This window comes from Sylvia atricapilla, chromosome 5 (genome assembly GCF_009819655.1).
Source record: "Sylvia atricapilla isolate bSylAtr1 chromosome 5, bSylAtr1.pri, whole genome shotgun sequence".
NCBI lineage: Eukaryota > Metazoa > Chordata > Aves > Passeriformes > Sylviidae > Sylvia > Sylvia atricapilla.
In genome coordinates, this window is record NC_089144.1 from 50440195 (window position 1) to 50584373 (window position 144179).

General features: G+C 40.9%; 3 protein-coding genes across 4 annotated transcripts in view; all 3 read right to left on the minus strand.

The window, feature by feature from the left end:
• Nucleotides 1-7819: 7819 nt before the first annotated feature.
• Nucleotides 7820-56866, minus strand: ARHGAP8 (Rho GTPase activating protein 8). The gene is made up of 12 exons (XM_066319479.1): nt 56577-56866; nt 53321-53458; nt 44836-44923; nt 42221-42352; nt 39858-39944; nt 36097-36195; nt 34892-35002; nt 26289-26362; nt 18988-19065; nt 18228-18356; nt 15716-15819; nt 7820-9291 (listed from the first exon to the last, which is right to left on the minus strand). The coding sequence occupies exons 1-12, from the start codon at nt 56611-56613 to the stop codon at nt 9094-9096; spliced, it is 1275 nt and encodes a 424-aa protein (XP_066175576.1). The 5' UTR covers nt 56614-56866; the 3' UTR covers nt 7820-9093.
• Nucleotides 56867-68097: 11231 nt separating this feature from the next.
• LOC136361955 (uncharacterized) lies at nt 68098-68900 on the minus strand. The gene is made up of 2 exons (XM_066320236.1): nt 68775-68900; nt 68098-68685 (listed from the first exon to the last, which is right to left on the minus strand). The coding sequence occupies exons 1-2, from the start codon at nt 68898-68900 to the stop codon at nt 68098-68100; spliced, it is 714 nt and encodes a 237-aa protein (XP_066176333.1).
• A 27475-nt stretch (nt 68901-96375) lies between these two features.
• The window catches only part of PRR5 (proline rich 5), a 58096-nt gene continuing 10292 nt past the window's right edge, over nt 96376-144179 (minus strand). The window contains exons 2-9 of one of the 2 annotated variants that reach the window (XM_066319481.1): nt 139747-139860; nt 131488-131568; nt 125942-125990; nt 125227-125284; nt 122618-122709; nt 120826-120966; nt 100249-100387; nt 96376-97509 (exon numbers count right to left, since the gene is read on the minus strand). In XM_066319481.1, coding sequence (XP_066175578.1) covers nt 96959-97509; nt 100249-100387; nt 120826-120966; nt 122618-122709; nt 125227-125284; nt 125942-125990; nt 131488-131568; nt 139747-139850 — 1215 coding nt within the window. In that variant the 5' untranslated portion in view covers nt 139851-139860 and the 3' untranslated portion in view covers nt 96376-96958. Of the gene's footprint in view, nt 97510-100248; nt 100388-120825; nt 120967-122617; nt 122710-125226; nt 125285-125941; nt 125991-131487; nt 131569-139746; nt 140749-144179 lie in introns of those variants that run through there. The other variant, XM_066319480.1, reaches the window with a different exon arrangement.

Below are 144179 nucleotides of genomic sequence, written 5' to 3' on the forward strand. Positions count from 1 at the left end.
GAGACACCCTGTCCTGTCCCGTGCTTAGCTTCCCACCTCTTGGAATTATTGCCAATCCACCAGACCCCTGGGCTTTGCTTTCATACCTGCACTCTCAGGTGCTCTTCAAATGTGTGGTGACCCTACTTTGTAAAGTAATTTATGCATCACTTTATAACTGCAGTAAAGAAACAGGGAGAGGGGGTCCTAGTGAGGGTGGGCTGGTTTCTGGCTGGTGGAAGGGATGGAACTTCTTCCCAATAAAATGAATCAAATTAAAGCAAAACACTGTCACAGCTGAATAAAGCCTGCTATACTGGCTAGTGCTTACACAGAGCACAAACAGGATTGGGGTTTTCTTGTCAGGGGTAGAGGAAAGGGTATTTTTTTGTCTGGGAGTGTGTCGCCTTGTCTTCACCTCCTGGCAGTATTTACTGTTTAATTTCAGGCTGCAATAGGCATGGGAACCCAGCACTGCACTCCTGCTTCCCCTACAGCTCAGCTGCCCCCTCCTCCCTCCCAGCCGCTGCTATGTGGAAGGCAGGCTGATTTTCCTAACATTGCTTCTAGTATTAGAAGACACCTCTCCCCCATGCCAGAAAACTCCCTAAATCATGTCATTGTCATCATCATTGTCATCACCATCACCACGTCTGCCACCACCCTAACCTTTAAACTCAGTGCTGTGCTAACAGAAAGGAGCCATTTACAGAGCTCTGCATGCTGCCTTAATAATTAATGCAGTTGCAAGAGAGTGCAGCCTTTAATCTTTGATAGTATTTTAAATTGAGGTTTTGGTGGAGATTTGCAGGAGTCACGGTAGCCTCTGTTCCTTGCTGTGGTTATGGGCATTGTCTTTGAAAAGAATCAGGAGTTGCAGGGTTCCCAGCCTCCCCTCCCAAGTGAAAGTTATTTTTTACAGCTATGCCAGACTTCACAGCTTCAGGGCTCTTTATTTTACCATGACAGAACATTTTCTGTGCACAGGACTTTTTCACATGCCGTAAGTTATCTCGCAGAGGATCTGCAAATAGTCATTTGAATGAAGTGTGCTGTCTCCAAGCCTGTCAGTTTTGTATTTGCACCTCTCCAAATGTAATTTCACTCATTCTTCCTGCCCACTGTCTCTTGTCCCTCAGAAATGAGAGGAAAAGGAACACTTTTCTTTGTTGGGAAGTAAGACAGAGCAATACCAGAATGAGCAATTTTTGTGTCAGGATCTCAGATGTTTCAAGGTTTCATACTCTTTAAAGGGAGAAGCCACTAGGACCTAAACACTCAGAAGTCAGGAAGCAAAGTCAAGACCGCTCAATTCTTTTTTTGTAGTATTTAGTTTACAATCACAGCGGCAATTTTTGTAAGATATTGCAAACTGATTTTACGTCAGCCCAGCAAACGCCTTCTCTCACGACAGACTCCTGTGTAAGGATGTCAATGCAAAAAACAGCAGCTGGATAAGGAGTTCATTCCACAAGCCAAGTGGTTTTCTAATAGTTTGATGGCCTATCAGGATCACTTAAACTTTAAGAATGCATTATAAACTGATATGTACTTTTTGTTCTGTGTTCTGCGTGTCATCTGTAGCTGGAAAGAAAGTAATTACGCTGAAATGAGTGGCAATAGCCACATCAGATAGAACTCTACTCACTTTAATCAGGTTTTTCCAACTGCAGCCTATTTTGCTTAGAAAATGAAGCCTGGCTTCTGAGATCAATCACTAGCAACTGACTGATGCAAACAGAAAATGCCAGACTCCCCTGCTGTAAGCCACTTTTAAGTTCATCATGGTGGAGATCATTAAAGCAAGAGTTGGGATTTTGTTCCCTCCCTCAAAAAAGCAAACAAAAACTAAATTGTCATGACAGGAAAAAATACTACAAAGTGTACACAAGCTTGCTGTAATACATTCTAGCCAAGGAGAAGGAAAAACAACAAAAAAAGATGCCACTGCCCTTTGAAGTTCTTGTTTGCATATGTGCTGGCAAATTGCAGATGATTCTTTGCTGTTTAAATGCAGCAGAAATACTGCACTCCAACCTTTGATTGAGCAGTAACCACAGAAAATTTAATTCATTTTTGCATTTCATCTTTGGGCTTAAAATGCTGCAAAAAATCACCTTTCCCCTCAATATTCATGCTAGAAACACAGCTGACTGGCAGTCCAGTTGCAGTTGATGCTCTTCCAGTTGCCGAGATGGAAACTTGGATCATCCCAGCGTTGGTGCTACGCTGGTTCCACATGGGAACAACATCATTTCACTGCTGGCGTGTGGCCCTGTCCCCACAGTGTTTGTGGTCACTCTGCTGAGCAGGAGTGCTGTGATGGCAGCTCAGTGAGAGGCTGCTCTGGCTCACTCCTTGAACCCTGGAACTCCACACGCTTCACCTCCCTCTCAGGGAGACAGAAGGGAAATCTAAGAAAAGCACAGGGTCCCAAGCTATAACCATGGCCAAGGCCCTGAAAATCAGAGTGACACCAGGTTCATTATTTCCATTGGAGGAGGATTGAAATAATTTAATGAGCGAGTCCAATATCTCTTTAAATACTACATTCCCTTCCCCCTCTCATTTTTGAAATTGGGGTGCTTTGCTGCAGCTGTAGCACAGAAAACAAGAGATACAGGCTCAGGAAGTGACTTGTCCCTCCATACAGGTGAGCAAAAGCTCCAAGACTGACGAGACAAGTGCCTGAGACAAGTCTTCCTCCCTCTGCAGCCAATCATGGCGACCTCTAAGATACCGAAGGAGCTGGGAGATTTTTTACAATCTCTCTCCAACATGGGTCCTGCTGCCAATGTGCTCCATGTTGTTGAAAACCCAGGGTTGCGGTTTAAGCTGTAGATGCTGAAAAAGAAATGATGCATCCTTCACCCTGATGGGCTTTTGCATCCCTTCACACGAGACTTTCCCAACTCTCATCTGCATCTTGGGGCCACTCCTGCTTTGCTTGGTCATGGAAATATTGTCTTAGCTAAAACTCCAAGGAGAATTAAAGAGCGACATTAGAAATAAATTCACAAAGCAGTGAATTGAGAAAAATGAAATTTTGGTGTAGATATTATGTTATGGTTTAAAGTGCACTTGCATAGCTAAGGAATTTTCTAGTGGTTTGAAACTGCATCATAAAAAAATACGTGCTGAGACACTTTGTATTTTATCCTTCTAACTTTCCTCCATTACATTGCAACTGAAAAAAATAAACTAAATCCCACCCACATAGATGGGTGTCACTTCATCTGGGGGCTCATGCATCTGATCTTGCTGAGCTCCGAGAGGTTTCCAGCTGATGGAAATGGCTGATTTCAAGGACTTCTCACACAACATATTTCTACTTTTTTTTTTTTTTTTTTTTTTTTTTTTTTTTTTTTTTTTAATACTCCCATATTGTCCCAGGGTGTCCTGGCAGCTGAGAACTGTGCTGGTTGCTTCTGCCCCAGCTGCCCTTCCCCTCTCTCTCTGCTGTAGGGCTCCAGGAGCCTCATCCAGCCAGTGTTGCATGGAGGAGAGAGCCACAACCAGTCAAGTGAAGGCTGTGCAAATTCATCTGGGTTGAGATTTGATTTGACATCAGCCATCTGGTGAAATAGCCTTGGCACAGAAATGGCTGTAAAGCTGTTGGTTGCCAACAACAGAACATGAGCCCAGGTGTGCCCAGGTGGGCAAGAAGCTAAAGTCGCCTGGTCTGGATCAGGAATAACGTGTCCAGTAGGACCAGAGCAGTGAACAGTGCTGGGCACTGTTGAGGCCACACCTTGAGTGCAGTGCCCAGTTCTGAGCCCCCATGACAAGACAAACACTGAAGGGCTGGAGCATGTCCAGAGAAGGAATCAGAGCCAGGGAGGGGTATGGAATACCCCTGTGATGTGTTGCTGTGATGAGCAGCTGAGGGATCTGGGAGGGCTTAGCCTGGAAAAAAAGAGGCTCAGGGGAATCTTCTTGCTCTGTACAATTCCCAGGCAGTAGAGTGCAGCCAGGTGAGGGTCAGGCTTTGCTCCCAGGAAACAAGTCATACCATCTCTGAAAATACCCAAAAGACTTGTAAATGTGGCACCTGAGGACATGGTACTTGTGGACTTGTCATTTCTAAGTTTGTCATTGGACTCAGACTTAAAGGTCTTTTCCAACCTAAGTAATTCTGGGATTCTATCATCACCTCTGCTGTGCGCCCTGGGTGTTTGGGGCTGCCCCAGTGTGCTGGGGCCAGAGGGTCACTTTCTTTGAAGTAATTACTCTGAGTGTGTCTATCACCTGTTTGATTTTAGTGGGCTCAGGCTGGAGCCAGGGTGTGACTCCTGGCAGTGGCAGTGACCTGCTGGGTGGCTGCCAGATGTCTGCCCTGTGCTGGAGTAGTAACTAAAAACCACAGCCTAATGAAGAACAGAAAGACACGTGTAAAGGACTCAAACATGAAATAATGATGAAACAAAAAAAAAAAACAGATCAAAGCTTTTAATTTCACTCTAAGTACTTTACTCTCTCTCTCAGAAGTTCTTATCAAAGACAGGCAGATGTCACTGCCTCCAGGGGTCTCAACTCAGAGCTTCCTGATTTGAATTTACTCCACAAAATTTGCCTTCAACACCAGAGACCAACAACGTAATAGCAGCAGCAGGTTTTGCTGTGGCAAAGCCACATGCTGAAATTGAATAGCACTGCAGAGCTGAGTAAGGCTTTCCAGTACCCATTAGGTGCTTTACAATTGTAAATACAAATAAATCCCTGCACAAATGCCACCAAGCTTTTGCATACTGGAAAGATGAATTACTATCAGGTAACACAAACATTTATTTCCATGGCAAAATACTAGCACAAACCTTCCATTTGGGGCTCCGTATTAGGCAAGAGAGGGTTTACAAAGTTTATAAATAAACTGTGCTCCAAGTCATACCAAGCCATAAGGTGGGCACAACTCTTGTGGAGCTCGACCTGAGTCTCCCTTCTGTCCAGATGAAGTGGGGACTGCTGGGCTTTCATGTGAGGTGCTTTGCCTGGTTTTCTTTATCATCTCTTTGGTCATTAAATTGATTTCTTCAGTCAAAAGCTCACCTAATGAGCAACACAAGTGATTAGTTAATTGGAAATAGCACTGCAAGGGCCAGTTGGGAGCAGAGCAGGGTCCACAAGGTCATGGGACTTCCTCCCATCAAAACTTCAAGGAGCCAGGGATGCAGCATAGGCTACTGTGCTCTTACGTTTGGGAAGGTGAGGTGCTGCCAGCAACTCTCCCTCACCTTCTTCCCCCATGATCCATCAAACACCCCCATGGCCTCTCCAAAAGTGAGAGTGTTGGCAAGTCTGCATTTGCCACAGTTGGGAATACAAGCTAGTCAGGAAACGAAAGGGGGGATGTGTGATTGTATCATCAATCCCATTAAAAGTTCAACTTGCTACCTAAGTACACACTGATCATGCGAGTAAAATATTGGGAGCTTTTTTATTATTAGTCTCCTCATGGGTGGATGAATATCTTAAAGTTCATAAGGCTCTGAGAGATTCTGTGATGAATTCTGCTCAAGGACTGCAGCACACCCAGACAGATCGTCTGCACACACATAAGTGATATTCATTTATGGAAGTTTTTTTGTAAAAACTGCAAAGAACCCCTTCAGTTAATGACATTGTTCAATCTTCTTTCGTTTCTTCATAGATTCAGGGTAGAAAAGTATTCCTGTTCCCTTTTGGTTGCCAGAGGTGTCCTGACAATCAGATTAATCTTGGGACCAATTTTCAATTCCTAGCAGCTCAGTAAACTAAAATGCCTAGGCAATTTATTCTCTATATATTGTCAGCTAGGTAACACTTGATTTCTCATTTCATGACTGCATTTTATTGTTTTCAACTGAAATCCAGCATGTGTGTTTTCAACAGATTATCTCCATAATCACTTTCTTTTCGCTATGGAAATGATCTGAAAATTGTTCTTTGATACCAGAGAAGAGTTCATAAGGCCACACTGTACAAAAGCTTGAATCGTGCAATTATCATTTGTAAAGAGAAACTGTTATCAAAGTAACTGCAGGGGACACCTCCAGGACTCCTCTTAAGAGTCAGGAAATTTGAAACATATATTTCTCTAACATGAATTTCACTCCAAACCCTTCTGAATAATTCATGTGAGCTGATTTAATGCCATAGTTAAGTCTGGCACGCAGGACAGAGACCGGGGAGGGGGGTGGTTCTGCCAGAGATGGAGGATTTCACCAGTTCCTTTAGGGCTGGGGGACAGAGCTGGGGTCTCATCATCAGGGATTTGTACCCAGGTGCCTTTAGTTTGGGTGAATCCATTCCCCATGATCAGCAGCCTTGTAGAGAAAGGCTGGGGTGGAGGTGAGTCCCATCCTTTGTCTGCCCTTTTTCTGCCTGCTAGAGAGGCAGGAAGGCAAAGAGGAGCAAGAGCCCCTGTCCCCCATGACTCTGTTCCCCAGCACAGCTAATGGCAATCAGAACCAGAGCTTCTGGTTTTCTTAAGACCTGCACTGGGATAGCAGGTGCTATCTGTTCTTTCAAGGAAAAAGGTACCTAGACATGAGAGAGCACCATTTTGCTCTTCACTCACTAAGTGAGAGGAGCTATAAATCACCAGGAAATGGTAGTTTACAAAGTACTAAGAGGAAGACCTGGTGTCCAGCATGTGACCAATACTGAAAGAGGGAGTCTGGTTTTAACTATCATCTCAAGTGTCCACAGATAGGCAAATCAGCTGAAGGGATGCTTTCAGCTTGTACTTTTTGCTTTGTAAAAGTAAAGGGGTCACAGACACCTGTGTTCTGACAACTGCAGCTGGCAGATTCCTGTCATCTCCCAACCTAGGATGAGTGGAAAGACTTTATGTGGGAGCCTCTACCTACCTCTGGGGACATTTTGAGCAAAGCTGATTTCCATGCACTCAAGATTTCAACCCACAGGGCTCTGGTCTGTTGCTGTGCTAAAGCTGTCCAGGATTCCCATTCCCATTACGCAACACCAAATGCCATTTGGTGTTGCTGCGCTTTAAAAAAAAAGGACATGAGGAAATAGAAAATAACCCTTTGATAGGCTTTACCAGTATTTAATCCCAAGGTACTCTTCTAATGCCAGGTGCTCCTTTATTTTTTTTGCAGACAGTGAAACTAACACTGCGTGTTTTGACCAAAGTCAGAGGGTGGCAAAATACTGTGGCTTTGTTAATTCTCAGAGGCCAAAATCCTTCCCTATCAAAACAGGGTGCTGATGTACAGAACCAAATTGCTGAGCAATGCAGATCATAACTATGTTTGAGTTTAAATACAACAAGGCCAGGAGGCTCTCATGCAGATGCAAAGCTGATGAATTGCAGTATGGAACTATGATAGTTTTGTCCTTGACAATCTGATTTTGCTGAACTGTAAAACAGTCCTGAATTCTTGTTAATTTTTCTCTGTGTAATATGCCAGATTTTTTATTTAAATGGGAGTCATAGGTGGTTATTGCTTACAGATACTCAAGAGCCACATGTTGTCTGTATGACGCTTGAGGAATAGGAGAAAACATGCAGCTGTGCCATCAGAAGTTGGTCCTAGCCCATCTTGTTCTAAAGCCTCTATTTTTCAAATTTTAATCACTGTGTAATGCTATAGATGACACCTACTGGGCAAATGAAGGCCTGGCACACCCAGCATTCCACAGCCTCCTGAATATTTGGTTATTTGCTGAGACAAGAATAAATCCTCTTCACCCTCTGTGAAAAGATTTTGTTTCACTCTTCACACAGGCTGGAAATTTCCAACTACCAAGAGGAAGGACAGAAGCACAAGTCCTCAACTCACTAAAACTCGTGAGATCAAAAAATGGCTGTGTTTGCAGAGGAGAAGATCCTCCTGAGACTGTTATTTTACTGCAATCTAAATACTCCCTCTGTTTCATTTGCTCTGTATGGAAGCAGGAAGGCCAGAGCATTAGGGAAAACATCACTTACCTTTTTTAACACTGGCTAATTATCTTTTGCTCTACAGGCAACTATGATGATAACTTGTTTAACACATGCCATTGCCAAACAGTGTTAAACAATGAAATAGCAGATTGTTAGAGTTCAACAAACACAAGCAATATTCACAGCATAGTTAGAAAGAAAACACTGAAAATTCTCCTTCTCTGCTGGCTAATTACTCACATTGGGACTAATAACAGATTTTCAATGTCTAAAAATGATATGAGGCATATTTTCCAAGTTGCTGTTCTTACTGCTTCCTAAAGAAATTTGAAATTTCTATCAACTCAATCTGCAAAAGCAATGCAGTCCAAACACTGGAGGTACTCCAAGTTAGTCTGTATTCTGTGTTATGCACTCACCAATATAATTCCACTGATTAAAATTCCAAGAATTTAGATGAAAACTCCAACAATTTAGAAGATTGCTGCTCCTCATTTGAACTTTTAAGAAAAAACTTTGACACACTTTGCACGTGCAGCTACAGTGATTAACTGCATATATTAGATATTTGGAAACATAATTAGTTAGGTGTCTGCATAATTCAAATTACACACAAAACATTTTATTCTTTGTGGTACTTGTCAACCTTTTGTGGCACAACTGCCCACACCTCTTTGTGTAAAAGAAGATACTTAAGTATATGGAAAAATGGTTAAAAAACATTCATATCCTAAAAACTGATTCCAACTTTATAACTTAATAGGGTATTTCCTAATAAACTTGTATTCAAATAAAAAGTAGAAAAGAACAAACATAAAAAATAAAAGGAAGATGTACATTCAGAAGTGGTACAGAAATCACCTCTGTCCATGTAGGAAATAATGTCACATAATGAAGTCTCCAGATCCCAAAAGAAATGACAGACTGGCATGTAGTGTCATGGGTTTTTTTAAAAATATCAGTTTTTGTCAGCTGCTCAAGTTTAGTAAGGGGATTCACTTTGATCTGTTGGTCACTGAATGTTCACATCCACATTGTCCCCATGAGATGGGAACATAGCGGGCACCAGTCTTCTCCCAGCATCTTTGGTATTTGGAAGGATATAGAAACTTTATTCTATCTTGAATTTTTTTTTTTTTTTTTCATAGGAGAGCCCTAAACAGAGAGGTTCCATCCATGAGACCTTTCCCTCAGGCAGCCTTATTCCACTTTCCCTCCTGAGAGCATTAAGGTAAGATCTCACCAGGCACTGTCCGGGCGTTGAATATATTCGTGTAGAAATCTATCAGCAGTTCAGTGAAGAGATTCACAGGCACCAGAGCACTCAGGGAGGTGGTTCCTTTCGATGGCCAGATCAAATTCAAACCAAAGACACAGGCCAGGCTGGATGCTGTCATTCTGTTATAGATACTCTCCTGTGAAACCTGGCAAAACATAAGCATGAATAGGTTTATGCAGACAGGAGAAAAGAGACAAGACATGATCCTGTATTGCTGAGGCTCCAGTGAGGGGAGCAGACCCTGGGTACATCACTGGTTTCTTAACTTCAGGACTGATGAGGCAGCCTAGAGCTACAGGGGCACTGGAAGGCTGTGTCCTTTGAGTATAACACAAGAGCAAGTAAAAAGGCTGAACTTTTTCCTTATCCTAGAAAATTAATTGTCTTCAATCCTTCCATCATAGAATCTCTTGTTAGCTCTGCTGGGGTGGAGAAAGACAAGCATAAAGAAATTTAATCTGCTTCAGATGAGATCAGCTCAAACAAGAGCTCTTTATACCACAGCAATGTAGCAAAGGCTAAGCTAGTACCAAGGTAACTGATGAGGGAAAATGGTAAGAACAGTGAGCATTCTGTTAACAAGGAGACACAGAACTGGTAGCTAGACAATGAACTGGTGTTTGTACGCTAAGAAATATGACAAGGTTGAGGGCTGCATTCTGGCCTTTGGTGGCTTACACAGGCTGCATTTACTCTGTACTATTGTACACTGGGGATCAAGGACTTTTTTTTGTGTGTGTGTGTTTCTTTCAGTGGAAAGTCTCTGAAATATCATGAGAACTACAGACCATTACACTGTGTTTTCTATAGCACAAGAAAGTGCTGTATCCTAAGAAAGTGTACCTTAAGTGTAGATAGGGCAAGTACTCCAGAATGGCACAAGAGCAAGTACTGGAAGCTGGAAGGAGCCAAACCTGTTGCAGTTGTATTCACCCAGTTTTTGGGAGTGCTCCTGACACCTTCCACTCCACAGGAGCTTCTTCAAGCTCTACTTGAAACACACATCTTAATCCAGCTGCTGCTTTGGAAGGCCAGTGTTTCAGCCCAAAGCAATAACACTGTCACTTGCTGTGGAGCTAGATTTAATTTTTTCTCTTCAGGTTAACTATTTCAAAGAATGTTCCCAACTCCAAGATTAAACCATGTCTTCCCACCTGTCATCACTTGGTAGACATTTCAAGAAGACAGCATTGAAATGATCAACAAAAATATTCACAACACAACTTGTCCCCTTAGAGAAAATTCTGAAGATAAAATGAAACAGTGATTTTCTCAACTGAGGCAGAGATTCACTAATCTCATTAATGAGAGCGAGTCATTAATGAGGAAGACTTAGGAGCTCTAGGGAGACATGGCAATGTTGCTTCATTCCAAAACTACATAGCAATCCTTTCCTTAGCAGATGCAAGAAAAAGTGTGCAACTGAATCCAGCTCTACACAACAATCTTTGCTGGCTCACCAAAAGCTGCAAGCAAGGATGTTGCATATAGGTAAAGCCTTATTTCATAAGAGCCTTGTTACCCTGGCAAAATCATGGCTCAGGCCTGCAACTTCAGCTAAGTGCAGCTAACAGCTGGCCTGAAATTTCCCGTAAGAAAGGAATTTGCACGTGCGAGAAGAAGGATTTCTACCTGTGAGAAATTGTTCTCTACCCATGAGACAAGAATCTTTAGAAAAGGAGGTCTTTGAAGAACATGTACACTAGCAACTACTAACCAATGGACTGATCTGCAGTAAGTTACTAATTATACAATTATAATTAAACATGATGCCTTTAGAAAACCATATAAATATGAGCTGTGAAGAATAAAGATTGGCTATTGTGAATGAAGAAATAAGTGTCTTGTCCCTCTCTACTGCCACACTAGTGGTGCTGGCTTTATCCCCTTCCAAAGGGATCAGGCTTCCTACCATCTCAACGCCCTTGCTACTCTCAGTGCCAGATTTCTGTCTCAAAGGATATAAACATATCTACTCCATCTACACCACTACAAGCAGCTGATGTGTTCTTCCAGCACTACGTCCTGTAAGGAAAGCATGCAGTTTGTCAATATCTCCATGGGCTACCCCCCTCAATAACTACACCCAAAGCTACATTCCAGCTAACAAATAAAAAAAGCGCATTCAGCATTTGGAACTAACTCCCTGACTCCTCCTTTGATTCCCTCATAAAGTTAGTAACTGTCACCTGCCTCAATTGAAAATACATGCTCCGTCAATTTGATGAGCCAATAGAATTTTCCAAAGACCTAACTCATGTCCTTGAAGCAATCATCTGAACGTCACAGGAGAGGATCACTACAAAGAACTACACAGCTCCACTTTGTTTGGTTTTTCCCCCCCTTTCACTGAAACATGTATAGAAAAATCGTTAAGTAGTGACAGCCTATACTGTAAGGAAGTAAATTATAAAGATAAAACTTGTGCATTGCAAAAATCATCATTGGGAACAAACACTCAAGTTTTGGTGCCACATCACCAAACGCAAAACATACACATTCACTATCCCAGAATAAATATCCAGCTCCTCTTGTAAAAATTGTGATGATTTTTGATACCACATACTTTCATCCCAGCACACTCATGGATTCATTTGGTGGCTGGTCACAAGTGGTATTCTCCAGGGCTCAGGAATGAGGAAGGTCCTGTTTAATATCTTTATTGATTATCTGGATGAGGAGATTAAGTGCACACCCAGTCAGTTCAGAGAAGACACTAAATTGGGCAGGAATTTTGGTCTGTTGCAGGGCAGGAAGGCTCTGCACAGAGATGGGCTGAGGCCAGTGGTCTGAGGTTCAACAAGACAAAGTGCTGGGTCCTGCCCTTGGGCCACACCAACCCCCTGCAGCTCTAGGCTGGGGCAGAAGGGCTGGAAAACTGGGAAAAGGGAGTGCTGGTGACAGTAGCTGGATGTGAGCCCAGGTGTGCCCAGGTGGGCAAGAGGCCAGTGGCTGTCCCAGCCATGGTGTGGCCACAGGACCGGGGTAGGGACTGTCCCCTGTTGGCTTTGCTGAGGCCACACCTTGAGTCCCAAGGGCAGTTCTGGGCCCTCATGGCAAGAAGGACATTGAGTGGCTGGGGCATGCCCAGAGAAGAGAACGGGGCTGGGGAAGGGTCTGGAGTACCAGGAGCAGTGGAGGGAGCTGGGGGGCCTCATTCTGGAGAAAAAGAGGCTTAGAGGGGAACTTCTCACTCTCTACAACTCCCTGACAGGAAGGTGCAGCCAGGTGGGGGTCAGGCTCTTCGGCCATGCGTCAGGCAAAAGGATGAGAAGAAATGGCCTCAAGTTGTGACAGAAAAAAAAAAAAAAAAAAAAAAGAAAAAAGAGTGGTCAGGCACTGCAATAAATTTCCCTGGGAGGTAGTGAAGTCACCATTTCTGAAAGTGTTCCAGAGGTGTCTGGACGTGGCACTCGGGACACGGTTTAGGGATGATTATGGTGATGCTGGGACTTGATCCTGAAGGTCTCTTCTAACCTTGGTAATTCTGTGATTCATGGATATCAGAGGAGTGAAGCAGCCACTACACTACCTAATAAACTTAAACTGCAAAATACGGAGGGTAGAAACAGCCAAGTACTACTATGTTTTAAAAAATATAGCAACATCACCATTTCTTTGGTGTCTCGATTACAATGCTGAAAGGAACTCTGCAAAACACTTTCAAAAGAAAATTACTAGATATTAAAACACCCTCACAAACTGACTGAAATTTAAGTTTCTACCACCCACTGTCAGCAACTTTGCAGATATGCCAACTTCTATCTGCTCCATGAAGTTTAGTCATCTGCTCCTCCCCAATGTACCCCATCATCTCCAGCCACCTCCAAGCTTTACTGAAGGTAATTATATTTTTCAGTTGGACAAGTGGTTGAGAAAAAACAATAATTCAGAGCAATTTATTACAGCTTGCATTTGGCTTTAAATTTGCTCCTTTGGTTACAGATCTGAAGCACAGCCATGGGCCCCAAACCTTGTCCATTTTCTCGTTGGTCCAGGTTTGACAACTTGAATTTGGCAAGTTTTTGTAATGGTTCTTTCAGGAAAGTCACCCATCCTTCCCCCACATCAGGCATGATTGCAGGGATAGAACTCAGCAGCAGGTAGGGAAAATGTAATCCTCTACAGATTCTCCTGCTTCTTTAGCCTTAGACTGTCCTGGAAAAATACAACTATAGTTACCTACTAAATGATTTTTGGCTTCAGAACTGGGCACCCGTAGCCCTTTGTGCTTTGCCAAGTAATTTTCTTTGTAAGGAGACTTCTTTGAGCCCTTTAAGTTTTCACGTGTCTGTGTGATAAATCTACTCCACTGCCTGTGCACCAGGAGCACTTGTGGACACTCATGTCCCCTGATGATCAGCTGAGCAAGCACACACTTGCTTCACAGGCATGATTCAGGGAGTAGCTTGTGAAAACAGGGCTTTTCTTTCCCTCTTGCTCCTGGTTACCCATCTCTGCCACGGGACCTCAGTCCACCCCAGCTTCAAGAAGACCCTGCAAATCCTTCTTTAGCACCCAGGTGGACTGCAAAGCAGAGATGGGCTGGTTGATGTATACCTTTCACCACTTCATTACTGGCAAAATCACTACCAATCTAAAGTGAAAGAAATTTGACCTTTTTGTGAAATTCAAGTCAAGTTGTACTGTCTTGCTGTAGCAGTCTTGGACTAGAAGGAAGCAAGGCAAGACTGCAGAAAAAAATAGAAAAAAATAGCAGATTTTTTTTTTTCTTCTTTCACAAGCCTGTATCAAACTTGGAGTATTCAAAACCTGTATCTAGTGATTACAATTCATCCCACTTCACAAAATTGCTACAAGTACCTCTTGCACTACTCAAAACTCAGCTCATGGAATAATTAAATTGCCTTTTATATATAAGGCAGAAGGTTGATGCTCAGAGGTAGAAACTAGGATTATTGTTAAAGTATGAATTGTGGATGCTTGTGCAGCACACCAATCTGCAATGAATGGAAATCTCTAGCTCTGAGAACGTTTCATGTTCCCTTGACCTTTCCAAACGCAAATATTCCCTGAGACATTAAGGAGGAAAGCCTATGGATCAGCAAAAATTGCAGATGCGAGCACTAGTATCACTTGATGCTGTGCTTGACATAATAAGGCCTACTCAAAAATAATACTTTATTCTGTTGCCCAATTACAGAAAATACTGTGTGGTACTTTTGCACACCTCATTAACACATCAAGTGCTCAGCTCTAAGAAGTGCATTAAGATGATGCATCTATTACTGGAACAAAGTCACTTACATGATTCATAACATTGAGGAGAGATATGAGTTGGTAAAATAATAGTAAATGAGGATTTCCTTAATAGCTTTAGAGTTCAGCTAGGCAACATTAAATGAACACGTGGGTATTACAGCAACAGCTGGTTATATCAATGTGTTTATCCTTTAATCTTGCTTTTTGCTAGTATTTTGACAGAAAAAGGAATTAAATGCACTTGTTTCTGAAACAAGTTATGTATGCACTGTTAGCTAAAATATGGCCAGTGTGACTGCAGCCCAAGTGAGGGCCAATTATCTCACTGGTGAAAATCAGTATCATGCCGCAGACATGATTGCTGTGGTGGTCCCTTAGGTCTTTTGGAGGAGAGATCACTTGCTTTAGGTGTCAGCTACACCATGACCCTCCATTTTAGGCACCTAGGTTTGAAAACTGCAGTCTGAAAAAGGCAATGCATTGGATAAGGTAGAAGGAAGGGAAATGTACAGCCCTGTGACTTTGTCTGCACAGCCAAACTCTGCCACAAGGCTGAATGTAGAACTATTCACAGGTGATGTTCCCCAAACCCTCACCCTCATGGGTTTTCCAGAAATGGGTTAAAAGAAATCAGCAAATCAAAAAGTAGGACAGAAGACATGTGACTTAATTTATCCTGAAACATAAAAATAATCCTTGCAAAATCCTTGCCTTCAAAGTTTTTTCATTTAACATTAGTAATGAATGGCTATTTTAAATAGGAAAATGCTGTTTTAAAGATGGAATATGAACTATTTTTCTGATGTTTGTTCTAAAACTTATTAGTATTATATAGTTTTCTAAAATAACACTAATTTATTTGGTGTTTTAGTTGCCCAAGATGTATACTTCAGGGAAAACCAGTGATTTCGCCTATGTTTTCTCCAGCAACTAATATTATACAACCAGTATTTTCATGGGTTTTTTCACTCCAAAACAGGAAAAAAAAAACTCTCACAAAACTAAATTTCAAAACCCCAGATGTTGCGAATGTGGAGTGGAAGAACAAGACTCGTAAATATACCAGGACTGGCACAGTTAATTTAAATGTGCACCGTAGATTTCATGCCATCTAAAGAATCTCATGGTGAAGGGATGGCCAGACTACAGCTTAGCCCTGACTCATATCCCAACTGGAGGGTTCTGTACTGCAAATTGGCTTAGGGAGGTAGATCTAAGTACCGCACAACCACCTCACCAAACTATTTAAACTATTCCATTTTCCCTTCTGTGGAGATGTTAGATGTTGAGTTTATAAGAGCAAATTTAGAAATTTTGAGAATTTAGAGAATTTTGCCCATACTCACCATATGGAGAAAGCATATCAGATATTTCAGAACAACATAGTTGTGTTCAGGAATTCCTTGAATGATTTGTTTGCATCTGGTGACTCGTAAACAGCTCTCCACACCTGCAATGTCAAAGTCATTCTTAACTCTGAAGCATCACAATATTACCAGGAAATAATACCTTATTTATATCTGCTGTAATTACTTTATAATCATCTGTGAAACTGATCACAAAATTCAGCTCCACTAACCACAACCACTGTGACAGTGAGGGCTACTCCTTTGAATGCCTCTGTCATATTTTGTATTATCATGTATCTGGGTAAGATTAAGCCAGACGCCCGGAGTATTTTCTCAGTGCAGCAAAAGTAACAGCCAAAATAATTTTTTCTGCACAGGAAAGGTCTTGATTTGAATCTCAGTCTCTCTCCATGCACTGTATTTAGGCATCTACTTTTTATTCTCTGATTTTATTCTTGCTAAGACATAGCCCTGCTCAAAATGCTGTTCTGGTAATCTACTAATTGAAAAAAAACCCACTTTTGTCACTTTGCAAGAAATTCTTTTGTCTTGGCAAAAAAATTATGAGATGGACATCTGAGTGGGTGAGAATTTTCTAGAGATGAGCCTAAGCAGGTTCATTTCTACAGATGGGCAAAACCAGAATTGGACCCCAAAATTTCTTCCATCATCTAGACAGTCCAGGTGAGAATTACACTGGCACTCACATTCCAAATACTGTACCAAGTTAGTACTTTTTCCCCCCAAGATACTGTAATTATTTTAGTACTTTAAGTTTAAGACCAATTTGGAGAAAGAGCTGATGATGCCAATCATGCCTAACCTAAAGCAGACCATTTTTACTGACACTTTTTCTGCATCTGTTGCATTTTTCTCCCTGAGAGTTCTGCACATGGATGTATGTGCACGCACAAAACTTCAGCACCTTAAGTGTTCTTAAAGCACGGAATTAAATGCACGAACCTTTACTGTGATAAACTGGGGTGACGTTTTTCCTACTGCAAAACTATCAGTTCCCACTAGTCTGTGTCCCAAGAAGGATTTTTGTCAGCCTTCTGCAGATTGAAAAATGCAGGAAGTGTAGCAATCCAGGGTAAAAGAAATCTTGCTTGCAGTTTGCATGACCAAAGGTCATGAAACTTTTATCAACTTCTTTATGTTTATAAACTTCTAACATAAGTTTATAAACTTTTTCTAAGTTTATTATATTTACGTTTATTATATTTATATGTTTACAAACTTAGATTCTTTTATGCTTTTATACCTATATATACTTACACATACTATGTATATACTTATATATACTTTAATACTTATCTTTTTATAAACTTCAAGGTTTTATTAATTTTTAAGTCTGTCGCTCAGCTAATTTATTTCTCAGTTCCTATAAATAACACTTAAAAAATTCAAATGAGACAGTAAAGGGAAAAGTTCACTATCACTTCAGACTGCTGTAAGGCAGAAATACTGCATTTCTGGGTTTTCAGGTTAAGATATGCAATAGATACATCACAGACACTTCCAGAAGACAGAATGAGAATTTCCAAAGCATCTCAAGACAGCTGTCTCTGATCACACCTCTTCAAAGCTGCCTCCTGCACTGTATTCACTGTGTATTCACTTTGCTGTGGTCCAGCTTGGCTCTCAAGCTTAAGACCCTTTAAAACTGGGATCTCACCACAGCATCAGTAAAATACAGCAGACATCACACTGCATGCACACAGGAAAGCCCAAGGAGTAATTGTTTTCAACTCCACTCTTCAAAATATTTTGTCAAAACTGAAAATTCAACTAAACAACAATTACATGAGATGAATGCACACCACAGGCACCTTGCCAAGCAAAACCTTCCAGTGTTCCTAGACACTGCACTGTCCTCAGATTATTTTCAGACTTGTTCACATTTTTTACTCTCTCACAAAGTAAAAATATCACATCCAGAAAGTCAGGACAAGATTAATTCAGTAAAAATTAACATTTATACATCTGTTTTCCAAATTTTCCCTATTCTTCTCAGTTCTGAGTGACAATCCTTAGTCCCTCAATTCTCACCACCTTCCTGTGAACAGATCTGTTCTTCAGAATGCCCTGAGGTATTGTGTGAACAGATGAATCCTTGATTTGGAAAATGCATGCTTATGACTGGAAGCCCTCTGGGTTCCCTGATAGCTTGGCTATAGCCTGGATGGCAAAATCTCATTTCCTGTAAGTAGGTACTAACTCCAAGACATTCTGGTATCTCAGGTGTTCCAGCCCCATGCATTAAAGGGCATTATAAACTCCTACTCCCCGACAAAGGCTACATAAACAGTTTTATAATTCATACTTTTAGATCCTTTACTCCCCAAGATGTTATCTAATGGGAATAGTTGCACTGAAAAAAACAACAAAAACCAACAAAAGAAAACAAACAAACCCCAAAAAACCAAAAACACCCGTCCCCCAGAAGAAAAACAAAACTCAAACCAAACAGAAACAAACAAACCAATATGTATATATACACACTCACTGGTGATTTCAAGGATTTGATCATAACAGTCGAATGTTAGCAATGGCTGAGGGAGCTCCCTAAGGAAAGTCTTCAGGATAACAGCAGGAACATGGATGTCATGATAATCATCAAAATTCACAGATTTGCCTAAAAGGAGAAGAAGAAGCAAAAGCAAAAATGATGTTCAATAATATGTTTTACTTTTTCTTCAAACTACTCCTTGAAAACTGTTCCACCCAACATTTTGAACAGAAAATCTCTTGGCCTTCTGCTGCTGGTAACTCCTCATATTTTATTTTTGCATTTTTCCTTTGCATAGGAATAAATTTATTAATTTTCCTAAAAGAGGTTCTCCCCTTAAAGGCAATTCATAAAACAACTTCACAGGGAGGTCAGTGACTTTTAAAATTACTTTGCTACATTTCATAAATTATTAGGTAAAATTATATCCCTTTGCCATAACCAGAGGCAAGACGACACAGGGACTCTGTAGTTCGTAATTTTTTTGTGAACAAAATACACCTTTTTTGACTCAAACCTCATTAGGTGTTACATTTTTTTTACAGCTCTGGTGTGACATCAAGAGATGACTTGGGATTCAGTAAGCATTAAGTGCTTATTGCTATCTCTCAGGTTTCTCCACTAGTGCTCTTATCATTTTATGTTAGAAATGGCCTCGATTAATTAATTGCAAGAAATTGCATCTCTGCTTCACCAACAAAACCAGGATGAACAAAGCATTTACACTGCTACTAGCAATGGGAAGATGACAGCTTACCCTGATTGTAGAGTTTCTGCACATCTTTGATAGTCTGGATGCTGGCTGACCTCCTGAAGAGGCCCTCTACTTGTAGTCCTGAAAAATAATTTAAAAATTAAACAACTGTAAAACAAAATTTAAAAAGAAACTGTTCTAAAGTATTTTGGTGCAGATCATTGCTCTTTCCATCCCTCTGGAAGACATTGGGACTCAACACTCTGCCTACCCATGGTATTTTGAAATACCTGATTCTAGTCTTGAGGCAGTTCTGAATTATTTATCCTTAATCTCCTGAAAGATGTCTATCTAATACTGTGGACTAACTGAAATCTGACTTCATCTAGAGAAGAAAAATGTTTAAAAAAGATCTCATTTGGACCTCAGTTTTCAAGGTAAATGATTTATCTCAATTATTATGCAAAATAGAATGGGGCCAAGAATTGCTACTTTTCTTGAGACTTGTGGTACTTCTTGCTTTTTTAGTTTGGTAAAACTCTCATTTCCCTCTCCCTTATTTCCAGTTTATGCTGTTCCACACACCCAGCACATAATGTAATTTCACTCACAGGTCTGAATCGGAAATTCCTACTGGAAGCAGAGTTATCTAAAGTATTAGTCTGTGCTGGTCTGACAAAACATTAAATTGCAGTTTTGAGAAGGTTAGCAGACTACCCATAGCCTTGGAGGCACTACTCTATGTTTCTATATATGACTGAGGAAGACCAGATTGACTTTTTAATTTTTTTCTTGCAGGTAAGTAGCCAGACTGAAATATTTGAGTATTTAAACTATTAAGGACACGTAGGTTTGTTTGCATGATCAAGGATCTTTACTGTGTTCTAGAAAAATTGAGTCACACATTAATGAAGGACACTCAATCATTCTTGCAAATTCACACAGGCTGCAGATGGATTTCATACATGAAAAATCAGTAAATAGTAACAAAATTCCTTAATGAACCCATCACCTCGTATTGTTCACATGAATTTAGGTCAGTATACTCAAAGAACTGATAAAATACCACTGAAATAGATTTTCATAGACAAGGTTCAGGGACTTTTGCCAAGGACCTCAAGCCCTGCTTGAAAGCACTCCACTGATTAGATTTAGAGGTTTGGCTGGAGTTCAGCTGAACACTGCTCCTAGTTACTTCCTAGGAATGTATGCCTTTGCTTGTTGAATTGAATATTAAAATTTTCAGGGACACTGAAGTTTTGAGGGACACTCAGTTCTGGAAGGAGTATGACATCTCAAACTACCATATCTAAGCTTCTTAACACGTGTGGTTACTAAAGGAACCAAGTATGATATATTTGACCCCTGGCTTTACTCTCCATCAGATTGTGTTTCACTAAATAAAGTTACAGCAAAATAACATCACTGTAGTAAAACTGCTCCATTAGATTCATAGTACAACCTGTCTGAAAACACAGTTTGGGAAGCAGCAGCTGGGAACTGCTGGCTTGTTGAGGCACTGTCCTCAGCAATTGTTTCTTGAGAAGCTGCAGAATTTTATGCTGGTTGTCAGTGGACTAGAGGTGTTCTGTACAAACAATTCTTTCAGAAAATGGATATCCATAAACACTTCCAATTTGGTTTGCAGGAATTGGTTTAATAATTAATGTTTTTATCTGATGTGAATCTCACTGTAAGGACTACAATGTAATAAATATCAATTATTAACAGGTTTATGCCTTTATTGGCTAAGCTTTCAAGAGTCTTATTAAAGACATTTATTTGTAGCAGAGACAACAGCTGTACTTGTCTGGCTCTGTATCCCATCAATGTTACTGTAATGGCACATAACACTAAGCTCTTGCTGGTTTTGTTTTTGGAGAGGGAAAAGCAACTTTTATCTTCATCTGCAAAAAGCTGGGATGCAGGCAATATCTGTGCTTCTTCCAGAACTCATTTGCCATGCCAGGTGAAACTGAATCAATACACAGCAATTTGTTTGATCACAGGTGGCAAACAAGCCAAATACCAAAGTAAATACACCCAGTGCATTTTTACATTCATGGGCAACCCAGCCAAATGACAGGACACATAATTAAGTGTAGGTTAGTGCAATTCTTAGGGAAAAAGAAACTCGGTGGAAAGAGAAAAAGCCATATTCTTCTATAGCAAATGAACTGCAACAGCAAAGAGTCACTTTTTTTTTTTTTTTTTTTTTGAGGGGTGTGTGTGTGTGTGTATATATAAGATGCTCAGATCGGAAAATAAGAAATTGGAGCAATTCTTAAACCAATCTAGGGTTCTAAGTTTAGTCTCTGTTAAATAGAAACATGAGTCGGCAGCAATTATGCTCTTGATACGGGAAAACAACGAGCCTGGGTACACTGCTGAACTGGGAGAAACATGAACTGAAAAGGACACTTTGCTCTAGAAGTTTGTAGATCTATTAATTGCTCTTAGTGCCTGCCCTCTGTGCTTAGGTTGGCCATGGGAAAGATCCCTAAATTCATTATTTGAGAGACAGCATTTCCCTTGTCACACAGTGTAAAAACAGCATTAGCATATGCCCCCAAGGAGGGTCTCAACATCAGTGGGAAGTGTCTCAGTTAGAGACAAGTCATGAGGAAATGTCCTGAAAAGTCTCTGAAGGAAATGTCTCTGAAGAAACAGGTTTCAGCATGCCCTTCCCACACCACTGTGACAGGAATTTCTCAGTGGAAAGTGAGAAAAAACCCTGTTTATTTCCCAAGCAGACTGCACACAGGCACGGGGACAAGAATTAATTTTGTTAGATATTAAAACTTCTCGCTGCAGAAAGCTGGTGGGGTTTAGAGCTCTGCTCGGCGTCCCCCGAGGCCCGCGGCTGGGATGTGGCATCCCTGCAGCCTCCCCCCTGGTGATGGTCTGGTATTCCGGTCGGAGCTAAACTGAACGCTTCCAGAAAAGCAGCCACAGTCCCAGGGAAAGCTTCTTGCCTCAGCTAGCAAAAAAAAGAGCTAGCCTAAAAGCAAAGCATGTGTTCTCTGCGTCTCTCCTGAGAAGGGCGGAGAGCGAGCGTGGGGGAATCTCTGCGGTTGAACACAGACCACCTAAAGAATTCTCCCAGCTCCCCACCCTCTCCCAGCCTTATCTTCAATTATGGGACCCATTTCTGGGCATAAAGCAGATGACAGGGGATACAGTATCATAAGGTCACCCCAAGACAGGGAGGAAGAAAGGGACCTGAAGCCTCTCGTTGGATATTCCACTGGGTAAGTACACAGCCTTATAAGCCTGAAAACACCTTCTCCAACCCTGAATCTTCTTTTTCAGACACCGGGGGAAAAACAGTGCAGGCCTTAGAACCACCATAATTAAGCCAACACAACTCATACGGACTAAAATAAAATTAATTATACTGTGTCTTCCTTTTTGCAGACAAAATGTATGCTAAAACCACCTGAGTCATAGGATGAGAAAACAAAATTGCCTGAAGGCAATCCTGATCATTGCATCTCATCAAAACATTCATTTTTGTCCTATGCAGAAATAACTTTGAAGCAGTCTGTTTAATTTTTGTTAGCAGCATTCCTCGATCAAATCCTGTTTACAGCATGACCCTTACAGCTGTCTCTGAAAAAAGACTTTTTTTTTTTTTCTGCATGTACAGGTTGAGCTATTTTGCCATGAATAGCATGAATAACACACTCCATACAGACTATCCACCCTGGAGAAGCGGTGCCAGGGCACTGGGAGGGGATGAGGGACATGAGCCTGGACTCATCAGTTCTGATGAATGCTGCATGTCACTAGATTCTATCACCACTGCAGAGCCTGTGGTGAGGTAATTCACAAAAACTGCTCCCTGCCCTTCACTAGAAAAACAGATACAGAGATCAGTGGACTTTTACTACCCTGCACTGAACTCCTCAGACCAAAAAGAGTGAAATTTTATTCTAAATATTAAGTGCTATACAGAAAAATGTAGTATATGACTAGTGAAGAAGCCATCTATATTCAATAGTGATACTGTGACTGAGAATGCAGTTGTAAGTAATCATTTAAATGTTGGTAATCATAAATGAAAACAGACATGCACATCATTCCACATTGAAATAAGATGGCTTTCACCAGTGTAGACAAAATTTCACAGTGCCATGACACAACTGTGCCACACTGCATTTTTTTGCTGTTGCTAAAAATACTTAGCTCTCCTCCTACTTGCCCCCCTTTTTTGTTGTCCCACAAAAAAAGACACAGAAAATCAAAACTGATAAAGATAAATTAAAGCAACACATGCTGTCACATTGCTGGAAACTTGTCAAAGAAAAGCCGACAAGAAAATTACATTCTTTTTCTTTCTATCATCTTTGATTTGAGGGTTGCTGGCATCAAAAACCTTTGTTAATTTGTCTGCTTTCAGAAAAGAAATGGCAAAGAGTGAGCATCTGAATTCCTTCTGTCACTGCAGGTGTCTATTCTGAATAGCAGCACAGCTCCTGCATCAGAGCTGCTCAAGAAAAAGGAGTCTGAGTGGAGAATGGACTTAACGGAAGCCACAGGGTCACTGATATTTCTAGAAATCCTAACTCTTCTGATGAAGCAGGATTTTGCAGGAGCTTCTGTGATCTAACTAAGAGTCTCCAAAACTGATTTCAAGTACACAGATGTGAAAATGTGGCAATGGAAGAAAGGGTGGAACTACTGCATGGAACTACTGCACCTTGGGTGAAAACCAAATCCCACTTCTTGCTATCTCTGCAAGGCTGGAAACTCTGCCAAAATCAAATGAAACAGGGCAATGACACTGAATTTTTGTCACTTCCAGAAGACAAACTAAAGCTTTCACTGTGCTTACGGCCACGTCTGGAGTGCAAAGAATGCTGCCAGTCACCCTCCCAGGGCTGTCAGCAACCCACAGGGCCAGCACTTGCTAGAGATGGCACAGCTGAGATATTCCAGATTTACAGAAAGAGTTAAAATCACAGCAGACAGCAGGTACAACAGATACCTGAACACCTACCACCAAGTGCAAAAAAATGCATGTCTATCACCCACTACTTAACATCCTTGGCATGGCAGGTCCTTGGCTTTCAAGAATCAGCTGGCTGAGAATGTCAAAAAACTGTACCTGACAAGGAACCTCTCTTTAGACATCTGCTTTGTGGAAATCTCTTTATGATAGGGTATATCACAGCTCTGAGCAAACCTGGGCTTGGCTGGAAAATAGCATTGACAGAGCCCTGGACCCTCCTTCCTGAGGGCACAGAATGACTGAGAGCTGGGGAAAAAATTAGATAGTTCAGCTAAGAAGTGCTTGAACTGGACTATGGATCAGTGGCCCACTACTATGCCACTGATTTCTGAAGATGCACAAAGTAGGAGAAGAAGTCTCATCACACTGGAGTCCATCCTTTCCAAGCTGTGCTGATACTGCACTGAATAGATGAAATTTTAGCTAAAGGTGGACAAAGTTTGGAGAAAACTCAAGGATGATTACTGCTTTCAGAATGGCAAACACTTCATCTAGGAGAAATTCTGCAGTGGTGAAGATGAGGCAACCATTGAGGTTTTTTTAACCATAACCATCATAACTTCCTTTTCCACCCCCCCTCTACTGCTCATTTGATGTTGCTGCTTCAGGAAACTGTGGGTATCTGAGCTGACTTAGCAATTGGTGAAGGAGAAGAGTGTGAAATTAGTTATTTGATACAAAATATCCAGAAAGAACAAAACCAAGACACAGAGGTTTTATGTCAGATCAATGCAAGAATAACTAGTTACTGGCCACTAACACAATATAATGATGGCCATAAACCTTCGGTTTCTTTAAAATCTTTTAAATGGGCCCAAGAAAGTACCAGAATGCAAAGCCTTCCTCATATACACAGGTAACTTAATTAACATTTTAGTGGCTATTTCTCACTCAGTTTCTATGTAATAACAGATGTAAGAGGTAATAATGTTAGTGCCACACTCATCCTCATTATAGCTGTCGACTCCTGTGATTAGTAAGGAAAAGGTATTTGTCTATTAAGACAAACTAAGTATATGGAGAGATGATTGTTTCACAACAATTTAAAACACACACACACAAAAATCTGGCTTTCATCTGCAGATGGGGAATGCACTGATATACTACACAAGCTCTAATATCCTCTTACTTTTAGAATTACACCAACGATACTCACTTGCATTCAACATTCCTGGTAGTGAACTATTTCCATTCCCTGTATTCAGGGAATGTAAATATTCATAATATTTGGTACAAGCTACCTCTGTGAAGTTTTCATAATTAGCACCACTCTGGAAACAGCACATTGAAAAGACCTTTATGGGTTTGAGTGGAAATCCTGAATTTGGACCATAGGTACTACAGAAGGTCTATTAGGAACTCTTTGCCTAGTGCAGAACTCTTCACCCTTAACAGCAGCACTCCGCCTTGGTTGCTGCAAGTATATTGAAGTTAAATCAGGAATTTTTAGGGGCAAGGAGCCAGCTGTTTTGTACACAAGCATCCCTACAGATGTTCCACTATTTGCATACTCTAAGGTGCCGTGGATATCTCTCTTATTCTCCCATACTCATCATTAATAAGGTTCATTTAAGGTATTAAATACACAACAAAGTAAAGTGGCCAGTTTTTTAATGTTCTTATCTATCCCAAGATAAACTAAAACATGAAGGAGCATTTCCCCTTGTCTAGCAACAAGGGGAAATGTCAATTTAGTCTGTCCTCACTTATATACGTATTATCTCACGCTGACCTAATGGAAGCCAGGATTTCTCTTGAAAATCAGCAATAAGGCTGAGCAGCAATGTTTTCCTTCCTGCCTCCTTCTGTCTTTACAACAGTGAAGCTTATTCAGTATACAAGTTTTTAAAATGTTTGTAATTTATCACTTAGGGCTTAAATAAACTCAAACTCAGACCAAACCCTGGTGAAAATAGTTAAAATGAACCCAAATTAAAACACACATAGTTTGAATACTGAAAGCAAAAACTAAAATACATTGATTTTTACTGGAAATTCTACTTAATTCAACACTATTATATGGGTTTATGGTGCATATTTCAAGACACTCCTCAGATTTGCTGTTTCCTAACTAATCCTAAGAAAGAGAAAAAAAAGTTGTTTAGTGCTTGAATTGGGTTTGGTATTTTTTAATATGACAGTATCAGACTTTTTTTTTATCCAGACAATGATCTGATAATAATTATTTTCCATCCTCTCATGGCAGCACCCAATCACCACTCCAGTTCTCAGGATATAAACATACGCCGTGTAGTTGCAGTCTTTGCTGAGTTCAGGCACTGACTGTTAAATAGTTTCATACTACTGTTCTTGTTTACAAAAACCCATTCTCTTTTGACACAGAACTCACCTTTACTTTTTAGATAGGATACAGTTTCCTTCATTACTAGGGGGATTAGTTCGCCTTTATTTTTGTCCTTCATACTGTCAGGGAGGAAAAAAAAAAGAAAAAGTAACATCCTTTAAATGGCATTTATAGACAAAGACTCAAAAGACAGAACAGTCTGAGCAAAAACCTGAGAGAAATCTGAGAGCACATATATGTTAAATTTTAAATTTCACAAGTGAAGGCACCTATAGCAAAGAGATTTCTTCAGAACTCTAACAGGCATTGAATGAAAAAATGAAACGAGTAACTTGGATTCCTATCCAAAGAGCAATTTCTAAACACTTGTTTCTTGCCAGGAAAGCTGTACAACTGCCCCTGTGCCCAGAAATAAGTAAGTGCTATTTGCTGGGCTGAAAGGGAAGCAAGGACAGAGCAGCAGAATCATATTCCAAGATAACTTTCTCCCTGCTTAATGTAACTAAATTAAGCTAAACTTAAGACTGGTTTAGCTTAATTTAGTTCCCCACCTTTGGCATGTCCCCACTGAGCTGTGTTTGAGCACAACAGGCTGATGGTGGCACCTCTGATCGGATTTGGCTGGACACTGCTGGTGGAACAGGGTTTCTGGGCAAGGAAGGAGTTCATAGCAAATGCTTCACATTAAGTCTTGGTCAAGGGATGATACAAGTTCAGGAAACTTTTATCATGCAGATTTTTCTTTGTCATTTGTTTCTTTTTAAGCCACAGTGTTTGTATATTAAAAGGATATTGTACTATTTATTTTGAAGGCAAAGCAGTGCAGTGAGATTATTAATGTTTTTAATTATTTAAAATTAGGTTTCTTTCTCTTTCATGACTGAACAGTTGAGGCAAAAATATCAAGCATTTTTTGGATCTAGGCAACAGTAAATTGTGTAACTATCTTCCTTATTTAAAAAAAAAATGGTTTTGACAGTTTGGCAAACGAGATGGTCAGTATCTGTTGAGCATTCTGCTACACTTTACAGTAATCAACAACAAAATAACAGACCAACCTCAGATTTTAAAGTAGACTTTGTGCTACCAACTGAAGCTGTATCTGCAGAAGAGAATGATTCTTAAGGCCTTTTTCTTTTCCAAGTACTGTGATTTCTTCTCTTTCTGTCTAGGCTTACTAATTATCAGTATAAATTAACTGATAATAACTGGAGTTGTATTTGATACGATTTCTGTAATGTCATTGCATGGAAAGAGCAATCCATTATTACATTTTGTGTTCATACTATATGTAAAAACTACTTCAAAAGGAATGTTACAGCAACTAAGTCAGCATGGAGGGATAGGGAAATAGTCAAATCTCTCTCCCCATTATTTGTTTTCCCTATGCTCATCAAGAGTTAGAAGATAAGTAGATTGGTTAACTTTTGGTCTCAAGAGGTTAGTCACTCCCAGCTTTGCATACAGGGGCAGTGAGGGGATTCTCCAACAGGAAGACTCAGAACAAGCTCATGCCTTGGATACTGAATAACCCTGTGGTTTTGCCTCTCTTACTCATAAATGACATGGGAATTCACCTCATGCTATTTGGTTATTAAACCATCAAATATTTTGATTCCATTCATCACTCCAGGGACACAATGCTGTCACTGACCAGTACAGTCTCTGCAGTTCACAGTTTCACTGCCCACTCAGTTCTACTCTTCCTCTTTCCTACTTTCACCATCCAACCTCTTCCCAGGCACTAAAGTCTGCATCTCTATTATGTTATCCAGATTGTCCCATACTACAGTTCATGCATCACTTCCCCACGTGCTACAGAAAACACTGCAAGTTGCTACGTGATTGTAATAAACACATTGATACACATCCCAGAGCTCTTTCTACAATTTCAAATATTAGACCAATCTGCTGTTTAAAAGGAAGCTGCAGAACTAATGAAGTTGTTCTGCGCTGCTATGGATTTCTATCCTAGGTCCTGCCTCTTTCCACATCTTGGTAATCAAAGATTATTTCTTTATGCCAACCACAACCCCACTTCCCTTACAGAGTATTTTCATATCCTCCTCTCACCACTTTGTCTCATATCTCCTCATAAGATAAGTAGTAGCTCATAACTTATCACCATCTAAACACTAACTGATGCACCAGCATACCAAAGGCAAGAGAAAACTGAATTCCTGCTACAGTTTCTATCCTTTCAAGCAATGATTTTTACAAGCTTGCAGCATTTGGGAAAGCTTTACTCCTCTGTCAAGTTTGGATGACATAAACCCAAAGCTCTTCTGTAAGCCTTACTACAAATCAATCCGCTGACTGCTCTTTTTCAACAAAAACTAAATATCAGAATCTAAACTGTATAAAATTCAATGATACTCTACGTGTGGGTTAATATGACTTCATGGACACTGCTGTATCTACATGTAATGTGTACTGCTTAGGAAAAGGGAATTTTTCTTGCTGGAAAAAAACACAGAAATTTTGCTTTAAAAATACAGCCAGATTTCACAAACCATGTTTACAATGTGATAATCTCACACATTTGACCAAATAAATTCTACAATGTATGCAACACACCTGCAGGAAAGAAAATGCTATCAGCAAGGAACTAATTTAATTCAGATAATCCTGAATTAAAGTATGGTCTTTTATACATTAGAAATTATCATTATTTGCTGCTGCTTGCAAGTATAATCTTTAGATGGAACTATCTAACTTCTTGTTCTTACACATTAGCAAGGCACCATTAATTTCAGTACAAAACAGTACCAGACCTGCTGGAGCAATGATTCTCTGCAGCATCATAATAACGTGATAATGGCCAGAAGAAATATTTATGACCTGACTTGTAAGACCAAGTCCCACCTCAATGTTCCCCATTATCACAGACCTCTGAGAGCTAAACCAGAGGCTATGAGTACTCCATAAAAAAGAAATTACTCATGTGAGAAGCTCCTGCCACCAGGACCAAGTTCATGACCCAGTCCTCAGAGAAGCAATATGGAACAAAACACACAGGGCCTGTGCAGCCCCATTAATAAACTAGTCTTGCTAATAAACCACATCAGGAAGGAAGTTCTAGGGTCTCTTTGCACAGCAAGCAAAGTTGAAATCCCCAGTGAAATGATATCTCCCAGTAAGGGACTAAATAAGAACAGGGGGTGGGAGATGAGGTCAGTACTGAGGCCCGTGTTCTGGATGCCAGTGAGGAAAAGCCTGCAGCAAATCAAGGTAAGGGGGAAAAAATCCACACATTAATTTTAGCTTTTCTAAAAGGGGAGTTCTAACATACTCCCTGTGTGTCAAAGGCTTTTATTTCATGTATTTAAACCCTAAACACTCAGAGCAGATTTCATTAAAATTAGTCAAAAGCCTAACTCACTTAAATGGGAACATCATCAAGACTTTAATGTGCTTGGAAGCTGTTACATCTTTATTATTGACAATTTAAGCGCATGGAACCCATACTCAGCCTCTCTAAAGTTGCACTGATTGCATTTGCTTTCTTACAGCTGCTCACTCCAGAGGAACCAAATAGCAACCCAGCAGCTTTTTAAAAATGTTCACTAATTACTATTGTTACCCATAAATGTGTTTCCTGTTTCAGTGTATAAATAGCAAGCTGATTATTTACAGCGCTTGCTCCTGTTGAGAACTAGTATATCTGTCAGAGAGGTAAAACAAATAACTTGGCTACAATTTTTAGTAATAAACCCTACACATTATATTTCTTTTTTTCTAGGGAAAAAAAATGTAAAGTTGTACAGTTTCTGCACTTTTACCATTTTCTACAGGATTCCAGTTTCCCTTGAAGGAAAGGTTCTGTTCTCAGTAAAATGAACAAGGTTCTCAAGAAAAATGGTATTTAAAAATAGAATAAACAGTCACATGCAAAGGACTGCTCTGTTTCTACAGCACTGGGGTGAGCTGGGATGTGTATTTTCAGAGCATTTCACATTGTGGGACACACCTTTCACTTCACTGGCCCTAAAGTGACATAAAAAGATCAGGACACTACTTCAGTTAATGTTAATCAGATCAGCTCAAAGATCAATGAAATGACACCTTTGTCCCCTACTTTTGGATCCTGCCAAGCAATCCATGTTTGTCCTGCCTTGTCCAGGATGGTGGGATGAGCTGGGCAACACAAACTGTCACTGGGGATTAGGGAGTGCTACAGGCAATTTGAAATGAGGTATTTTCTTACTCCTGCTTCAGTGATGAAGATAACAGAGCATTTCTACAGTGCTCAGCACAGCTTCTGGAAATGATTCACACATCTCAGTCATATCAGAGCAATGTCAGATCCCAGAGAGATCTATTCTGGTGAACAGAGTGCCAGGGAGAACTTCTCACTGTAGAATACATGATCAATTACTGCAACATGTTACACACCCAGTGACTCATTTCTAGGCAGCAGACAGTTTCCCACACAAGTTCTTCATACATAAGTACTGAAATATCATTAGGTTTTCTTGGCTGATTTCTCTCTCTTTGCTTTCCTCTCCCTTTCATTTTCTCCCTGCAGAGGTCCGTGGAGGTTTGGTTTAGAATGCATTCCTCCTCCCTGGTCATGCATACACAGCATGGACAAGCAGAAAGATTATGACCAAAAGGAAAGCACTCAGAAATGTTTATGATAACAATTTAACAAGCAAAAGCTGTACAGTCGTGGCAATTTCGAACATTTTCTCTGTCCCCTTCCCCCCATCCATGGTATGAGACAGAAAAAGAAAACATTTCCTGTCTTCTCACAACAGACATTTAATTTTAGATTTAAAAACTAATCAGATAAAACAGAACAATGTCAATAACTAGTCAAGGTCAATTCTGTGTGCTGTATTTGAGCTCAGCTGTCACCTTCCTTGATGAGAGAGGCAATCAGGTACAGCAACAGGGGTTTATTAGAGCTTGCTGAACATACAGCACAGGACAATGATGCTGCTTGGCCCACAGAGTCAATTATTAAGTTCTTTGTTGGAGTTTAGGACAGTGCATTCACGCATTTTAACTGTACTTATCTGATCTAGAAAAGCAGAGGGTATCCTAAACTTTTCGTTGCCTTTTTAAACATAAAATCTTTACTAATGGCTTTTAGAAAAAAATCCTATTTTTCACCCTGACATGCAGAGCAAACTAAAGACAGATTCTGAATAGCTAATTCCTTCTGCTCTGCATTTTTTTGTGTGGAGAAAAAGCGGGAAACTAGTCTTGCTGTAGCAACACAATGCACGAACATTGTTTGGAATGTCTGGGTTTATGAAAGCAGCAGCTACTAGTGAGCAGAAAGTAATTTCCATAGTACTGTAGTACTCTGCTCTCAGTGTCTCTGATCACTACAGGCTGGGACTTACAGCCAAGAGGGAATTCTTCTGTGCCTGCCCTGTTTCAATACTATTCCCTGCCATTTCTCTCTCCTGAAGACTGGAGGTGAGGCTTGATTAACTTTTCAGCTGCCTCACTGTGGTTGTTGCTCTCCTCATTATCTGCACATAAGAAGTTTGAATTAGCCAGTTTAGAGCAGGACACAACGAACAGCAAATGTGCAAAGTCATCCCACCCACTCAGTGTGACACATTCACCAGCACACATCAAACCTGAGTACAGATTCCCATTCCACTGTCACCAAATAATTAAGTGTGGACATAACTTCCTCAGGAGGATTCTTTTGTCTGGTATTCCCATGAAGATGAACATAAATTTCAATTGTCTTATTTTATATTTTTAAGAAAGCCCCACTGTTTTTAACATGACATCAAACCTCCAAAGGCACAATCCGGCAACCAGGCAAGTCAGTCAGAATTGCTATGGAAAGACTGTCATTCAGCAAACTGAGCAAATCTGGTCTATACCTGTAGGCATAAAGAATTAAAATAGGGTAACAGATTATCTATTTTGGTCCCTCACACCTTATTTTGAAGATGTTCTATAAGGCAACTTGGATGATTTAAATGCCTTTACTAAGCTCACTTACTATTGTTGGAACTACTGTCGTTTCAGTGGAAGCTTCAGGACAATTTGTAACCACATTCAAGCTCAAGCTGCAAAGACCAAATTATTGATTCCTCAAGGAAACTCACAATGAGTAAGGTTTTCCACTTCACATCTGTCCCTAATACAAAGTACGTGTCTGAATCCCAGACAAGCAAATGTAAGTAAAGCTGGATAGATACATAAGATGAAATCAATTTGGTGTGTATTTGTTTTTTCCCCTCCATAAAGAGCTTAGAGTGACTCTGAGGGTTTAAAGGCAACAAATGCAGCCATTTTAAATTTAGATTTTGCATCCTGGGTGGATGGGGGTAACATAAGGAAGATAATTTTGGAATTAACCTGATAATAAGCCCTTCTCTTCATTTATAAATTAAATCAAATTCTGTGGAGATTACACTTCCAAGAATTGTACTCCCAGTTCTCACAGATCCTCCATGATTTTTAGATGCCTAGCTGCTTTACATCATGAAAATCCAACTCTACAAGGTTAAAAATGTCATTGTGAGTTAAAAGATACCTCCAAGGCAAAGAACTGCTCTTGGAAACTCATTGATTTATCACTGTCTAAATGGAAACTTCCTTCAGCTTCACTTCGCTGTTCTAATTAAACAGGATTTTTGCTTCCTATTTGTTGGACAAAACTGAGATATTTTGAACCAATGTTTAGGCACCTTCTGCTCTTCTAGCTTTTAATTATAAGTCATGAAAGCAAATGCATTAACCAATATAAAGTGATCAAAAAGTTACAAGAGGGAGTGCTGGCAGAGAGAGCATTGCCTGCTGCTTCTAGGGAGGCATGTTCTAAAGGGGGTGGCTTTGCCACCTCCCAGAGCCAGACATCACTGGGATCTCTTTATCAAACATCTCAGCAAAATTTGGCCACCAAGGAAGGCTTTGGATGAAGCCCATTCACACATGTTTACTGACTGAATAAAAATCATCATCCCAAAGTACTGAATATGAAGGTATCTCAGGCCTGTGTGCCTTATAATTTCTATTCTTAAACTAAAGAAAGACTCCAGAGAGAAACCGTCCTTTAAGGACACCAGCTGTATCTGGGCAGCTTCCCTGATAGTGCGATTTTTACTGACTGTAATTAAATACACAGTCTACATCTTCGCATAAGCTAATATAAAAATAAAATCAGTCCTTCTGTAGATCTCTTCATAGAAAGAGAAAAGCCTCTCAACCAGAAGAAGCTTTCAAACCTGTCCCTTTGCCAGATGGGTGGGAGATCAATGCTGTTTTGCCATCACAGTCTATAGAGGACATAAAAGGAGAAGGAATAAGCAGAAACAATTTATTCCTCAAGATGAAAGTTGATACCTATTTTTTGGCTTCAGATTCTAAAACCTTCCAACACACATTATTTCCTCTCCTCCACTTTTACCTTTCTTTACAAATGTAGTCTAAATTAATTAGCTTATTTCTGATTGAGAAGTTACAGAGGATTTGTTTATTTGTAATTTTAAGTGGTGATGCCACACCATCTCTTCTGCAAGAATGAATAAAACATGGCATAAAACATTGTCCTTCTTAATCGCCCAGCAGAGCCCACCTGAAAGATATCCTCCCAATAAGGGAAGTGAGTTAGCCACATTCAAGTATTAAGATGAACTCTTTGGAGTTTATAAAAATAAAAGTTAATCTCATAGTAGCTCTTACACAATAGATATTGATTGTACTAATTTCATGCCTCCTAGAAAGGACTAATGCTTAACACTGAACTAGAGAAAAAAAATCTACTTTGTATCTCATTTTCAGCTGAATCAGAATCAGAAAAGTAGACTGGGGGTAGAAGGAGTTTTGAAAAAAATGCATGTACCAGATAGCCTAAATTGCCTTTGCTGAATGTGAAAAATATTCTATAGCTGTTTTTGAGAAGAACAGAACGATTACAGAAATTACTGTGGGTAGGAAACTAGGTTTCGTGGCCTTTTTTTTGTTGTTGTTGATGTTTATTAAATTGAATCTTGCAAGTCCTATTGCCATCCCATTCCTCATGTAAAGTAAGCAATTTTTTATACTACATACAGTGCTACAATCTATGCAAACAGCTATCAGGGCATTTCTGGAAGGGCATGATTTTAGTCATTTCATAAACATCAGAACAATGTGTGAGCAACAAAACAACAATGTATAAAGGCTCAACCATCCATTGTAGCTTTATGCAGTCACTGTGGAGCCTGAAGCTCTGTTTTGGCTTGGCTATCCATAATCCATAAACATCTCCAAAACACTTTCAGACTGTCAGCATCCACCAGCAACATATTGGCTTGGAGCTCTGGCACATTATTTGTCAATCAGGAAAAGTTTTGCAACCATGACAGTGTTGACTACCCTAAAGATATTGTAACATGATAAACAGGCAGGTCAGGGACTGTGAGACCTGTCCAGAATTCATAAAACCTATTGTCTGGCCTCACAGTTTAGTGGCTTTTGAAGATAAGGAGAAACAATATAGATAGATAGATAGATAGATAGATAGATAGATAGAGATATACAAATATACAAATATATAAATATATAAATACATATTTTAATATGTATAATATAACAAAAAATTATTTGCAGGCAGTCTGTATGGTGAATATGCACATTAGAGAAAGCTGTAGGGTACAGAAATCACATATTTTAAGAATCTAATGGCTTACTATTGCAGGCTGACTCCAAATTGCTGGGTAGGCAGAGGTGGCCGTGGTGGAGGAACCTTAACCACAGGTGGAAGTTTTCCCTTCTGTTTCCTCCAAAGGTTTTCATCATGTCTGCAAAAAAAGCAAGATTGCAGTGATATTCTGTGCAATGCAGATGACAGACTGTATATGTGAACAGCCACAAGTATTGCTCATGATGCTGATCTCCTGACAATAGTGTATATGCTGTGGGTCTTACAGAACCTTGTCTTACAGAATTTCAGCATGAGGAATTTTTTAAGTAGTAATTGTGGTGGAATACTTCAGCAAGACATAGAAGAGCCTTTTTACTTCAGCCAGTGGAGCATAGTAATAGATGTGTCCAAAAAATAGAATCACACTATAATTTAACAGCAAAATTCAAACACTTTTTCTCCTCAAATTAGAACTCCCTTTTCTTTGGCAGCCATGCAATCCAATTTATAACCTCAGAGGTATTTTCTGTTATCCCATATTTACACAAAAGGTGTGTAAAAAGCCACCAGGCATCAGTAGCAGTCATAATCAAAGCTTTCAGTTACTTTCATTCAGCAGTGACATAAAATCACTTTCTGTCAGTACATCAAAGCATTTCCATGTAAAGCACCATGTTAGAAAGACTTATTGATACTAATACTGGCACCTGACTATCTCAGCCCTGTGCTTTCATCTCCCATCCACCCTCAAATACTTCTCCTTAACACACCCAAATGCACACACCACATGAACATAATGGATCCACTAACAATAGATACATCCATAAAGTTTAAAATCAAGCGGCACTTTGCTGTCTGGGAATGCTCTTCATAAAAGGAAGTCAATCTGTTGCAATATGTAAGGAAAGAGGTCAGGATTACAGTTTTGCCCAAGAAAATGGTGTGATACTCCCAAGCAGCAATGACATATAGATTGGTTTTGCTAACACTCACACAGAAGTAGCAATCATGTTACAAAAACACTCCATGACAGAGATGAAGTTTTTCCAAATCTACAGAAAACTAAACAGCTGATGCACTTCAGTATGTCTATGATGGCAATGCAGCTTTCAGAATTAATCCAACCCAACACAAACAGATAAATTACACTTTTAATGATGGAAGAAATAGATTCTTCTTTTAATACAGTGATCAGGATGCAACTCCACCTGAGAAAAAAGTGAGGCAATGTATATTAAATTTGCCACATACCGGATGACTTCTTGAGGGATATTTAACTGGTCATATTTGAGATGTTGTCCCAGGTCAGCTAAATAGTTCAAGTAGGTGATCTTTTTCCCAAACTTGTGGCTAAAAAAAAAGAAAAAAAATCACTAAGTAGTATAAAAATTAGCATGGGAGGAACATTTATAAAGGGTTTCATTTCTAATTCTACAAAAATGTAAGTGCTGATGCAACTCAAAATTAGATTGTAATTGAAGCAGCAGGAGACATAAGATATATTTCATTTCATATGATCAAACACATACAGTGCATGCCTGAGAGTCTGATTTGAATAAAAATAACTGACTTTCATCTGAATGTTTTGTGATTTGCACAGATAGGAAAAACATCTCTTTAAAAGGCACTGGAAACTAGGTTTCACACGGCATTAGAAAGCTTACAAAAAGAACTGTTAACCTTCCAGAGGATGTTACCCAGCCAACAGAACAATTTGTTTATTGTAGGTATTCCACTATACAAAAAGACAAAATAATGGCGCTGTAGAATAAACTACACAGTAGTTAAGCAACAGGTAAAATTTTCAAAGCACTGATAGTGTATACTCTTGAATGGTGGGCCATCAGCTTTACCCCTTTTGAAAAGGGCTGGATAGCTTCTAGGAAACACCAGGAATACTATTTTTTTTACAAGCTGAACAGAACAGATTTCTGAATTTGAAGCTCCAAGTGCCATCAGTTAGATCTTGAGTTTCAGCCAGAGCACAGGACTATACAAGCCAAGATGTTCAAACAAGGGTCAGGGACACATTTACTCATACGATCTGAAATAGTGTCTTATTTTTTTCCACAACACAAAATATTTGGACTGTAATGAAGTGTCCAGAAAAACAGTAGGTGCTGATGGTAAAACGTGTACTTTGCTGCGACTTACTTTCATAGTAAAATTGGGGGAAAACTCCGGCATGAGTGAGTTTATCCCTGGATTGTCCAATCCTCATGCACATGCTCCCTCTAGCGGTACACGGAACAAACAGTCACTCTCCGAATTTTCCGAGCAGGAATTTTGGAACACTCGAGGAATATCATTCTGGGCATGCAAAATTTCAGAGCTCCCCAGAGCGTCTTTTATCCCAAAGAGCCCGAACTTCCAACATCCTCTCCAAGCCACAGCTGAGCACACAGCTCTGTAACTAATCACCTCTGGTAACAGAGGACATGTCACAGAACCCACAGTATGTAAAAAAGTCATGGGCAATTGGGAATAAGTGCTGCTCCTTAAAAATGCTACATCGCCACTGCCATCTAAATGTAGATTATTTTCATAACAGGTTCTGTTAGCTCATACAAATATGGTCTTCCTATAGTTATCTTACACTTTGGAGAAGATACTCCTGACTTAACACATTACCTTTTTGCTTGTTTCTTCCACTATTGGAAAGAGCAACCAAATTCAGGAACTTGAAAAATTTCAAGTATTTACATTTTCTTAAATACGACCAAATAAAAGTATGCTAAAATACTTCCTTCAAATAATTTTGTCATTTGTCCAGTTGTTAGCAAATACATTGTCATGTAAAAGTAATGAGGCCGTGTGCTAACAGGAACCAAATGTACTAACAGACCACTGAAAAATAAATACATGTCACTTAATAATGAAATCTATTTTGCATCTGCTATTTTTATCGGTAACACTATCTACAAATGAGTCTAGGCTCTAATTCAGCAAATTAGAAAACAAAAAGTCTAGAGGATTTTTCTCCCTTATTTTTTTTTAAATTGGATTAATATTGACACTTCACAGCATGATTTGTCAAGATCAGATTAGTTTAACTGGAATGAAAAGGTACTATGAAAAAAAATTACATTGTACTAATCTAGTAAATTAACAATAGCAATAAGCTTTAGTCTTCGATGAAAGTATAATTTAGCCAAATTGTACATGAGCCGTTTCACACTTTGTAACCCAAACTTTTTTGACAAACCCAAACTACAGTCAACCTGAAAAGCAAAGGCACGGTTGGCTATCAAACCATTTTAAGTAGTAACAAGGGTTTTCCCCTAGCTTCAGCTGATTCCTGCTTTCTGGCTTGTGGATCTTTTCAGAGTTTACTCATACTTTCAATTATTTTGTCAGTCCCAGTGTACAAACAGCTTTGTTGCTGCTGGTCACAGATTTATAAAACAGAAAGTGTTACCAAGTTGCACTCAAAATAAGTATCCAGGTACACAGTGGTAACAGTCCAGTACAAACAGAAACAACCAATTGCGATGAAAACAGGGTGATCAGGAGGTCAAGATGAAGATGCATCTAAGATGACAGGTGTTGGTTTGAATTATTTATGCTAGATATGAATGCTTAACTGTATCAAGATCACTCACTTTTCAACTGCCAGTGCGTCATACTTTCCAAGAAAAAAAAACCCTTAGACATAGTAAGATCCAGGGAAAGTGAGAATTTGCAATGGGTACCTGTGAACTCACGTTTTTTAAGAATTAGCAGGCAATTATTGCTGTAAGTCAAATAGTAACACTGTTGTCCACCTGTGGCGGCACTGAGAGAATTAACAGGCAGAGGCTGAAAATCTGTTGTCCAAAAAGCATCTGCTTGGAGCTATTCCCAGGGAGCTCTCAGCTTACTCTGAGAAAGAAGATGGTTTCACCAGTATTGTCATGTCCATCAACAATTTTCCTGGGTTAATGGTTGGGTTTGTTAATATTTTTGTTCGGGTGGGTTTTTTTTTCCCCTAGAAATTTTCCATAGCCATCCTAAAGAAAATCAGGAATAAACAAACCAATAGCAAAAATAAATCTATCTCCATTTCCAAGACACCATCAGGTACTGGCCATCCTGCTTCTGTCCCACTTTTACCACCACTGCTCTGTGTCCTGGATCAGCGACTTTTATTTTATTGCCAGTTAAATTAAAAGACATAGAGTTAGTGTTCTTGTTTCAAGAACAGCATATGCACTTTAGCTGATCTGTCTAGAAGCTAAATTTCCCTTTTCTACTTTATTAGCTTTCTAGCACTCAGCAACTGAATCAATTGCAAGTTTCTCTAGTGGAAATATTTGTCTGGCTCATTCTGGCTTCTCAAGATCAGCTGTTTCTACCCTGCAGCCCCAAGAATATTCATAATATGATTTGAAAAATATCAGAATTTCTTTGACAGTGACAAAAGCTGAGACGCAGAAGCTGGACAAGTACCACCATTCTAGCACTTGGCAGTGTCTGCCCATTGCTGGAGGTTCCTTGGAGGTATTACCATGCAAAGGAAAAAAAACACCCGGTAAAATACATCCCCTTTACCATTATATCTCCCTTTTCAAATTCCTATGGGCACTTCAGGCATTATCCATTAATTTTGAGAACATAAATAGCGTCAGTCCTATTCATCCCAACACTTCTGATCAGCCCAAAGGTCAATCATTGATCATCCACTTTCCTGCACCACCCAGTAACTCCAGTCATGCACACAGTTCCATTTCCCTAAATGCTGTCACACACAACAAAGTCATTCATAGTCCACAGAATAGCCGTGCTTTAAAAGCTATATTTACCTTAACATACCAGTAAAACCACTAGGGATTGAGACTCCCTTTTCTTAGAAAGAAAACAACTCTATTCATTTCCAAGGTTAAGCTCACCTTACTTGTTAGTGCAAGAGTTTAAATGGGTATTGGGCAGTTACCTGACATATTTTACTTCAAGCCTTTTTAAAAGCAACTTATTAGAGAACAAACCATCCTTGAACTAAATGGGAATAATGTGTTCAATGAACAGCCAAGTACCTTATAAGAGGTTTAAAGATATTCCACAGAATTTTTATGAAGTTGGTTGGATGGACAACATAGAGTGCTTTGAGGTTTTTCTTATACCTAGGAAAAGAAAACAAAATTGTTAGAAAAACGTTAAATGCTGGAGATGGTAGAACTGAATAGCTACAATTGAATAGAAAGTTATTATTACAGGCATATTACACAGTATTCTTTTCAAGTACATTAAAAAGACCTAATTCAGAAGCAATTGAATGTAAAATGAAAAGAAAAAAATCCAAACAAAAGTCAATTTTAAAAAGTGGTCGGTTTTGACAATAGGCCAAATTAACTATTATGTTCCTAACCAGTGTCTGCTGTCTCACAGATTTAATATAAGGGAGATAGAATAGAAATTAGGCAATTTGAAAGAAATACTGATAGGAGAATGAAGGGTCTATAAAGAAATCTTTGATTAAAACCATTACTTTTTTCATATCCTTTTCTTTTCTGCTTGCAGGACTTCCACATTGGAAAAAAGATTTAAATTTTCAGATACAAAATTCACATTTAATTCCTTAATTTTACCACCAATTTTGTCCTGCTTTACTAGTAAATTACTAAAGGTGAAGCCAACTGCTAGTTATTTGATATTGCACTGTCCCTTTTTTATGAAACAAAACCTTCTTTCATTATTGCTTTGCTTGATCCTACAGTGCCATTTCATTATAGCTAAACAACAGATTCTAGTTGGCTGAAACTGAAAGGGAAACCAGGTGGCACAAAAAGACTCTTCTCTTATTCAATAGTATTGCAAAATGAAATTGAGACATGCATACTGGAATATCCTGCTTTCATATATATTTTTTTTGCTTATTACTTTGCCAAGTTTGCTTCCCACTAGGGACAATGATCAGGGAAAAATATGATCACAAACTCCTAAGAAAAATCTTCTTGTAACAGCTTATGCTAAGAGGGGGGGAAAGTGAATCAGGAAGATCAGGAATTACAAGAATTTTTCCTTTTGGGTTTTAATTGGGCCCGTACACTTGTGAATGAAACAGGCACTGTGTGTGTTCACAACGCCACTGCTATACACAAGCAAACAACTATCCCCGTGCAACTGGCACTACTGTGCCTAAGAGCCCAAAATGCACAATAAAAACTAACAAGCAAAACACCTGAGCTGCTTTACTAACTGCTGAGCCTCTATTTTAACTTTGTTTTGCACCTTGAAGTTTATATTCTTCAGTTTCCTAGACTACAATGTCCAAAAGACTTTACTAAGCCTCTGCTGTGAACCTTCAAAACAAGATCTTTTCTTTTGAAACTACTCTTCAACATTTGCTTTCATGATGCTGGCTAATTACTCTTGTCCTTTGTACTCTCATCTGTCCTCCCTTTCCTTTGACCCCAGAAGTCTGAAAAGGGATTTTTTTTGTACTGGTTTTATTTTTCCCTCTGGCTACATGTTGGGCTGGGAATTTTGCTGGGAATTCCTATACATGTTGGGCTGGGAATTTTGCTTTGAAGCGTCAAGAAGTTCCAGCTGTTAATAAAATGACTGGTTCTGTCTGGTGACCTGAGCCTCTGTGTTCCATTTGTTCTGTGTTTTCTGGGTCAGGGTGAGGGAATAGAGAGAAATTTTTGGAATAAATGAGTCTCATCATGCACTGGTAGGCAACAAAAAAGCCAACAAAAAAAGACACTGATCTTGTACTGCTTCTCCCCATAACACAACCCTAAATTTAGCTTAAGAATCTCCCAAAAGGAGAACAATGCAATACTTTGTTCTGGAATTGTCAGTGCATGTCAAAATCCAGTATTGCCGTCCAAACTTCTTGTCAAAGACAAAATATAACAGACCTTTGCCTTTCCTCTCCTTTACTCAGTCCTAGAAAGAACAGATCCATCATACTACCCATATTCAGTCATGTTGCCTTCCTGAGGTCAACTTACAAACAAGTTACAATGCACAGACAAGTAAAAGACTGACTTCTATTGGACTGGCTGCTCCATTGGAAACTTCTCACTTTCAGGAAACAAACATCACAATTCTGGTCTCCACTATTAAAATGGAATTTATCCAAGAGCTTCGTTCTCGACTGCACCCTAACCAACTGAAGCCCTGAACTGTAGCCATCAGTACTCCAAAGCTCAGGTACATCCAACCACAGATGTTGGTTTGTTCCCATGGCTTTTCAAACCTTTGGATAACCACTGCAGACACTTAACGAAACCAACAGCACTGACATCATTATAAGATTTTGCAATGGCAAAGTGAACTCAGTTAACTGTGGGTGGATCAGGGCAGATCCACCTAACTTTCTCCATGGAAGTTAGTTATAGACATTACACAATCTATTATAGAGAGTAAATCAAGTCTTTTAGAGACTTACTTCCTGTCAAATTCCTTGTAGGCTGTTTGTAACCATTTCAGAGATGGTTTATTCAGACTCTTCAGGCCATAGTGAAAGTAGACAACTGTATAATCATTCTCTACATACTGGTCCAGAGTATACTTTAAGTACCTGAGGAGAAAGATAACATTTTGGTTTTAAGATAGTTTACTGAAAGAGATTTTTGAAGCAGTAACAAGGAAAGAAAATGTGCTACTTTTGCACAGAATGCTAGTGACTGCAAATTCATGTTTGCTTCAAAATATTTATCTAAGAAGTTCATCTTGCTCTAGTGGTAAAAAATTCCACATCATTGCAATGCCGGAAATTTCAAAGAAAATATTTAGTTACAAAAACTATGGTGCTCATGAACCACTTAAAAATGACGACAATATGGGACTCTGTTTACCAAGAAATATTTTAAGAGATGCATTTTAACTAAAAGCAACTTTTATTTTGCTTTTCTCAGCCTTTTTTAAGTCTTTCCTTTTAGAAAAGCAAACAATGTCATTTTGCATTTTCAAAACAATAAAGAATATATTTTGAGCTTTTCTCTCAATTTAAAAGTTTCCAAATCTTTGAAAAATCCATTACCCCTAATTAAACTGCTCTTCTTGAATATATATGTCTTTCTCTTGTTTGCATTGTGAGGACTGGTTCGTACACAATTTCCCTTAAATTTAATCTGAATCCCTTAAAATTAATTTAAAGAACTACACAATGTATCCCAACTTGAAATAATACTGCACATTTTATAAGCAGATTGCTGTGTGCTCATTCTTTATAGTACAGTTTAAGATTATTTTCATTCTCTTTCTTCTACAATTGAGAACACAGGATGGCCTATTACACAGCTCAATGACTCAAATAAAGCAATGATGGAGCAGTGCAATCTAGACTCATTTCTTGCTGTGTCGGATTTCAAATCTTTCATGTTATTCTCAATGCTGTCTTCTTATTCTGCAACAGCCCCAGCTATTGCTCTTAATTGTGTGTGAGTGATTTTCAATCAATAAAGCAGATAGTTCCATGTGCCATTTACTGGGCTGTGACTATCTGCAAGTATGAAGAACACTATGACTATCGCCCTTCGCATAGAAAGGCTCTTCACTTCTCACCCTGTACTTCCACAGATTCATTTATCTTATTCCCTCAGCATACTGTAAATCTTAGACTGCAAGTCTCTTGCGAAAATGATTGCCACTGCAATTAATATAATGCTGTTTTGATATATGATTTAAGTATTAGTGGATTTTAATGGAAAAAGTAGTAGGGACAGTCAACAAAGACTCCTTTTTTAAGAGTTTGAAAGTAAAATATACCTAAAGAGACATTGTTACAAACAGAGTGCCTAGTGTTTTATTTTACAGCATCTAAATTCCTCGTTGCATTGCATCCAGAAAACATGTATTTTTAAAAATAACAGAGTGTTTTGGGGGCATATAATAACCAGTATTTTTCTACAGTCAATTACCTGTTCCAAGACTGTAACAAAATTTCAGGGACATTACAAAAGCTTCACCAAATCAATTCTTTAAGTGACTTCATCACAAAATACCTAGCAATCAGGGCCTACTCTTTTCCTACACCTTTCTCTCAGAATTCAACATCCAAATCTAATTACCTAAAACCAGATCACTTGATAGCTATATTGCTACCTTCATATTCAACACTTGCCTTCAGTTCTTTCTTAGGACAAATTTTCCAAGTGAACTTGATGTGGACTAGAAACAGGAAAATGTGCTATGAAGAGCATAAAAAATGAAGCAACATACTCTCAAAATCATTTCTTAAGTAACCTGTTTTTTAATCTCTCTCCAATTCTGAGAAGTTGAAACAACAGCATTTTTGTTCTTTTCAATGGTGGCGTTTCAAAGGTATTCAAGCATTTTGGCAGTGGAGGCTGTGCAAGAAGTCCAAATAGGTTCAAAATGCTTAATAAGGACAGGACTCTCAGGACAAAACAGATCTCCTAGCAGTGACAAACTACAGGACAGAAACATGTCCTGGTACCTCACTGTGACAAGTTTATGAGGAAGAATGTTGTTCATTTACAGATTCATGACTCCTTTAACACAAAACCCCCGAAATTATGTACATATAAAAATGTTAAGCATAATGTACTGAACGTAATGCAGGTAATTTTACAAAACAGGAAACCCACTAAGATGCAAATAACTAAACAACACTCTTCCTGAGTGATTTAGGCAAAGTATAGCAAATTAAAGCAAATACAGCTATTCATGAGAACATATGTACACAGCACTAAATTACTAGAATTGCTCTTTAATTGGTGCACATAATGAATTATTCTTTTTAAATACAGTAAGAATTTGTCAATAAAACCAAGACAGCAAGCACTCAGTGAATTGCTTCTTCCAGCAGAGACTCCAGGTGAGTTAACTGGCAGGTTAATCCACATCGCATTCACTTAATATTAAAACTAGTAGGTCTTAAATCCTTTTTTCATTTCACTCCTTGCCTATTGCTTGTCCTCATTTCATTCCTTGCCTATTCCTTCTCCTCCCTGAAAGCTCATTCCCCTAGAAGTAAGCTAACAGATATTCTTATATAAAGTGCAAAGTACTCCATGCAGGAGATTAAAAGCAACTTACTCAAGCAACCTTGTGTGATTGAGCTGGTGGGACGGGGGCATGCGGCAGCAACTGAAGGTAATCACCTTCCTTCCAGAATTGTCATCACCTGGTAAACAAAGCCATTAGTAAACACAATACTCAGTTACTTATGGGACCTCAGGTATCTGAAAGAGTGGCAAGGATGTTCTGATATTTGGGGCTACCTCTATCTCCTATTACTACCCAGAACATCCTGTGAAACTTCACTGCCCAGGCACATGTTACCTGCAGAAAGCCAGGCAAATGATAAGGCAAAGCTCGGAAAGTCATGTGCAAATGGCAGTGGTGCTGCTCATCTCCAGGCAGGGAACACTTAGGTCCTCCTGGAGCATTCAGCTATGGAAGAAAACAAGGCTGCTTTCCTTAGTAGTCTTGGAAATAACACGTTTTCAAGCCCCTCATGCTTTATTTTTGGAATATATGAGAACGCAAGCACTCTGGGCATTGGCTTTGTCACACGTGTAAGTTGGATGTTGTTAACCAACTTAAGCTATCTTAGATACTCTCTTTCAGAAGCACTGCTACACTAAGATCACATCAAAACACAACAAACAAGGCATACGAGAATGATCTGCCTAACCTAAAGATCTGTGGGTAAACGTCCCTTAGTCCCTCTGATAAAACATGTTCATGAACTGCACCCAAGTTCATTTGCTCTTTGACTCATGACAGCTTCACCCACACTGTACAGATAAGGCTGGTATTTGTGCCATGCTCACCCCACAGCCAAGTCCCACTATGTGGAAAGCCAAACAGACCGAAATACAAAGACATAAAATGAGTGATTTTTTAAAAAATAAATGTTTGTTTAAATGTTCAGACTTTGTTTCAAAGACAAAGCTCATACCAAAGGCACTGAAGACAGTGAACTCTTAATATTTTAACTTATATCTACATAAACGATACCATTCCTTTTAAAGCAAAACAGAAACATTCCAGAAAACAGTTAGACTGAATTAATCAGTCATTGATACATTTTAGGTCTAATTTCCATGTTCTCACTAAAGGATATTTGATATCTTGCTTCTATTACCACTGAAACATCGAAGTTTGATATCAGTCGGAATACACTAAAGACAAGAACTGGAGTTATTATTTATGATTCTGTTGTAAAGATTCCCCTTTCACCCCCAATTAAGTAGATGAAATGAATAAGCAAATAAAAAAGACTAAAATGGGGGAAGTTAAACTGCAACAGAATCAATTAATGAATACGTAAAATCATATGAGCATTTTTATGACCCCTGGGTAGAACAGCTTCAGACGTGTTAAACCATGCTAATTTGTACAAGAGATCAAACTACTTGATCTGTGCAAACAAAACACTTTCCAGGATTGCAAACATACGTTTTCCATCATTCAGCTCAGCAAGAGGAGGCTGTCCTCACCTGACATTATTTCACACTAAGAAAAGAAGTCCTGTATTTGCCTTGTCCAGTTCAACAGTCATGATAGGACAGCATCTCTTTAAGCCCATTCCATTTTAGGTGCCAAAAGAGGAAAAGAGAGGGAAGAGATGAGATTAGCAATTACTTTTCACATATGGACATGGACTGGGAGATGTCTTCTGCATTACCTTTTCCAATCCTGTGTCACAAGGAAGTGCACCAGATAATCCTTCCACTGATTTGTCGAGCTTTATCTTAAAAACCAGTTAGGTTTTTCCTGTTTCATGCTCCTCCTGCTCACTGACTTGACAACTAGCAACCCATTTTCTCAATTTCAGTCTGAAGGCCATTTTCAATTTGTACAAATTTGCTCTTGTGACAACATTGCTCAGCTGAAGCAGTGCTTCTCCTTCAGCACTATTTATCATCCCAAAGGACTCCAGGCAACAACCACACTGTCCCAGCCCATGTTCTACTGCTTGTACACAGGTCACACCTTCTGTCTTTCCCCTGGCATTGGTGTTCTCTATTCTGCTCCAACCTGACTGAACATGTCTTTCCCAAGGGACAAGAATTACATGGTAAATTTCAGATGAACATCACACAAGGGACTTAAAAAGCTTTCCTAATGATATCCACATTATTGTGTTTACTGAAAAAAGCCAATGAAATAATAATATAGCTTGACAGCTACAGCTGGATTATCTCTGATAACCACCCCACTCTTATTTCACAGAAGATCACTTCTTTCTTTTCTTGAAGTTTAAAAACATAAGAACCTTTTCCTATTTGCTTTAATATCCTCTAAAGATGTAAGCTTGAATTTTGGTACTTATCACTACAGTCCTATAGTTTTAGACAAAACACATATTTCTCTGCTGGCTGACTCTTTTTTCCTGTTCTTTTTTCTGGCTGGCTACTTATTTTTGTTTTCTTCCTCAAAGGGGTTTGTTTCTTACCACAAGGTCTGATGTCCCTTCCCACATTAAAAATAAATTCTGACTCCTGGGTTAAGTAAGAAGCTTGAGCACCACTAAAGAGCATGCAACACCACAATTACATGTACTCAGGTATGGCAGCATATTGCTCTTAAAAAGACCACAGTTTACTTCCTGAAGTTATTCAAATGTCTTGTTTTAATCTCAGAGTACTTATAAAGGCATTATAATGTGATATGCATTACTAGGAATGACGTATTAAAATTAAAACATTAATATGATTGCTTTCTAAATCATGGCTTGTTTGTGAAAAAAAAATGCTATGTTACAATGCACTCCAGATATTTTATCAGTTAGAAATAATATTTATGTGCAGAGTAAAGCTCCCTCAGGAGGGCAGTGACCTAGGAAAATGTCTATTGCATGTGCCAGAAAATTTGCTTTCCAGTCCAATGCAGCCTGCATTCTATGGATAGAAATTTTAGCCAAGGACATGAAAGTTTGAAAAGTAAAATGGGGAGCAGCAAACATAAAGGGTATAACTGGAAGTTTGTTGATTTCAAACCCACACAGAGTGCATTTTGGTACTGGAACCTCTTATTTCCTCAAAAGTTAAAACTGAAAGATACCTCATTTTCTGCCAGGAACAAAGGAAAAATGAACTGCAATTTCAGCTTTGCTCCTTGATGTTTCATTCTCAGGTTAAATGTGTAGATCTGCGTTAACCTACTTTATTACCAAGTTTAATGTCACCAGACATTTCAGATCAAAATTTCTTTTACCTTCCATGGAAAATGTGCACCCCCCTTTATCTCTCTGCATTGGTTTCAGGCTCCAGATATTCAGGACACATTCCCAAAGATTGAGGGCACTCACACTCCTCCAGCCAACTACCTACACCTTTCTGGACATCCCTCAGGCAGAGGAAAGGTCTGATAGACTTTGCTTGCACATGGCTAGAAGGCTCCTGCCTTTGGATCAGGCACTTGCTGTCTCCCAGACACATTTTTGGGCAAGCTCAGGATTATCAGCTGTGTGGCCATGGAGCCACTCCTGGAAACACAGCACAGGAACAGCCTCTTCCCTGTGCTTGGTGAGTAAAGACAGGTGTGGAGAGCTGGCTGTCCACACAGAGATTTACACACATTAAAATCCATCCTATCTACAGCGGTTCTATTTGTCTGGGTTTCACTGAAACAGACATGAATCATACATCACTTTTGACATCAAACATGGCAGTGGGGAAAAAATGTTACAGGAAGACACAGGGCAGGTCAAGAGGTGAAGAAGATGGTACTGGTTTTTTAATCAAGAATTTGGATGGCACAGCACTTCCTAACTGCTTCTTACTAATGGAAAGATTTTTTTTCTAATGAAAGAGCTCACTCCAATTTGCAAATGAGATATTTCAAATGCGGTAATTTTTACATGACTTTTCCAAGAGATTTTGTTGTGATGATCTTCAACATTATTATTCTACAAGTGAAAACTGAAATATTTTAATTTACTGAAGCTTATTATTGACCACTTTACAGCAAAACAAGATCCTCAACTCGATGGAACATTTCTGATGGGTTTCAATGGAAAAAGAGGTAGGGCTAAAATTCAGGGGACTTGCCACACCAGTGAAAATACTTACTCTCATGTTTGTTTCCTTAAGAGAATTTAAGCTAGGGAAAAGGAACTTAAACCCCAATTACACTTTGTTAAATGGTGAGACAAACTGTCCTTTGAAGCTTTCTACTCCCTACAATTCAGAAATACAAGGTCAGAAATACAAGGTCATCAAGAAATGATTGTGAAACATCTCTGTTTTGCCTAGACTGAGTAATGGACAGTAAATACAACCCCAATTAACCCATTGTGAGGCTCTGTCCATCCAAGATGGCCAACTTTTTAGCCAGTTAAGGAAAAACAGTCAAGACAACACAGCTGAGTCTCAATATTAACAGGAGAAGCTTATAACTGTAGCTGTAGAGATGAGTCCTCTTTCCCTGGCACTGGTGAACTCAGCTGATGATATGAAAATGTAGTGCATCACATGTTATCCAGCTTAAGGATGAAGTATTAAACAGCCACTGCAATGTCTGTTCCTTGGGACAGAGACCAGAACCACCATGGAAATATGGAGAATGACACCAACTAAACTTCTAAATTTCAAGAATCAACTCATTTTGATTTCATGAAGTTCCCTCTTTGCATTCATTCCTCTGGATTCTACTCATGTCCACGTGTACTTAGAAACCAACTTTCTTTGAGGGGATTGTACCTGTATTGCACCTGGCCAATTCTGGAAAGTGCTAAAACTGCACTTCAAACCAAGTACATGTTCAGGTGTCTTTCTAATCAAGGACGACTCTAACCAAACTTTCAGGACGACTTCCCACATGAGGAACCTGCTTATGCTGCTCAGAAAGCCAAGATACCTCGTCAAAGGCTTCTCCATGAGCAGTTTTTCTCTTAAACTTTGCATAAGAAAAATACTTTCCCATAAGACAGTTTTTTCAGATTAGATTAAAGCAAAGAGACAGCTTGGTTTCTGATGCAATTAATTATTTACATTTCATCTGTTGTCTTCTTAAGGTACGTATGGTAAGTTGAAACAAGGATGAGTTAAAGCCATTCCTGAAGTCAGCCTCTCTAACGTCCACATAGGACATTATTTAAAATTTAAGGAACGTAAAGAGACAACAGAATGGTCAAATAGAAATGGAATATAATTAAATTGACTTGGCCAAGGCGAAACAGCCTAGGCTTTTGTTACAATAGGTCTACTTGGGCGTAGAATGATCTGTGCTGTAACTTCAGGACACCCAAACCTAAAATGAGTTCACATTCACATCTGAATTTGGCACTTTAAGTCATCATTCATTTTAGCAAGACTTTTTGCTCAAGAAATGATGTTTAAAGGAGATGCATTGCATTTTTTCAAGTTCAGCAAGAAAGCACGTCTATATATTTTGATACCATGGATTCAGTTTTGTCTTCAAAAAATATGGCTGATGTTCAAAGATAGAAATGCAGTAAATAAGAATTTATTTCCTTTCACATTCTGAAAAAAACACGTGCAGAACTTGGAAAATCCAAATTTAACTTCTGCCTGAAGGATTTGAACCAAAGTTTCTATCATAGACAAGTTTCCTCTTTACTAGAGCAGGAAATGTTTTCCACACATAGCAGCCTTTACCTTGGAGCTTCTCTTGTAGCTACTTAGAGGACAATATGATGACACACAAATTATTTGGACATGCTTTGTAAAGTGCAAAGCCCACATTAAAATCTGCTCTTGTGCTACAAATAGGTCAGGAACCAGAGCCCTCAGCTTCCTTTGTGAAATGTGCCCAGGTCTTGGGTATCTCCAGTTGATTTGTTGCTTTCCCCAAAAGGGTATTCATGGAACAAAGTAAGAAATACTGGTTTCAGGAACACACTTTGCAAATCCAAAAACTGAACAAAGTGGATCTGTTAAGAAGAATAAAAAAAGTCTTTAAAAACAGTTCTTCCCTGTGACAATGCAATCTACACACCACAGAGCTGCTCCTAAAGGTATTGCAAGAAGCGGCAAAGCTGTCTCTGATATGACTGAAAATTATTAGAACTTGTGCCTCAGGCTAATTAGATAGTTCACTACAATTTCTCCTTACATGTTAAAAAACCTAAATTACAAATTTACCTTTCACAGTCTGATCCACATTCTAACCAGTTTCTAGTGTACTGGTTCAAAATCAAAAAGGGGCATGAAATCAACTAGACTGAAAAAAAAATATCAACAGTCTCTACAAGGACCTGGATATATGAAATTTTTAAATCTGAATAGGAAAGCAAGAAAAGGCTAAGGAGGAAAATGAAGATTTAAAATAATGATGGACTTGGATTCCATTAAAATTTCTGTTTAATGCATAAAAGAATGTCACTAGCAGTTTATAAAAGCACAAGCAGCAAAAACCAGACTCCTACAAAATAAAATAAGCACATATTCAAAACAAGATACTGCAAAAAAGTTGTCTGCAATCATATTATAGAAGCAAACCACAGAAAATAGGAAAGTTTGATGAATCTGGTATGCTTATACCTCCTTTTTGCCACAAAGAAAAATAATCCTGAGTTTGCTTTCAAGCAAACAGATTGAAACTTCTCCCCCAAAACAGAAATCAAAAGAACCAGCACAGTAGCCCTGTTCCACTTACATATCCTTAGAATTGTCAGCTGCACATTGGGATCCATGACATAACTAAGTCTAACAAAGTTTATATATTTTTAAAATGTTCTCCTTTTTCTTAAATTGTATTTTCACACTGTATGAATACAAATCAAAAGATCTCATTTGCATATAGTCAAAGCTATTGTTAGGGAAATCAGATATAAGTAATTTTAATTTATGAAGAGCAGGAAGGAATTCTAGTGTGGGTTTGGTTTTTATTAAAATAACTGTTGGAAACTAGATGACTGTAATAGATGGATAAATTACTGCAAATATTTCCACCTAAAATCTTTTTTTTTTCTTCAGTCATTTCAAGCAATACATCTCATTGTCTTTCAATCAATAAATAAAAATGAATGAACAGCTTTCTGAATTGCTTTAACTCAAATTTTGTCTTGCTGAAATATATGAAAGCCATTACAAACTTGGTACAAATAATTAAAAAAATATTTATTTCCAAAGGGACTGTCATCTTCCAAGAAGGGAAGGATTTCCGAAGAGCTCATCTTTTCCTTACTTGAATGTAAATCCAGAAAACATTCAGACCTGACTCCATATCGGTTAACAGTGGGATAGGGTGGTCTTGTTTTGTGGAGGTGAAGCATGTCGTTGGGTATGATCTCACCATTCCTGTGTTCTGCACTCATTGCACACCTCTGCCTTCTCCTAATGCACCCCACCTTGGAGCTACTTTGGGGGCTGCAGCCACAGCAGTCTGAAAACACAGCACTGGCTTGTGCTTTGCATTTAAATTGTCCAGCACACTGGAAAACCCCCATCAAGTGTTTCTGGCTCACTCTTTTCTGTGCTTAAACATGGCCAGGGAATGTTTTTTCCCCTACAAAAGTTTGAAGTGCTAAAGACAAAACCATCAGAGGTAATCCAACATTTCAGGCAAAACTTGCACCAGTGCAATTAAACCAGAAGTACAGCAAAGGTTTGGACTTAATTACAGGTAAAATCCTCTTCTCATTCTCAGTTAGAAGTCAAATTACCATAGATTTCACTGCCCTAAAGCACCGTTTTTGCTAAAGTTGATGTTTACCTGAGTCATCCTGTTTACGGCTCAATATCAGGAAGGTGTCTATGTATTATATCTGGGTTCATCATCTTCCCGAAAAATGGTAACCTAGGCTTATGTACTCAAAGTATAAAACACAAAACATGTATACAATATAACACAATCTTAGACAGCATTAGGATGAAAATGAAATATCACTATTTGTTTCTTATTGTATTAATTTCCTTAGTGTAGGATTGTGATTATTCATGTTATTTTATCAAGCACATTTATATCAAAAATAAGCCAAAAGGAAAAAAAATGTAGACAATGCACATTTTAAAGAGGTGCTTTTTAGGTTATAAATATGGCTGCATGTCTTATATGTTGCCAGAATATTTTAAAAATAAGTAACTGCAAACATTAAAGGATTCAATGTTAAAATATGCTATGTATCCATAACTTCTCTCCAAATAACAACAGAAATCCAGGTGATAAATGCAGTTAAAATTCATGTCAACTGTTTCCTTTCTTCCTTTTGTTAGTTTTTTATATATTTAACCCATATCTCTTTGGCTGCACACTGTTTGCAGGGCAAACAACAAAATTATTCAGGATTAAGTATGGCTGCACAACTTTTCAGATGACTTGGCAAACAAAACAGCTTATCACAAATGAAGTACAGAGGTTACAGTCACAGTTAGGCCTTAGATCATAAGATATTACTATGGTTATATTTTAAAGCAAGTTTAATTTCAAATATCTGGCTCATAATTCATCTACAGATGAGTGCGCTAAGTTCCCATATTACTAGTCAGCTGTTTTCAGGATGAAAGCTGAAAGCATCAACATGATTCCCATTAATCACCTTGAGCACAGTAAGAAAAAGTTGATGATGTGAGTGGTAAGATAAAACCATAGGAGTTCCCAAACATACCTGCCAACTGGATGATGCCATGTCTTGCAACATCATAGTATGGGTGATTGATATTTAGCGCAGGATCCTCCATTGTTGGAGGCAGAAATGTTTCTTCCTGTTCTGAGTGTGGATCCTCCATTTCATCTTTCTGCAGTTCTAAAGGAACAAGCAAGAACACACTTCAGCACTCATGAACAGAGAAAAGCTTTTGCCTCTGATTCATTATTGAATGGCTGAATTTTCACTCAGTTTGACAAAACCACAGGCCTATATTACTATTCACTGCAGTTACAAATCAGCTTCTTGTTCTTTATGCTTTCTCTTGTGTGGGAAAAGAAACTCTTCAATATTAATCTTCACGCACTCTGAAGATTAGTATCTCCTGTGATGTTCACAAAAATCTTTGTGACTGGACAGCTGGAATGCTGAGACCCTGCTATTCATGACTGCTGGTGGTGTCTCAACATTTTTTACACTCCCTTAATCTGCGTGGATCCATCTACAATTTCCTGCCTTTTATTTCAAGGTGGCCGAAACAGAGAAGTCAAAGCTTCAGCTGCTGCCACATTAACACCTCATGAGAACACTCTCCACAGCAGATTCACAGCTTGCATAAAGGTACCAAATTGCAAACAAGTCTCCATCTCACCTCCCCCAAAATCCACTGTCCACCTGAAATACTTTAACCTTCCAAACCTGGAACAGGCAAGGCAGCCAAATGTCCATTCAGCATATACTCCAGCTAGAGGCCAAGCAAGGGTGTAAATTTCTGCTAAAAAGCCCAGTAAAATCCCAATAAAATGGGAAGCCTTGTCCCAACTTCAGGAGATTCTGAACTAAATACTACAATTAAAGTCTACTCAATACTGAAAAGAGCAACATAGTGTTTATCAATCTTATTCCAGGACTTTTTGGGTTTGTTTGTTCGGGTTTTTTCACGCCCAAGTTTTTTCCAGACTGTTGTAAGGTTCAAAAAAAGCTCATACTAAGTACATTTCCAAATGAACAGAATCTGGGATAACTAACAATAACTAATACACAAGTGTCTTGGTGGCTTGAGAGAAGACACAGAAAAAGAGAAAAACTAATCTTTTATGGTGTGCCACCTGCTATATATTATCTGCCTCTTTTTATCCTGCAAGTTTTATTAAGGTAGAATTAACATTTTTATCTATCAGTTTGAACATTTGGAAGAGTCAGCTGGATATGGTGCTGGGCCATTTTGTCTTTACTGTGCCTTTGCTAAGAAACGTTGGACCACATTATCTTTAACATCCCCTTCCAATCTAATCTGGTATTCCATTATTCTGTGATCTATAACGTTATTAGTGTCATGTTAAAAAAGTACTAGAACATTTTGTCTTCTCATCATCTGCATATTTCATGTGCCTTGACCAGCAATGCAAGGCACACTAGGGCAGAGAAAACTACGATTTCAGCCAGATCTATGTGCCAGCAGACAGCAACTGCTATAGAGAAAAACTTGTATTAAATATTTTGGAATGCTTTCCACTTAGATTTCTCAGTATCTTTCTGTCCTGTCAACAGCCATATGAAGGCTTTATCGTCTCATTTTTAACATGATTTGTACCAAAAACGCATATCACAAGGATGAAAAATTCCACTATTGGCTGGGCTTCTCCAAAACACAAAGGAATCAGCAACACATGTACTACTTTTAGATTTCCTTATGTCTGAATTCACATAAAAGCCTTCTCAGAAAATAAATCAGCAATCCTACAGGGAAAAAAAATCTGCCTTTAGAGAGACACTATTAGAGTCCTTCATATACACAAAAATGTTTAAACTTTTATTATCTACAAAATGTCTATTTTTCTACCTTTTAAAAGCTTATCATGTATAAAAAACTACACTAACCTTATCTGGGAAAGTATTCTTTCACTTTTCTGATTATTTTTTTCCAAAGAGCTGGGAAGAATAATAATACAAACATAATGCACTAGATAAATTCCACAATTTTTTCATCATAAAAATATTTAAGTCTTGTTAAAGCTCAGAATAACTAAAGCACTATTTTGTTTATTAGGGTTGGGGTTTTTGTTTTGGTTTTTTTTTCCCCTTCATGTCTGGGCATACTAACCACTTCAGGCAAGAAAGTTTCAAAGAGAAAAGAGAAAAATAAGTAGTAGCTGCTTATCTATGGGGATCTGAAATGGGAACTGTGTACTTGAAAATGGAGTGTATGTTCAAAAATACAAAAGAAATAACCAATCTGACTTCGAGACATTCCAAAGACCCAGAGAAGCAAAGGAAATACGCACACCTATTTGTAGTGCATTTATTCACAAAGTCTACAAAAATCCTAATATTAACCATACCTGCTTAAAAGCTAAATACCCCTAACTTATTGAGATAACTCTTTATACATTATTTTTCTTTATTTCTTTTTCCTGTTTGAACAAGGGGAGTGGAGCTCAAAAGATTTTCATAATAAACATCAATAAGAAAGAAGATTCAATGTTTCACACCGAGGGAGACCTCAGCTCTATTTTCCTCCTGCAAATGACAGAGGAGCTCATTGCTCCACAGGCTGCAGCAGAGGATCCTCTGTTACTACTCACACCATCAGTGCTGTTTAACCCAGCCTAGGAGACAATGCGAGGAGTCTGAGCCAGGGCTTGGCAAGTTTGAGGATGAAAATTGCTTTCCGTGGATTTTGTATCAATCCCTAGAAGTAAAAATGTCAGCTAGCTGCTCCTGGAAGTTGTGAAGTGGTGAAATCAAAGTGAAGGGAAGGGATGGGGAAAGGGAGGCTGAGATCAAGGCAGGCTGGATGAGATCTGGGAGACCCTTGCTCTGGGCTTCAGCCTGGCATCTTCAAAAAATCAAAGGAAAACAAAAAAAGTAATGCAAATCTTTCCAAATGATGAGCCCCTAATGCCTCGGTTGACATTGCTCCACACAACAAACATCTCTGGAAGTAACATGCAATGAATGCTCTGTACTCATTCCATACTTGCCTGCTTGGAGTCCCATTTGTGCCACAACACGTGACGATGGTGATGTTCCAAAACCCTAAACTTGCACTAGGAACATCTAGCAGTAATTCACAAAAGCTGCATGTGTTAAACTAACCTTCAACCCTAATGGCTTTAACAGGGTACACATCAGTACAGGAGCTGTAACTGACACTGGATTGCTCCAAGAAATATTACACAATGTGGGCAAAGACTCTCATTTACTGAAGATACTCTGTTAAATCACTTGTAACTCTATACACAAATGCAATGTGAAATATTATAAAAATATTTACCTATTTCAGCTAATTTCTCATAGTCAACCTCAGACATGTTTCCCCTTAGGAACAAGTCTTGGCAAACCTTGCAAACAGATTCTTGAAGGATGAAATGATCCTTGGGTCAGCCCTACAAAAATAAAGAAAGGAAGCTATCATCACAATGTGGCACATTTTATGCGCTACACAAATAGCAAAAGAAGACAAAAAATGCATCCCAGAAATCCTACTTCCCAGTTATTGTAGAGGAAAAACCTCATTGACATTTGATTACCATTTTCTTACTACAAGAGTGTTGTAGAACTGGTTTTTAAACTGCAATCTAAAAAAATAAAAGCTATTAATTAATAATAAAGTGTTTGAATAAACTGGGGGGCCTTTTTCATTTTGGGGGAGTTGTTCCTCAAAGTACTTATGTGTTACATAAGTTTAATGACAAATATCAGAATTTCCAACTAATTCACCCCTAGAAACAACTTAAAACTTATTTTTTTTCCTAATGTAGATGATGATACATACACTGTACCCTCACACCAGGTCACTTCTCTATAGCAATTCTAAGTTTTATTACAGGAAACATTTTATACCTCATATTTCATATGAAATAGCTTCATGAAAATTTCAAGAGAGAATTAACATATAAAAACCTAAAAAAAAATTTAAAAACCCCATTCCTGTGTGTAATCCCTACTTTTTGTCAAGGCTCTGTGCTTTGCAGAGTAATAAGGAACACACTCAAAATTATAATCAGGACCAAAAAACAAGTTTTAGATGATCTCTTGCCCCAAGCAGTTGCTCCAAAAAGCAAAACAAGTACTTCCAAATGTATACTTCCCTTACATTGAAAACCCAGACTCAGGTGTGGAGGTGAGAAAGAAATTGAGCTTTCAGGCCTCTCCTTTGAATTTTATTTACCCACTTGGTTTACATCAGTTTGGTATTATCTGAACATGTAAAATAAAAACAAAATGGGCAAATTCACGGCCTGGCGGTTGAAAAAAGGCATACACAAGCATTGTTGTTCTCTGCCAAGACATCAGATCTTGTATTGCACCTTCAAATCACTAAAACCTGGAAATTATTTTGGACCAAAAAAAAGCCCAGACAGTTTCCCTGCTTGATGCAGGTTCTACCACTTCAAAAATTTTCATAAACTTACCAATTATTTTGTAACAATCTTACTTGTTCCTTGTTGAAAATAATGAGCTCCACAAAACTCAATTTAAAAGTCCATGCACACAAGGGGGAAATCCCATTAATTTAAATGGGACTTCCATTTTTCACTGAGCAATGATATTCTAACAAATAAAGCAATTCCAGGTCAGATTTGTATTACTATTAAAATGCATAGTGATTGATATTCCAATGAGTACTTAATTTTTATTATTGATATTGATAGTTAGGTATTTCTATGACTAATAGTTAGCAACTAGTGTGATAATGTATTTTTTTAGCAACTAATCTGTAGCAGGTATTGTAGATGATTTAGTAAGTGAGATGGTTTGCTCATAAGTATTTGGTGTATTATCTGCTTATCTGCACTTGTGATGGTCAGGAATAAATGGTACATCAATATCTACTTTGAAGGAACAAAGTTTAAAAGTGTTTATGAAGCCAAGCTACAAAATAAGGAAATAAGAATAAAATAAGGAAATCTGACTTTTTCTATCTTATCTGAACATTTTCTCATTTTTTCCTAAACAGAATGCTTACATTTTTCAGGAATTTAAGGAGTTTGAGAAGTTTCCAGGGACCTGTGAATTCATACTTTCAGAACAAACAAAGCCCATGTTCAATATATCTGAGCTTGTTGGGATTTCATCCCAACCAAGTATTTCCAAAAGCTCTTACAAGGAAGTGGGGCTTTACCTTCCTTCTTAAGTACCTATTTACACCAGGCCTTTTCAGTCTATTGAATTTAAGCCATAAATCATAAATGAAATTGTAAGTCATAAAATTTAGGCTATATCTTTGACACTAGAATGCTCGTCAGATGATGTGAGTAACGAAGGTCTCAATGAATTTCATTGCAGCAGCTTGGAAAAAAACAGAGACCACTGCTTCTTCCAGCAGGATCCATCTTTATTACACACACTCCAGTATTTGTATTTTTGTACTGTGGGAAAGGTTAAGGAAAGTTTTGGGAATGCACAGGAGGAAAGACAAAGCAGCCACAGCACCAAGCACTCAGTAGGGCAGAGTTTCTGCCCTTATCGGCCATTCACTCAAACATGCACCTCCCAGCGTTCTGTGGGAAGTAAAGGAAAAAGCATTGACACATGGTGTTTATGGCTCCAGTCATTCCTCTAGAATGCGCTTTTCCCAAGAGAACAGAAAGACTTATCAAAGTCAAGATAAACAGTGACACACCTGAGCCATAATTTTGCACAAGTAACAAGGCCCTTATTTTGTGAGGCTTTACCCATACACAACGAATGCACAGAAGAAGGAAAAGAGCAAACTCCTTCAGCCCCTGTTTGAAGGAGAACAAATAAATGCAGTCCTTCAATACATAGCATGGGACAAAACACAATTTCTCCTTCATACTAATTGCTAATGCTATAGCCAGAAGTAGTGGCTCAGTCTAGAGAGGGCAGATTTAAATCTCCCTGAAACCTGCTGAAAAACATCTGGCTTTTGAAGAGCAAAGTTACCAAAGTTTGCAAAGAGCAAAGGTGAAAGCAACTATGATAGTGTTATAACATTTACAAATGTTTAACACAGAAAGTTAGTGTGAAGCTAGAAATTATTTACATGGAATCAAAGAATAAGGGAAGTGGAGAAGAAGCCTGGCTTTAATCTTACTGCTCCCTTGGGACAACAATTAGAAAGTTTCCAGTTAGGGGGTAAACTTAGTGAAGCATCCTCAGAAACTGATTTCCTGATGACCGTAGCATTCTCTGTTCCTGGGAGACAACATAATCTCCTTAACAGTGTAAACAATGTTCCATGCCACATATCACTGTTTCTAGTAAAGCGATTTAGTGCCTTCCCCAACCTCATCCCACCAGAAAGGCAATTAAAAAAAAAAAAAAAAAAAAAAAAAAAAAAGGTTCTGAAAAGACTCAAACTACAAGCCTTTTATTAATGATAGAAATTTGGAAGTATTTTAGTATTTTACAAAATATCACAGACTGTATTCCTGTATTCCTCCAGAGGCAAGGTTATTACTTACTGACATCCCTAAAGGATTATTACTTCAGCGGAAATGAAGGCAGTCGCACACCGATCTGCCTGGTAATGAACTCCCGTCTACAGTGAGTCCAAACAAAGGCAAGAGATTCCTCCAACATTTGTCAAGGCACAGGCGTCTTTAACGCCTATTCTCTTTGTTCACTCAGCTGTCAGATATGCTCTTCTTCAAATGTAAATAGTGTGGTTTCTCTTCATTTTTCCCCGGATGTTCCTGCCTTTCACTGATATTCTTTGTTACTGGCTTGACACAGCTCACCATGTAACATCAGTCTGAAATTTACATTTTGATAGGATGAGAATTCTGTGTAAAGCCAGTATCTGCTAAGGGGTATCAGATACAAAACCAGGTAAAGGGCTTCCAGGAGATTATTTTATTATTTATAATACTGCAGGAAATTTGCTACAGAATCTACAAACACAGCAATACATGAGCTGAGTGCATAATGTACTCATGAAAAATATTTTGAAAACATTCTCCTTGTCTTCCCCTAGGTTGTCTGCCCTAAACAGTATTTTTCCTCAGTGTATTTCCTACCCAATGTCTATCAAACCCCAAGTCTGTATTTCTCATTATCAGTTGGTTTCAGCTATTTGGCATAGTTTCTTTTCATATCCTTTACTGACCAGCCATTCCTTGCTGGCAATAAACTGGTGAAAATCAGCAAAAGGACACTGAGACTGACAGCAAGAGTACACACAGAGCTCTGGTTCTTTTGGCCTCTCTCTGCTGAAACAATTTGACAACTTGAAATAAAAAAAACCAACCACATAATTTGAATGCTGATGCCACAAGGGTTGATAAATTAATATTTAAAATCAAACGATTATTACTTTGAAAAGTTCAATGCAAGTTCAATTTATTGTTGGGGTTTAGGATTCTTCCTTTTGTTTTTCTTCTCTCAGGGAATTTTCCCCAATAGGTGTTGCTAGGAGACACAATAACTGGGTACTTAGAGAAAAGAGTTGCCACAGCTCAGGGGAGGGATGCAGCTGGCTACTCTGTCTTTTTTACCTGGGGGTTTCTCTGGGAAGAAAAAGGTACCGAGAGCTGGAGAAGAGGAGCTGGGTGCCAGCTCTCTCTTGTGCTCTCAGCACTGGGAGAGGCTGTGATCACTGCGGGGACAACTCGCCACCACCACAGGGTTCTGTCTCCTGCTGCCCTTGTTTTACCCCGAGTGGAGCTCTGCTCCTAAGAGTGGTCCTTCCACTGGGGCCTTATTTACACCTGACCTCACCAAAGAACCCCCCACCACCTCCTCGGGTACCTCAGGGAAAATCCCAGGATCCCCAAGTCCTTCTTACCCTCCATGGGAGCATCTCTCTACCGTGTAGAACTGGGCTACCACTGCCCAGCCCCACCGTTTATTTTGGCACTGCTCTGGGTTTTTCACTGCACTGTAGCACTGGGCTACCACTGCCCAGCCCCACCGTTTATTTTGGCACTGCTCTGGGTTTTTCACTGCACTGTAGCCCCCACACTCTCTCCCTGCTGGGACATCCCGCAGTTCCAGCTAAAGCTGCAGAGTTTCTGATAGATCTCATCTACCAACTGGGGATTTTTCTCATTCCTGCCGTCCCAGCCTGCCGCTTCTGAGAGTCCTGCAGGGGCACTGGGATCGGCTGTCCCCAGGGGGTTCACAAAGCAAAGCCCCTTTCCTGTCCCCTCCAAGCCACTATTAACTGTGTGCTCCCTGAGCCCGCCCACAGCGCCCCCTGCAGCCGCGGGGGAATCATGGCACCCATCCTGCCTGGCCGGGAGCCAGCAGCACCCCTGCTGGGTGTGCTCGGAACTGCACCAACAGAGAAATGCTTAAAGAGTGGGAAGGGATTGTTCTTTGGGTTTTCTGTTCTTCTTTGTTGTTGTTTCTTTGCCTTGTTACACATACACATAGTAAAAAAACTGTTACACCTTTTCCCATGTCTTTGCCTGAAAGCCCCTTAATTTCAAAGTTATAATAATTCAGAGGGAGTGGGGTCATATTCTTATTTCCTGCTTTCCTTGGCAAACACCTGTCTTTCAAACCAAGATAGTTACAAAACTTTATACTACTATGCACAGATATTTCAGTCAAACTTAAAGGCATAGTAGCTATTCTTCACTGGAACTATATAAATTGATGACCTTATCATTGAGCATGGAAAAATGTCATGCTACTATTTAGAGAAAAAGATTTAGAAATATTCCTGTAACTGTTTAGCATTTATTGTGTGCATAAAGTCTAACACTGTTTGGGTTATTACATGTTATATTGACACCTCTGTCCTTTCAGAGTTAATAAAATCAGTAAAAAATTCATAATTGCTAAAACTGCCAGTTTTTCATACAAAATAACACTGTGCTATGTAGTATCACTACTCTGCCCCAGAAATAATACAAGAACTTACCTCGTTTTAAGGCTAATATGAAAAATATTATGTTAAAATGTAAGAGAAAGAGGTAAAAATTAAAATCATATGTCAATTTGCATTCATATGTCAATTTGAATTGAATTAACATTCAATCCAAAAACTTTATTCTTTCTATGTCACATTAGTTTAGGGGGTTTTGAACCTCTTTTCATAGAAGGATCAGAGAAGGAGCCTACAGAAAGTTTAATTCCTCAATGGATTGAGAGACAGCCTTGAAAATCAGAAAGGAAGGAAGACTGCCTCCCTGTCAAGGGCATCTGTACTCTAGCCTACAAAATTCTACACTGATCAAACAGTGCTGATTTCTCTGAACACAATTTTCTACCGGGCTCATCCATTTCATTTCAACTTGGAAAACAGGAGAGCAGTGTTTTCTTAGTGCTGCTGTATATTGTCCTACACATAGAACCCAAGTTCATGCAGCAGGGTCTTTTCAGTGTTTATTCCAGGATCATAGAATCACAGACTGGTGAGGGTTGGAAGGCAACTCAAAGCTCATCTTATCCCACCCCTGTCATGGGCAGGGAACACCCTCCACCAGACCGGGTTGCTCCAAGCCCCTTCCAACCTGGTCTTAGACACTTCCAGGGATGGGGCAGCCACAGCTTCTCTTTGTGAGAGCCTCACCACCCTCACAGACAATATAATGCTTGTGGTCACAGCTGCAGAGCCGGAGCAGGTAAGGAAACCTTAAGCCTTGACTCCCACCAGAAATTTTCCTCTACTGGAAAACCTGTCACACACTGTCATTTCACTGACCACAAAATATGTGAGCATCATTTCTTCCCCCACACCCCCTGTCATACCTTTTCAGCTGGAAGGAGTAAAAAAATCTATTTATGAGAAAAGATTAAGCATGTCACAGTGAAATAAAGAGTGTTTCCCTACTGCATATAAATACCTCTATGTATCAGCCATTCCCAATTCTGAAAAGACTGAAGTAAAGCGACCGTTTCTAGCCATCACTAGCAAAAAGGTTTTGGAAATACATTTTTGTCATCTGAAACAGTGCAGATATTTTCTTATCACATACACTTGTTCATCTGGCACAGTACAAGCACATGAGGTAAAAAAAAGAGCCTAGTGTATAACCAGTTGACAGAAAGCCTTAGGTAAGCTTGCTCTGTCCTTAGGACAAATTTATCTGAACATGCATAAATGGTTGCAATAAATACACTACATCGTTTTTTGGATTCAGCATAACTGGTTATTGACTAAACAAAATTTACTATAATGTAATCATATTAAACACTAATGATCAGTCATCTACGGAACTTGCTCTCCAAATTAATATACTGTAGTACACACTAATGTGGCAGAATTGTGTTTAACTAGCTTCTGTCTCAAGAGATTACATATTTTCAGTTGCAGACAAGTATATTTTTAAGATTGTGGGTTTTAATTGAATTCCTCTGACAAATTACTGGACAAAGGGTTGGTGTATTGTGATAAAAAGGGTTCTTTTAATTGCATAATTATTCACTGGGGATTCCTCTTGGTGGAATAAATTAGAGCTTTTAAAATAAATTCCTGTTCTTCTTAGATTTATGCAACACAGGTCAAGGTTTCTAGTTCTTGTTAAAATACCCAGGCTTACCATCATCCCTTCCACCTCCAAGCTTCACAAAACAAATCAGTACTGTAAAGTACCAGAGTTCCAGAAGCCATTTTATGGGGTGATCATATAGCCCATGTTTAGCTATAAATCTCAATTCAAAATCAACTTAGATGATGATAACAATGCCTGTCATTCCACTGTTTCTTCATTTGCACTAGACTGTTTCTTAACTGAAGACCCAGCTAGTTGTTGGTTTGCCCAAACCAATTACTTCTCCATTCACTCACAAGTTTTAAGATTAAATATTTGCAAGCTGGAGAGTTTGTTTTGTTATGACAATTTACTGTGCAGGAAATGTAATGCAGTAAAGCATGGAAATGTTTTTCTACAAGAGTTCAATGCACAGAGCTCAGGAGAGCCCAAACCAATTCATGTCTTCAATGCCATATAATCCAGCAGCAGCAACAGCCACCTCAACTTTAACTCTGAAACCAAATCCTCCCATAATGCAGTCCACTTCAATTTTCCCCTCTATTCGCATCAGTGCATCCCACCCTCAGAATCTTGGTATTTCAAATCCCAGATTTTTACAGATGCTTTGAAATTACAGCCAAAGAAAAATTCAAAAACCATTTTACATATCACAGGGGTTGGAAAGGATATTAAAGCTCATCTCATGCCATAGGCAGGGACACCTTCCACTAGACCAGGTTGCTCCATCTCTGTCCAACACTTGACCACTCAAACACTACCCAGGGTGGGTAACCTCTCCTAAGGCCTTACCACCCTCACAGGAAAGAACTTCCTCTTAATATCCAATTTAAACCTACTCTCTTTCAGGTTGAACACATTCTCCCCTTCTCCTGTCACTCCTGTCACTTCTTAATAGTCTCTATCTTTCGTGTTGCCTCCTTCAGGTACTGGAAGGCCACAATAAGTTCACCCCAAAACTTCTCTTCTCTAGGCTGAACAAACCTAATTCCCTCTGCCTTTCCTCATGGGAGAGGTGCTCCACCCCTTGGATCAACTTGGTGCCTCCTCTGGACTCGCTCCAGCAGCTCCATGTCCTTCCTGTTCTGGGAGCCCACAGCTGGAGGCCACATGGCTGGTGGGATTTCACAAGCAAGTGGCTTCCACAGTTTGGGACAGCTTCTAAATTGGAAACTCACCTGATATTATGGACTTTCACTAGTAACATTGACCAAAACAGAGAGTGAGATTGATATAAAGAATCCCATGAAACTCCTGACTTTCCCCATTGCTTCAATTCTTCTATATATTTAATAAGTGTAAACACATGAACGATTATGTATATAGCAAACATATCGGTTTTGTGATTTTCTTCTGCCTCACATGACAGATTTAAATAGTGAACAATAACAGGAAAGACGTGTAGACTCTGTGAACAAAAACACTTTAGTCTTGCCTATTTCTTGTATGGCAGGTAATACACTCATAATAATTCAATGCCTTCAAAAAATTAAGAACAGACTCATTACATTTATATTCTGAATCTTCTCTAGTTCTTCTTAGCGATGTGATAAAAGACACCATGGAGTATTTCAAGATGGAGCATCCAATACACTGGATTCTCAGCATGCACATTATCGTGCATTTATAGACCTTACATTCAGTGGTCTAACAAATAATATGAAATCAGTTTTCTTTAACATTCATACAGAGAGGGCTCTACAGCTTTTTAGCTGGTATGCATATCTGGAAAAATTTTAGCAAACGTGTGTGAGAGGGCAGTATCAAGAAAAAAAAAAAACTTATTTCCTTGTACATAACCTTTAAACTTTTTTCTGCATTCCTTTTCACACCTAGTCCAAGCCTCCATACTAATCAGTGTGAGCCTGGGACGGCTCAGTAAAACCTCCACTGAGAATTCTGTAAGGAGCTTAAGGTTTAGTTTAAATTTTGGAGGTGATTTTAATGTGTCTATCTGCAGAGACTTGGAACATGATATAAATTGTTACATGTTATCTTCAGTGGGCTATGCTGTCTCCATGTCACAACGGGTCAGGGGATGTCACCCTATGTCACAGAACAACTAAGTCCTTCTTGAAGCTCTAATATTCACCTTTATCACCTTGATCTTGCAGCATCATGCCAAGTATTCCCTGATGTTTTTGTGACCCATATGAAAGAGGCAGCCCAAAGTCTTCTACACGGTTAATTTCTAAGTCATAAAAAAACTACATAAATACAATCACTGAACAATTTATCTGTAAAAAGAATCTCTTAAATTTAAAATCTATAAAAATAATACTCACTCAGTTTTGAATATAATGGCTTCATGTCTCTGTGCCTGTTCTTTTTTTAAAAAATGTTTCAAGTTCATATGGGAGTATAAAAAATGCTGTTTAGAAATTTCCCCTGGCAATACTACTATCAAACATTTATTCAGTCCAGGAGAACTAAAAATATAGCTTTTATCTCCCCATGCTTATTTACTTTTTGAATTCCTGCTCTAACAATGAAAAAATCACACAAGGAATCTCTTTCATTTCACTTAATAACGTTACACCTACCATTACCATATATTTTTGTCTGAAGATATCGGAATAAATTATCTGTGTCAAAGCAGCTTTAAAAAGTAATATATTTGGTTACAGAAACATCAGTGACTGACTCTGATCTACTCGGTGAACTCTTATCAAACTCCTCGATTAGAGGCTAAAATAGCAAGCCCCTTTAGACAGCATCCTGAAGGTCTATAACACCTCAGTGGCAAATATCACACTTAGATGCCAAAACACCTCCAAAAATCAGGGGTCACACCTCCTTGGGAGAGGATTTGGTTCTGAAATAAAGCTGCTCCCTTCAATGATCCTGACTCCTGCTCCGTGAGGAGCTTTACTTCTGTGTCCAGCCACCCAGGCTGGACTTACTCAAATCCTGATGAGAAGCTGAGCCACCAATGAGCTCAGAGAGTAAGAGGCCAATAGCTCACCGGTGTTAAAAAGAAAAGGAAAGCCAAATCACCAGCAAGGACATAAATACAAAACACTGCAGCAAAGACGGGAATCCTGGCTGTCCCTTCGGCTATCCTTCTGGGAAGGGAAAAGGCATCCAACCGGGAATGGACTGCTTCCCTGCTGTGAATGTGTGGGAAGAGGCTTGATCTCTTTTGTCTGGCCTGAACGGTTTCAGCCACTTGCTGGATTTCTACCAGGGTGTCTTGGGAAGGGGGGCTGGATGGCAGGAATTGCAGGAATGCTAAGGCAGCAAACAAGAGGAACCGGTTTTAGTGTGAACTCGCAGCCTACCACAGCTCCCCCAGGAATTCAATGGGCCTTAAGTAAACTTTGTGTCACCTTCTGCCTGGAAAACTTGTGACAAAACGGCGGAGTCATCACTCAGACATCTGGAAAGGTTCCATATAAATTCAGCTCCTTATGCATACGCACAACAATATGGATTTTAGCTACATGCCACAGATATGATGCAATACATACAGAGTGCTGAAAAGCGAACTAACTACATATAAATATCTGTCATAGTGTGGGTGAAGAGAAATCATTTTCAAGGGACTTGTCAACAAAGAGGAAGAAATAGAACCCTGAAAGCACACCACACCAATACATTGCTGGAGATAGTCTTCAAGAGCTTTTTTACGGCTTAGAATGTTCAGTCTCAAGATGCACAACTTGTACCACATGCAGACAACCAAAGAACGCCTATTGCAATTGTCACTACATTTTCTGTTTCTTGTCAGTGTAATAATACCCGCTCAAATTCTGCAAGAGGAATAATATGTAGAAACTTTTTGTCCCACGGAGCTCTCCTACGAAGTCAGTAGGAATATCCACAAGAATGCGAATTCACCCCCCCACAATCAAACCCACTAAACATGTTCTCAATGTACAGAATCCCGTTCAGCTGTCGTATCCTTGACCAAATAACCACAGCTCTGTTCTCAAGCAGAAATGTAAACATCGGTGTAAAGTAATAGCCTCATATAACATCTACTACAGTATATCAATCTTTCCCGTTACGACCTTTGAGCATATTATTGCGGGAACCAGTAATCATGAAGGTGTCCTGCAGAAGGAACGCACCGAAAGCCTGGCTGTGCCAGCGCCGGGTGAGCTCGGTGCAGCCACCCTGCCCGACGGGGCAAAACGTGGGCCGAATCCCAGACCACCCAAAGGGTCGGTTTCCCTTTGGAGAGGGCAGTTCACACCCACAAAATTCCCGGTGCGTTAGGGCAGCGCGGCAGGTTGCCAAAACGAAAGGCACGAAGTGCTTGGCTTGACGCATCCCTGATCCATGTAACCATGCCCGTCTGCGAAGCGCTCTCTGGAGGAGCCCCCCGCGCCCCTCCCAGCCCTTCTCCCTCTAGGAAGCCCGTCTAATTTTGCCTTTTACCTTTTACCAGAGGCGCGGCTTGCGGAGCACAGAGCGGTACCGGAGCACAGCCCGCTGCCGGAGCACAGCCCGGTCCCGGAGCACAGCCCGGTGCCGGAGCACAGCCCGGTACCGGAGCACAGCCCGCTGCCGGAGCACAGCCCGGTGCCGGAGCACAGCCCGCTGCCGGAGCACGGCGCGGTGCCGGAGCACAGCGCAGTGCCGGAGCACAGCCCGGTGCCGGAGCACGGCTCGGTGCCGGAGCACGGCGCGGTGCCGGAGCACAGCCCGGTACCGGAGCACGGCTCGGTGCCGGAGCACAGCCCGGTACCGGAGCACGGCTCGGTGCCGGAGCACAGCCCGGTGCCGGAGCACAGCCCGCTGCCGGAGCACAGCCCGCTGCCGGGGCACAGCCCGCTGCCGGAGCACAGCGCGGTACCGGAGCACAGCGCGGTACCGGAGCACAGCTCGGTGCCGGAGCACGGCTCGGGGCCGGAGCACAGCCCGCTGCCGGGGCACGGCTTGGTACGGGAGCACAGCCCGGCCTTTCGGTTTCGCTTCCCGGGGCGGCGGCGGAAGGCGCCGGGGTTCGGTCCCCCGCCCTCCGTGCGGCTCCAGCCGGGAAACCCGAGAGGAGGGTGTGGGGATTAACCTCCCCTTACCGCCTCTCGGTTGTTCAGGGGGGAAATAAATCGCGTTACCGATTTTTGCAGCGTCGCCACCTGACTGCAGCGGAGAGATGAGCGCAGGGGTAGAGAGCTCCGGGGGTCCCGCCGTGGGTCACTCATCCCAGGAGGACAGTCGGCGCTGCAGGGCTGGGGTGGCATTGCCCCGTCAGCCCGAGGAGTGAGCAGGCACTGTCTGCCCACTGTTAGTTGGCAGCCTGTCCGAAAAAAAAAACAAAAACAAACCACCAAAAAATTTACCCTTTCCCGTGTTCCCGTGTATCTATCGTTCTGAACAGGTGTGCGACACCAGTAGCTCCTCCAGGTCTACTCATGTCCCCACAGTTAGGACAGGTCCAAAGCATCATCGTCATCATCATCATCATCATCATCATCATCCTGACAAAAGACTCCAAGTTCTTATTCTGTCCCCTGGTTTCACCAGTATGATGCCGTTTTCTTTACACTCCCTGGAACTCACTTTCCCACTTAGAAATTGCCTGTAAAAGAATGGGAAACAAACTGAGATAAATCAATGGTAAGGGAACCCTCCCCCACTATTAGAGGCACAAGGCCACCGCACCACCAAGTCAGAAATTGTCAGATGCTTTCGTTGCTCCAGGAAAATCCTGCCCATACTCACCTTCCCCGGCTTCTGCTGATGACAGCCGTCAGAAAGGGGGGCTGTGGCTGCAGGGTGTGACTGCCCTGACACTTCCATGTGCCCATCTGACAGAACTGGCAATGCGGACTGAGTGATTAGTTTGTGCAATGCTTTTTCTTTCTTGTGTCTGTCCTCTTCAACCCACTTTACTAAAATTTAAAGGAATTTCTGCTAAGGGCACAACTTTGCATTTCTTCTAATAAATTGCATGTGGCTTCTCTTTCTGCAGACTCATCCAATTCTTTCCATGAGGTATTCCTTATGTGTTGTAACAGCAGGTCTTAGGTTTATGTCTTCAGCAAATTTCATTAGCACACACATGTTTTTTGCCAAGGTGACTAATAAAATTTTAACCAAGATCAGTTCTGAGACTGGTCCCTATGGAACCACATTAGTAAGCTCCTTCCACCAAGACTCTTCCTTTCAACACATGCTATTGTCCTCACTTTTCATTTCTTACATTCATCCACATCTCTCCATCTTAATTAATATTTCCTCACGTGGCAACCTCTCAAATGTCTTATTAAAGTCCAGATAGATTTCATCTACTGTATTTACATTGTCTAAGAGAATGATTTATCAGACTTTATCATACTGGCTTAGTCTGGTATGTTCTATCTTCGTGGAAGTACTGCTGCATTTTAACTAAGTTTTCATGTATTTCCACATCTTTAATTAGTTTTCCTTCAGCATTTGTTCTAAAGCTTTCTGTACTAATGAGGTCAGATAAAGAGGCTGTAGGTGCTTGGATCAGTCCACATCTCACCACATGCAAGTCCCACACAAAATCTCTACTTTTCCGTGTTTCTTGGGCTGCTGTGGCCACTAGGTCTGACCTGAAATTAAGGCCCAGTAGGCCTGTGGTTTATTTTAGACTAACCTCTCAGGCCCAAAAACTAAAGTGTGTTTTTTTTATTTCAAAGTCTACCTCAGGTTAGAAGTAGTCACAGGTTTCTTCTGCAAAACTACACAGATTGCCTAGTTCTCAGATTCCCTTACAATCATGCCTTTGAGATTTTTTGTATACAACCTGGATGCTCTGGCCCTGCTTTGCATAGACCTTTTCCATTTTAAATGCACTTCTTTATGCTTTCATATTTATTGTATTAACACTTTGCAACTTAAAAAGAGCAACTGAAGAATGCTGCTTCTTCTTTCCTCTTCAAGAACATGTCCAGTGAATGGACTTAGAATAAATCTTACTGATATAAAACAAAACCATTTTGCTCATCTCCAATTGCAGTCATCTGCTACCTCAAAACAAAATGTAGATGTGAAGCTGATGGCTGAATAAAGTGTTAAAGTTTATCCTATGGAATGCGGAAAGAATTGGTTTTTTTCTCTAGCATTAGTTTGGTCTTTGAAGAGATTTCTTTCCACGAACTATTCCACTTCCTTAATTAGCTCCCAAAGGATACCAGACTCCAGGCTGCTTACTTTCAGATGGAGAAGACCATGGTGAGATCCTTGCTGGGAGTGACATTTAATTCCTCAGAGCAACAGCACAAATGGGAGGGATGGGGAGGCAAATCCAGATTTTTTGCTGGAACAATGTACTTCCATCATTTTCAGGCAGCATGAAACTCCCCCCTTTGCACCTCATCTCCTCTGCATCCATCTCTGTGTCTGAGTAAATAGCTTGTTTAGAGGTGGCTATACATGAGCTGAATACAGTGGCAGTGAACTCAGTTCTTGAAAGGAGATTATCTAGAAATTTTGAAGAGGAAGCTCCTAGTCTCATTCAAATCAGGGCAGCAGTGACTCTAAGGACCATAGGATTGTTTCTGGAAGACCTCAGTGCCAACTCAGCTGTTAATCTCCTTTTGGCACAATGTCTGTGCAAGATGTGTACCACTTGTGTTATTTTACCTGTGATGACAGATGATCAGGATTCTGCAGGTAGGATGTAAAGCTAAGTCTAGACTAGACTTTGGACACTAAAAGCAATTTTTACTGATAAAATAGTGAGATGGCATCAGGTTGCAGGTATTTACTTGGCAAACGATCATGTCTGTTTCCTTCAAGGTACAGTAGGTTTGCACAGTGCATCTCTGAGATAGCAGTGGGGCTTGTGCAAACAGCCAGGTTATGTTTGAGTAAGGCTGAGACATCTCACCAGGTTAGGCTTACTAAGTCATGCAGTTTTTATTTTTGTTCAAAATAAGAGAGTACTATGTGGGAGGGTTTACCCCTTTTGACCCTACACTGTGCATATATTTGAGCTTTTCATTTCAAATTAACCAGGACCAAATGCATGCTTTTTGGCATCTCTAAAGCTATAATTCATAAACAGGCATGCTTAAGGAACATAATTCACTATTTCTAAAAGTCACTTTCTCTAAAGCTGTGAATGAGAGCCCTCTAATACAAAATGACTTAGTATGGATCACTGTGTGTTTTTATTAATAATGTATAATATATCAGCAACATAAACACACAGATCCAGCGGAACCTCCAGTATTCTTTCAATGCATCTCAAATTTCTAACGTGGCAGTGCATTACTCTTGTATGAATAATAAAGCAAACACATTAATTTAAAAGGAGAAAATAAGTTCCTGTTTCACCTGTTAGAGTAAAAAATAATACACATCAATAAAAATGAAGTGGAACTGCTTCATTTCTGGGCTTATTTGTGTAATATTTCCCCCAGTCAGGCAACTCTGATTGCTACAAAATAAAAATGAACACTGAAGAAAAGTTGTAAATCAAAAGCAAGGTTTAAGGGACTGAAAGGTTGCTTGAATTTTGTTTTTCCTCTCCATTGCTTTGACACATTTATGAACTAACCGTTGGATTTCCTCAAAGAGGAAATTCCACAGTAATTATCATGAGTGAGTCATGTTAATAGCAATCCCATGAAACCACAGCCTCTTTTCAAAGTCGTTCTCTATTAAAGGAAATAAATGCTAATATGGGTCAAATCCTCATTTACTTGCTTAGCATCACTGAATTTAGCAGCAAAACAATTTACTCTGGCCAATCACCAATATTGTCATTTCAAATAAGCTAATTATGAGGCACAGAATAACTGCAAGAGTCATGTGGTATGACCCATAGGAAGCGCTGCTCTACAAATGCCTTGGCTGCTTTGGTAGGCCTTGCTGGCAATTCCAGATAAGAAAGGTTCAATGGAGAAAGATTACAGATTTTTTCTGAGAAATACTTTCCAGAAGCACAGGCTTCAGAAAGAAGCATACTGGTCCAAAGCAGAGGTACTCTCTGCCTCTTAAAGCACACCAGATGTGTCCAAAAAGCCACATGTTTCCTAGAAGGAAGACATTTCAAAACCTGTTCCTCAGGAAGGTCTTAATGGAATCCATCAAAGATCTGGTCTTCAACCAAACTGTGAAACCTAAATCGCTTTCTGAATGTTTTAACAAGTGACAATCAATCTCAAAATAAAGTTCTTTTCACCATTTTTGTCAGTCCTTGTCCAGAAACTTTTCATTAGTTTCTTTCTACCTCATCTTTACCAGAATTACCTATAAGGCACTGACTTAAACTTTGTTTTCTGACCTGAGTTCATTAATGAGAATTTGTTCCCATGTTATGGACAGAGAAGAACCAGCTTGTTTCATGTTCAACTTGAATTTCTACCAAAGTTTTGCATCAGTTTGTATCAAGAGCTCCCTCTCAATAAGGACAGTTTAGAAGCATGACTGTTAATGATGTTTCTATACGCAAGTGTCTCAGTTTGGAAATAAATTTAGCAGAAAATTCTCTGAAATAAGCGTTTCTTCTAAAGAAAATGACTCCAGTAATCCCTTTTGCCAATGAGAAATTAATACCAGTGGGTGGATGTGAAAAAAACCCCAAACTGTTTATGAACAAAGAAAAAAACCCAAACAAAAAACAAAAGGGTTCCCACAAGGGACCCTTTCTGTTCCCACAGAAAAGGATTGAATAAATGCAAAATACTGAAATTTCAAAACCTTAATCCCCCTCCAGACCATATTGCCAGGAGGCAACTATGATAGCTGCTCTCTTTGTGTCAGGGAAGGGAGGGACTGTAGGGTTTTAGTGTCATTTCTCATGTTGGTACAGCTTCTCTGGTTTGGGGCAGCACCCCACCGACTCCCCAGACAGACCAAAGAAAACCCAAAGCCAAAAATGTTCAAGGGACTAAAACAACAACGACAACAATAAAAACTTCCAGGAGCATTCCAGGTACAGCCTCCAGGCTAGGGGAAGGGAAAAAATAAAAAACCATCCTCTTTCTTCAAGGTAGCAAAACACTAATCCAATGAAAGGACCATTGTGGAACACCCTGGTCCACACTGCAAATTGAGAGAGAAGAACAAAAATTTGCAGATCAGTTTCCGATGCAAATACAACAGCGAACAGCAGAATCAGCACATATGGCAGTAGATTTTTATTAATTGGTTAACAGCTCGAATAACATAGTTGCCTACACATAAAAGTTATGTAAATAGAGCTCAATCACCATATGGAACTTGAACAAGATGATAATGGGCAACAAAGCGAAACAATCTCATTCATTTTCCATATGGCTTCTGTTGACTTCTATCTATTACGCTGAAACTTCTCTGTACACTATTATGAAATAATGTGTTTTGCTTTTCAAAATAATGGATTTAATTAGGAATCCAAGTTTACACCAATGTCCCAGAAGGTATATAAAGAGAACTCAAACTGGATTTTCTTAATGTAGTTTTTTATTTCTATTTCAGTGTCATGCTTGCTTGCCTTAATTTTTTTCAATTTGATAAAGATGGTAAAGCTAAACCTTATTCCACTAACAGGAAAACCCTCCCAAATCTAATGAAACAGGTCCTTTTGTTTCAGCACAACTATTGCAGTATTGCACATTTTATTGCACAAAGGCTGATGGCAGCGAATACAAGCATATCTGTCTACACATTCCTCTGTCAGCACCATTGCAACTGTATATAAAACATACAATATTTTCCTCTCTAGCAAGACAAATGGTGTTAGATTCTTATTTTACGGTGAAAGGGATAGAAAGACATAGACACTTTGAAGAATTCACTTGGGACAAACAAATCACCACTGATACTTTCCTTGCTTTTGGCTTCAATATATACGTCATTTGGAGCCCGTAATTAACAGTTTGGATTTTTCAGACTGTTGTGCAAAGTACACCTTTAGAAAATCAGACAGAGAAGATGGTCTTTGCAGAGTGAATTGTTGATGCAATTCAAGTATTTTTCCAAGTGACATGAGGGTGAAATCAAAGCCCAGTGGCTTTCAGGTCCCAGACTCAGCGAGGTACGAGAAGAGATGAGGAGCAAAGAGAACGAAGAGCCTTCCACCTAGTGGAAGTTCATTATTTAACAGCTGATTCAGAACTGTCTGCAGTTCTCACAGCAAGCTCTGCCTCTGACAGAGCCTTTCTGTGCACCTCAGTATAGAAATACAGGCTGGGATGCTGCACTGAGGCACACTCCAGCCTCAAACCACTTTCTCACCTTCCCTGTCACGCTCAAAACTCCTGTTAAGTAGTCAATGTTCAAGTCTACATTATTTAAGAAATGAGGTGTGGGGAGCATGGTATTGCCTTTGTATTGCATCCTAAAATAGGAAAGTGATTTGAACTGCAAAGCCTGTTTGAACTGGGAGCTTCCCTTAAGAAAATGAGAAGAGCCTAGGAGCTGGCTATTGAACCACACCTTCATACACTATCAAGGACCTGTCTTGATTGGTTTAATGCTGCTGCCCACTATTATTCCCATTTTGACTGGAGTGCTACTGATTTTATAGCTGGATCAAAGCCATTTTGATGTCTGGTGTGCAAAGTTTGGAAAAGCAACAGAAAATAGGGCAACAGGATATTTTGGAATTCACTGACCCTCTAGCAAATGGGTTTTACATCCTCCTACTCCTGAAAAATGAAGTAAGACAACAAAATCTCTTGTAGGAGTGTCGTGATTTAAGGTAGTTTGTTTTTCAGTTGGGGAGTGAGTCCAGGACCTGTGAAGTGGCTCCTTGTGGGGACCTTGGCAGCTTCCTTCGGGTGTGCCAGAACCAATCAGCTGGATAGTTTTGAATATTGACACCCTGTTAAACCACTTAAGAAAGCTGAACACGCCTCCGGGAAATCACATTTAAACATGAACAAACGCCGGGGAAAACTCTCTCGTTTTCTGCCTTGAGCCAAGGATCACCTCCACCTGGAAAAGGCAGGAAAAACAGGCCTGATCTACACTAAATTACACACCACTGGGCCTTTTCCTTTCTCCCATCAGTGACAGTCTTCAAACAAAACACAGCAGAGGACTTGAATATTTCATCTCCCTAAACAGATTTGTAAACCTCATCAGGTGTTTGAAGTCTCCCATTTGCCTTTTTTTTACCCTTGATAGGGGTAGTTGGTGAACTCCAGGGAAATTGCAGACTTCTAAAGAAAGGGCTTATTCCACCATCTGAAATTCACAGAAGCATTATGTCATTATTCAAATGAGAAGCTGCTCTTAGTTATTAACATATTTTTGTTAACAACAAGAAAGCAAGATACTGATATGAGGGGAGATATGCACATTCTTATTTATATGGTAATTGAATGGTCAGAGAGCTTTCCTAAGATGTGGTCTGTGTCAACTAAACTATGGTGTGACACTAGAATTCTTTTCTTATTCCTAAGATGTTATGGGGAAAGAGGCATTGAAAAGTCAACCAATTTATGCAATCTACTTTGTAATATGATGGCTGGCTTTTGCCTTTCTAAAGACAAAGCAAAATTATTACTTCTTCTCTGTAACAAGTGACAAGAGAATTATTTCTATCAAACCCATCCTAAAGTGGAGTAAGAATATTACTTCCCCACCTATAAATTTGTATATTTAGACTGTTCTTAGTAAAATGTGTGTTATAATTCAGTGGCTCATATTCCATGTCAATCAAGAGCGAAAATATTTTTAGAAGCTGGTGTACAAATCACAGTTGTATTTCATCCAAGCAGCAGGTGTTGATAAATCACAGTGCAAAAAAACTCTGCCTTCACTGAGGTGGGAAGAGTTCATCTGATACTGGTGATGCTGGGGATGGCCTGAGCTGGATCCAGTGAGTCCAGCAAAGCCCTCTGCAAATGCTTCATTAACACAGCTAATTGTCAGTGCTGATGAACCACCCTGAGAAAGCATCTCTTACTGTTGTATAAGTATCATTTTAATACCTTTGGTTCATCACAAACTGGGGCTGCTGCTTAGTGGTTAAGCCAAGGGAGCCATTCATCACTGTTTTATGCCTACCTGTCTCTGGGTTTGTGCAAATTCCTCAGGGTCTCACCAAAGACAGACTAAAAAGACAAATCATCATCCAGCAATATGGGATTATTAGCATTTTTTGCTGAATATGCTCACACATGTGGTATTGGTTTCCCTACCTTCTCAGTCTCTTCCTGAAAGGAACACTTTAAGCACAGAAAGGTAAATACTTCAGGGCTATCATGAATTGCAGAGGTCAAAACCACCATTTAGAAAGGGATTTGAGAGGCTGTTGAAGAGGAAAATGTAAACAGGTTGTCAGAAATTTCTAAAAGGTCAATTGCCCAAATCTCTAAGTAGGATGTCTGGGTAACAGAGACCATACAAAAGGCCAAAGCTCAGACACATGGGCTTTCAAACACATCTCTGTTCTAGAGAGTTTCCAGCATCCCACAAAGAGGACAGTCAGCCCATGACTGTGGAAGACAAATAGCATAAACAAACACTTGGCATGCTAAGCACAAGACCAATCCATAAACAGAGACTTTATAATCCTGAAGAGGATAATAATCTATCTTCCCAAAGAGACTTGTGCTACATGTGTATTATGCCTTTACCCTATCACAAGTTTCAGCCATGGAACATCCTTCTGCAGATACAGTTTGGAGATTTTAGATGTGGGAATAACTGAGGTAGCGTAGCAACTCTGCTTTTCAGGTATGTGTGAAAAATAATGCAGTATTCACAAAACTAGTGTTGCTATCATACAGGTTCTTAAATATGGATCCCTGCTCCAATTGGAGCTCCTGTAGTTATAAGACCCTGTGGATCAATTTCCATTAAAATACTTAGGGTAAAAACAAAATAACAACAACAAAAAAAACCCAACCCAAAGCAAAACAAAAAAGTGAGCAAGTTTAACTTAGCTATTAGGAAGAAACTTTTCCCTGTGAGGGTAGTAAGGCCCTGGCACAGGTTGCCCAGGGAAGATGTGGCTGCCCCATCCCTGGCAGTGTTCAAGGACAGGCAGGATGTGGAACTGGGTGATCTTTAAGGACCCTTCCAATTCAAACCATTTTGTGATTCTATGACTTTATGGTTTGTGTATTGTACATATTCAAGAACCAAGAACCCTACTGGGAGTTACATGTAGCAAAAGGAGAATACGCAGATTCAAGCTAGACAAGTGAAAAAATTTGAAAGAGAAAAAAAAAAAGTAAAACAAAGTTGCTGCACAACTGTTGCTGCACAGATATGCACTGGTGTTGGAATTCCGAAAAGTTACAGGACAGCAAAAGTTTACATCTAAATTTTTCAATCATAATTCATTGACAAGCAAACTAGCATTTTGCGTTATTCTTGAAAACATTAATTCTGAGTTGCACACTGTTACAGGCATATCCTACTTTTCAATATGATTATTTTAACTAAAAAAATTATTTTGAAAAACATTTAATTTCATTTATTTAATCATGATCGGAAGGTACCGCTCTAGAAAAGAAAAAAGGATAAGTAAAACCTAAACACAAGAAAAGAGTTTGGGGGGGGGAGGTTACAGAAATAATAATGTTTTTAATCAGGAAAATAAAAAATGCTGAGGGAAATATATTTGTAATGTACCTCCTCAAATAAGTAGAGGCTATAGGCAAAGGAAATGTTGGGGCTTAAAGCAGAGCTGGGTGTTGGAGCTGATGTTCTGGAAATAAGCCTGCTGCTAGTAAGTGCTCATTGATGTCTGCAGGTGGGGCACAGAGATGGCAGCAATATAGGGATAGAGATTCTATAACTGAAAATCATCTTTTATAACCAAAGAGCTCATGGGGAAGAAGGAGCAAAATAATTGTAGCTTCAGAGCCTGGCAGAAGGGTGGTATGAATACGGGGTTGGTACATTTTATTCATAGGAAGGATTGAAAAATCAGCAGAAAATAACAGGGAATCAGAGAAGATAAAATAATGTCATAAAAGAACTGAATGCTGGAAATGAGGAGTTTATTGTTTTTCATGAACTTCTGCATTTTGCATGAACATTTTCCCTCTAAGCTTTTGCAAGCAGTCCCAGACATCTGCCAAGACAGAAGAAAATGAAAACAACCCCATTTCCCCACCTCAGCCACGTGAGAGAGATTTTTTTTGCCTCCCCTGATTTTACTCCAGGCTTTCCTAATGACTTACTTTTCTCATTCATCATGTATGCCCTGCTGCCTGCCTCTTGTTTCTTCGTGCATCTCATTGCACTGCACACCTTCCACCACACAGAGGTTGCCAAAGTGATGGTGCATATTTCAAGGGTGACAAAAGAAGTCATTCATTTAAATAACACAGGAAAGCTTGTGCTGCATATTCCCAAACACATCAGTGCTTGGCAGACAATAATTCTTCTCCACAGTCTCTTTGTAAGGATGTACCAAGAGAAAATTATTCCAAATAGGCTGTAAATGCAAACAGAGTTGTGTTTGAAAACCAGCAAAGTCAAGACAGATGGATAACGCATAGTTTGGAGCTCCTGTAGTTATAAGACCCTGTGGATCAATTTTTGGAATCCCTGGTTCCATTATAAATTCCACAAACAACATTCTGCTCCTGGATGTTAACATGCTGAGTGTAGCAAGGAATCAGTTTACAGAAGTCCCTGCAGAGAGGGCAATAATATTACAAGCATCTGTTATACTTGCAGAAGCTTTATGCTGACTTTTCTCTTAGGGGTTATAACTATGAGCAACCACTGCATATAAAAAGCCAAAAGCCATCGAAAATAAAGCTGGAAGAATTAAAAGGAATGTGCATATATCTTAGAAATTCTTTGAAAATCTCTGTACTTATGCAGAAACTTTCTTCGGAAAATCCCAAAACTACAAGGGAAATTCTACATATTCTGTAGATGGTATTACTCAATCTCTGGGCTATAGCCTTTTATTTCTTTAGATGCATTGGAGGAACTCAAGCTTTCAGCTTTTCTCTGCTGGGATCTTCACAAATGCAGAAGAGAAGGAAACCAGGAGCCCAAGAAAGCACAATCCAAGAAACACGAAGAAATTAAGCAGCATGGCAGGGGCAGCAATGTGTTATGTCATCTTACTAGAGGGTCTTCCAGAGAGTGCAGGTCAAGTACTATTTCCTAGCTTGTCCGAAAATCTCCAGTTCAATACAGTTATGATCAAGTAATTTATAAAAAGCTTTTTGGCTTAAAGGAAGGCTCACCTATGTGCCATTAATATTCCCTACCCTGTATGTATACCTGCATTTTTCTGTATGGTAGAATTTTTTTCCCTAAGGTTGATTCCAGCAGTAAAGATACCTGGAGTTTCCCATAAAGATAGCTGGAATTGCCAGTGATAGCAGATAACAACAAACAGCTTTGTAGTTAGTATACTACAAAATAGTTGAATAGTACACGTGATAAACATCTTTGCACAGAAGAGAGCAGACTTTGCAAATCTGCTGAGTGCAATTAGGAGTAGTTTTAGAACCCCCTACGTAGCAATGAGGAACAAACACACACAGACCTCCTTGCTTGCTCCAAAGAGGATAATTTATTGCAATGAACTGATTCTTTTTATACTCTAACCTGAAACCTCCAGAGATCTAAGCCCTCATAATCAGACCCCTTTAGGTTTCCTCAAGACTCAGTTCTTGAAGACTTTATAGAGAGAGGCAGCCTTGATCCAATTGTCCAGAAATGGAATTTTAATAATGCCAAAACAACAAAGAAGAAGGTGTACACTATATTTGGAACTGGAACCAGGCAGTAACGAGGGGCAAAATGCGAGGGCCACAGTCAGACAGGGATATTTATACCCTTTGGTGTGGGGAGGAGTTAAGGCGAGGTCTGAGGGAAGGGTCCAATAGGGGAGAACTATTAGGAATATTAAAATTTCTGCACCAAAAAATCAACCAACAGTGACACAAAGAACTAGGAACCTTCTAGCAACCATTTGCATACTTGAACTGAGGGAACATGGGAGAAAGCCTCTTGCTTACTGTACTTACAAAGGGGTTTTCCAAGGCATTAAGCTGAGGTTTTTCTCTTCCCTGGGGAAATCACTCTCTACACTAACCTTAACTGAAACTTAACCAAAACTTAACCAAAACAAGCATGCATTGGCTGCCTGCCACTGTGTGTCACTGTTCACATGTCCCTTTACCCAGTCAGCTCTCTGGTCATGTGGTGTCTGTGTGTCTCCCCAACCACTCACTGCCCCATGCATGAAACAACCATAAACCCACTCTTCAGCCATCCAACCTGCAGCTGAACCCTTCCCAGAGGGCTTTCTGGTGAGCAAAAGTGAACACAAGAGGATTTAACAAAGGTGAAAAAGGTCCTTATTCTCTAAGGCTTTTCTGATTTCCCATACCCTTATACACAGTCCTAAGAAACTGTAAATTAGATAAATTTCTCAGCACCCAGGAATAAAGGCCAAAACAGAAATCAAACCTCCAGACTTGTGCAGATAAACCTTCTACTTGGTGCTAAAATCCGTAAGACTATTCAGCTAATCAGTGGTGAATTCCAATCAGATTTTCATGCAAGATTTGCCTTATAGGCTTTGATATTTTTTCCTTGTGCGGCTTTACATTTGATCGATCCTTGCCAAGACCATCTATTGGTATCTATTGTGTCTGCAGCCACTTGGGTACTGCTGCTAAATAATATATGCACATTGAGTCCTCCACTTGGGAAAATAATTATATCTGAGATATCCGAAAATCCCCACTTCTAGAAATAGTGCTACAGCAGCTCCTGCCCAGGAGCTTTATCAAAAAGAGAGCATTGATTCATTGGCTGCCTTGCCATCTCAAAGTGATGACCCAGTGCTGCATGTGCTTTCATCCAGCAGCTGAAACCTTCAGAGAAGTGACTGGCAATTCCCTACTTGAAAACTTAGGTCAAAATCAATGGTGCTTCCAGCTTTCCAGGAATTGCTGTACCCCTGTAAATTACCATCAGTCACCTTGAAAAAAGCTCTGAAAGCTAAAAAACAGACCTAAAGCCTATTTAAGTAACTCATCATCAATTATATTTAGACAGAGCCCCTTGTACTGAATTCAGCCCTCTTTCAAGTCATGTAAGTAACTATGAACAGAAGAGGGTCTGTAATTATTCAAACCTGAAGTGTATCTATTCTTCATAGGTCCTTGTGACATACTGGGTTTGTCCCATTCATTTATGCTAACACTCCATCTCTCATTAATGGTTTAAAAGGACCAGCCTGCCTGTCTCTGAATCTCTTTTTCCTTGCTTAAGTTGCTGAGGACTCCATCACTTGTGGGAGAGGGCATTCAGAGCTAGCAATGAGAATTTAGCAAGCAAAGAGAGTGCTGTCATATCCATACTATCAATCTCATTTAGCTTTGTTATTTTTTGGCAAGACATGGGCAGACTTGAAATTACTTGTCCCATTATGCAAAACATTAATCTCTGTTCACATATTGTTTTTCTAGGGATATTTGTTGCTGCAAGGTGATTTGAATGCCATGAAAGGTACCATTATTCTAAAACTTATTTAAGAAAACTAAATTTCTTTGCTGGAACTCATAGTGCATCATCAGGGTGATCAAAAGTTAGGGGTGGCTTTTTGATGACATTGCAAATGCCTCAGGCAGATGTCAGAGGTTGTACAAAGATGCTGCACAAAGTGTTATTACAAATAAAGTGATTCTTAAACATTGGACTGTGAACTAAGTGAACTAAGCCCAGTAACACCAATTAGTGCTACTTCCTCAGCTGACATAGATTTTTCAGTTAGGATATTAAGATTTTTCAGTTAGGAACTTTAGGGTAGCAGCATTTAACAAGCACTCAGGGACAGATCCTTGCCGTGCGAAGTACTTGGCAGAGCACTTTTATAACCTAATAAATAATAATATAACCTAATAATATAACCTAAAATAACCTGTGGGCTAAACAGGCAAGGCAAGGTGATGGCAAATATGTGACTGAATTAGGAAGCTAATACATGCATTTCCAGGAATGGGAATAAAAGGTCCTGAACTTCTACTAGGTAAGCCCTGGAATTCAACTGGATCTCCATTTTCTAACTACATTCCTCATAAAACCTTTACCTCATAGTAAAAAATAAAGAAGTAATAACATTTGTTCTGCACCTTACATTTCAAGATTTAAAAATGACCATGGAATCCTAAAATTATAATGTCTCAAAAGTACAGGTTGTTTCATGTCATTACTATCTATTTCAGAATCAAAATCTGTACATTAACTGAAGATTCTTTTTGTCAATTCATATGTATCAAATTATATTTGGTCTGGGGTGGTTTCAATACACAAAATTTTGCTATAGCATTTTGAGATAGATTTTTTTTGTCTTCAGTAAAAATGCTTCTGAGCAAGATCCACTCAATGAATGTAAAGCGAGTTGCTAGCAACCAATACCACCCAGAGACCATCGCTGTGGCTGGAAACATCACACAAAAACCCAAGATACAAATTTAAAAACACCATACAATTCTGTCCATGTTCTGTCAAAGCAGCAATCTGGAAATCCAGAGCCTGACACATATTAAGGGCCTGTACTCCTTTTTTGTGTGTGTGTGTCTGTGGATGAACTGTAATCACAGCTACTTGCTTTAGAAGAGCAAAAAATAATCTGCTGCTCTCAGCACTGAAGCTCATTGAATTTCCTCTCACGCACATGTATTCACATACCCCAACCTGACGAAGCAGAATTTACACTGTGTTAAAAAAAAGGATAAGGACAATTGAACTGATCTCAGTGGTTAAATATGCTGTAACATTTCTATGTTTGTAAACCTTGTAAAACAAAGCTGAAAAAAATTAAGAGCACTGAATTCAGCTATATACACTGGGCTAAAAAAGGCTCAGTTGGTATTTCCTGAATGCAAGGTCACTGGCACTGTGGTTTTAGAGGAGGATAAAAACTTGCAGAAGTGGGAAGGATGCATCATTTAGTTGCAAGACAGGAACATGTAGGAAACTCTCAAGTGGTAAAAAACCATTTAAATTAAACTAGTAATGCCTATCTAGTTCATAAATATGTAACCCTGGATCCTTCTGTCTATTCTTCCCATTTTTTTTGCTGTTGCATTTTTAGCTTTTCTGTCTGTAGTCAGGTCTCAATTCTGTAGTGAAATATACTGCAAAGTGAAATATATTTATCTTTGTGCTTCCCATAAACTGAGCACAGATATTTTACCACATCTCTTTCAATTTAGAGGGTTTACCCATTCCCTTTCATGAGACTGAGACATTACTAAGGGCACAGATCACCCAACAAAATTATGAACACAGCTGGACAAAATGGTAAATCAATTTATTGTTTCCTTTAGCAAGAGTCACTTGCCTCACCTCCAAAAGTCAAGTCAGCTGTAGCATCCAACAGCTTTGGCTAATGGGCTACATAAGAAAACAGTGCAATATCAACTGAATAACTGAAACAGAATTAAAAGAATCGCTTTTGCATCAATCCAGTTCTGGAAGACTGTAATTTGTAGCAGAAGAATGACAACCAACAGCTATTGGAGCCTCATCAGTAGAAAGGCCAAAGGAAATCCAGGTCATTTGTACCATGTTAGACCAATTATAATTTGGATAATTGCTGTTCTGCTCTTCTTCTCTGGATAGGAATTTTATTTGATCCTTCCTCCCAGTTCACACTGAGAAAAAACCCAGCATATGTCCTCCAAGTGATGAGTTGTCAGCAAGTTCTTTGAGTCTGTTACTTGACATACACTGTAATACTGACAGAAAATAATTTCCCCTTCCCTGTCACTGTCAAAAGGCACTAAGACATTTTTACCATGTCTTCTATCAATTCAAAAAACCCTGTAGAGAAGAAATGGCCTTACAGAAGGATGATCCCAACACACAGTACTTTGCAGCCAAAGATTTAAAGGGCTGGAGGAAGAGCTGAGTAGCACATCACAGGAGAGACTCTAAAAGGAAATCAAGCATTGATCTCTCCCGCTCTGTGCGGTCTGCCTACAACACTGTCCCTTCTGGACAGTGCTGTATTATCTCTACACACTTATCTTTATCTTGCACAGACAAATTGACATGGACAAGCACCAGGGTGCTCAGTGTGCTAGGCACAAGGCATCATGATCCAAGTTGGAAACACCATGGCACTGCCCTGCAGCTGGAATCAGGGAATCAGCACAGAGCTGTGGCAGTGAGCGTCAGTGCAGCCAGAGCCCAGGAACAACGGGAAGCTCTCTGCCCAGTAAGGATGACGTGCATGGATGCTTTGCAGTGCTCACCGCACAGAGCATGAGGCACAGCACTGGATAAATAACATAGAGAAGAGAAATTTTCAGCTCTCTTGAAGTTGCTGGATAGAAATTAAAGACTAAATGGCAAATACATAATTGTGAAGGGCCCCTCAGCTGGGCCCCTCTGTGCAATGGAGGATGAGCAGTCACTGCACCTCTGACCAGAGGCCTTTCCAACACACCCAAAGCCTTTTTCCCCCCACCTTTTGATGCAAGGGCCTGTTCCAGCCTGGCAGCTGATAGCCCTGGGGCTGTGGTCTCTACCCTGAAGGTGTTAGGCTTGTGCTTTGTGAATGTGTTTTGTGAATGTTGTTAGTTTATCTTACCCTCATCAGCCAGCAGTGTAAGGCCTCAGTCAGGAGGGCTGTCCAGGGTATGGTGGTCTTCTCTGCAGGTTTTCTAATACTTTAAAAAGTCCTTCATGAAAATGTCTAAGTCACAAACTATAATATTTTGGTCTCTGACAGACCTCAGAGGAGACCCACTGGTGGACCTGAACACTGATTGTAGAGTCCATGCCATGCTCACGACATGAGGCAGGGAAGCTACATGTGGGAGCCCTGGTCCAAATCTTTAGGAGGGTCATCTCTCTCTGTAGAAATGAATCTCTCAGTTGCTGAGCTTTAGCAGCCCTACAGCAGTGCCCATGCCTCAGCTGCTGGCTCCTGGGCTGGGGAAGAGGGAAGGCATCAGCAACTCCAGGCACACCTGGGGTTAGAGAGGTGGAGTGTGGGGTGAGAGCATGACAACTTATTGCAAGAACTATTTGCTCCGGTTCATTAAAAGGGCTTTCCACATCCCACTCTCAACACCTCAGGAGATGGCCCTGCTGTGATAGATATGTTGGGCAGCCAGGACTCGGCCTTTCAGTAGTGCCCCTCTGCTGTTACCTCCTCTCACCAGAGTCTTTCAAAAGAGCAATTAATGCCACAGGAACCAGGGCCAAATGAAATCAAGGGGTGCTTAGGTGATTGTGCTTCTTGTCTCCATCAGCCCACAAATGAAGACACAAGCTTGAGCAAGGACTGATTTTCTTGTAGCAGGATAGGCATGTTGCTGCAGTTCATCAGAGGGACTTTGGAAAGCAAGAATACAAAGGTGTTTTACATAAAGACCTGGCTCCTCTGCTCTCAGGTGCTGCATTGCTTCCAGATGCATTATTTGGAGCAATGGTGCAATCCAGTGGCTGGTTTGGATAGTAACACAGTGATACTGTACAAACTAATCCACTGCAAGACCAGGAAGCATCTAAAAGGAGCTGCAAAACCACAGAGTCTGCAGAGAAGCAGTAACATCCATCAATGAGTGATCTTAAAGAGATTCATAGAAGATCCAGGGGTTTTTTGATTAGAGAGGCTCAGGACTGGGTTATTGGAATCAATCAATTCTGTGAGGGGCAACAGCTCCTCATAGAACTGTACAATCCTTGCCAATATTTTTCTGAGTCTGATTTCTCTGCGGTGCTGAGCACACTGGCACCAAGACCAGCAGCACATTGCTCTGGAGGAGAAAACATGTCCCAGAAGAGAACCACCCAAGACCAGGGAGCACACTACTTCCACAGCAGCCCTCCAGCAGGGAAGAGATCCACCATCTAAAAGGCATTAGCACTGCCACAGTCAGTAATAAATCAACATTTAAAATATGTTGATTTTCTGAGGGCTAGCTTCTGGAGGCTGAAATGTGGATGTATTAGATCTGCTTCCATAGGCATTTTGGCCTGGAGAGCACATGGAGAGATGCAAATTTGCACCTGCAGGATTCTCATCCCAATAGGGTGTAGGCTTGTTACCACTGCTCATACAAGGAATCACAGAGGTGAGGCCACAGAAATGCCACAGAAATAGAATGTTGAAAATCCTATTCTGAAGCCTGACTTCCCCAGTGAAGGATGAAGAAGGATCTCATAACTCTGAGAATTATCTTTGGGCTCCTACTCTGGGAAAGCATCGTCTTGTGGCAGTGACTTGAGCAAACCTGACATGGTGCTCCTGAAAAATCTCTGCTGGGAGGGGAGGCATGCAGGAGTCTACCTTACTCTGTGTAGTTTTTACACGTGGTTCAGTCTGGAGAAAAGGGAGACAAGGTGTTGCTGAAGGAAGCTGATCACCACTTTTGACCATATGAGATGGGAAGTTGTCTTCTGCAAACTAGGCTGCAATATGAATATATCCAAGGAAATGCTCATCTCTGGGATCACCTCCTTCCCATCTTCACCTCCCACAATTCTTGGCCATGCAAAAAGGAGCCCAAGAAACATATCCTCAACCCCAAAAAGATTATGGTGGAGGTCCTTCTTTGTAGCTTGTAGAGTCAACAAGCTTGGTCAAAAAGGCAACAGCAGCTACATTAATAAGGGAAAAAAGAAATTCCAGTGGAAAGACCAAACTGCATAGCCTTTTTGAGTCAGCCCTGTGCTTGCTTCTTCAGCATGCAGCCTGGCCACTGACACACTTCTGAGGAAACATCTCCTTACATGAAGCCAGCTTGTGTCATAAAGTGTCCCAATGAGCTGGCTAGCAGGGTTACTGTACAGAAGAAGAAATAAAAATAGTATTGTCATCTGTATTAGAAAAGACAGAGGAATAACCCTGGTGCATGCCAAGAGAAGAGAAGAAAGACTACAAACTACAGGTTTGATTTAAAGTATCATCTGTGAAAAAAATAAGCGAGCAAAAAAAGCCCCCCCACCCACCACACACAAATTCCTGAACTCCATTTAACTAGTAGCAGGAAAATACATGACAGTTTCAAGGATAAGAAAAAACCCAATCTTATCTTCCTGTATATCAACTGTTTAGCAGTGACTTGGGGCTATATCTGAATACTCCTGCAACCCAAACTAAGACTGACATATCTGCTGCATTTGAAACAATACACTAAAACTGCAGCATTACCACTGCATTGCCACAAGAACCCCTGCCCACACACAAAAGTTCAGAAACAACTTTTGGAAGACGTGAAAGGTGGAATATCAAATTTGTTCTTCGATGCAAGCAAGCTATTAAGTGATTCTTGCTGACAAAAAGTTGGGTTTGCCCAAGTCTGCACAGTAACCATGTGCAAGGCCTTTTGAAACCGCACATGTAAAAAGGAGGCATCAAAGTGCAGTTTCTTCTCCTGATAAGTGTGGCACCAGTTTTATTCTGTTTCAGCATGATTTGCCAATCCCAGACTGAAAGGGCCAGATCCTGAGCTGCACCAGATGCTGCAGTCTCTGATTGCAGAAGGCTCTCTGATGCTCCATGGATGAGCTTAGAGGAAGGGATGTGTCCAGACATTATGGATGCATCTATAATACCTTCCAGGGCTTGACCCATACAAGACCAATTTCAAAATAATAGAGCTTTCTGTCAATAATCAGCAATTACTTGTTTATAGGAAGTCAAAGAGTGCCACCACAGATATATTTGGCTGCATCCAGATCTGACAGTAAAACTTGGCACCCAAATGCCATTTTGTGCAGGAACAGAGTCTTTGGTGTTTGACCCAAGTGAGGAAGAAATGAGTACGAAAAATAATCAACACCCCAAGCTTGTTTTTCTCAGCAATGTTCATCATATCCTGGAGAGTGCAGCTGATAGCCCTCCCCCTTGCTGTGCACAGCAGAGGCTGGGGAGCTGCAGGAATGTTTGTGCAACAAGGGCCTTTCTTCATCCCTTCAGTCAACATGCCCTGGGGATCTGGAGTTTTCTTCAGAAAGCTTTTATCCACTTGACCACTGCCTGGTTTGTTAGCTGTAATGTGTACTTGGCTGCCAACACTCCTCACTTCTGGAGTGGATGACACAAAAAGCTGTTAAAAATAATTTAAAAAGCCAATTTTGCCAAAGATTGAAAGCATTTGTATGACAATCAGGTTTTAAATTGAACGAGTGAAACTGAAAATGTTTTCCTCTCTTACTTTGACATATTCCTCTCCTCACAAATCTTAAAAAATTCTCCACTCAAGAGCTGTATACAATTTTTTCTTCAGAGTAATTTCTGTTCACCCTCCTTCCCCAAGGAGGTTTGAACAAGATTTAGGAATAGGGTCAAATACAAAGCTACTGGTACAGATGCGGGGTGAGACTTTAGAATCACAAAACACCCTGGGTTGGAACAGACATTAAAAACCATCCAGTTCCAACCCTCTGCCATGGGCAGGGACACTTCCAGGGATGGAGCAACCACAGCTTCTCTGGGCACCCTGTGCCAGGGCCTTACCACCCTCACAGGGAAGATATATTTCTAATATCTAATCTAAAGTGCCTTTGAAGTAATTTAAGTTCTGCCCTTAAATGGTTTGCATCTTTTGTCTGCTTTAGCAGCCAATATGCTATCCTGCTTCCTATTTTTAGGTGCAGCATTTCCATTTCTACTTCTTCTGCTGTATTTTACTGTGTAAAGAGATTGCCTGTAGATACCCCAATAGTTACTGACTTCTCCAGCTTCCTGTTGTGTGTTACCTCCCAGATGACTGTGTACCCATAAGGAGTAAGAATGCAGTGGCTTAATTCACAGCCAGAGCAGTATATCTGACAGACAGACATTCCTGTAGAAACCTAGAGAGCACAAATGCCATATCTGTATTTTAATGTATGACTGAGGGTAAGATCCAGAAACTCACAAACTGGCAAACTTTACATTTGTATCTGGAAAAAATGCAGTTTGTGATCATGAAAAACAGAACATTATAACCTCAGATTTCCACAGAACTACTGAAGGTGAGAAGATAAATTTTCCTCTTAGGAAATCAAGCCTAATATCTTCCAGTTTTTTGATTGGAAGAGATGAATGAAGCATGAAGCAGAGATACTTGCTTTTGAGGGTCACTGAGCATATTCAGGCCTGACTGAATATCAGGAATTTCAGAAGGATCTAAACCATCCAGAGTAATGGGCTCAAAAGCTCAAAGCTGGTAAGAAGAGCATGTGGACTGGAGGAAAACAAAATCATGGAAGTGCTCAGAGCTCATAGGGTATTAAAGAGGTAACATGACCTAAAGAAATTGAGCCTAGTGACACTGTAAACCTGTCAATGAGGATTGCTCTTGAGGAGGAAAGACAAACAAGACATGTAGATAGATAGGGAATGGATGATACATAAGAATCAATTAGCATGTATAAACCTAAATCAGTGGTGTAGCTACATTAAAAGAACGTGGTGACCCCACAATTAAATAATCAAGTGTTAGAGATGCATCGTTAATTTACATTCAATCACTGCCTCCTCTCCTCTTGCTGTGCACATCTGTGCACATCAAACTTTCAACCAACAGACAATCCACTCAGTAATTTGAAATGTAAGAAAGACAGGTAAGAACATTATCCCTATGTTCTGAAGGGGTACGGAGCGATTAAGTGACTTAAATCCATGCAAAAAGCCCACACAGGACATGGAATTAATTTACCTCAGTCTCTGAGTTCCAGCTCAGCAATCTGATCCTGAGTAATCTTTACTGTAATGACAACAGTGCCTTAAGAATTCTCTTCAAATCCTCGTCTTTAAACCCAGAGTTCAGAGGGTGAGGATTTTTAAAGGAATGCCTTTTGAAATATAGCTAAAACTCTGCCTAAGACCATTCACTTTTGCAAGTGAAAAAAAAATATATCATCCTAAAATAATTAGGGAATAAATACATTCTGGAAGGGTTCGTAACCTTAAACTGAAAATGCTGACAGAGACCCTCAGTAAGAAAAATACATGCTTAACCTACGATGCCTCATCTTACAAAGGCAAGCAAGACTTCTGGCAGGTTGATTAGTCCAGCAGTTCCACGGCTGTTCAAACATCCAGTTTTCTCTTCCCCCTCTGCTGTGGCTTTGGCAGAGCATCCTAGCAGCTCCCCTCTCAGGCAATCCTGCTATGGGCAGGCAAGCAGCCAACTTGCTACTGCAATGATGTAACACAACACCAGAAGGGGCACCATTTGGGAAAGAATAGGGTGTTCTCATTATTTAATTACTAGTCAAGTTACCTGCTTGGAGAATATTAAAATGCCAGTGCAATTATGTGTCTTGGTTTGAAAGAGAGGTGTCTGTTAAGGAAGGCGGGAGCCTCTCTTGAAATGGAAAATGTAAATACCTTCACTCCAAATTATTATAACTTTGAAATTAAGGGGCTCACAGGCAAAGGTATGAGAATAACAGTTCTTTACTAGTGTGTCTAATAAAGCAAACAAGCACCAATTTTGGCATTAACAACAACCAGAAGCACAAACCCAGTCCCAGCCTCTCTCGGCCGCGGGCACTTTCCCCCGCGGTGCAGTTCCGCTCACAGCCTGCAGGGGCGCTGCTGGCCCCCGGCCGGGCAGGGCTGCAGTGAGTCCCCCGCGGCGGCAGGGGGCGCTGTGGCGCGCAGAGCGCGCGGCAATGGTGGCTGGGCCCAGACGGGAGGGGATGGAGGAGAGGCTTTGCTGCACAAACCTGGGACAGCCGAGCCCGGTGCCCCTGCAGGACTCTGGGAAGTGGCAAGCCGGGATGGCAGGATGTTTGGGCAGGCAGGAGGTGCGGGGCTGCAGTGCAGCGAAAGCTCAGAGCCATGCTGAAGAAGCGGCAGGCGTGGGACAGCGGCAGCCCGGCTCCCAGCAGGGCAGGGAGAGGTGAGCTCAGGATCCCGGGCACCCGAGCAGAGGGTGAAAATCCCTCTTTTAGTGAGGTAGGCTGTTAATAAGGCTCCAGTTCAGTGGCTGCTCTCACAAGCAGAGGCTCACCCCACTGCAGAAGAAACAAGACTGGGCTGGACAGCAGTGGCAGCAAATTTCCTTCCCCAAGCAGCAGCTCCGACCATCCTCTGAAGCCGAGAGAGAGGGATACAGAGACAGAGGTAGAGCGATAGATCGAGAGAGAGGACCTGCACCCTACCCCGGCTTTCCCAGTCCCAAATCTCTGCCCTGCACAGGAAATCCGAGGTAAAGAGAGAGTAGCCAGCTGTACCCCTTTCCCAGCTGACAACTTTTGTCTTCTGTTAAGTATCCAGTCATTATCATCTCCTAGCAACACGAATTGGGGAAAATTCCCTAAGAGGGAAAAAAAAAAACCCCAAAAGGAGAACTCCTAAAACTCCAACATTATGACATTGAGATAGCATGTCAAAGCCAGCTCCTTTCTGCTGATCACTCCAAGAAGGGTGCAGAGGAGTTACTTCTGAGAGGAGTAAGCAGGACCTTTAAGCAAGGTAGGATTGCATCACAGGGAGATGACTCAATAGCCTGATTGATGAAGCCAAGTTTAACCATTTGTTTTTATGGAGCAACAAAGCCAACAGCAGAGCACCTGGAGGAGTTTACATCCACTTGTTTTTGGTATTCTGGGACTACATAAAAAATCTGAACCACTTTCTGGGACTTCTCTCAATAGCTAGGGGAGTTCAACATCTGAGTATAATCTCAATCCCCAAGAGGTCCCAGAGGTAACAGAGAACAGGCAGAACCTGAGGTCTTTCAGGCCACATGGAGCGACCGGGATCCACCTTGGATACCGCCAGTGCTCTTCAGCACAAAGTATATTTATTTTCCTTTCAAAAGCGTACTTTTGACTTGTAGAAAGGTGTGAACAAGACTATGACTGCAAACCAAGCATTTTGTTCTCCTGGAGAGCACGATGGCAAGGATTTATGTATTATTAAAATATGTTCTTTGCAGCACTGCTGGCTCAATTGATATCTGGGTTTCTGCTCCCTGCCTCCACATTTTGGTACTTTTCTTGAAGTTCTGGAATGACGGTTATGCTTCTGCAGACCACAGCTCAAAAATAACAATGAAGAATTTCTGACACCTTCATTTTCAAGATGAAGCAGCATATTATCCTAGTAAAGGGGCAATGCATACATCTCTAACCAGTTACTTTCACATATTCACATGTCTGTATAATGGCTTTAGAAGCTGGCACACAGCTCTTCTATTACCACACCTCAGAGGTTCAGATTTAGTCAAAATTATCATCGAAGCCAGTGTGCCAGGAGCTAACTGAATAATGAAAGTAATTTCCTCCATTTCTGTGACAGAAAAGCCCTCTATTTGGACAGCATTATTTGCAGCCAATTATTCTGCTACTTCTAGCACTGCTCCAGGGAGCTGTATTACTTCTCCACAGAGTTCAGGAGCTGTTCATTAGGTTAATCTCTTTTAGTCTCCCGGTTCCTTTTGCTTGCATAATGTTCACTCTGCAGTGCCATATGACAGGAGCTTTAAGTGTTATCTGTTGCTCTGTATTACCCCTCATAGGACTTTGGAACCTATCCCAACCAGGGAAAGAACAGCTTTTGATTCTTGGACTAGGACATGAAGTGCTCTAATTTATTTTAACAGTGGAAGGGTGAAGAGGAATAACTAGCACACTCAGAATGCCACTTTAGGGCAAAGCTCAAGTGACACTGCCCTGCAGCAGGATTTGAAAAGTTCAAAGTCCATCACTTTATAAACATATTTTGGCAAGAACCTGCACTATTATCTTTGAGATGTATTTCTCCTTTGTAATTACTCTGGTGTTTGTCTCTAAGATTTCCATATCCCTGACGTACTTGCAATGGGATTACTAGTAGGAGGATGACAAATTTAGGTAGTCTCATATCTGTGCAACATTTCAAGTCAAGGAACACTGGGCTTGGCCAGTAAGACCATCACATCCAGTTTTACAATTTTCAATCATATCTGCCTATACCTTTTAAAATAAACTTGAAGAAGAGACAATATTCCACCTTATCACTGTTGCAATAGGTAACTGAACTCTGACTTCAGATATTTTCATCCTGCTTGAGCAGGGAGGTTGTACCTGATGACCCACTGGTGGGTCCCTTTTAACCTTAATCATTCATGATTTTCAGGGTCCTCAGAGCAAGCCTGCTGAGTTTATGATGTTTTATTAAATTAAAAAAGGGCCTGGAAGTGCAGCTTGAACCCTGAAGGTCAAAATGTGCTTATTCCTTGTTTACCCATTACCCCCAAAGCACAGCTGCAGCACAGCAGACAAAACACTTCTGTGAGCACCACATTTGTTAGCCGTGACCAATTTAATTCAGCAAGCTCCAAACCACAGGTCAGCCTGTTCCATTCCAGCACCATCAGGGCAACTTACCTTAACTGAAGTCAACTAAGAGCCCCTTCATCCTAAAGAGGACAAATACAAGCCTTTTACTTCAGCTCGGCAGAACTCATAGTTCATCCTAATAGGAGGTAATGAATCCCAGTAGGTGTGAATGAAACCAACCTCTTTAAATACCCATTTAACCCTAGCACAGCTGGTAATCAGAGTTTTGGGAGTGAGGCTAGGCTGGATTTCTCTTTTCTGTCCTTCTCCAGGGTAGTCCTAGTGAAATGGACTTGGACCTCTTGAAGGGTCAAAGTCCTGCTAAAGAAAGCCTTTAGGAGATCTTTCTCATGCTGCTGTTAGAGTTGTGGCTTTTGAGACCTGACTCGAAAAGCTTGAAATGTAAAAACTAATTGGATGTGCTGGGCTGCAATGCCCCAGTACCCCAGGACAGCCAGTCCCCCTAGCAGTGCATGTGAGAAGGTGAAGTGACAGGCTGCCTGTCTTGGACAAGTGGAAACACTGAAGACAAGGTTATTTCCTTCTTGAGGCTTTCTGAGGTGGCTGTTGGGAGAACTTCTCTTATGCAGTCACTGTCTTGAACCCAGTCTCTAAATAACCTTCTAGAACAAACAGAGGAGGATTTTCATTCACTGTCTCCATGTGTGGAAGGTGGTAAAAGTTAGTTAATGGCCAGCATACCAGAAGATTCAAGGTCTTCCATCAGAGCAGAAGGCACTAACTATGCAAAATCTCCAGTGGAAAGGGTCCTAGCAGTCCTCGTCTTTCCTCAATTGAAACTGCTTAAACATTCCCCAGGAATTAAGTATGCTTATGACTCTTACAACATTTAAAGTTTCTTGAGGGAAAAAGGTGTGCAGAGGCCTTGATCCAGTGTATTTTTTATGTTTGTGGTTATATTTTTTTATGTAGGGGTTTGAACCTTATCTTCTCCTCCCCTGCAGTATGTCCTTAGAACAAGGTTGTAGATACTCTTTTTCTCCAAATAAAAGAATAATTTAGGAAACAGAACAGTGTTTGTCAGAAAGAACGAGGCTGGAGACTTGAGGGCGCCAGCATGGTGGCTTGTACCACTTCAGGACTTTTTTGGATGTCATCACTCCTGTCATATACTGAATCCAATTTCAGCAAGAGTTCCACTCTCTCCTGTGGTTTTCACAGGGCCAAACAAGGCAAGTGTTCCTTGAGACTGAGGGCTCATCCTGCCCTCCAGCAAGGAGAGGGTGGGTAAAGACCCACTGCTGGAAAATGGATAAGCCTCAGATTGAGCAAGTTGCCAACATACTATTGAATGTGCCATGGATGGATGATCTGATAATCTGCAACTTAAATTTAGCTGCAATTCCAGAGGGGTAGTCTGACAGCCTCCTTCCTAAGCCATTTCATTTACTGGACCTCAAAGATCCCCCCAGGCACTGGAGTCACCTTCTCTGAGGGTATATTTTACCACACCTGCATTTCAGACAGTTGGTGTTTAGTTCTTCCTCACTGATTCTGCACCACATCTGTGTTCCCTGCCTGAGGTGGGGGAATTTTGAGTGTAGAAGCAATTATTTATCTCTGTCTAAGAGAAACTTCTAAGTATGATCTCACTTAAATGCTTACCTGTAGGGCAGGCTGCACAGCTAAACTTGCCAAACACGGAGAAGCAAAACAGGCACAAAACCCCTGCCTCATTTCTGGCCCTCAAATGGCTTCTGAGCTTCTCAAATCTCTGCATCACAGGGAGCCTGCACATCTCTCCAGCAGCTGAAACCTTGAGCAGGGAAGCAGGGTGGTGGCAGAAGACTGAGCTAACACACAGTGAGGCCAAAGGAAACTGAGTGTCAGAAGCAGAGCTTTGAGTCTAGAAACATAATCAAAGCCTGGGGAAGAGTGTGGCAAATGCTGGGGTCAGCACTGCAAGTACAGAGCAAAGCCGGACAGTCCCTGAGCAAAGCACCAGGCACTGCCCAGACCAAATACCAGTGTCTGCTGAGCAGCTCAGGAGAGATAACAACTGACTCCTTCCAACAAAGCACAGACACAAAATGGAGGGGCCTTCACTGCAAAACCCCCTGATCAAAACCGTATTGCATAGCAAGATTTCTGCTTCACCCTGGTATCACATGCATCAATCCTCTGCAAAACTACTGATCCAACTCTGGCACCACCACGTTACTGGGAGGGAGAATCAAAGAGCTGGGTGTGCTCAAGGTAAGAGGAGCTGCAAGGTTCAGACTGCCCAAAAACATAGCAGATGTATTATGGTGTTTCTACAAGAATATAAATATATAATGAGGATTTCCCCTGAGAGGCCATATTTTCATTTGTTTAGGAAACAAGGAAGTTGAATTATGATGGAATCTCTCCATACAACAGATGCTTCAGGAATTGACAGTAGAGATTTCCCAGAAGTGCCACATTCAGAGCAAATTGATACAGCCTTGAAAGCCAATTTCGAGACAACTGTCCCAGACACTGTTCCTGGCCAAGGAAACAGTGAAACAGAAAATGAGACACCAGGCATTGTGTGACATCAGGAAGCATATTTCTGTTTATTTGCCTTTCTTCAAGAACTCTAACTCACCATTAGGCAAAGGAGTGCATACAGGACGTACAAGAAAAAGATTAAAAGACTTCTTTATTATTGTATTCTGTGGCATGAAAGCCCACAGCCTTTTGTATTTGTTTGGTTTTAAAAGGGTATGTTTTTACTCTGGCTGAGGTGTTACAGTTCAGAGAAGAACCCATCATCTGCAGGAAATCTCTTTAGAAAATTAGAAGTGAGCACAGCTATTTGCTGAGCTGTTTTCCTGAACACACACTGCCAGCTGCACTAATAGTACTTCACCAGACACTTGTGCATTTGTGAACCCTTACGTTTATAAAGAAACAGGAAATCTATCTGCAGGGTGACAGGGATCGGGGAAAGTGGTTGGAGTTGCTTCCCCCTCAGCAGATTCCCAGCTGCTAAAAACTCATGTTTGCTCAGTACAGCTATGATGACCTGGCAAAGGCTCTGCCCAGGCACAGACAGCTTGCCCATAGTCCGACTCACTGCCTTAGTAACTTTCATATATAATATTAAACCCTACAGTTTGTCTCCTAATATCCTTCACACGATGCTCTGTCTGTTCACATCCACATTGTAGGCTGATGAACTGGAACAGCCTCGGCCAAAATCAATGAAAATGCCTTCAGAATCAGAATCGATCGACTCCAAAATCTGATCCACTATGTTCTCAGGGCTGGAAGAGGGAACTGGAAGTAAGGAAGTGTCTCTGCCCAGCTCAAAAGACCTGTGTGGGTCGCCAATCGAGTGGAAGAGTCCTTTCTGTTGCTCAGCTGTGCCGAGCTTGCTGGAGCACTGCACTGACCCAGCGCTGGGCCTCTCCTGTTCTCCCGGCAGTGAGCTTTTCATGGTTGTCATGGAGCTCTTGGAACCGTTGTCCATGATGGTGGTGAGGTTGGAGTACCCCTGGAGCTCCAAGCAGGAGGTCATTTCCGAGACGGAGTGCCTCCGGATGCTGGTGCCGTTGGCTGCCATGCTTTCGGTCTCGTACTCGGCCACCGGCGTCAGCAGCGGGTTGTTGTAGCTCTTGGATCGCACCACGGGGTTCTTGGCAAGGATCTCACCCGACTTGGAGCGCCTGAAGAACCTCTTCTCTGCAAACAAAGACCTACAGTAACATCTGCACAGTCTCCCATTGTGCCACTAATAATTATGACTGTTCAAAAGAAATGTGAAGCCCTGAGTATTCGTAAGCTTTTCTTGAATGAAACTTTTCTAGAAGAAGACATTTTGCTGGTTTTGTAGATTCACAAGGCTTCAGATTTCCTAGATCTCTTTAGCATACTGAAGACCCCTAATCTATCTTTAAAAATAGTAACTGAGATTCCCTTATATTCACACTTCAGCAGCTGAAGTAAAGCAGTAAATACAGTGGGAGAGGTGATATACAGTTGTAAATACTTCCTTTAGACAAGAACAGAAAGTGCAATTCTGTTTGTTTTCAGGCTATAAAAGTAACTACTCATTTCTACTAGCTGAAATTTAACTTTTCTACCCATCCTGGGAAAACAAAGTTACTTCAAATTTGGAGCATGAGAATTGAGACAGGCAGTTTTTCTACTTATTCTGGGAAAACTTTCAAAGTATTGTTCAGAGACCACACCGGGAAGAGCACCAAGACTGTCTGAAAATGTTAACTAGAGGACAGTGCCCACAGAAACCTCTTTTTGGGGGAGCAAATCTGTATTCAGTCCAGCAGTGATTGCCTGAATGCTGTTAACCAAGTGGTAGTTTCTAAAAAAATAAGCAGCAGATGGCAGCAAGTGAGCACAGAGCTCCCTCTCTGGCAGTGGTTTAGCACTGGAGCGTCTTGGCAATGTGAATGAAATGACCATCACGAGCAAAACGACCACCACTCCAACTCTGTGCAGGTCTCAGTGCTCAGATTCACTTGTGCTATTAGAAAGTGGTGTGAATAATAGGTCTCACTTTTGAAGCTTTATTTCTGCTACTTTCACTTTGCCATCTTATGAAAGAGGCACAGCTGGAACAGGGGATCAAATTACCCTCTGGAAGTCAACCACAGCCACTGAAAATAAACTGACTGCTTTAAATCAGGATGCTGGTATATGTTCCCTGAAAACTCTGCAATTTCCTTTACATATTCCAATCTCTTAAAATTATGCTATTGTGAAATTATGTGCTTACCTGGACACAAATTTCAATCATATGCTGTACTACTAAAAAAGCCAATTTCTGTATTTAAGATTGTATTTTGCAGTTGTGTCTGCCTCAGTAGTGAATTGTCTGATCCAAGTTCATTTTTGGACTTTTTCTTTGTTAGGAGTTTGAGCTGGCAAGCAGAAAAGGTTCCTGGGGCTATGAAGTCTGGTCACAACATGCAACATGCTAACAAAATAGCTGAAGAGAATTAGATGCATTAGTTTAAAAGAAGCAGCCACTTACACACTCAGGTCCCTTGGATCCAGGTTCAGTGATTACAGCAAGACCCATTTCATGAGTATTGCTGCATCTACAACCCAGACTGCAGCAAGAGGAAGTGCTCAGCCCACCAAAACCTTCCTATCTTCTGCAGTCATGTAATAAGACATTTATTTACTAACATTTTGTTTCACTGGTGCTTTATTCTCTTTGGGCGCATTTTTTTGCTATCTTGACATACAAAAGTTTGCATTTAGAAAATGTCAATTTGGGGCTCCATTTAAATTAAAAAGGCTTGTGGCCTTTTAATGGCAAGCAGTGAATATGAAGTAGTAATCCTGAACCATTTTCCATAAATAAGCAGCCTCTGTTTATTCACATAAAACTAATTTGTTTCTTAAACAACTGCTGCAACACAACCATTTTGCCATTCAGCTTCAATGGAAAATCAACTACTTTATTGACCATTTCTGACAAGCAAACAGATTGAATTGACTACAGAGAAAATGCACAATTGAAGTTATATTCTCTTCTGTCTGCTCTGTTCGATCAGGCCATCCCAGTACTTAAAATAAAATACTCAGGTACTAACACATTTCCTTTTTCATTTATACTGGTAGTATCCCCCTGGTATTTTCAACAGATTGCATTACTATGTAGGATATTCCATCTTCATCCTGGCTTAATCTTGCCTTCACAGAAATCACCTAAGGCTTCAGCACTCCAAGAATCAGAAATTAAGCCGAAGGGAACTCAAGCTGCCACCAGGCCAGCCCGCAATTCCCCCTTGCTCCTTATGGATGCTGGTGCACATGATGGGTAAAAAGTGTCTCAGCAGTGAAGATTCAACAACCTCCAGAGGCAATTCATGTGAAATTAGAGACTTTTCTTTCTGTGTAATATTAATTCCTACTGTTACATGAGGCCCACACTGTATTTCTTATCTCCACTGGGAAGGAGAACAGCTTATTGCCTTCTACTCTGCAGAAGGCTCTTACATGCTTGAAGCCTTATGTGTTAGTCTTCTCTAGGAAAAATCCCTACTCTCTTCCCTAATTTTAACAGCCTTGTATGAGCTTTGTGTACTAATGAACACTAATGAAAATGAACCACTGAGTACTTTAGAAGTGGCTTCTTGCTTCTTCCTCTCACTGTCTATAAAGCATCCTGTGTTAAAGCTCTCTTGTTAAAAGGTAGAATGGAAATGCTAAACACATTCTAGATTAATTTTACTGATTTCTATTACTCTTATGATGATCTGTTTTCACCTTTTGCCACTGCAAGTTTCACTGTGACTCTACACCTTGCAAAGAATCTATGGTCTTAGAAAAGAAGCCTGATGTACTTATGTAAGCACTGGCAGTCACCCCTTGTGCAGTCCTGGCCCTGTATGGAGCAGGGTTTTGGGAAGTCCTCTGTGCTGTGCCAAGCAGAGTCTGTGCTGTTCTTACCCAAGATACAGGCAGAGTGTGTGAAGGGTCCGTCGCTGGAATACAGACCGTACGTGCCCAGGTAAGGAGAAACGACTTTCTGGATCAGGGATTCCAATTTCAAATAATCTTCAGTCACACCTTTTGACTCATGAACTCCCTGAAAAAGAGGAAATACACAAGATGAGCACTGCCCCCCACAATCACAAGCTCTCCTGGCTCACCAGGGCAACCAGAGAAGAATGAGCATTTTCACTGAGTGAAAGCAAAGGTGTCCTGCAATGTGATCCTGGTTTGCTGATACAGCTGATTCCTCTTCTGTAAAGTCAAGAGATGTGAATCAGACCAGAGCTACTTCCAGGACATTTAAATCCAGGAAAGTGCATCCTACTCAGTGCACAGCATTCAGGGAAGGATAGAGGACATGATCTGTGAAGAGGAATTAAAAACATCCCTGAACTTTTTGCTATTGCAATGTTGCAGTGACTTCCTGAATGATAGCATCTGGTACCACAGGGTGTCACTGCCATCTCAGCAATACCAACAGCATTAAGAAAAAGGTGAAACAGAGACCCTCAGGAATTTTTCTTCAGGATATTTTCAACAACCTATTGAACAACCAATTCAACAAATATCTTCAGGATATTTTCAATTTAAGTATTTACAGTAAAGAAGCTTGTTCTCTTTCCTCATCCCTCCCCTGGCACCTATCATTTTCCAGGCAAAAGTCACATTACAATTAGCAAGGTAATAGTCACCCACAGGCAAAATGTTTAGCCTTTAGCTGTTAACTCTGCACTTCCACCCACAAGCAGACTTGTCAGGCTGCAGAGGTGACAAAAACCTTGCAGAGTTGTATCCTCCCTTCAGCTAACAGCTGCAGGGTGTGTGCTCCTGCATTGTCTGAGCAGAGCCCTGTACACTCATGAGTAGGATACCTCTTGCAATACAGAGCAAATTCACATTTTCCACCTGCTCGATACATCATGGCACAGAGTTAAGATCCTAGATGCCATACTCAGCAAGAACTCTGCCAGAATCCAGACAATTTTGTGATGTGTTCCTGAGTTATTATAAAAGAAACTCATTGAGATGAAAGCCTCTGGTGGGCAATATAAAGATCAGATGAGTAGAATTGCAACACTTCAGCATGGGAAAAGATCCTGACGTTCAGGATGTGTTCATAGCTCAGTACGACTCACCAGCCAGAGTCTAGGGTGGCTCTCCAATGTGTTTCTGAATGGCTGACTCCATCCCTTGGCTGCTGCACTGCCTCAGTGCTGCCTTTTTTCACTTGATAAAAGTTCATGAATGGAAAATGAATAATGGCCAACAGGGAATTCGAATCTGGACAGAATTTGAATTTGGATGGAATTTGAATTCCAGTTCAGCAGCTTTTAAATAACAAATAACAATCTTCGGTGATGTGCTATGTTCTGAAAAACTTTGGGACAGCCATAAATACAAATCTGAACACAAAGTCATATCCAGTGGATCCAAAAGCTTGCAAGCATCAAAGGAACAGCAGAATCAGCCCACAGCTATACCACCAGGCAAAAATAACACTGGAGTAATTCAGAAGACTTAATGAAGGTGCATGTCTTATTTCCAAGTCATTACCTATTGAGATCTGTTCCAGGGTTTCTTGCTGGGATTTAGCCAAGTGCTCAGAAAGGCAACATGCCTGCTACCCTACTACACATTCTCCCATCATGATCACATCGACCAATAGCCAGAGCTTAGGACATCCCACTCCAGGCTCCCACACTAAATACCTCTGGAACTGGTCTCCTAAACACAACGTACATGAGTGGCAGAAGGCAGTGATATTTAGCATTGCTCATGCCCAGGCTTTGCTGTAGAGTATTACTTATTTTTCTACCATTTTAGTATTTTTTATACTTGTGAAAGACAAGTAGCTAAATATCAGCTATGGAGAAAGAACCCTGTCATGTTCCACTGTGGGAAACTGTGAGTTCTTTTAAAAAATCAATGGTCTAGAATGAAATTAGGTCAACAGAGACAACCTTGTATCTGAGAACTGTTTATTGGTAACAAAAAACAACAACACAAGAAAAAACTGTCCTACTAAAGAGTGCTAGCAAAGATGGAGGAGGAGGAAGGAAAATGGAAAAGGAATGGGGGGACAAGGAGAGGGAGAGAGGGCAAGTGGGCATCACCAGCAGCAGGACCTTTCTCCATCAGAGTGGAGAAGGCTCTCTGGGCAGTGCAGTGTCTGCTGCTGTCCCATGTGAGAGATAAAATGGTTGCCAGGCAAACCCTCCCCAGAGACAAGGCTTTCCCCCATCTTCTTCTAGTTGTCTCCTGCATGTGGTACACGTGCACCCTCTCCGCCACACGCCTCTGACAACCAGCGTGGAGACACATCAAAACTCAATTGGCTCCTCACAAACCCCAGTAATTAGTAACTAGGGTCACACTGCCCACAAAACTACTCCTGCCATCAGCAGAACTGACTAAAGGAAGTGTCCTTGCCTAGTGGCACCTCAACACTGATTTCCTATCAGCCTTCAGGTCTGAAGAGTTCTCTTGGTTGGCTGTTGTATGTTCTGATGAACTCCTCAAAAGCTAGAGCTATACAGCTCTGCATGGACTACTGCTCTTGCAGGGATACAAGGACACTTCCAGCAACTCTGCTGGGCTGGGACAGGCTGCTGTGGTAAGCTGAGATGATAGAGACTTGACCCCCAAGTTACAGCCACTGGGATAACTCTCCATCATGGGGCCAGGGCGCTGTGCAGGGCACAGACTCACCTGATCCCCACCACTGCTCTCCTGCAGCTGCTGCACCTGGAGAGCCCACTGGCTTTCTGCTCCTGAGAAACACCTTTCTCTCAAAAGCCCAACTCCCTCACCGCCTGCATCAGCTTCTTCTTCAGTCTTGCACTCAACCTTTATTTCTGCTCTCTGAAAACAGTGCTAATCTCCACCTCTTTTTCATTTCAGCATCTTTTAGCTGCCACCTTTGAAGTGAAGAGGCCACTGAATTCTACAATTACAGTGTAAAACCACTCAGTATTGACACAGCCTGCTATTAGTTTTAATCCTCAGCTCTGCACTTCAAGGGATTCTTTTAAAAACATACTGAAAACCTGTAAAATATGTGGTGTTCATGAGCCAATGCTGACTTCTGCTTTGTGGCTTGGCACAAACATTCTCCATCACCTTGTGACATCCTTCCTGCATTGACCATTGTTCAAAGCTTTCCTGCAGATGCCCAATGGAGCAATCCCCTTAAACCTTTTACCTGCTGTGGAGCTTCTGTCACAGCAGGAGTATAACAGAGTGCAGATCCTGTCCTGACCCTGCAAAACAGTGGTTTTCCTGCATTCCTTTCTGCTGTACTACTCAAAGACAAGCATCTTCTAGGCCTCTATTTTACCAAATACAAGTACATCCCAAAGTTCAGCATGGACAATTCCAGCTTTCCCAATCTAAACTTTCCATATGGTTTAATGACACAGTCACTTATTTATGAATCACCCCAGCCCAGGTAGCCTAGAGAAGTGTCTTCTGGCTCAGTGCAAGCTTTAGGAGCCTGAAGAAGCTTGTTTTGATTTAGATGCCAGGCCCAAGGGTGCATTTCCATTCCTGTCTCCCTACCAAAGGTTTCTATCCCATCCCCTGTGCCACATGTGCAATGAACTGTCTGTGTAACACCAAATTCAGTAGAAAGGCACTTGTGGTAGAAGTTTAGGAGGAAAGTGTAGTTATTTTAAATGTTTCATATACCTGTATGTAAAGATAGTTAAATAGATAGGTAAGTATGTATAGACATCTGTACAACCACCTGCATCAATGCCTATATGAAGTAATTTTTAGACCCTTCCCCAAATTCATAAGTTATCTGTGTTTATAAAGGCATACAAAATGAGCTTTAGAGTTAAGCCAACTTGGATGGTTATTTGTGTTGCAACAGTTTCTGAAAACATGATGACAGGACTTAAAAGTCACCAGTAAAATAACAAAAATAATAAATTATTTTCCTGTTATTTTGGCAGCTTATGCTTCTTCTTGTACTTACTGTTCAATACCTTAGTAGTTCAGTATGCCACTACGAAGCAATAGAGCAAAAGTCATAAGGCTGACTGCTTAGCTTACAAGAAGCTCTATCACAATTTGGAGAAAAAAAGAAAACTTGGAGCATTATCAGTAAAACAGATATTCTACCAGTATCTTTAATGCAATATTTGCTCAGCAGACCTGCAAAAACTCGCTTTAAAAGATAACTGTGACCTTTCATGAACCCAATCTCATTTTAGCAGAAGTTTCATGCTTCTCTGTGAGATGTATCTATTAAATTCCTTTCAAAGGTCTTGCCTGACCTATTTATTTTGCAATTGAGGGCCAAAACAGCTCAATATCAAATATCTGAGAGCATCTTAGTACTTTTGGAAGTGGAACTGCTGGATCAAATCCTCACATTGGTCAGGCTGTTTCAAAATGCAACAAGAGTCACCTCATTATGTCTCCATTTGGAAGGGATTATAATGTAATATTATGACATGAGTCTTCCCTACTCTGAAGGCATGGGGGTAATGGGGATTTGAGTCCTGAATATGTAACTACTGTTGCAAATGGAATACATCTATCGAGAACAGAGACATGTATTACTGCAAGAAATACAGTACCCAAGTCCCAAACTTCATTAACTTTAATTAAATGGTTTTGAAATCAAAAATTTTCTATAGTAGTTCAAATGCATTAAAAGGGCCCTATGCATGACTAGTTTTGATATATAAACATGCAAGCACTCCCAGAAGGGCCACATCCTTAAAGACTACAGGTTATTTATGTGCCTACTTTATGAAGACACTGCCCCGTCTGCTGAACCAGCCACGTGCATGGGTCCCACTGCTATGCTTGACTGTGGCACTGGAATAAAGCTTTTCTTGTGTTTAGGAACAAAACTCCTTAAGTCAAATTCACAATCATTCCAGCAAGTATGGATGCACCAAACTGTTCAGGTTTCCATCCCTGTTAATTCTGTAAATTAACCACAAACTCCTACTGAGCTTTTGAAGGGCACAAGGGCTTCTTGTGAAAGCACAAAGGAAAGAATAAATGAGTGAACAGGTATCTTCAGAAGAATAGGTGGGGATTTGTACCTAAGCACATAAGGCCACAGCCTCCTTTTTCAATATGTCCAATCAGAATCAGAGAATGGTTTGGGTTGGAAGGGACCCTTATCTCCTCCCATCCCCTGCAGGGACACCTTCCACTACATCAGGTTGTTCCAAACCCCATCCAAACTGGCCTTGAACACTTCCACAGATGGGACAGCCACAGCTTCTCTGGGCAGCCTGTGCCAGGATCTCACCACGGTAACCGGGAAGAATTTCTTCTGTATACAGGATTTCTTTAAGCTTGAAAGTCCTAAAGTGGAGACCACCTCAGGCAAGCATTTAAGGATGTAAAGAGTCCTTCTCAAAGATAACCTTAAAATATGTTCAGTGTTCATTACTTTAACCTTTTATATGCTGTTCACCAAATATGGAGTGTTTTGAAGATCTTTTTAATGAACATAAATTTTAACAAAAAATACTGCTAAGCCATTATTAACATTGTATCTAGGCACAGGCTACCTGACTTGTAATGCTGCCAGAAACATAAACTCTATTTTGATACCATTTGTCACAATTTTTCTTTAAATAAATAAAACTTTTAAAATCATCAAATGTCCTTGCTTTATTTTGTCATGACAACAAAATAAGCACAATCACAAGTCTGTACTTCTGTTTCCTATTACATTAATTTTTCCCACCCTGTTCTTCCCCCAAAGCAGTGAACATGAAGGAAAGTAACCCAACTTGATGGAGGATACAAACCTGCCTGCAGCCTCTGTACTTCTGCAACTGCATTGCACCAGGCTCTTTATTCACCATTATAACAGAAATACTTTATTTTTTTTGTTTTAAAAAAGAAACCTAACATTTCACCAGACAGTATCAGCACTTCCAAGTGACTGTAAACCAGGCTGCCCAAGCCCAGCCCACTGGGGTGGTGCTCTGACTGTGAGTTGCAAAGGCAATCCAGAAATTAATCCCCTGCCTTACGCCACTTCTCACCTGGTCTGGGCTACTTCCTTTCCTCAGGCTCTGGTAAGAAACCCAGACATGAAGCAACCCCCAAAGACAATGACAGACATGAAAAACTATTTAGGCTGTTGAAAGTTTGGGTATGTATCATTAGACAGCTTGACTAAATTAGGATACAGAATTTTAGGCTTCCCACACTCTTCTGAGCAGAGGTAGGGTGTGTTATGTTCCTGTTTCATGGAAACCTGGCACATGGCAGAATGGGAGTTGGGTTTCTGCATCCTTTTCTGCTTATTCTGCTCTCTTCTTAACCCCAAAACAGGATGTGAAGCTGCAGATCTCCTTTTTACCTGTATTAGGGAGCAAAGAGGTGGCAAATCCCCACCATTAATAGCCTGCACAGACAGATCAATAATGAAATACAACTGTATTGGGTTTGCATGGCCTGGTTTTGGTAGCAGGGGGATTTCAGGGGTGGCTTCTGTGAGAAGCTGCTCGAAGCTCCCTCCATGTGTGGCAGAGCCAATCCCTGGCATCTCCAAAGATGGACATGCCACTGGTCAAGGCTGGGACAATTAGAAATGGTGGTGAAGCTTCTCTGATAACATATTTAGGAAGAAAGGAAAAACTGAAAGGCCATTGCACAGTTGTAATTGCAGCCAGAGAAGAGCAGGGTGAGAATATGTGAGGCCACAACTGTGCAGACACCGAGGTCAGTGAGGAAGGAGGGGGTGGAGGTGTTCCAGGCACTGGAGCTGGCATTCCCCTGCAGCCCCTGGTGCAGCCCATGGTGAGGCAGCTGTGCCCCTGCAGCCCATGGAGATCCGTGGGGATGAGGGATCCACCTGCAGCCCATGGAGGAGGCCCATGGCAGAGCAGGGGGATCCCTGAGAGGAGGCTGTGACCCCGTGGGAGGTCTGTGGAAGAGGAGCCCACGCTGGAGCAGCCTGTCCCTGAAGGACTGTACCCATGGTGGGGTGACCCAGGCTGCAGCAGTTTGATGGGGACTTTAACCCACAGGATGGACTGACAGTGCAGCAGTTTGCAGGGATCTGTTGCCTGTGAGATGGAGTCATGTTGGAGAAGCTCATGGAGAACTGTCTCCTGTGGGAGGCACCCCACCGTCCTTTCCCTGAGTAGTGGGAGAAATGGTGATGAACTGACCATAACCCCCATTTCCTGTCTCCCTTCGCCACTGGGGTAGGAGATAGAGCTGGGAAGGAGAGGGGTGGGAGGAAGGTGTTTTTAAGGTTTTATGTTATTTCTCATTATCCTGCTCTGATTTTGTTAGCCATAAGTTCAATTAATATCTCTAATTAGACTCTCTTTTGCCTGTGACAGTATTTGATGAGTGATCTCTCCTGGTCCTGATCTCAGCCCTTTTTTGTATTTCCTCTCCCCTGTCCAGGTGAGTGATAAGAGAGGCCTTGGTGGGTGCCTGGCATCCAACACACTACATGGGAGCCTGCTCCTGGATCATGGAGCAGCTTCTGCCCCACTGCTCTGGGAATTACAGCCTGTTCACAAGTACTTGCTAGCACAGCAGTATGTAGAACAAGATGAAATTTTCTTCTAAAGTATTTCTGGTGGCCACCAGCAGAAGAATGGTATATTCATCACCCCATCCAACTGCCTTGGAATCTTGGCAATTAGTGGATTACACTGATGGAAAAATTATTTACCCTAAAAATCTTGCAATGTACCAGACCAGAGAACTAAGCATAGAACACCCAACAGCTGGAGTGCAAAGAGCTACACTTAAAGCTATCACATCCTCTGGCCATCAGGCACACCTCAAAGGGATGTCTTAAATATGGCAAGAGACCAGAAACAAGCCTGGTTGCTGTCTGTTCTTGCTACCCAGCTCCTTTTCACTGATGTTTGACTTACATAATTTCACTTCAGGGCCTTAGCTGGACCTCCACCTGGCCATCACACTCTCATACCTGATCCCTTTCATTTTAATCCTTTGCTTCATTCCTTTGACATCTGCTGTTTCATAATACCCCACATCCATCCCAAACTCCTTTTTCAGTCTATCGGCAAGCAAGGAATCTGCTGAGCTCCTCTGCTACATCACCTTTACCAGAGCCTGCTTCAGTTCTGGCTGGACAGCTGCACACACGTTGCCTCAAGTGACTCCTGACTCATCTGTGTATGAAAGTCACCATAAACAACTATTAAACACCCAATCTGCTTTTCATTGACCAGCAGTAACTCAGTGTTTCACTGAGCACTTACAAAAGGTCACAGTCCTGTGTTTTCCAGTTCTGATTAATAGTACCCACCACCTATAACACCTAGAAATGACAGTACTGCTCAGTTGCTTTTCACTCCTCTCTTTAGCATAGATTATTGAAAGACCATTTACCTAATAAATTCTAAATTGAAAAGTATCTCTAGTATCTAAAGGTACCCTAAAAATTAGATACAATGGAAGAACTATTTCATGCCCACCTGAAACTAGTGGATGTGCTAAATGACTGGTCATTGACTAAAAGCTGGAGCACTCACCTTGAGCTTTAAAACTTCAGCTGATCAGCATGTGTACATGAGTAAGTATTGGTGCAAAGGACTGTCTTCTGCTTCAACTGACAAACTGCTGGATAGCTTTTAAATGAAAAATAAAAAAAAGAATAACATAAAACATAAATAAAATCTGTGTTCCTCCAGACCCAGGGGAACAAACAAACCAGACCTTCTGGACCCAAGCCCCAGGCCCTGCCAGTAACAGACACAGCACTAAGAGACACACAGCATGTCTTGGTGCTTTAGCTACCAACTTCTGAACTCAGGAAAGAAATGAGGAAAAGGGAAACTTCTGGATTATTTAACCAAGTCCTTTCAGCAATGATCACTCTTGGTGACTTAATGGAACAGAAGAGCAAAGTCCTCTGCCCACAGACAGGAAGTGACTCTGTATGGTTCAGCTCATGGCCACACTCCGGACCTCATCTGCTGGAGCATTCTCCATATGGGGACACCCTTGGTGGCTGGACTCACCCCTGTATACCAACAAAATGCTGAAACAGTCTTGTCCTGGTGCTATATAGAAGGAAACACTGCCAGAAATATTTACAGGGTCAGTTCTGAAAGCAAAGTTGAGGTCCTGCCCTCATATACTGCCTTGTCTTAACCACACAGGCAAACAGCTAAGAAATGTAACTATTTTCTGCCTAAAAGCAGCAGATTCCTTGGAGAAAAGGAAAACTCAATATGACAGAAAGAAACACTCAGGCAATGGTGATAATCTGACACATACCAGATAACAATCGTTGCCCAACCACTCCCAGAGAAAACCAAAATTAAAAGTCACAAGGCAGACACAGAATATCTGTTGTGTGTGTGGTGAAACCCCACAGAGTAGGGTGGCCAAAGCCCTGTATACACTGAATCATCTCACAATACTGCCAAATTTCCAAAACCCAGACCTTGACTTGATCAGCCTGTACTCGCGAGAAAAGGAAGTAAACATCTTTAGGGAACAAAGCACTGAAAAGTGATGCCTTGGGAAGGTTGACCTGGAACAGAGACTGGACAGAGCTAAGAGAATAAAGTAGATATTTATTGAAAGGCCTTTAAGGATACACCTGGGCAGCACAAGAGTCTGGCCAGGGCTACACCGAAGGTGACCTTGAAACGGTCACAAAATGACTGACCAGTCATGAGGTCCTGCACTTTTATGACTTTTGGTCTATTTGCATATTGGGATTTAATTTTCCAATTACAGCTTCAGGTTGTGAGAGCTCATCCTTCTTTTTTACCTCTTCAGTCCACCATTGTTTGTGCTTCTGGGCCTGAAAGTTGCCCTTGGTCTTCAGCAGGAAAAGGATTTGTTTTGTCTCCCTGGTCTGTGAAGAGAGCTGACTGACACTGAATGTGAGGCTCAGAACTACACACTAAGGCAGCACAGAATTTGAAAAACATGAAAGCTAAAACTTAAGGCATCAAAAGCAGAAGTATTTAACTGCAAGGAACAGATGCTGGCCAATCTTTGGCAAGCACATACACAGGCAGCTGTTGGCCATGAACTGGGTGGTAACAAGTTACTCACCAATTGGGATTGAATGCATGATTTTTGAAAACCATATAAATATCAGCTGTGAACAATAAAGATTGCTATTGCCACTTGAACCTTGGAGTGTTGCATCCGTCTCTACTGCAGCAGTTGTGAAATCACGTTATTCAGCCAACACTGCTGGTGGAGAATTGATAATGTGACTGCATTGCACACCCTGGTGACCACATAAACAGCAAGATGTGCTGCTTGGTGTAGTCAAAGAAGGAGCAGCAGCCTTGCTTGTGAGGCATTTGGAAACCAGTGCCCTTACAGGTCAGGACTACTTGTTATCTCACTTTGCATCACAACCCTCTGAAACCTGAGTAGCACAGACTAACCCTGCCTCAGGGCAGGCAAGAAATCACCATGGGGAGGAGCTGGGGACAAATGGGTCACTAGTCCTTGCCACACACACCACCAATACTATAGCATGTGCTCCCAGTTACACTGTGGGTCACATTCTGGATGGAAACCTGTAGTCCCCCATCTTCCTTAGAAGAGACAGATGCACATACTTTACAGCAAATCATCCAATTTCCACTGATCTTCCAGACAAAATCACACACAAACCTATGGCAGTGAAGTTACATTATGGTTTACTTGGCTGAGAAAAGGCCTCAAGAGTTCTTGCCAGGTATGTACAAATTTTGTTTGCTCTGCAGAACTGTTTCATTGTCTAAACCAACATATGCTCTGGAGGAGACCACAGTGGTTCTTGGAACAGCAAGTGTTGCCCAACAGCTGAAGCATTCCTCTAGTGCACAGCTGTTCAGGAGCTGCTGCTCTTACTCCACCACACAGCATCATCCTGGAAGTCTCCTGTTCACATGCCCTCCATCTTCAGTGTCCATGCACACCACTCCAAGGAAAAACTCAAAGATCTTGCTCTTACAGCCACTCCAGGAACTCACACACAAGCAGAAGGACATACTGGGCTTCCTCACCTCCAATGCCCTCCTTGTTCCCAGGATGTCAGTCCTGCAGAGTAAACCCCACAGTGTTACAAAAATTTATATAGCAGTATTGTACTACATTTGTGTAGCAACATCTGGCCTCCATTTACACGTGCAGTCAATGCAAACTGATGAGTAAACTCATGGAAGTATTAGATGTGATAATGGTTTCTTCTTAGCTTTTGCTAACTTGACACCAAGGGTAATGCACTACATAGAATCAGCCATGCAGTTTCAGACTTGAAAGTTAACTAAATTCAACATTTTCTTGCTAAAAGCAGGATAGCAGGAGAAATGCACAGGCGAAGAAAGGATATAGGGCATGCTCAGTGCAGGCTTTCTTGGAGGATATGCTGATGCTTCTAGCAAACGGGGATGTAAAACCTTGCTGCAGGGGACTTTGCAGTAGCCCTTAAGCATAAACAATCTGTGCTAGAAATTCAAGGACGAAGAGCATCAGTAATTGATAGAGTAACTACTTTCCAGAAATAAAGAACCAGCTTAGATACTTGGTGCCAAGGTTTAATTGAGATTAGGGTTGGGTTGGACTTGGTGATCTCAGAGGTCTCTTCCAACCTAACAATTCTGATCCTGACTCTACTGAACAGAGGAGAGGATGGATCTCTTTGGTACTTCTGCAAAGTGCTTTTCTTGTGTGGTTGTAGCATCCCTATTAAGGAGGTGTGTGAATGCAATGCTGAATCCTCCTGCATAGTGACCCTCAAAGACAGTATTTCCTGATGTTCAGAGGACCTCCCTTTGCTGCTGTTTGTGCTCAATGAGCACCACTGAGAAGAGTTTGGTTTAATCTTCTTTACATTCTCTCTTCAGGTATTTGCAACAATTGGTAAGATGCCTCTGAGACGTCTCTTCTCCAGACTGAACAGCCCCAGCTCTCTCAGTCTTTCCTCACAATCTTTCCTCTTGTCCCTTTACCACCTTCACAGTGCTTTGTTGGACTCTCTCAAGGAGGTCCATGTGTCTCCTGCCCTGAGGAGCCCAGAGCTGCACACAGCACTCCAGGTGTGTCCTCACAAGTGCAGAGCAGAGGGGCAGCATCACCTCCCTGACCTGCCTACAGTACTTTGTCTAACACAGCCCAGGATACCACTGGCCTTCCTCGCAGCCAGGGCACACTGCTGGCACATGTTCTACTAGCTCCAACAGGGCTCAGCATTTCTGGAGGACTCTACATCTGAGAGCTTCAAGTCCCATACAAGTGCTGAGTAAACTCGCTGTGAGGGATTACAAGATCAACTGATCCATTTTGGAGAGACATCTGGGTAATGAAATGCATCCAAGTAACTGGGAGCAAGGGACAAAGACTGAGAGTTTAATGTACCTGCTTCTGGCCATGTTTGTCAGGCTAGAAAACTTCGGGTACTTCCTCCTAGGTTTCCTTGATGACTCATGCTACTTTCATCCCAAACAAACAACTCTTGACATTTTTTCCGTTAGGTAATAGATTCAAAACAGAATCCAAACTGCTTCAAGCAAGGACTAAGTTTTGCTTTGATGAAGCCTGTGTTGACTAAGCTGACCTGATCTGCTGGAAGTCTGTGTGCCCCCTTCCCCGTGGGGGTTCCTCTGCCACAGTCCAAAGGCAAAACAAGAAAATGTGCCTGGGCTGGGAAGAAACAGAAGTCACACCTTTGCAGACTGGAACAAGCTGGAAAAATGTAGTCTGCCCTCTGAGAGAGCTCTTTGAACCCAATGGAGGGAGCTGAGAATTCACAGTAGACTCACTTTTGGGAAACCTCTCAGACTGTATTATGTGTGTTTGTGAACAGGTATTACCTCTGGTGGAACAAAGTGAGAAAAGCAGGACTTGTACATCACACATTCTTATAGGCTCCAAGTCAGAATAACCCCTGTTAGGTTAATAACTTTATACCAATTTACAACCACAGGAAGCTGTGCCCTGTGCATTACATGTTCATTCCTAGGCATTGGTATCCTTTTTGCATAGGCTGGACAGATGCAACTGCATAATTCATGGCTGTATTGTTACGAGCACTGGATAGCGTTGCCTCACATTATTTTTTCCTCTCTTCATTTTATCCTAAAGCCCTGGCATATTAGTAAAGCCTGTACCTCTTGCTTTTCTCATAGCAACAGCAGTCACAGGAGAGAGATGCAGAGGAGCTTGCTATTGCCACATTGAGAGAAGCCAGCACTTCAGACCCCTGTTATTGCCTCAGAAAGGTCTTGTAATATTCACTTTAATCTCCAGCAAGTGCTAAATTATGTCAATGTCAGTGTGAGAAGCTGCTCTGTCTCTTCCTTCCTTTCACTGGTGGCACTGAGGCACAGACAAAAGATCAGGAAGACAAAACACCCAGCCATGGTTTGTGTTCAGCTGCTGAGGTTTTCAAATGGTGTGCCTGCACAAGGATAGGCAGCAATGATTTTTCTTTCCAGAAAGAACCAAATACTAAAAGCAGGCTAGTCTTTGCCTGACCTACAGATACCCAATGTCCTATGTTTCTTTAAACTGTCATTAAACATTTTATATGGGACTGCAAAAGAAAAACCAGAAGGTAAGGACCAGTAAAAGATAATAAATAATTGAAAGTAAGGAAGTAACTTTGAGGCTTTAAATACAGTGCTTAGGATTCTGCAGAAGCTGAACAGTCAGTTCACTAATTAAGACCCAACGAAAATAACAGGATACATTTCTTCCTTTTATAGGTTTAGGGCTAGAGGTTGTCCAATTCCCACCTAAGTGACTCGCCTGGGCACAGGCCAGAGCAGTCAAATAAGCTCCTGTGACTTTCCAACAACTGAACAAATAAATCAACACAAAGATGAGTGTATCTGAAGAGCTGTTCATGGAATACATTTCAGCTGGACCTGGTTTATCTGCATTCACAAATGCTTCAGGACTGTCACATTACACTCACAGGCAAATACACACACTCATGGAAATGCATGTGCAGCCCCATGCAGAGATCACATGAGTTGCCAAATAATAAGATCTGATGTTTAATGCCCAAGAGAATAAATCTTCTCATTTTTTTTAGTCTCCCTCCTGAAGTTGTTGCTGATCTGTACACTTTGGGCTCACCTAACATTGCTGGGGAATTGATGACTTTTAAGTCTGAGCATTCAAGGCTTTTACCCAGTCTTGGGTGTTTTCTCATTTATTTTAAGAAAATCCATCTTACATTTATTTTCAGGCAGCTACTCAAACAGAAGAAGGATGGCATAGCCCTCCCTCAGTGCATCCAGACTGTTTTGAAGAGACATCCAAGTAAAGCTTTTGAAGATCCACAAACATTAACTTGACTGCTGTAACCCACTTGTGAAGATTTCTGACATTGCCTTTCAGTCACACTCCCCTTTTAAATCATTAATGAGCATCCTCCAAGATGCTTCACCCTTCCAAGGTGACTGAATCTATTCCAAGAATTTTCCTCTCTTCTGAAATACACTTGAATAGACTGAGCAGACATGTCAGCTGCGCCTTCTGGATTTTTTAAAATTTTTGCTATTTCTGGTAGCAACACCATTTTCATCACCAGTACTCATCCCTGTGAGCCAGAAAGCAGCATATCACCTGTCTACCCTGACACTTTGCAATTACTCTTGAGAAGGCTGAGCTTCCATCAATCCCGGAAGACATAAATTTAGGAGTCCAGGAGCCTGGAAGACTGGGCCTGAGGCAGCCCTCCTGGCTTGTTGCAAAAGCTTTGTGGAAAGCAGCACATTTCTACATTAACAGTTTAATTCCAATAAAAGAAGTCTTTGCGAATTCAAAATACTTGGAAAGTAACTGATTGGATCTAGAGCCAATACCCTTTCTCAGCAACCCAGTGTGTGGAGAAAGCAAACAAATACCAGCATTCAAAATCTGAGTTCACAGCCAGTGCACTCCCAAAACACAAACAGGCTGTGGATTAGGATTAGTCATCAGGAGTGGCTCTGAAGGCCTGACTTTCCCTTGTCCATCACCTGGCTAAGGACGTGGCAACTCCACACTCCGGCAAAATTCAGCAGTATTCAGAATTCTTACAACAACCAGAGCCACAGGCAATGGAAACCAACAGATACCCTGATCTACCTCTTGGCAATATGACTGCTACTGAAACAAAATTTGGTTTTTTTCCCCTCAGTGCTGACTAGTGCTTTAATTTAACCCACATAGTATCCCACAGCCATCTCCAGGGAGCAAGTCTTCTCCTTGCTTCTGTTTTAAACATTATCAACATGGCTATATGTACAACCACTTTCTAGAGCTTTTCAGGCAACTATTGCCCAATTCCACCTCTATTACTCAAGGGCTTCAGCAGAGCTGCATTAACTTCATACAGCCTAGACATCTTTACCTTTTAATTGCTTGTAATAATTAGGTAGTGGCAAGTTAGTGAATTTCACAGTACGTGTCACATATCACCCTGTCACATAGTTGTTTCTTCTGCGGCTGCAACAAAACTAAGGGTAAAACAGAGAAATTACTGATAGAAGGCAATTAACAGTGTCTACTCACCATGGGAGAAAAGATGCCTCCAAGAGACTCATTCCATCATTCCCCTATCTTTAGTACATTACACCAAATTAGCCTTTTTATTTTTGGAAGAAACACACCACAAAGCAGATGCCCTTTGCAGAAGTCCCTATGCCACCAGTGTAGGTCACCATACTGTACACATGGGCTGCTGATTCTGGCACTGGCAACCACAGACCAGGAGAGGAAAAGCTTGGGGATGGGAACTTGGTGGTATGCCAGAGAAGGCAGCTCCACACCTTTCACAACTCATTCTCTTCTCAGTGCACCTTCTACAGAGAAGGTTGAAGGTGAGACATTTTACATAATTTATTTTGATCACCCTGTTAGCTTAAGTGGAACACGTCTTCCCGTAATAATAAAATTCTATAGCATACAGAGAGAAACAGAGGCAAGCACCAAAACCCCAGGAATCACTCCCATGGGAAAATAAAATTCAGTTAGGGAGGAAAAGAGTCAGAAGGCAACATATGGGAAGATAAAAGGTGAGAATGCAGCCAGCAAGATGATGGGAGAGGAAACTGTGAAGAAGAGAGAGAGAGCTGGTTTTGGAGAGTACTTGATTTGAAAAGAAAATCTCTTTTTAGGAGGCAATAATTTCCAGTATCCTTAGAAAGAGTGTCCACATGCGTGCAGAACTATTGAGGTCTGTGGTACAGAAGCACAGGCCGTGTTGGAGTTATTACTGAACAAGGCCCTGCCAGTCAGGAATGGTTAGGAGCAACCACCACTGCTCCCCAACCTCTGTCCCTAGAGACACAACAATATAAGAAACCCCAAATCAAATATGACAGGTACTCCTCATCAGATGCTACGCCTTGTTAAAAATCCCAGCAATACAAATTCATTCCAGGATAACAAACCTGTGTCAATTTAACTACTACAAACTGCACTTGCTGACAGAGGCAATACATAAACCAGAAAAAGAGAGAATATTGCACAGAAACAAATCTATCTACAAAATACTGTGAAGTGTGAATTGTGAGGGCCAGATTCTCCGTTTTGCATGTGTGAACACAAAGCAACAGAGGGCTCTTCCCTTTGTGTCCTGGCTGCAAGATTTCTTACCTGACTCTTTATGGGGCTGATGCAAACAGCACAAACAGACTGCCCTTTCACCAGGAAGGAAAAAAAACATCCAAATTTATACACAACCCAGAGAAAGCATAGGTTTTTGATATGGTGATTTATATTTAAGTAAGGTCTACAATACATTTATGTATTGGTTTCCTCTTTTTGTGTCTTCTAAACCAGGAACTCAGAAAAAGGTAAAGAGAAACTAAAAGCATGTGGAAACCTCACACCCACACCACTTTGTTCAACCTATGCTTCAGGTCTAAGACACTTAGTAAGAAAACCTCCCACTTGTGAAAACCTGTGGCCATGAAGAATTGACTGCAACTGTCATCACAGTGTTACAGTACCTCTACAGCTGCAGCTTTCTGATAGCAAAGGTTTTGTTTTTAACCACTATGCTGTCCTTAGTTTGATGTGTGGCTGCTGAGATGGGAAAACAGCACTCCCTGCATTTCACTTTCAGATCTTGCAATGTACTTTTCCACTCCTCTAAAGTGGAAGGAACTTTGCAGAAATAACAAAAAGGTCACACTGGGCAGCTTTATGTATTTATTTTGTCTTCCTTAACAGAGAGAGACAACAGGCAAGGGAGTTCAAGTGAGGCACAGAGAGCCAAAGAGGAAACCACAGGTTTTATTGTTTTCCTCAGAGCTTCTATTTAGTGAGGCCTCATCCCCCAGCATGAGATGTTTTATGAGATGTTTTATGAGGCCTCCTCCCTCAGCACAACAGATACTGTGTTGTGGTCTTCTCAGTTTTTCAAATATGTCACGTCACCCTGAGAGATTCTGTGAATTCAAATAATCCTGATGTTAACTGAAAGATGCAGATGAACACTCTTATTCTTCTTCTCTTTCAGCTTTCTCAGACCTCAGGAGAGATACCTGGAGACAAGATGCTCCAGTTTCAGCAGCCAGGGTAATCTTTGACAACATACTTTGGGAAGCAAGTCAGATAGTGGTAGTTTTGCTCTTTGGTTCAGAAAGTTCTTTCCTAAACTCTTCCTCTGTTTCCTCCCTTCCAGTACCCTCATTTAACCCAAAATGAGCTCCTGTGGATCATTCTGTGCTGAAAAGCAGTTTTACTTCTTTTACTTCCTTCACCCATAACTCTGCTCTTGAACTCCCTGCAACTTCAACAGGAGCATCCTGAAGGCACTTTAGCTTTTGCTGCCTGTGAGCAGCCACAGAGGATTAACATTTCAGTTTGTGCTTTGTAACTGAGTCAGGCTATGCTAGCAACTCAGTTTGAGTGATAAAAGGCCCTTCTTCCAAGCTGTGATAAAATTACCACTGACTGACAGAACAGGAATATCATTCCTCCCAGAGTTCTCTCTTTCCTGAAAGATTGCTGGTTTGTAATTACACCAGGTTATAGCACTGGTGAGAAGTAGCTCTACTGAACTGAAGAACCCAAGCATAATAACTAACCTGAGGATTGATCTCTGCTCCTTTAAATGGAGCACTCTTTAAAAATTTTCCCTTTCTGTCCAATAAGGAAAGTGTTTTCTCCCTACACCATGAGAAGCCAAAACATAATACCAGATCCACCCTGCATTAGGTGCCAAAGGTCTGCCACTTTAATCCAGTCTAACAGAACAGAGTGGTGCATTTCAACCTCTGACATTGTAACTGCTGTCTGAAAGAACTTGAGCTATTCCTTAACAACATCACACAGCTGCATGAGGCTGTCAAGGGCAGATATAGGAAATCTCAGCACTAAGTTCAACACCTCATCCAGAGCCAACATCACTGTCATCATCTTCTATCCATGGGAGTCTGCTCCAGTCACCAAGTTCCTTATGGAAGAAGTATTCACAGTGGACACAAATCAGGATTAGACAACATGCCCATCAAGACATCATCTCGCAGTCCCGGAAATCAAACCCCATAAGATTTTGGATGGCTGAATTGCTCTCTTCCAACCCTATTAACAAATGAAGTTCAACTAAATTGAGAAAATTCCATCGTGTCACTGATGTATAAAATTTGCTTTTGTTTAACATGACATTTGAGTTCAGAAAAAAGTCTTTGCTCTGAATTCCAACTACTGACTAACACCACTAAGTATGTAAATACCTAATTGCCAGATTTTCTTCTGATCTTTTCCCACAATTCCCATTAGATTTTAAACCACAAGATTAGCAAAGCTATTGCTGAGAAAAGGCTTTCACCATCCCCACCACACAACCATAGGGCCAAGCATGCAGAAATAAACACCCAGGGGCAAATTCCCTCTCACTTGGTTATTGATTTCCATGAACAGCTTTGCAACAAGAGTGGATTTGACCCTTTGCCCTAAACAGGCATCCACAGTGTTAACACTTTGGGCTGCTGAAAAAAGCAGATTTGCAAAGAAAAAATCAGGATGTTACTCAGTTGCCAGCTCACCACTGAATCCATTCAAAGCCAGATCCTGCACACAGCCAACACAGACTTCCTAAAGTATTCCCAAAAATCCTGCAGACCTGTTAGCAACAATGCTGCTGAAGCCTGATTTAGAACGGGCAGTTTACCTCACACCTAAGAACATTTCTTTTGCAATGGTTCTGTCTCCTGTGGAGTCTCTGGTGTCTGCTAAAGCAGCTGGGCTCATGGTTCATGGAATGTGAATTCCTTGATGCATCATTACACATTTAAGCCCGTCCTCCAGCCTTTCCCTGAGGTTCCTCTCCTCTCTCCAGAGGAAAGCTTCCATGAGGCTCCCATAGTGCTGTCATTGTGTCACAATCAGCCAGCAGTTTCAAGAAGCTTCTGGAAAGTGGGGGCTATGAGAAGGGAGACAAGACCAAGTAGATATTCCTGTATGATAAGGATTTTTTTCTGATTAGGTTAAACTCACCATTAAACACTCCAACAAATGGACACTGAGATGGCTGAGGTATCACTGATTTCACTGAGAGGTGAAATCCCACTTCTTGACCCAGGAGACAGAATCTTACTCCTTTCCTCCATTTTCAAATTTGGCCTCATTAGATTATCCTACTCTTCAAAACAATTTCAGATACAGAACTAATTCATACTGTGATGAAGAGCAAAGAAACATTTATAAAAAAATCAGAAGCCATGAAAATCTCAATTTCCTCACCCTTTTAAAACCCACCCTTGGTTCTCTCTTTCCCTTCTGCCTCATTCCTTTTATCCACATCATACCGCATGTTTTTCTTTAATTAAGCAAATAGAAATATCTTAAAATTGCCTCTTGCCTGGAATTCCTCATTTTGTTTCTCCTACTACTACACACACACAGGAAAAGATCTAACCCTGAAGGAAAATACCCGTATCTGGTTGTAATGTCCTTGTTTCACCAATTTTGATAGAATTTGGTTCCAGTGATCAAATATGACCATGATGCACCCACTGTTGTATTCACAACTGTATATTCACTTTGATTCCTATTCCAGATGTGAAGCTTCATATCCTGAACTGCTAATGCAGCAACACACAGCATCTAATGGAAATAATGTCATCACCACACACTTGTCAGCTTGCAAAACTTCATGCTTTAAGGCCTAGTTGCAAATCACCCCTACTTTTAGATATTAGGATGTTTAGATATTAGATAGTTAAATTATTACATTACAAGTATTACATTATTTTATTACACCAGTACATGTCACATTATTTATTATTATATTATTAGATATTCTATACTATATGACATATATATGACATACACGATATGACTCTATATTAATATAGAGTATATGGTTATTATTATTATTATACTCTTGGGTAATTTAGATATTAGGTTAATAAGAGTTTTTAGACAGTAGACATTAGGATATTTAGATACTAGAATATTAGGATTTACATATTATGACCACAGGAGCACAGAAGCTCTAGCATTCTGGGTAAGAAGTTTTCAATGAATGAGCAAAACCAGAGACTGTTTAAGAAGACTTCAGCAATGCAGAAAGACAGGCTGAGAAAAGCAATTTACCTGAAGTATTAACAGCATCTGAATAATAGATGGTGGAACTCTGGCTCTGGAACGGGATAAGGCATCTTCCAATTTTATATTGAGGGTAATTATATTCCTAAAATGCAGAAGAGCCAATTGCCGAACCGAGGGCTCCTTTCCCTTGGGAACACAAAGAAAGAAAGACAGATTATGAGCAGTGTGAAAATGAGTTTCAAAATCCTCTGCTCAAATTCCTCCCTCCACTCCTGAGGGATTACAGGAATGGTAAACCTAAATGAAACACAAAGGAAACATGACAAAGGACAGAGAACAGCTCTCAAGTCTGCACAGTAAATATGATTTATTTGGCAGTAATGAACTCTACAGATGGTGACTCTGACTCTATGTGCAGAGGATGAAGGGTTGGGGTGGGATGAGAGCTGGACAACATATGAGTGTTTTGTATTTTAACAGTACATCACAAATTAAATGTATCATAAGTTTAAAAAAAAAGGCAGGGTTGCAGATTGGTTGAATTTCCATTGTTTTGTAAGATTTTGAGCACTCCCTGTTTATTGTCTTCATATTTGGCAGGAATGCTGGCTCAGCCCACCTCTGGATCCTCCTCTCTATACAGTCTCAAGAGACTTCACTTGAGGCAGGAGCAGAGCTGAAGTTTCACATTGTATTTTCAAAGCAATGTGTTATCAAAATATTTTCAAAGGCCTCAGAAGCACAACAGAGAAGAGGGCTGTTCGGTGCAATTTTCAAAAACAACCCAATGAGTTCTAATTTAGTCAAGTGCTTCACATAAAAAGGTTTAGAGCCTACCTATATCTCTAAGTGTCCAAATATCTTGGATTTAAATTACAGGGCACTTAGAACAATCTCCCCTTATGTTCTAGTATGTTTTTAATAACATCTTATTTCTATTGTTTTAGAGTTTCTACTGGTGACACAAGTGATTGGGTGAAGTAGCACTGTTATGTTTCTTGAGCTCTTCCCTTTCAGAATAAAATCCAGTGTAAAATAGCAGCTTTTCCTTGAATTCATACTTCATACCTGTAACTGTCTGAAGATGCAAATGGCAATATTGGTAACTTTTGGGCAATCATTTTAGGCATAAAGTCCACTTGAAAGAATGGGAGAAGGTTTCTAAAGTTTCCCCAGATATATTCAGGCATCAAATTCCCAATAAAATCTGTAGGCATCTATAAGCAACTGCAAAGATCCCTTGCACCTGTCTGGTACAGATTTCCTTGAGACTTCAGTGATAAACAATACTCTCTGGCTATCACTGCATTAGAAGATCAAGTGTCTATTGTGTGTTTAAAATTACTAGAGCCAAAATCTGTGCTAGATCTAAACTGGTCAAACTCCATTGACTTTTGCTGTCCACTTACCATAGCATAGAATTTGATCTCAGAAATACAATTCCTTTTCAAAAGCAGAGATACTTCAAAGACAAAATTCACATTGCAGAGAAGGAAATGCATATATTTAAATCAACACAACTGCACTTGTTTCACTGTGCAACACTTCAGTTTATCTTTCATAACCTTTTTTGACTTTTAGTGTGATTGGCAGATGAACTAACCAGCCCTCCCTGCACTCCACTTTTGTTTTCAAAGCTCCCCTTCATCTTTTCCACCCAAGCACTTCAAACCATTTGTCAAAGTAACTTATTTGCATGACATGAATAAACAGAACAGCTGCACTGGGAGGTTGATCCAAGGAGAGAGAATTAAGGATTGCATCAATCTGCTGATGAACCTGTAAAGTTGCTTTTTCCAGTTTTTCAAGATTCTATGATAATAGAGTATTTTTTCACCTGCACAGGATAGAAAATTGCCTGCAGCATGGGCAGGACATCACTGAAGAAAAAATCCCATGTTTCAGCTAAGGTATCCAGTAGTTTCTGCCCTGCAAAAACACAAAATAAACTAGTGAAGGGTTTTGGTTGTCATCAGCTAGCTGCAAAAAGTAAAACATGCAGGAAACTATGTGAATCTGCTACTATATGCTAAGATGAATCATGTCGCAGCTACTATTAGCAGTATGGAATTAGTTTTCCATACTGGTGTATCAGATCCTTCCATATTTGTGTCTTTTCAGGTGACTCATCTAACGTTCTTAATGAACTCAGAAAGTCTGAGGTTACTTAGGAGCACCCTGTGAAGAATGAAGAGTAATAGCCCAGGTTATGTCCTCCTCTTGCAGTAATACTTGCTGGACAGGACTGTGGAGGAGAGCAGGGGGAGGACAGATCAGGTTAAATGTGGAAGCATTCCTGCAGAGGAATTTACCCCACTGTGCTCCCTCCTGCCTTTCAAGCTGCAGGGCAGTAGAGCAAACCACACTCTGTGGAGATGCTCTGTAAAGCATCCCCTCAAACTGATCTCTTGTAGCTTCTCCACTGTTCCCTTTCCCACTTACACAGAAAAACTCACCCAAGATTTATGAAAAAGAAAAATTGTGTTAAGGCTCTAATTTTCGCTCTAACTTTCAAGCAATGCAGTTAGAATTTGCTATGGGGTGAGTTCCCTGTAGTCCTCACAACAAGGCCACTTTCATGTCCATTCCTTCCCCAGCTGAAGCCACCTGGAATCCTCCCCAGTGGAATCTGGAGAAGCTCTGGCCAGGTTGTACAACCCAAGTTAGACACCGAGTTCCTCAAAGAACATTTCACACAACACAGAGGCAAAGGCATGAGCCAAGACCCACAGAGGAAATGTGGTTCAACAGGTGGGTTCTGGCTTCAGATCCCTGTTCCCCAAAATGGACCATGTGACAATTGGACAAGCTCTTTACCATCCCTATGCCCCCAACCCAACTGTGAGAGGAGAGCAATGCCCCTGCACCTCCACCAGCAAGTGTTATGGAGATAAAACCATCAGAGATTCTGAGATATTCAGACAAGACAATACGACTTACCAGGAAGCAAATTCAGCAGCAATCAATCAGTATTACTATTGTTGTCAGGATATGATACTGTTCTTCATTTTTGTATTAGAGCATTACTTTGAGCCTCAGCCAGGGAGTATTTTGCCCAGAATTACACATGTACCACAAAGCAATTATGCATGAAAGCATGGACACTGCTAACTGCACTCAAAGTTAGCCAACTGCCCATCTTTACTATGGGATACTTGAGCCCCCTGCCTTTTTAAGCACATGATGAATAGCATCAGCTCTGCTGCATCTGCAACTCCTGAATCATTTCCAGGTTGATGACTTTTAAGTGCTTTTAGTGACAGATGTGGTTCACCATGCTATAACTGCAGCTGCTGGCTTGTGGAACACACCAAAGTCTTATTTTCCAGCACCACCAGGCAGGAGTTCTCTCTGTCCTGCACACTCATGTGCAAGACTGAGAAGAGTGTTCTCTGTTTCCATTTTTAAAACCTTTTAAAAATCTGGTTTTCATTAGTTCTAATGAAATACAGCAAGCATTTCCAAGTCCAAAAATTTCTAGCAGCTGTAGCAATAGTAGTAGAAATAATAATAATAACAATGATAGCAGTAGTATGAAATAGTAATAGTAATAGTTGTAATAAACATGTGCTGTTTTTGGCTGGGATATGTTCAATTTTCCTCCCAGCAGCTGGTAGTGGCTGGAACAGTGCTGATAACACAGATGTTTGAGATACTGCTGAGCAGGGAATGCACAGAGCCAAGGCCTTTCCTGCCCCTCTCCCACCCCACCAGTGAGGGCCTGGGGGCGCACAAGGAGTTGGGAGGGAACATGGCTGGGACAGCTTTTCCCAGCTGGCCACAGGGACATCCCAGACCTTGTGGTGTCATGGTCAGCATTACAGAGCTGGGGGGAGATGGAGGAAGGCTGGCTATTTGGAGTGATTGTGTTTGTCTTCTCAAGTCACTGTGGTGCGTCATGGAGCCCGACTTTCCTGGGATGGCTGAACACCTGCCTGCCCATGAAAAGTGGGGAATAAGATGCTATTTTGCTTTGCTTGTGTGCACAGTTTTTGCTTTACTGATTCAGTTGCCCTTATTTCAACACACCAGTTTGCCTGACATCATTTATGTCAGCATGACTCCAGAAATACTCTTAAAACAAGCTACAGCATTATTTTGGACTTAGATACTTAAACTAACTGTGATCTCTGTGCTTAGTTTTTTGTTTATTACATATCTTGGGCTATTTTCAGTTTCCCAGAGCAGGATATAACTGAAGGAGAAGGAAGTGTCCTTGCTGGAGGCAATCCTTCCCTCACTCCCTCAATGCTGCTCTAGGCAATCACCTCCCCTTTATGAAGGTTAATCAGAGCACCAAGGCAGGACCCAACACCAGGCTGTAGGAATGGATTGGGACATGCTAATCCATAGTCCCAGGAAGACAGTGGAAAGCATGCCAGTGCCTCCAGAGTGCGTTTGCTGAAACACCTGTGACGTACATAGCCATGATAAAATCCAAGTTACCTTCATAAAACCGGATCTTGTCCCTTAGGATCACCATGCCTTTTGTGAGCAGCTGATTCTGTAAATAAAATATAGACAGTTACTCAATTCTGTACTTCCCTTCAGCCATCATATTTCACATTTTGTTCATTCTTAACTTTAGACAGTGAAGGGGGTCTTTTATTTTTAAAATTAATCATCAAAGGACTCTTGCTGTGTCCATCTTATTTAAATCGCTTGGGACACTTGTGAAGTGATGCTACAATCACCTGCTGGTTTTAGGACAAAGGATATATTTTGTGCAATACAAAGCACTTCTCAGACTTCAAATGACTGACCTACAAAACATGTACTTAGAGAAGCAGAAAGAATATTGCTTCAACAGACAGTGGCATTTACTTCTAAAAGTCTTTCCTAGTAACTGCAATGAATTTCACTGGTTTACTCAAGGACTTCAATTTTAAGCTAAAAAGCAATGGCAGAAACAATGTCTGAAACCTGAAAAAAGACAGCAATGACCTACAGAAACACAGTGATAGATTGGGCTTTCCACTATCTAACTAAATGTACATATATAAAATCCAAATTTCATTAATTCGTTAATTTCAAAATCACAGAGAAGTCAGTGGACATCTCTGAATAGTTTCAAGGGTCTCCAGGGTCATCATTTAGAGTGGGCAAAATTATTTTTCTCAGTAGCATAAAATAGATTTAGATAAAGAAAACACAGGCCTACCTGCAGATACTCAGTGAAAAATGATCCCAGTTCTGTTTTCAGTAATTGCCTGTATTAAAAAGAGCAAGAAAAGAATCTATGTAATCAGCAAATCATATTAGCTGTGCACTGCATGAATGAGACGAAGTCACTAAGAGCAAATTACTTTAGTATGAGCACAGAGATTGTCATTAATGACTAACTACAAAGAGAGCAAACAGGGTCAACAGTACTGACTCAAACCAGCACTTTTGAGTATTGAAAAATACTTGCTGTCATTTTAGTTGCCTTAGTTGCACATATGAAAGGAAAATAAGATTTGATGAAAAGAGGATGCTTTCCATCCTACATCCACTCAGGAGACTCAAGAAGGCTGAAGTTACATATAGTTTCAATGAAAAGGCAGGTAGGAATTTAACAGTTCAGCTCTGCCTTTCATGATTCCTCTCCACTAAAACCTACAAAGCAACCTCAGAGAGCAACTGAAACTCTCATGCAAAACAAAATCCCACAAACTGTAAAATTCAGAAACTGAATTCAACTCGGTCCATAAACCTGTTCGTATCCAGTAAAATTTGCCACATGGCTAAAAAGGTGTGTTACTTAAATCTCACATGCTGGATGCTAGATAATACCTCTCTTCAGTTAGGTCACTATTTAGATGCATAAACAACAGCTCAGACCTTACAGAAACACAGCCCCAGATGGGTTTTCTGAACAAGCCTCTTTTGAAAACCTGTCTGTGTGACCATGTCAGGTTCTGTGAAGAAGTGATGTCAAATGTGACTTAAAATCTAAACACTCACTTCAGGGTGAATCATCAGGGTAAATATGTGAATTATATATTCAACAGCACATCGTCTATCCCTCTATGTTGTATCTTTAACTGACAACTGATTAATCAAATTATTTAACTAGTAAACAAAGAGACATCAAACCAAATCCAGCGTATATTCCATTAAAGTCTATAGTACTTGATTCTGATATTTTTACAACACATGCTTCAGCACAGCCTCTTGAAGACTCCTGAAAGTTCAGGGAAGAGAGGAGCACGCCAGTCTTGAGGAGACTGAAATATGGTATCTTGGTTTATTTATCCTTAAGCACATGTCCACACTGACCTCACAGCTCTGGAAGATCTAGGCAGAAATTAAATTAAAAAAAACCAAAACAGAAGGAAGGGCATTTTCAGATGCTCCTAAGCATCAAAGGCCCTTTTTAGCCAGAAACCTGATTAATTTGGACAAACTATTTATGGACAGAAGTTCTGAAAGCCAGCTGCGGCATCATCCATAGGTCTCCTGTTGTCATGAAAAGCTGTTGGCACCCCTTGGCACGTGGCTGCAACGTGGGGGAGAGGACAGCTCTGGCAGAGCCCTGAGACTCTGCTCTCAGCAGTAATGCTGACAAGCCCCTGGCAGGGGTTAAAACCCACCTCACTCAAAGGCTGCTCAAGTTCCAGTGCCTTATGAGAACTCAGGGAGAACAAAGTTGTGACAGACAAATTGTAGCACGGTCACTCCAAATGGAGATTTACTGTCCAGAGAGGTGACTTTTTTCTGGATCACAAGTGATGACACCAAAGGTTCATCTTACTTTGAACATGGATAGACAGACCATTTTTAGGCTGAACTAACAAGAAAGTTGCAGATTTGGATTTTCCTATGAGAGTGACAATTTATTCTCATGTATCTTTTTGTGCCACTGTTTCAAGAAATACTGGTACTTTATGCTGACAGATTTTGCTTAGTTTTCTACCCTCTCCTCAAGATAGCAGCTCCAGATGGATTCCTCACAGTCTTAAAGAGGTGATGTGCAACTGCCTTCTCTTTTAGTATTTTAGGTTTTACTGATAAATTCTGGTATTTAGGTCAGGAAATAAAAATGTATGTTCTACTTATCCAATAGCCAGCTCTCTGATAAAACAAGATTACACCACATTTCCACTTTTCAATTGAAATCATGCAACCAGCTTGTAGGTAATTATATGCACTGGCCTGCACCACACCAGGAAGCTCTGTGCCCACATTAACATCTCTGTTTACAAGGCAGAAGAACTGACAGCACAATTTATGCATCTCGCTTTTTGTATCCCTAATAATACAGATACTTGAAGCTACTTAATTAATTTCTAGTGAAACAGTGAGGCCCTCAGGGCAGATCAGAACACTGGTGTTTGATACTCTTTGTATATATTCATTTAAAAGAGATCCACAACAAAACTGGATCCAAGGCATTGCTTGCAATTTCTTTTTCATCCTTGCTTCATTTTCTTTAACAAAAACCAGTCAGGCTGTCAGATCCTGAATAGTTTCAATTACTGACCAACCTTATCTAGACATGTGGACATCATGATGGAATCCAGGTAAAAATCAGACTAAACCTAAAAGAGATCCCTGACCAGGACCAGGATAGCAGATGCTATTTAAAGTACATCTGATTCTAAAGCAGGCATTTTGCACTCATAAAGCTTCTCTATCATTGAAATCAGGTCTTCATTGCCTGTTTAACAACTTGATAAATTAAGATGATAATTTCCTAAAAATTCCCTAAAGTAGCTCCTGACTTTTTTTCCCCCCTGATGCTGTTTCACTGGTTCATTTTAAAATTAACTCCTGCAACAATACTCAGAATGGAAAGTGTAACACTGTATTAATAGATGTTAAATAAAGTTAAATTAAGCAAATGAGTGATTTTACTGGGTTTGAACTCTGGCTGCAGAAGAGGAAATGCCATTAAAATGTGCTTTGTTTGCATCACATCAGTATCCTGAAACTCAGAGAAGAAGAACCTATAAATATACATTAGCTTTAATACAGGATATCCAGTTTCCACCATGTTTCCCTTTGCTTCTTTTTCTTTGTTTTAAAAGTGGTCAAAAACACATTGAAGTGACATATGTTACAAGCAATGAAAAAGGAGAAAAATACTATTTGATTATTAATATTGCAGACATGGACCAAGAGAAAACTAAACAGTACATAAATGTGCATGGAGATTTTTATTACTAGACTTTTGACTCAATCTCCTAATAAATCACCCAGTAAGGGCTCAGAAGAAGGAGAGCACAGGCCACATGCTGGTGATATTCCCAGTTGCTGAGGCTTTACTGTGCTTCAACAGCTTTAGCAGAGGAATTCAGGAGTTCCAGCAGTGTGAGAGAGACTCAGCTCCAACACTGATTTTATTGCAACAGGGATTCTGAGGGCTGTGCACGTAATTCCATATTTAAGGCCACTTTCTAATGCTTACAGGAATGCAAGAATGGTGACAAAAGGCATTGGTATAAACAAGTGGCCGCTCTTACGAGCCAAACCTAAAGTAAATGGAACTGTACAGATTTGTACCCACTGATGTTTCCTTAAACAATCAGGGTTCAAAACCTCGAGATGTGTGCTCAGAAGAAGTTTTACATATTTGTTTGCATGTATGTGACATACGGTAGTTGAATATATGTGACCTTCCTGAGTCAAAACAATGGTGTGCAAATATCATTCAAATATTTACACTGGATCTATGAGTCAACTTGGATATTCAGGGGTTTATTATGAAAAATATTCCAAAATCTGCTCTAACTGTAGTGCTAAAGTGAAATAACTTCTTTTACTGTCCTGTAACTATTCAAAAAAGTAACTAATATTAACCATTCACCCAAACACTTCCACAATTGAGTTCTGCCCAGTGGAAATAATGGGTCTGCTTCTCATTTTGTACTCAGGGAAAAATGCATCTAAAACAATTGTAAGGCAAGTATACACTTGTTCCACTTTTGTGGTCATGTTTATGTACCAGATATTTTGGCACTCAATAATAACATTAACCCAAAGAAAGTGATTTTGAAATAAATAACAAAAGCAGTAAGACAGGTATTTTTGGCATGTGTCAAATCAGCAATTTCATCATCAGCTCAGGTATGAGGCACAAGGCATTCTCCCTGAAGTGAGCTATCAGCTGAGAACCAACAAAGTAGCATTATCCCTACCCAAACAAAAAGAAATGGGCCTAGCAAGTGGTAGCAAAGCCCTTCATAAAACAGGAAAAAAATCATTGTATTTCTAGTCAGCTTGCATGTTCAGCCACATGACATGCTGCAATAAATTCAACTCAAGCATGCTACCAAGCATCATTATGGTGCAGGTTTATAGCCAAGTAAATTAAAGCAAAAATTGGGCACTTTTCTATCTATTTGTTAGTTCATACCAGATTATATCTGTCTGACACATCAGCAGGAAATTTCTTCTCTCCTGTCCCTCACTAGCAGATGAGCATATTAAGGGAAATGCATTGGGCCACGAAATCTCAGTCCAGAAGTACCATTTTTGTCACTCAGATAAAGCTGAAGAATCCTAATGGCATTTACAATGATAATGATTAACCATTATTCCAGTAAGTAACTCAACATGATTGATGGATCATGCTAACTGACAGACATCCTAGAAAAGCTATTTTTTGTATGCCATTTTCTCACTGGTGAAGTAAGAAGTAACTGAAGAGCAAGTTTATTTTAATTTCAAAAAGAGCAAACACAGGCCAAATATCATCCGGCTGGACTTTTCTGAAAATATTAAAGGAACCAGACTGGGCCAACTATCCTAGATTGGGAATTGAACCAGGACAGATAAACCCAGAATATCTAGTTGTTATTCTAGGGAATATACTGGAGAGTCAGACTCCAGTGTCCAGACACAGCAGCAATAAGCAGTAAGGGAAAGGGAATAACTAAGGATCATATCTGAAGACAGCTAGGGAATGTAATAAGCTGTCTGTCTTTTTTAAGTGCAGATTATTTTAAAAAGCATTGGACAGATTTCTATAAGGAAATCTGCTACCTTGCCCTTGCCATTGAGAGTATTTGGTAAGTAATAGTAAGTGCTAAAAAATAGTAAAATGTGAAGTGCTGTAAATCCAGATATCAGCTTATATCTTGGTAAATTTTCTTTTCAACTGTAACTTAAATAACTCAAATGGTAGGATTTTCACTTTCTTTTAAAGAGAAGGACGTTCTCATTATACATCTCACTGACAGACAGTACCATCAGATTATGGGAAAGAAGCTGGGAACATAAACATGTTACTCAAGCCATGGTGTTTAACAGGACATCTCTTTCCCTTCACACACAGTCACGCTGTGTGGAAGAGCAGGAGATGTGGTGGACCACCAGGCAGGACACCTTTCCTTTCCACCTCTTCCGTGGATGCAAGCAAAGCACCCTCTGGTGTGGCACCTCTGGAAATGTCACTACCACGGCCGTGCAAAAGGGCTGAATCACTAGAGGGGTCCAGGTTTTCCCTTCCTTAGTTTTAAACCAGCACTTCAGGAGAGACTCTGAAACAAACCCTACTGCTCAAGGCTGAATTCCTCCTGCAGAAGGAGGGATCAGCTCTGGCCCACAGTGAGATGTTAACACACATCAGCAGCAAGGACTACTGAGGCAAAATGGACTGTGCTGGTCAAAGCTGCCACTGGGAGAAAGACCTTAAAGCTCCACAGAAGCGGTAAAGTGTGAGGGCTGGCAAACAGTACTGAGCATCTGGCTGAGAACACCTTGCACAGCTGAGTCTCTTACCTGACTCCTTCATTGAGGTTGTAAAGTTCATGGTCTGGGAGACCCTTACGCTGGAATACTGCTATCACTCCATTGTGGATGCTGAAAGAGGACAGGATGAGTCATTAGCACCCAATAACATTCAAGAAGGGCATCACCTCCACAAGTATCCCAGCATTTCTGTCGAGACACTTGAGGACCTTTTACAAGTCACAGATGACTTCTGGTACTCCACTCAATCCCTGATGCCTAAGAGGAAATTACTGCCTAGAAAATTGAGAACATCTTTGAAAATCAGTTCTTTTTGATTTGTTCCAACTCAGTGACTCCAACAGCTGCACATCTGAAATCAAAACCTGTCATTTCAAAAACTTACGTCAAATACAACTTTTAATACATTCACATATTATATTTGAAGTATTTGAGAGTATAGTTTTTATCTCTATGGCTCAATGCAGCGACAATTAACAGCTTCCATTGCCCTGGAGTCTGTGCAAGGCAGCAGCAATCAGCTTTAGAGCTCTGGAAAGCAGGACAAGGACCAGATCTGCCCATCCCGGACGTACAAGGGTGTGGAGTTGGTGTGTTTTGTGAAGAACAGCTAAAAGTGGTTGGTATCTGTTCACAAGGTCTCCAGAGGGAGGAAGCTTGATTCCTGCTGGTGGAAGAGCTTATCATAGAATCACAGATCTCCTGGGTTGGAAAGGACCTAAAGATCATCCTGTCCCACCCTCTGCCATGGGCAGGGACACCTTCCATTAGAGCGGATTGCTCCAAGACCCATCCAACCTGGCTTTGAATGTTTCCAGGGATGGGGCAGCCACAGCTTCTTTGGGGACCCTGTGCCAGGGCCTCACCACCCTCACAGGGAGGAATTCCTTCCTAATATCCAATCTAAACCTACTCTCTGTCAGTATGAAGATATTGCCCCTTGTCCTGCCACCACATGTCCTTGTAAAAAGTCTCCCTCCTTCTTTCTTGTATACTCCCTTAAGGCGCTGGAAGACTTGGTCAGCTCTGGCCTCATCCAGGGCCAGATCCAGTTGCACAGGGCTGTCAAGGGAATGTCACTGCAGGAGCTATGCCAGGCAGCAGCAGAGAGTGCCTCAGGAATGCCAGTGTCCGCATTAAACTTTCTCAGGCCCATGATAAGACAGCTCCCTTTCAATGCCAGCTGGGAGCAGAGGACTGGTTGGAAGGTAAACTGAACACTGAGTTCACTGAGAGATTCAAAAAGCAGGCACACAACAGCAAAGAGATGCACCATCAGAAAAGCTCAGCCACCTTCTTCTAAGGAAAAAGGAAACTAAGAGTGGCAGCTAAAGGATCTGACCCACTGTGGAGAAATAGATATGCAGACACATATAAGAATCATGATCTTCTCTCTTTCGTTCCTTTGAAGGAGTTTTCATGGCCTTACACACAACTGCTGCCACAGCAGTCCCTCCTTCCCCCTACACCCACAAGCAGACACACATTCACGATCTAACCCAGATTATTTCGGCTGGCTCATACAGACACACTCAATTTATGATTATTTGAAAATCAGCAGATAAATGTCTCTGGCATACAGTGAAGTGACTTGGGTATTTTAATATTATGAGTAATATGGGAAATAAGATTAATGTAGTGAATAAAACAAGCAGTCTTTACATGCTCTGCTGGTTCAGAAATGAACTTTGCAATGCTCCCTGCCAGACTCCCGTGGGCAAGAATGACTAAATATCTCTCCCAAAAGGCAACATGCTCTCTCTCTTCCTCTCTGGCACCCCTTTTTAAATGAGGGAGAGGTCTTCTCTCTCCAGCTTAACAGTTCCATTATCATTCCTCAAAGAAATAAGAGAGAACAAGCTTTTTTAACCAGTATTGAAGGGGAGAGGTTAACTCATAAGGGTGAGCGTTTAACTCATTGTCTGTATAGCAGAACAGCATCTACATAAAACATCCTAGCAGAGAATTTTTAATCTGCCTGGGATCTCCCTTGTAGTGAGGGACAATATCTTTGTCTGGAAAACAAGTGTTGGCCTCATTAAGTTGACCACTGCCTTTCCTTCCCATCACAGACAGCAGTGCCTGTGTGGAGGGTGCAGGATACAGCTCCTGCCTGCAGGTTATGCGGGAACAGCACTGGAACTTCCCTCCACACTTGCTTAAGAGCAGACACAGAGGAGTGAGAATAATCAGGATGCTGTTGGTGGCCCTAGCTGGTATCAAGATAATGAAAAGTTTGCTTAAATCTTCTTAGTTACCTTAAACTAATGAAAAAAACAAACCCAGGCCTTGCTTAAACCAATGGGTTTCTGTAACAAGTGATTGTTTAAAAAGATTTGGTCAGAATGGTTCAACCTTTCAGTGTAAAGAGAATCTGAGCATACACACAGAAGTCCTGCAAGATGCTTGAGGGGTATGGCTCACTTTACCTGTGCTGCAACCAGCTTTTATTGAGGCTTAAGTCAGTAATACACATAATTAAACTTATATTGCAATAGTTAACCTGAACTAAACTCCCTTCTGTAACTTTTACAACATGAAAGTTAATAATGGGTGCATTCTTGCACTAATATTACTGTGAACACTTTCTCTGTACTTGTTTTGTGTGTGTGTATACAAGAACTTGGTACTTCAGGAAACAAAAAAGATTTAGTAGAGCGCAAAAAACTCAACAGAGCAGGCTTGCTGGAGGAGGGAAAATCAGGATGTGAAAACTCAAGAGATCAGTTTTTTTGGGGGGCTGCCTTTAGAATGACAACAAAATGTCAGATGGGTCCAGCAACATATTGTACTTATCTATCCCACAGTAGCCAGATTGCCAAAGAAAACTACCTACAACCAAGGCAGCACTCACAGCCACAAAAAACAACTCAGCAGCTTAAGCAACTTCATCTCTGTCAAACGACAACTCATTCCACATTTGACTGAACCTCCAGAGGAGGAGGTGGTCCCGGTGACCAAAAAGTGGGGAATGGCAGCTCCAGCACACACAGCACAGACCTTCCCCACCATTAGCGTCACCATGAAGGGACCTGGAAGGTGAAAATCCCTGAGCACAGAGCTGGATGCTTGCTGCTGGCACTCCCAACCAGCCCAACAGGGGCAGGGTCCAGATGGGCAGAGTGGGGTGGATTATTCTGATTTTTACATAGTATCAACCTATCATAGGCTACTGCCTACAGAGCTCAATACCACCAAAACATACATTTCTCCTGAGTTGCTATTTGTGCGTCCAGACAACACTGGGGTAGGAGCCTGGCTCCCTCTAGTACCACTCAAGTTCTTCTACTGACATCTGGAAGCCAAGAAGGAAAAACTACTGTGATTAAAACAGTTTTCTGCCAGGTCAGAATCAGTTTGGCCACAGAGATGAAGAACAACTCCAAAGCTGTGCTTGCAAGTCTTTAAAGTCCTGATCTTCTGTGTGTTTCAACTGGTCATGGCCCTCCCAGTCTGGCATTTCCTGGCAAAGCAGCAGGACTGGCCAACGTTGACATCCCATAAACATCACACAGGTAACTTTAGTACTCTAAAACACTCACTGCCTTCATGTGCAAACAGCATAGGTGAAAATATCACAGTGATTTTTATGCAGTGTTTGCAAATTCTCCCCTTCCCAGAGCTCCAGGTGAAGTCCAGAATAAAAAATAAAGCTGTGTGACTTATCACACCCTCTGACTACCAGGCAGTCAAAGAAAACATTTTCACTTTCAAAAGGGACTAAATTAGTTAGGGCAAATTTCCTCTGCACAGTTACATGAGCAGCTAATTAACAGTAATTAACCTGATATACTTGCATCAAAACCTTCTTGAAGACACCCTTGCTCCAGAGTAAAACATCATTTTTCTGAATTAGCTTAACCCAATTGTGAAGAGCCCATTTTCAGCACAGCTTCAGTCCAGCTGCCAACTCCGACAGCTTTCCATGAGGCCTTGACCCTTGCAAAATAAGCTTGCAGATGCTAGTTCACTTATGTTCCAGGAATTTCTACCCAAGGTAAGGCAACCTGCAAAGAGGGATAGGCTGCAATTAAGCACTTGGTCATACAAGTGAAAATACGCTGGTCTGGAAAACTCCCTCTTCAAAGTGTTGGGGAGGCATTAGTTGACTCACTTCTCCAACTATAATCACTGCTCTTACAAACCAAGAAATTGAGACAGGTGAGGGGACTTCCTGGAGGTGTTACTAAGAGTTAATAGTATTATAGTAATAAGAGTTAATATTATTATAGTAATAATATAGTCTATGGACTATAGGATGAAGAAGACTGATTTCCCTGCATTCAAGGAGGTATAAATTATTCTGGTGGACTACAGGGAGCAGCAATTCCCTATCACCATCACCACCACCTTCCGTTACTGTAGTCATGGCTGGAAAATGCTTCACGGAGAGCAGTGGTGGCTGGGCCAGCGGGAAATCTCCTTCACCAGCCCTGTTCTCCCTCCCACCCCACAGCGAGATTCTGTCTGGCCCCCATGCACACAGAGCGCCAAAAACTCCACAGAGGGCTTCACATAAAGGGTCAGGGAAAAAAAGGCTGATCCTCAGACAGGCAGAAATATTTTACAATATTTCTAAATAAAAACTGAATAACAGAACAAAGAGAAAAATATGCTGATCTGGAATATTTTCTCCATTGGAAAAGCCTTCCTGTGATCTGAAAAAGCGTTCATCTCAAATTAGGAGATGAAATATGGTTTTCATGGCTGTACAAGTTATTTTACAGCAAGCTGTTGTGCTTATTAGCACCCTGTAAAAAATTAGCCCAGGCAATAAAATCCTTTCTGATTTGGTACATCTCTTCGGATTTTCTGCTGATCTCACCAATGTCACAAACACCTTACCTGTTTTCTTCCCCTTTTCTTTGCTATCTCCTACTCCTTCATGCCTCTGTGAATTTTCTGTATTTTCATACATCAAAGAGGATCTTAGAGCCTTAGACTAGAGGCTTTCCCAGAGCTCAACTCAGACAGTATCAGCTCCTGATTAGGCAGTCTGTGCTAGCTCAATCAGAATGAAAACCCTGCCATGGATTTTATTTGGCCTGAGTGGGCCCCCTGGTGTGTGAGCTCAGGATTAAGACTCCTGGGTTTCTCAGTCCAATTGGTTTAGTCAGCATTCAGCCCTCATTTCTTGCCTTAAGCAGAAATGGGGGTTGGGGGAAGAACAAGAACTGAAGACAGTGCTAGTGAAAAAATCTGAACTATTTTAATCCAATGCAAATTCTGTGAGCGGTAATGAAGTGTATTGTTCCGCTATGTTGCTGTTGGTTGCTAGTTAACTGCACAAGACAGTGTTTTGCTGCACAGATCTGGGGTTCATGGGAAAGCAAGTTCTGAAAAAGCCAAACTCTCATTTTCCTAATAGCAGACAGCAGCTTGGCACCAATTTCCCTTTGATGTAACAGCGCTGAGAAGTTTCACTGCATTTTCATTCAGACGTGAAGGGAAGCCATCAGGGAGGAAGTGACCTTCCTTGCTACCATAGTGCCACGTTCCCCCAGTAAGCTGAATTATGTTCCTTCAGGTTGTCCTCCCCTGGTGTCAAAATGCAGAAAGAATATCTCAGGTATGAACAGTCTGAGCTGAGACTGGTGTGCCAGAGGTGGCGGAGGGGACATCACTGGGCCACACTGGCCACGCACTGAACAAGTGCAGAAGGGCAGCCATGCATCCACCCCCTCCTCCAAAAACGCCTGCAGTGACAGACCTGCTGTCCTGCAAAAGACCCCACTAGCAGCACTTTAACTTTTCAGTCCCTGGCATGGTCAGGGGCAGCATCCTTGCTCTGCCTCAAAGATCTGCCTTTTCAGCACGGGATCAGCCAGCTTGTGCAGGGCCAGACCTGACGTGTGTTGAGCTTCAGCTCTCTCCACTTCAGTTCTCATGCACTTGATTCAAAGCTTCTTTGAAAAGCAGATACACACATGCCACACCCAGGCACAGCTGCTAACATTAGGCAAGAAAACAGCAGACATTTAAATATAGAACTGCCAGGCTTGGTGAGAAGGGAGAGCTCTGCTGGTGCATCTTGCCTTCCTTGATCAGCAAGCTCTTAGGCTTACAAAGAATGAAACAACACAAGCAATCATTTCATTAGGAAGAGAAAATATTCCTGTAAACCAAAGCATGCAAAGTGTCCCGTGTTGGGTTGTTTCAATTTTGCAGCAGAAAAAATAAAAGAAATTCCACAGCCCTAGATTTTAAAACCCAGACCAGATTTCTGGCGAGTCAGACTTTAGATGACCAAACACAGATTCCCTCAAGACTAGACCCAGCTACATAGGTCAAGATGGGCATGCACTGGTGATAGGCAGAAGCTACAGTGGATAGTTTCTTAATCCATCTAATTCAGTATCATTTAAGACCTGACCTTCCTCAGGATAAAGACTCAGTTTTACAGTCTGTAGAATATCTGAGTTTCTTAAAAGCAACAGATGATGCAATTCTTTCTGAACCTGAAAGAAGACTTACCCTGACTTTCACTCACAAGAAAGCCTTGCACTAAATAAGAAATAAAGGGCCTTCCCTTTGCCCAAGCAGTGCAACTGGCTCATATCTGCAATACCTGCCCTAACTCCAGGCAGCTGTTAATGCAGGCACGTGATGATGGCCACTTGACTTGCACCCACACAACCCCACTAGTGCTCTCCGGCATTTCAGGGAAGCATGCCACCAAAAAGGACAGCCTGGCAATCCCCACACTGGGAAAAGGCAACCCAGGCGTAGAAAGCATGGTTAGGTCTGAGTTAATGCAAAAGCAGTGACAGGACAAGTCATAGACACATATTCAAGGAACAGGCAACGGGACAGTTGTGTAATTGTTTGGATGAAACGTGCAGGTGTCCAGCTCATTGACTGGGCAAGCACTTCTGGCCAGAGCTGTACCTGTCCTGTCCAAATTTAAAGTAACAAACTCTTGCTTCATCTCAACTATGAAAATCCTCCAGTTTGAATATCAGCAGCCCCAAGGCTGGAACTCTCTGCCTCCCAGCAAGCCAGGCGCCTGACGTGTTCTCCATTCGCATCTGCCTCCACAGCTCCCTCTCCACACGCAAGACCTGGAAAAGCTAACCCCTGCCAACAAAAGCTGTAAACAACCATCACGGAAAGGCTCTGGGGACTCTATTCTGTCACCCTGATCCCCAACCAGGAGTTTCCTATTCCCAGTTGCTTTGCTTAGGGCTACTGGCCAAATAAAGCCCCAGCTGGCACAACTCAAGATGGCCCAATCTATCCTTGAACTACCATCACCACCCATCCACACAACAGGTACACCTCAGGGTCTTACAAACAGCATGGTATTTGAGAAGAAACTCAGTCTCTTTTGTGATCAGGACAGTTTTAGAGTTTAGTGCACTGTTAGCATTCAACAACTAATTCTTAATACAGACATGAAACTGCAAATTGAGTAGTGAGAAGGACAGAAGATATGATATTTTATATATTTTATTTTCTCAGAATTTTAGCAAATGTGTCTGTAAATCACTGGTATTTTTCTTCCTACAGTTGTGCCACCATACAATTATAAAATACTACAGATACTTTCCAAGCTGGGATCCAGGAGGTGACATTTCATTTTCAAAAATGATCTAATAAATTAATTCCTAAAAATTTAGAGATTTAGATTCATCTTTTAAGACTGTCACCAAAATGGACTTTAAGATGCTTTCTGAATAGCTGAACTAATTGACACATTCACAGCATAATGTTTACATAGGTTTTCTTGTAAAACAGACCAAGAATTAAAATGTATAAACACAATAAAGAAAACAATCAGGGCTTATTTTCCCTGTCCAAAGTGCAGGTGCTTGTACATACACACAGGCACACATCTATTTGTACTAACATGAGTAAACTTAGTAGACTTTGTCATAACTATATCAACAGAAACAGGCATAGATATGCACATAAAAAGCATGTATTTTAATGGTTGTGCACATGTAATTTTTTTTTTTTTTTAAATAACCTAAGCCAAATAAACTTTGAATGAGAATATCTAGACAGACACAAAGGTATATTTGTATCTCTGGAGCCTGTGAAACAAGTAGTTTTCTGTCACAAAGGCTGAAGGGAAGGCAGGGTCTCTTTGTTACCAGCCTTCAGAGAAAGATCAAGAGCAAGGGGAAAAAAAGGCACTTGAGTGCTTCTCTGAGTGGGAGCTCCAGTGTGTGTGCACCAAGACAGCCCGTGAGCCTGCCGAGGCAGGAGCCAGGCAGCCCAGGGAGCCGCCGCGGCACTGCAGGAGCACGGGGAGCCTGCCAGGACCAGCACCCTGAGTGACCTTACCTGTTCCAGGTAGCGTTGGAGCAGGCCCGGCGCTGCTGGGTCCCCCGCTCATCCAAGGCTGCCTGCTCTCTCTTGCCCAGATCACTGAGGCTGGGCGAACTCATGAACTTCAACCTGCGAAGAGTCCTCATGGTCAAATGTGTGTCTGCGTGTGGCAGCTACAGATACACCATCCTGTTACACACATACACACGCAGCTGGAGCAGCGGCAGCAGCAGTGCGAGCAGTTCCCTCCGTTTGCTGTTCAAAAAAGAAACTTAAAAAAAAACAAGAAGAGAGAACCAGTCTCTACGGAGCACACCTCTGCCAGCAAGAAAACAAACCTTTAATCAGATCAACTCTGACGTCATCAACTGTGGTTAATAATTTCTCCAGTCCTTTCAAAAAATAAGTCAAACTTCTGGCTGCTGCTACAGCACATTGAAGGGGCCCCTTGTAAGCACAGCTGTCCCAAGTGTGAAGGTTTCCCTTCCCCGTGGCCCCGGGCACCCTGTGCCGGGAATCTCGCTCAGCACTTCGGTGCTCCACCTGTCATGGGAACTGCCGGGCTCCTCCAGCAGCCTGGGGAGGTCTTGCAGCATTTCCCAACCTCTCTCCCCCTCTTCCTGCACTCATAAACGGAAACGAAACTGGAGGGCAACGGACAGGGAAAAAAAAAAACCAAAACAAAAAAAAACAAAAAAAAAAAAACCAAAACCAAGTAGTCAATACTGACACACTGAGACTTTACTGAGAAGTTTCATAATCGTCTGTGCCTTGCCACGTTACGACACTGAACACTCACACTCTCACTCATACATCCACATCCACACCCTCAGAGGCTGCCCTGGCTCAAAGCCTCACACAAAGGATTCACAAGCAATGTAACTGCACAATGAAACGTGATGGTCTGGGGTTTAGCATTCGGAGGAATTTTTGGTGGTGCACAGAAGAGCCAGATGCTTTGTCTGTCTCTGCCTTTTACTGTTTTTTTATTTATTTTTAAGTTGCAATAACAACTGCACTAAGTTTCTACAAAAGCCCCAGGTGTCTTATCTTCAAAGGAAAAATCTTTCTCTAACTGCAGCAGTGGAGCTGAAGGATATGCTGCTACGAGACTCCACCCCATGCTTAGTTTGCTGTCACTCATTTGCAGTTGTTTTAAATCCAGGAGTGCCTGGCTAATCTTCTGGGATAGTTTGCAACAGAGCCAAAACATAAGAACTGTTCTTCTGTTGCTGCAGCATTGATCTGCAAAGAGTCTGGTAAAAGCCACAAAGGCTCCTTGCAGAGTAACCTCAAACTCACTGCAAAGGGGCTACAATATAATAATTTATCCTCTTTTTTTTTTTTTTTTTTTTTTTTTTCCTTTTCCCTGTTTTCTACTTACTCTTCATATCTGTTGTCTAGATTCATAGCCTGTTGTCTAGATTCAGGCTATAAGCAGATTTGTTGGTGTCCAAATAACATGACAAAGCTTACACTACAGAAAAATCCAATTTCTCACAGAGAGCTCTGCCTTATGTGAATCATATACTGACACGTTTTAGTAAAAAAACAGTTCCTCTCACTATTAAACCAAGGTCAGATAAGATTATTGCATATAAACATTTACTGCCAAAATATGTATTTGGTGTTAGCTCCATAGGAACCAATTGCAGAACTACTTAGAGAAATAAATCTATTTTTACCTTGTGCCAGTTTTAGCCATAGTGGTTTTACCCAGCTGCTTGAATTAGTGTTGTATTAATTGCCCTTCCCACACCAAAATTCTCAAGTATACAAACGAGCACTACAGTAGATGGCATATAACATTTTACTTTGGAAGGGACCTGCAGCCCCACATCTAACCTATGGACAAAGACATTACTATCCCCAGTCTCTTCCAGATGTTTAAATCCTTCAAATAAACAACAATCCATTTATGTACATGGCAGCAAAAGGAAAACAAATACAACTATACATATATATCTATATCTATCTCTCCATATTCTAAGGGATGAGAATTCTACTCATACTTTAGAATGATGTAGATATTGATATTTAGAGTGATAAAGATATTCTCACAGATGAGAATTCTACAGCATACAAATGAGGGAGCAAACACAGCTCCAGCTTTATCCAAATGGGATGAAGGGCACTCCATCTCTGCGGACAATACAGCTGGGGAGAGCAGGGGAACACAGCTCAGTCTAAGCTTCTGCTATGAGCTTAGATAAAATGTTTCTCTGCCCTCTGAAGTGAAACAGATAGGTAAACAAGTGGCAATGTAATTCCCTCTAATGTCAAGTTCCACCTAGCTCAGTTGTTTTTCTGCCTCTCACTTTCTGTGAATTTGATAGGTTTTGCAAGATGCTATTATACTAGATTAAATCCTTGGATTTTTTAACTCTTTGATTCCATCTGTATGGTGAAATACTACGCCTGTAGAAGTCATTCTATTTATATGCCACCCCATCAATCTCACTAACCAGTACTAGACTCAGTCAACACATGCACCAAAAACACAGGTGAGCCAGCATTCCAATCTCCTGAACAATTTGCAACAGGAGACAGGCTTTCTCTACACTCCTTTCTATGATTACACCCGGACAAACGTTGATTTATGATAAAATAAATAATTTTCAACAAGGGCTACCTCCACCCATAATTGCACAGTAATACTTCCCATTTATACCATGCTGTGAGCCCACAGACATGCTTGACTTCATGTCATTCATTAACTTGACCTAAGCAGTTCTTGGGTATGAAGGGAGAAGATAAAATCTGCACTTCAGCATCATGAGTAACGAACAGAGAGGTGGTGTGACTTGCCTGGGCCACCCCATAAGCAGGTGGCAGAGACATCAGGAGATCCTGGACCTCGGTTTCCCATTCCAGCAGAGGAAGGCTGCAGGGAATAGGCAGCTGGGGATTTCTGGGGCGCGGGTGGTCAGAGGGCAGCGCAGGAGCCAGACCTGCTCGGGAGGGCTTGTGCCGCAGCTGTGCCTCTGCAGCCCCCGGTGAAGTGCTGTCAATCCAGCACTGCTTCCAGAGCAGCTCAGCAGCACAGCCTGCTCACCACTGGCCACCGAGAGGGATGAGAGCACTGTCAGACTTACCGGGAGGAAGGAGACGATTGCGAGGAGACCTCCCAAAGGCTCAATAAGGAGCACTACAAGCTCCTTAAATAGAACATCTGCACTCTGCATAATGGCAGAGCTGAGGCTGTAAAGTACTGCTAGGTTAATTCACTTAAGCCCAGCATGCCATACCCGGTACTAATACCACTATTCAGCTCAGACAAAACCTGCAGCTCAAAGGTTAAGTAGTTTAATCAGAGCCACACAACCACCTCAGTGAGGAAGGCACTGCCAGCCCTAGCTCCTTTTCTTCCCCTCCAACACTTCTCCTTGTAAAAACAGGCCTGTCTCTACTAGAAAGAATTCTTTGATCTGTGGGGCCCACATCCTGCGAGTGACTGCACAGCAAGTCCCAGAGCTGCCAGAGACATAGGGAAATTTCTGCTTACCTGGACTTACTTCTATCTCACGGCCTAAAACAATACAGAGGTAGGTAAATACAAGTTGGAAGTTGAAGAGGATTTATGCTTTTACTAGAAAACCACGTTACCATACAGATCCAGGACCTCGTATCAAACACTGCTTTTAAAATCTCAAGGGTTACTCCACAGTTACCTCCTGATATGTCAGTTATGTCTGCAACATTCTTGCTGGGACCTGTGGCTTAAAGACTGTATTGCTCTGCCTAGAAAACATCAGAAAAAAAAAATATCCAGGCAGTCCTCCCCAAGCATACACTTGGTTTCAAAAGAATAAGATTTGCTGGGGGAAAAAAAAGAAAAAGAAAGAACCTTACATTTTATTTACCTAATGCTATGTTAATTTTTATATTTAATTGTACTGTCTACTTATTAGTTTCTTTTTGACCATGGTGAGAGGGGAAAAAGAAGTAAAAACTAATGTTCACAATGGGAAGCATTAAGAAATTCATAATATAGGAAATTCATAATAAAGCTATGACTGCTATGGGTCAATGAGTTTTAGACTACATTACTGCTACTGCAATGACAGGTGAGCACTGCACTGCTATCGGTACCAGAGGGAGGATACAAACAGTAAGAGAATTTGCCATCTCAGCTTTATCTACCATTCAGAGCTTTGGCATGAAACACAACAACTCAATAAATAAAAATTTTAATTGGAAAAGGAAAAAAAAAATAGCAGCCCACTACTCACTTTATCTCCCTATCTCTTTTGGAGAAGAGAGCAGAACTTCCTATAGTGATGCTGACCGGTGTACACTTTGCAACCAAAGAAGAGTCTCCACAGCAGAAAGTAGTTAAAAATCTCCCTAGAAAAATGCATTTGAGTTTTTCATAAACTACACCACAAAACTTAAGGCATGCCTTGACACATGCCAAAGCTCAGGAATTAGTCTTCTGACAGAACACA

What these genes read in the sequence shown, in the direction of transcription:
- ARHGAP8 (XM_066319479.1), bottom strand. Translation starts at nt 56,613, where the DNA reads ATGTCTGAGGTTGACTATGAGAAATTAGCTGAAATAG. An exon ending in ATCCCTCAAGAAGTCATCCG is followed by an intron (nt 35,003 to 36,096) that starts GTATGTGGCAAA and finishes CTTTTTTTGCAG; the next exon opens with ACATGATGAAAACCTTTGGA. An exon ending in TCAAATCCTTGAAATCACCA is followed by an intron (nt 15,820 to 18,227) that starts GTGAGTGTGTAT and finishes TTGACATTGCAG; the next exon opens with GTGTGGAGAGCTGTTTACGA.
- LOC136361955 (XM_066320236.1), bottom strand. Translation starts at nt 68,900, where the DNA reads ATGCCACCCCAGCCCTGCAGCGCCGACTGTCCTCCTGGGATGAGTGAC. An exon ending in TGGCGACGCTGCAAAAATCG is followed by an intron (nt 68,686 to 68,774) that starts GTAACGCGATTT and finishes TCCCGGCTGGAG; the next exon opens with CCGCACGGAGGGCGGGGGAC.